The sequence below is a fragment of the Strix aluco genome, chromosome 3 (assembly GCF_031877795.1).
Source record: "Strix aluco isolate bStrAlu1 chromosome 3, bStrAlu1.hap1, whole genome shotgun sequence".
Lineage (NCBI taxonomy): Eukaryota > Metazoa > Chordata > Aves > Strigiformes > Strigidae > Strix > Strix aluco.
The window spans coordinates 115,438,838-115,544,067 of NC_133933.1; the positions used below are offsets into that span (position 1 = coordinate 115,438,838).

The 105,230-nt window shown below is 37.7% G+C and overlaps 1 protein-coding gene across 1 annotated transcript; it reads right to left on the minus strand.

The window, feature by feature from the left end:
- Positions 1 to 453: 453 nt before the first annotated feature.
- On the minus strand, positions 454 to 97,015 carry MBOAT2 (membrane bound glycerophospholipid O-acyltransferase 2). Its single transcript, XM_074820019.1, has 13 exons — positions 96,820 to 97,015; positions 79,007 to 79,152; positions 75,072 to 75,149; positions 38,935 to 39,030; positions 35,201 to 35,256; positions 26,116 to 26,170; positions 25,109 to 25,292; positions 18,760 to 18,952; positions 15,678 to 15,781; positions 15,270 to 15,334; positions 10,422 to 10,554; positions 7,733 to 7,884; positions 454 to 7,178 (listed from the first exon to the last, which is right to left on the minus strand). The coding sequence occupies exons 1-13, from the start codon at positions 96,889 to 96,891 to the stop codon at positions 6,956 to 6,958; spliced, it is 1,557 nt and encodes a 518-aa protein (XP_074676120.1). The 5' UTR covers positions 96,892 to 97,015; the 3' UTR covers positions 454 to 6,955.
- Between the last annotated feature and the right edge of the window lie 8,215 nt (positions 97,016 to 105,230).

Below are 105,230 nucleotides of genomic sequence, written 5' to 3' on the forward strand. Positions count from 1 at the left end.
CAAAAAATATGCACAAGTATGGTACACATTTAGTCCTGCTTCTTTGGAATCATTAATTAAAGCAGCAGCTTGTTCAAAACATTGATTTTAATTTGTTATGAGGTTTCCATTTCTCCAGCTAAAAATACCCAACTTGTCATATTCAGAAGTAGTGCACATGAGGTAGCAAGATGCTTTGAGATGGACGGTTTAAAGTTGTATGAGTACCAAGTAACACGAGGCTAGACTTAAAATTCTATTTACCAGTTCTACTGGAAAATAATTACATGCATATATTTATATACAAGCTCTAGAAAACAAATGAAATAAGAGCAATTTTGAAACAGAACACTCCAAATAATAGTGTAAATGCATGCATTGTAATGTTTAGTAATCTAAAAGGAGAAACTGCATTAAAATAATTTTGTTCTTTAGCACACATTAAAGAGACACCAAAAAATTCAGAAAAACAAGTTCACTTTTTTTAAACTACAGTTTAATCAGATTTAAAGACACAAATTAGAAAAAAACATTTATAGGCAAGTTAAAAACACCTTTAAAACATAACAGCATGCTGCTTCTGCAGCACTGCTGAGACAAATTAGAAATAAGTAATTATTAAAATATCACAATCACAGTGTAACTAACAGTGGTATTTTAATTTTACCATACACCAACACTTAGTTTATGGATCTGTTGAAAAATAACACTTTTTAAAAAATATATATTTTGGAATAATAAAAATGAAATTCACCAACAATGCATTATAATCTGAACCAGGAAAGGCAAATTTAGGAATACTGTAGCTATCCACTTTTAGGGGTGTTTTCTCACCATAACATATGGGTAGTTGGAGGCATAACTACTTCTGCATTGAGGTAAAACTATTCCCTTGAATGTGTAACCAAGGCAGGAAAGAACAAAGTTCCATATTTTAAATTCTTAAATTGAATAACTTATTACAACATCTTTGAATAATGCTATATTTACCCATCTTACATTATTTTTCATTCAGTACATTTTGAATGTTCTCCTCTAACTGATCTAGAACACATCTGAGGTCTGGGATTTAAGAATAACTACCTAATTACTATTGTATCGTTTTGACACCTTTGTCACAGTAAGACACATCAGAATATTCTTCATAGAAATAGTCAACATCACTGGACAAAAGAAGTTACAAAGAAAAGAATTAAAGAGAACTGATAAACACATAGAAAGGCAAAATATGCATAGGCAAATACTCCTTAACTTATTGTGACAAAAGATTGTTGCACCTTTAATATGTAGTGTTGCACTATTCTGATTACCGGTCTCTAGGCACCCTGTTTCTCTGGTTTTTGTTGCAGATTACATCATCAGTTTGGAAGCCTAATCCAACTAGAGCATGGACCACAGCTATCTGTTCATATGACATAGCATGGCGAAACAAAAATGAAAATCCAGCTTGGGATATTTCTCCCTCAGAGAACGAAAGGAAGGAAGAAGATTGTGCAGAGGTCTCTTTTGCCAAGAGGTTCGTTTGGAATAAGGTGCTGGGCTGAGTCATTATTAATGTAAAAAGTTTCCTCTGAAAGTGGCCCTAACTCAGATTGCAGTCATGTATCTGAAGTCAAATTTCATATTCATAGCCTGCAGCAGAATATCCTGTAAGGGTTGGTTTTGCAACAGAGTGAAAGAAGCCCTTCACTTTCCACTTAAAGTGTAACCAACAGATTCTATTTTCTCTTTAGGAAGCAGAACGCTTAGTACTCTGAGAACGGAGCCCAACAGCCTTCACAGCAGATGTGGTGTACAACTGGAGGGCTCAACACTAGTCTCACGTAAATATTGATATGGCCTATTTTAAGTATATTTAAGCACACTATATGTAACTACAGCTTGTCAATTGTAAATTTTACACGATGTTTATATGGATATGCACATGAATCGAGAAAAATCTAAAAATGTCTAAAACCAAAACCAGGCCTAGGTCACTGGACACACAGGTAATGCACAGAAGATGAAGTGGCAGAATTTGCTTTTGCACATTTGTATAGCAAAATTATGTTTTAAATATTTAATGGGATGAAAATTGATACAGTTGATGGTTAGATTTTGTAAAAAACATAAAAAGCTCATCTCAAACCAAGTTTTTAAGAAATTAAGTTTTTTTTCCCATTTAGTTCTGACCATAATAAGCAACTGTTGCAATACTTGCAGCTGTAACTTTGCAGGGTGACTTTGTGGATGCCTAGACTTCATGGTGTTGTAAAATGTCTAGGTTAAGACAGCAAACACATAAAAAATCCAGGTAGATGTAGCATAGAGCCACTGCATCCTGGGTCACAAGCAAACAGGTCTTCTGTCAAGCTCTGCAGGTAGGGTTAGCTTCCCCCAAGAACTCTGTGGCAAAGCCTCCTGGCCACTGATGGGACATGTTCTTACCAGAGACTTCTTCCCAGCCAGCTTTTCCACCATGACTATGAAGAAGACTGACAGCGCAAACTAGCTTAGATCCAGACAGATCTGGTAATATAATGAGAGCAGGCTCAATTCACTAGAGTATCTGCTTCGATACTTATTCAGCATAGCATTTAAATACTTAAGAACTTATAGCCAATTGATTTTTTTAAACAGGAAATTTAAAAATACTCCCAAATGCTGTTCAGAGTATTACTGGACCTAAATTAATACATAAAGGCTAATCATGTAGTGAAATGCTATGATGAATCAGCACAGAACCAATGTATAATTTTTTATACATAGAGTCTGCATCATATTAAAATCTTTAAATTTGTTTCCATCTGTTTTTCTAACACTGATCACTTTTCAACATAAATGGCAGTATTTCCAAATTTTCATCGAAAGCGAAAAATTCTCAAACCTTATTTCAGAATTCAATGAGAATTACAAAGTGAAAGACTTAAGGTTACGGGAAGCAAAAGCCTAAATTACTGTAACTTGTGCTTTTAAATTTCTTTATCATTCAGGGCCAACTTACGAAGTTGAGCATGTGAAAGTCTACATGTAAGCAAGTGACACATTTGCAGGCAAATGTGAGGACACATTTCACCATGTATTTAAACAAATTGTCAACAATTTGTTTGCAAAGCTTCTGAGAAAAAAATCCAGACTCTGTTAAAATTACTTTTGATATGAATTTGACAGGAGGTGAGGCTCTCATAAAGGTCTCCTTTGTATCAGAGAACATTTTACCACTAACCAAATCAATGCCATCAAGAGAGGCACAACTACCTAGTGTACATCCTGTCATACAAGCATAGCATTTATATTCATGTTATTTATTCCCACAGGGGAAACAGAACAAGTTATTTAAATGTAAAATTCTTCTAGTAAATAATATACTATACTGGTAAAACTCATACCACAAGTCAGTGTACAGCAGGGAATACACAAAGACCTCTTCGTAAAGTCTTCTCACTAAAGTATCATTTGTTATCAAGAGCACACTGAAATGCATACCAATATTTTTACATGGTAATATATTTTAAAATATGTCACCTATTACTGAAATCTTGTCTACATGTCAACTTAAAGAATGGCCATGGAAAAATAAGTTTCCTGAATAAGAAGGGCATATCCGTAACTGTAAAGCTAACAAAGCCTTCCCGATTACAACAGTAGTAGGCACCACTGAAAGTATTATTTAAATATATAATATATATCTCTTTCATTAATTCAGAATCATAAAGGTTAAAAAAAGGTTAAGCAAACAAATAGTTACTGTCAGGGTGACTACATTTACTAACATTAACTCATTAAGTGCCTGAATGAATTGTTCACAATGGGCAAGTATCTGCGAAGCACCATAAAATTATGACTGATATGTTGTATTTACTTTTCTTAGTGTGCTGATCTGCAATACAGAAAACACATAACTAATGTATATCCAAAAAGTTAAAAAGTGAAAAAATACTTATAATTATGTTTCCTTCATGCCCAAAGATTTCTAGGAAATGTACTTTCTACTGTTTTTCTCAGCAAGAGCAATAGTAAATCACTTCCATCCTTTCAAATTCAGTATTATAAAATGATGAGTGTAAAACCTAAAAGTTATCTAAAGCATCAGGGCTGGCCACCTTTGACTTTCTGACTGAATGGACAAAAAGAATGCAGTGCGATAGCAAGGCAGAAAACTAGTAAAGCAGAGGGAAAACAACAACGACAAAACCCCAGTTTGACTAAAATCAGTGTGCTGCCATTAAAACAAAAAAACCTCTTTCCATAGTCCCCAAGAGAATTTATTTGCATGAAGAGCAGATTTTGGTTCAAAGTACTTTTATATTCAGCAATGACATGCAAAGGGTAAATTCTAGGACACTACATTTAAAAATAAATTCTGTGCAGAACTAATAAGTTGTCGTATTTTTCTTGTGTTGCAATTATTTAAGGGTTTCAAATCATGAAGAAAAAAGTCATTACATTGCACGCGGACACCAGTCATGTCCAATGGCTCATACCTTGCCACTTGTGCTCAACTAAAGCCCATACATATTTTCTTTAGCTGTTTTAACTTCCTCATATACAAAAGGTCTGCACAAAACTGTACCTGTGAATTCACTCACACTGCAGTACCAGTATTCACTATCCTAAACCTGCTTATTTTCTGGGAGTGTTTACAACTGTTTTCATATTTCATGATGAAGGACTAGTAAGCTTCCATTGCACATATGGGCACACATGCCAAAACAAGAAAACAAGAGTACCAGAACATTAATGGGAAAGATGGCACGTTAGATGTTGTACTGGCATCCAAAAGTGCTTGTTTGGGTAGATACATAGACTGCACCAACAAGATTAATTTAAGTTCAACAGCAACAAATGCTGAAAGAATCAACCCTAATTCTACTCACCCACCCAGAAATGTGCAATTCTAATCTGTTATTTTATGTAAATGTCCCTTCAAGAACAGAAAATGGAAAAATGTCTTTCCTGATTGTGTTGTCTAATAAGGGTAATCTAACACAAAGTGTGCCCTTACTTATAAACAACAGAAAGAACCATAATGCCATTTGTAAGAGGCATATGACAACCACGACACCATGTAAGGGGAGGTCTACTTGGGTAACCAGAGTAAGGATTTAGAAGTCATATTATTTTATCTTAAAGATAATACAGCTGTCACTGAAACAATAAACATCCTTGCTCATCTAAGCAGACTCATCCACTCTCTTTTCATATTTAGTTCCCCCTTTCTAACTGCGTAGGTTAATTAGTGCTAACCTACATATATGGAAAAGGTATGTTATCCTCCTGGAGTTTTAGGCAAGGAGCCAAAGGCCAGACACAGAACTATCACAGCAAGGAAACAACTCTGACCTGACTTAGGATCTGGTCCTTTAGAGAGTAAGCCAGAAGTGCTGTGACTGTTTTTGCATGGTAGTATCCCCAAAGCTGACGGCCATCTGGTACTAAGAATATTCACCCGACTAGTGTTAGATATTTGATGAAAAAATTTAAGGTTCAAAATATTATGACAAAAATTTTCTCATTCATTTGTAGCTTATTAATCAACAAGCTGCATTATTTTTCTCTGGTAGTATTTTGTGTCAGTTTTAAAGCTAAAAAAACCCATGTGGATAAACAGTTTGTGTTTACTTAAAATTATACGAAAATACAGAATATAAGCAATTAAAATGTAGCCCTTTAACAGCAGTACTCTAGCAGGGACCATCATCACAATAAATGGTCTGGAATAGATATAACCACTGCATTATTCCCCTGACACACTTCCATAATTCAGTAAGCCAGATATTCTGAAGGATTTATTTCTTTCATTATGTTACCCACAAATATGATGTGAACTTTGCATCTAAAATTCTAGTTTGAAGACAAAGCTTTTCCTCAAATTCATATGCTTTTTTGGATAAAGGGCCATCATTTATCAAGCATACAGAAATCGGTTATGATAGTAATTTCATGTTTGACTACCTATGCACTAGAGCTCAAGGTAATGTTGCTATTGTATACTGAAAGCATCATCAACTAACTACTGTATGCTTGGAAATTCAAAACATCTTTAAGTATTAAAAATCTTTTTTTGCAAAACAGCTGTATTCTAGAACAAGTATTTCTGGTATTTAAGGGTAAAAAATGCACTTTCATTAAAATCCTGGTGCTTGCACGTTGTCTTCTGTGTCCTATGGCTGCCTTTCCTTCTCTAGCTGCAAAGCCCACTTGGCAGTGTTTTATTGGTTTTAGGTACTTAAAGGTAAAAGAAACCTAGATTAGAGCTATAAAGCCCTGGAAAAGGCAAACCTTCAGTTGTTTTATTTTTTTTAATCCATTCAGAAGGGCTATGTGTAATTATACTCTTTATCAAAGAAATCTAACTCTAAATTTGGCATCAGTAATGTTTACAGTTCTGTAATGTACTGTAATAGTTTGAGATACTTTAAGAAAACCCTCCAAATACTGAGATGCTTATTGCAATTCCCTTCTAAAGATTCAAAAGCCTTCTAATGACTTTGCATTTCCTATTTTTATCTTCTTTATAGCATATAGTATTACATATTTGAAATATGCTTTCCATGTAAAATCAAACTTGACAATACCCACTTAGAAACAATATTTCAGTAAATAGAGGGTTTAAGGCAAGTCATTCATTTGGAAAAATTAATTTCCATTTGTTAATCCTAGATTGACACAATTTTATTCCACCCCATCAGTGCCTTGGGATACACAACGTACATTCAGCAAAGGGCACACATATGACCCCATGGACATACGTTGCAAGTCCTGAGTGCCCATTGAAATAATGGTAATATCTTCATATAAGGCGTGACCCACAGGGACATGGCATGGGAGGGGTTAATTTGTTCTGTTTCCAGTCTTGCTATTGTATGTAATTTTCCTAGGTAATGCATTCTTTTCTTACTAAACATCTTTGCAAACAAATACAAACCCCTTTAAAAGGTGCTAAAAATGGGTTTCTGAAAACATACAAAATATATTCATCATAGTATTTCCTCAATCACTGTTTCAATGCTTGATATCTGCAGGTTATTTCTTGTTTCTGACTGAAACTATTATTTGTTGTGGAATAACTGTTCTTTTGCAAAAGATTTTCTTCTTCTAGTTTTTTGGACCACATGGGCTGGATGGTTTCATGCTTTTTACTTCCTTTTTGAGTTCTTTTCAGTGGAAATACCAACAACACCAGGATGCTGGCAATATGAAGACAGAAATAGCAGGAGCTAAAAAACAAACAAAAATAATAATTCAGTAAGACTCTGACCACTCTTTACAGGATGCTTAAGGAATAAACTGTCAAAACCTACTTGCATACAGTACTTTGCACATAAGACAGGAAGACATTAACATTTCCTTTACGAAAAGTAGTAAGAGGGAATCAGAAATGAAGTCTTCCCTAACAGCACCTAGTGCTGTAAGATGTAAAAAATGAAAAGAAGTCCATGTTCAACTTATTTTCACAAGTTACGTCTGGAAAGTCATTACCTGTCTTGGTATAAAATAGTTCCATGTGCATATAGTAATCTCAAAGGTCATGGTTTTGGTTGGTTTTTTTCCCTGCCCCAGGAAAAGTAAGTTTATTATGACAGGAAATCAAGATCACTTTATGGTTTCTCATACACAACACAAACTACATTCAAGCACTAGAACAGAAATACAGTTTGCTCAGCTAACAAATCAATCTTATAATTATCGCTAAAATAGCTTCAGAAATCTTATACCACAGAAAATACTTCTATTCCAAGTTAGAAAAAGGAAACAGGTAGAACCTGCTTACCTGTAAAAGGTGAAAGAGGGTTTTACAGAGAGCAGTACAAATGGCACAACTGTGTAACTTATTGCTAGTTGAGTTGCCACCCATGTTATAATATCATAACATAGTTTAACAGCAGGAGATTCAACAAAATAGTGTCTGATGTTGTTTCTTATCTGAAAAAGCAGATAATATTCAGTTAGTTGAGGAATAAACATTGAGAGCTATCTTACTGTACAGAATTTGTTGCACTTCCACAAAATTCACAGGATGAATTTAAATGCCGCAGTTTGGTCAAGTGTCTTTGAACTATTCAAAATGCCCATGAACTTCAAGAGGAGGCAGTTCAAATTCCCTGCCTTTTAGGATAATGCATTTCATCCAGCACAGGAATTTAAGTATTTATGAATTTAAGCAAATGAATCCCCCCTAAATCCAATGCAACTTTGGCCTGCTTGTCTGAGTGAGACAGACATTCTATTCCATCAAGCCATTCTGTATAATATAGAGTGTTGGAGTAAATGAAAGCCAGTATGCTTCTGCTGAAAGCTTCTATAAGGTAAACCATTTTCATATACTTACTGTTAAGATATATTTTAGGACAAGTAGGGTATAAATCAGAATATACAAAATATCCATTCTAAAACATATTTCAGGAGTCTTAACAACTAACATGAAGTGGGATTATTATAAAATGACTCAATTTTCTATGCTGAGTCTTCTTTTGTTCATAAAATTCTGTTCAAATGATGGAATACCAGAGGTATTTAAAAAAAAAAATCCAAAACCCACACAGGTCCAGGTTCAGTTTTATTTAAGTTTATAATTAAAAAAGACATCAGTAGATCTTCACCTCTCCTTCCTTTGACTGAACTGTCATCCTTGTTCACACTTACTTGCTGCCAAGCCAAGATGGGCTCAATTCAGCCCTTGTGTAGCTTGGTATCACAGTTGCCACCTTCCAGTTATCTGTACTGAGGCAGTCCTCTCTGAAAAGCTGCACACCAAAGTACACAGTTTCGCTTCTTCAACCTAGAGTTTCTTTAGAACTCCCAGTTCTAAAGAACATATCCAAGGCTAGCTCCTGCTGATTTCATTCTTTACATTAAAAAACTTTTTCGTCCTTCTTGTCCTTCTTACCCAAATTCCCCTGTAGATACCGCATTCTCACTCAGCCTTTGTTTAGTTAAACTAAGTAAACAAGTAATGCTAGCCACATACCCTTCATCCTGCCGTCTCCCCCCCATTTTCTCCTATGGTCACATGCAATGACTTGTTCCTGAGTTCTGTAAAACCTGGATGAAGTTTCACAGAATTTCTTGTAGAGAAATCTAGTATTTTAGGACTTGAATGACAACTTTTAAGTTAAATCTATAATTGCCCCTAGTAAATACCTGATCATGACATGTGTAATGATTAAAGGAAGTAAAAGGAGTTGAATACATGCTTAGGCATGACAAGAGAAAAAAGTGTGGATCAGAGCTGCCAAACTTTGCTGTTAAAGGCTAGTAGAGTTAAATAATAAACACGCTGAAGTACCTATAACATATCTTATCAGTTATTAGGTATCTGTTAATACGGGAACTCAAAATATTTTTATTTTATAGCCTATTGATGGATATGTATAAAATGTGAATACAACGCAACTTACTAGCTAAGCTCAGGACAAAGTGCAGTGAGCGCTCCTATTTACTGGACTCACCTCACTGACAGAACACAACAACTTTTACCTGCGAACTGTCCCTGAACCTTGGCTTTTGCACCAGCCCCTGGCTGATAAATGTCAAAAAGTTCACTGTGATAGAGTCTGGAAAGGAGAAGGGAGCTACACTTATTGTAAAGAAAGGAGTCAATTCTGTCAAACAAAGACTATACCTGCATCTTTGTGAAGAAAGAGGAGGAGCATCTGTTTTATTACTGTTAATAACAATCTAAATCTGAAGTACCACCTTCCCTAGCTATTATCACAAGAAAGAACAGTCTGCTTCATTTCTCATTCTCCTGGTTCTTTCAACAGAAAAGTGGTCTGTTATGCTGTTCAGAGCTGACATGTAATTTCTTTGTTCCTCTTTCCCATCACATAACTGATAAACCTGCCTCTGTTCTTACACAGCTTTCTCAAGCAGAACTGTGAGAGATTTCTTGGCAGATTTGCTGGTTCCATATGGTTCTGAATAGCAGCTGAAAAAGCTTTTTAATGTGACCGCACTGCTGGCTGGCCAATTTTAAATAGTAACTGCACTAGAGAATCTGCTGGTTGAAGAGGAACATTCTTTAGTTACCATCTTTGCAATAGTACTGGACAGAAATTAGGGAGGGGGTGGACTCCATAAATATATGGCATTGACCTCCAAATTTGAAACTACTCATCATCAGTGATTTTTTTCATCATCAGAAAGTTTTTTCAAAATGATCTTAGATAACATCATCCTGTTCAGCATAGCATAGTAATACACCATCAGTTATTACAGAAGAAGAGCTTCCACAAAAGATATACTACAAAGGCATTATAGGCTGTGTACAGTCTTGCTTGTTTCCACCACTCAGCCCCTCCTTGTAATTAATCATTCCTACCATTCTCAAACTAAAGAAGTAAACACCACTGTCAGACAGACTGTCTTATCAACTGCAAAGTGCATCTTTGGACTACAGAACATGATCAGTTTTGTTTTACAAAACTTCTTATTTAAGAAGATGCTTGGTTGGTACTTACAGCTCGTGCTGCTAGTGTCATTAGTACTCCTGTTAAAAATGTTAAATAATATCCTGGGTAAACCCCATGCCAGATGGCAGAAAGGATGAAGGTTTGGATCGTTGGGCTGAAGGTGGCTCGCTCATAGCACACTCTAGTAAGTCAAAGAGAATTCAAGATAAATAACATGAGACAAACCACCAATCCTCCCAATCATCATTTATACATTTATACTTTTAGCAGTTTCATCTCCAACACATCATTTGCAATGCAATTGCAGTTTACTATTATTTAATAACATTGCTACTATATTACAACTTACAGAAAATACTTAAAGCTCTTCGCAACTCCTGATTTCACCCCTCAGTGCTAACCTATGCTTAGTGCCACCACATTCCATATTTATTTATAATGAAGTGATACACAAGCATCCAAAGACAGGTTTTGGTGTTAATAAGGGATCTTGAGCCATCCAAGAATGTGTTTGAAAAGCTACACTGGAAGGCACAGACTACCCTGCAAACTCTTGTGATGAATCATATATGCATTTTTCATAAAATGAAAGCAGCTTATAGGAGAAGGGGGAAAGTAACAACTACCTTCAGTTTTGAGTAATAGAGAGACTACAGTTGAAAATGTGTCTGTGTAGGGCAATTAGGCAAGCATGATGATGAAATTATAATTAATTACTCTAGAGATGTGAGAATATCAAATAAGGAGAATGCTGAACTCTGCTATTTAAAAGTTGAGACTGAATTATTAGGCAAGGTCCTACAGTAAGGAATTCTAGAAGGAAGAAGGGAAAAAGGAATCCAAGAAAGACTTTCTAGAAGACAACATTAAATGACACAGTGACAAACCATGATGATGTGGAAGAATGATAGGAAACATGGTAAGGTCCTGATATGGCTTCATCAAGAGTTCTTTAATGTCTTTAATGATCTGAAAACCAAAAAGCAATAGGAAATATGGAAACAGATCACACTAACATGAAGCAAAAATAAACAGCATAAGCATGCATGAACACAAATCTAAGGCTAACATACAAAAATGAGCTTCAACTAAAATAGAAGGCCATAGACACCAATATGTAAAAGGGTTTTATAAACACACAGCAAGTAACAGAGAAAGAGAAGAGAATGCAGGTCTATTATTCAAATAAGACAACAAGCTAGTGATAGAGGGCCAAAACATTCACTACTAATGTATCTACTTTGCTACAGCTTCCATATATACAAAAGGTTGCCAAGACCAAATGATACAGTCAGTGTTAAAGAGCAGAAGGTAAAGAGACAGGATCTGAATAGGGAAGGATCAAAAGTGTATTTTGCTAATTTAGTTTACTTATGAGGTCTTCAGTGCGGGGTACCAGCACAACCCCCTGCCCTTGCCAAAGGGCTTTGCTAACAAAGGCTATTAAGATGAGAACATGGGGTTAAGCAGGGTTCAGTTGCACACATGCATAAATCACAAAACTATCTGAGGACATTTGCCCAGAATAGACCACTTTAAAGAGGAAAGCAACATTGACCAGTCTATACAGTAACCAGTGAATTTCAAAGAGACTTTTCAGACAAAGAATCTGACAGCCTACAAAGTACAAGAGCATCAGGAAAATTTGTAACATGTCAGAGACATCTTGGAGCAAAATACTAATTATCAAAACCCGGTTTGACACTGCCAGAAGTCACCCCACCAGCATCACGACTGCTGTCTTGGCCAAGACCTCCCTGGCAGACACTGTGTAGCCTGCATGCAGCTAGGGAACTGTCAGTGCAGTACGCAATACACAGGCAGCAATCTCTCATCCCTGTCAGCTGCTGCATGTGAACTCGTGGCATGCTGATCTAACCGGCATGTGAATCAGCAGGTTCACACAGAGTTGGAGCACCCACACCTCCCACAGGCAGCGCGTACAAGCAGGGGGCCCACGCTTGCAGAAGGAGGTGTGTGTTTGTGTCCCACGTCCTTGGGAGTGGAGGCGCAGTTTGCATATAACTGTGTGTGTACATGTGCTCTTTTTAAACTCCTTGGGATTAGTCACAGAAGAGTGTTTAGAAGTGTTTATTAAACTACAACACAAAACACACACAAAATGTTATCTGTTCTAGTACTGGTATTAATTCTGGATGTATTTTTTCACTGACTGGTGAGTAATTATGGTTCATTAATAAATTGATAAATGTCTTGAATCTTTATTTGGTTTAAACTACTTTAAGCAAGTTTTCCCCTGCAAAGCAGTCAGGAGCTAACAAAACTAACTAAATTAACTACCCAAATTTCAGCTATATCAATGCAAGTCAGGTAAGATATAGTAGATAAAAATCATCAGTCATCAATTTCAGAGTAGAAAGTAAGCTTAAACTCCTCCATGGATTTGTCAATAATGAATTGTGTTGAAATGCTTCACCTGACCATTATTTTCTTGATTTGCTTTTAGGAATGTCATCAGAACAAGCTGAGAAAATCTATTCAAATATGGGTGGTTCAGGTTATCTTATCTATAATTTGCTCTAGAAGTGGGAAGATTCATCAGTTCAGCAAGGCACTGCCTTTGGTCTGGTTCTCTACTTCCATTACTAGCCTGGGCAGTAGACTGAGAAGTGTATTTTTCCACCTTGTCTTCCCTTCCTTTTTTGGGGTGGAAGGTGGGATGGATGAGATTGGCATTGTTTTCTTAGCAGATAGAATGCTAGAGTCCACAATGATCTTGACAGACTTGAATAATGTTCTGAAATCAACAAAATGAAGTCCAAAGTATAGAACATTTAACAAGAACTGCGGAAGATACAAAACATTACCCATTCCTGTAACATTACTGAAAAAGCATATCTGAGTATGAATATGAATCAACAGTATGAAACACCGAGTATCAGCTGAGCATGAATCAACAGTAGATTGCTGCTGCAAAAAGATGGATGTAATACTGTGATGTATTAAATGTGTTATCTAAAGAAAATAAAGGTAATTAATCCACTCAAATCATTTAAATCTGCCTGTAATAAGCCAGGGAAAGACCTTGGAGGTCTTAGAAGTACTACATCTACTGTAAGAAGACAAGAAGTTTGGAAAGATGCCAGAAGAGATCAAGAAGAACCACAGAGGCTTTGCAAACATGTCCAAAGACAAATGGAATTAGATGTTTTCTTTGGAAAAAAGAATGAACAGGCTGAAGGGGAACATAACAGCTTCCCCAGCCAGGAAACATTATCACGATATTTATTGTTGATATATATTACTATGTAAATATCTATTTTAACTTGCATGCTTTTAACAATAATACTTTTAAACTGCTGTATTTTGTGATCTACATTAAATGTTTATTAAGCTTCTTTATGATCTGTAGGTCTGTTAACTGTGCTTTTACACACAATCAGGATTTAAAATCCTGCAATTCTGATGGCATATATGAACTTGTCCTCCATTCAAACTACTGTAGCATTGCAACTAACCAAATGATTGGTCATATAATATATATTCTATACCACTATTTATGGTCCTCATGTATAATCATTAAAACAATCTTCTACTTGCAAAAAAACTTCAAGAAAATATCCACCCTTCTCCATTTCACTGTGGCAGAATCAATATGGATTTAGACTATCCTCAAAGATTGTTCTACAATTGTTCTTAAAAATATTTATTAAAGGAGGTGCTTTAATTTTTCTTCACATCTTTTAAGGTCACTCTGAGTATCTGATTTTCATTTTTTTCTTTCAATTCTTAACAGAAATGTTACTAAGGAGTACTCCACTAAAGGGAGTTTTTATTTAGAATCATTTCATTTAGGCGATTTGAAAGTTTGTTGGAACACAACCTTTTCCTATTAAGTTTTAATACTGATCAACTTCTGTTCTCTAAATTAAAATGCATTTTAAAAATCACTAAATAGCTTATTTTCTTTATTAAATGATACATTTCAATATCCGCAAGCATGCAATTCTTCCTTGTTGACTGCCCTAGCAATAGATTCTATTGCCTATTGACCCAATTAGAATAATCACATAAAATTCAATTTCTGTTTTTAATTGGGTCATAAAAATATTTAGGAAATAAATTAAGGAAGAAAGAGAATACACTATAAAGAAATTTGATGGAAGAAACATCCTGTTGCCAGCCATCCTAGAATAAGATATAAAATCCTCTGAGTGATCCCAAGATAGGAGTCTCAGTTAAACTTGCACCTATTGATAAAAGATCAACTAAACAAAGACTGGGAGAAGGGAAACAACACCTGCACACTACTCAAGAACACTTTTTAAATTTCTAGTTACCACAAAAAAGTGGTAAAAGCAGAATGATGTAGTTCACTGGGCACTATACCCGTTTCCCAGACAAGGAAAAAAGTGCATCTGTGGAATATTAATTTGCTTTTTTGTTGACAGCACATTGTAGGGTTTGTTATTTGCCATGCACTCATTATGGAAGGAGAGCAGAAAGTTCTCTCGCAGAACGTATGGAAGTTCCTGTATCACTGTGGCTAAAAATAACGCAAAGCTTCCACAGGCTAAGAGTCACATTTTGCCAACTGCTCTCAGCAACATGCACTGCTTTGAATGCTAAGAGAGAGAAGAAACAAGAAAAAAAAAAAAAGAAAGGAAAGAGATGCCTCACCTCCACAGATTAGTAGTTTTAGGTTCCCTATGATCAGTGAAGAAAATCAGTTTCTATCATAACCTGGTAGTTTACATTAAGAGAAAGGTCCTAAATTCAGAGACTGTAATTCAAGTATTACAAGAAGAACGTCCTGTACAGTTTCTAAAGAACTGATGGTTTTGAGGGTTTAGCTTTAAATGTTAAATTACCTTCAAATAAATATTTATCTAAGAAACTTCAGTGAAGAAAAGCTTTCCTTTAAGAAATAAATACCTTTTAAGCCAAAGAGCTGTTTGGATATTCCAGTTATCAAGAAACATCTTGAAGCTTGTGGAAAACTGTAAAGTAAAAACAAACTAATTATTTCCGTGATTGTAAAGTGTTACAAAATATTTCAAAATTTTGACATATAAATTATAAAAAAACCCCAGACTTTGTGATGAATTGAATAAGGTATTTACTCAACTACTTGTAACCACAAAATATTTTGCAAGTCAACTGACAAGTAGAAGATATTCAAAACAGACTATTTTCCATCTTTTCCTAAGGGTGTGAACACATCATTTCTGACTTAGAACATATTCACTATCTCGAGGAACAAAATGCGTAGGAAAAGTTACTGAAATTACAAGCAACTACCTACATGAGCACATATTTTATTTGAAAGAGACAGAAACAAACCTCTATTTGCTGGATTCTCAGATTTGATATTAGATCCCAATGTGTAACTCCATTTTTATCATAGCCTCTAAAACCAAACCCTGCTGCATTATTAATTGCATCTGCTGCAATGAGACAAAAAGAAACAAATTAATTAGAAACTGCCTGTATTACAAATTGTGTACTGCACAACATGTAGTTTGTTCAAAATATTTATCACATCTTCAAGACTACGTATTTATTTTTTTAAAATATCAAGGATCACTGTGTTATACACTTGAACAAACAGAAAATAATCCAGGCAACACACCAGCTTTCAATACAAAAACTTGTACAAAAGCAAAAGAATGAAAGGTAGCACTATCTGCTTCACAGTACAGATGTCTCCTCTCTCTCATACCACCTACTTAGATTTGCTTTGGCAATTTAACAGAAAAACAAACTCAATGAGATGCATCAAGACTACAAAACAGTGGCTGGTTGTAATGATTTGAGATAGCAGCTCAACACTCAGATGCATGTCTTTATTCTTTAAACATCACTGTTGCTGCATAATGAAGACCAAAGATAAAATTGCACGATTCACTGCCAGCAGGTGCACATTCACAGCACCACAAGCAGAGCAGTGCAAACCTAACAGAAGGAAACAGTAATTTACTAAGCAATGCAGAGTTTGTCAGACTACTTCTAATGGCACAAGGCTGCTGTTAACAACACTTCTGAATGCAAAGTGTTTACAGTGCATGTCCAAGGTCAAATAGTTCCAAGCAAACAATATTTTTCTCTAGGAGAAAAAGCTGCTACCATCATCTGGGCTATGCAGGAAAATACAAGGGATGTCAGTCTGTATACTGCTTGTCACTTTCAGTCATCACCTTCACCTCAGCTTTCTTAGCTCAGGCACTAAAATTTCCTCAGCTGTACTTCTCAAGTGAAGACAGCCATGTACAAGGAAACGATTCCCCCCCACACCCCCCGCCCAAATATTGCCTCTGTTGAGCCAGGTGCTTAGTAGCATGCACCGAAACACGGACACACACATTCAAGATGCATCCACTAATGTGGATAAATAAATGACCATGTGAGAAGAATGCCAGCTCCTCTCCCAGTTCAGAGGAGTCCTGAGGACTTGGAAGCGAGGTAGGCAAAAGGCTCTGCAGACGCAATACAGATCTAGTCCTCTAGTTACAGGGGCATGAGCCCCCTCTGTTAGCTCAGAATGAATCTAAAGCACTGTAATTAGATTGTCACCTTTTAAATTACAACTAGCAAGGCAAGACAAATTGCTCAGTTGTATTACCATATTAAAAAGAATTTACTTTATACAGTAGTGACAAGTAAGTGAAATCCATATCTTTTGCATTTTACTTTCTTCTCAAAACCTTTTCAAGGTATTAATCCAGCTTATTTGGGAAGTAAAAGAAACAATTGACTCAAACAGTTGCTTTCCTGAAGTTCAGTTTCTCCAGTTGTCTACCAGTCTGGAAGAGGGCCTTGTGAAATTTGATTTAATATAGGATCATTCACAATATTTTTATTTCCTCATCAAAAACAATTTTAAAAAACATCTTTGAAAGCAACAACATTCGCTGCTATACATCTGATATCACTGATGTTGACTTCAAACATTAGACAACGGTTTTATGCTCCATTAGAAACAGCTGAAGACTTGAACTCCATAATATCTTTCTAGCCAGAATACAAAGACTAAGGCTAGAGTAAATATTAATAAATAAACTATCATTTTAGTAAGAATTCATTTTAAGTAATTCGTTCTAGTAACACATTTTTTTTTCTTAAGTGAAGAAATAGTAGTGTACAACTCAAAAGTAAAACATCCAGTAAAACTGTTAAGGTCCCCTCACATTCTGCTCATACCACTAGTTTAGATGAGGTAAAGTGGAAGGAAGAAAGTAAAAAAGATATTTAGCAAACTAAAAGTACAAGAGTTGATACAGTTTGTTTTCTTCAGTATTTTATTAAAGGAACGCTAGCTCTACACTGCTAGCAAGCACATGAGGAGAAATCCATCTGAAGTATTACAGGGAAAAAAACCAACAAAGTTTATTCATTTTTCAGATGACTCCTACTCTTTACAGACAATGATACTGGCGCATAAGAGCACAATATTCAAAATTATTTCATTCCACAAGCAGCCCCAGAATTACTATATCCAGACAAGCTGAAAGCACTTCATTCATTGACCAGGAATGAAGCCAGCAGCTGTAAATGAGTCATGCTGCTCTGCTACACCAAAGCTTTCTTTATTGCATTGTTTCCCACAGATTCTCTCTCAAAAGAATTATGAAACAAATATGTAAAACTGGAAAGGAGGAGGAAGCTGATGAAATCTGTTTTGTGAGCCACTTCCAAGATGTCATCTTACATAAATACAGCATTTTGCTGTTGTATGTATCTTTTTTTTTTTTCCAAGTAACGTGAAGTGAAAAGCAAAACGTTCTTTAAACTATATCATTTATTCAGTGTCTTAAATCAGTGACTATGGGCGTTATCCTGTTGGTCATTAGAACTTTTAGTAAACAAAGACTAAAACTGAAGCGTCACCCATCAAATCCTAAAAATTCTACTGCGAATGCCATCTACTATTAACAACACTACGAGATACCTGATTTTCAATATATTTTTTCCTTCATGCTTAAATAACATCAAGCAAATTACTGATAACTAACCACAGAGGAGGCTTAGAATAACTTTTCAGATATGTCAAAATCAAGGTATCAAAAAAAAAAACACCAAGGATTGTACATCAGATTAGATTTACAACAATTTTTAAAAAACAAAAACATTGTTGCTCATTAAAACACTATCTCTCTCCAAAAAACCTTACATTTCACTCAAAGATATTCAAGAGACCATGATCTCATTTGCAACACTGTGCTTAGACTCATGGTAAGTTTTGTTTCTCAAAAAGAGAGATGCCATTCAATATACTTTGACAGTATCTCATACTCCTTAAATGCAATAATGTTTTTCTAAGGCCTCAAGAGGGCACTGTCACTTTTTAATACATGCTTAGCATGCAGCATCTCAAATGGAACTCAATACATACACTTGCTTTTATTTTTTGAATATATATACTTACCTAAAGTCCATGCAAAATAATACTTGGGTCTGGCAGCCATAAGAGACATGTATAAGTAGAAAAACCTTACAGGCCATGATGCTGTAGCTCTGAAGTTATCATCAATGTTGTATTCCACAGGCAAAGTTTTTGTAATAGTCATGTGGAAGAGTAAAGACAGTCCACAGATTAAGAGTTTCTGTGCCACGGCTATCTGAAAAGTTTAAGATGGGAGACCTTGTAAGCTTCATTTTTTGTTTATCTTCTGGAAACAAAGGCAAATTATAATCTTCCTTCCCTAAACAGATGTATATACAATGTCAATTTTTCAGTAATATATACTACCAACTTTAAAATAGTTGGTAACATTTTATAGAGGCTCAAGGAATAGTGTTATCTTGATTAAGTTGTGAGCACCACTTCTGGCAGACAGCAAATCCAATCCAACTACAGTGAGCCTCTAAAAACCCCTTCAGTAAGGGGAACACCTTTTGCAGCTTCAGATTTTTTCTTATTTCATCATCAAATTGCTGAAACAAGTAAGTTGTTAAGACGTCATAACACAAAGCATATAACCTAGGACAAGATGAGTACAATTATTGCAGAGATTCCAAAAACAATGGTAAAGCTTCAGTTCATTTTCAGTTACCTTTGGTGTAATGCAGGTGTTCAGTTGATGCCCAACTCATTATATCAATCATCTCTGTTAGATTATTACAATATCTAAATTCTAAATCAACTGAGATAATTTATGAACTTTCAGCCCAAAACCCCCTCAGTTCTATATAGACCTATTTTCCCAACTAGAGTGACCAAGCTGTAAGGGATCAAAGATGCTCACAGGCATATAAAAATATGTTGTTCGGGTAGGATGTGGACTCAGATTTTCTCAAAATTCAGTTTTGCTATAACTGCTACACTAAAGAGTATGTATTTTTAGGAAAACATTTCTAAGGATCTATTATAAAACACAGAGCAATAATGCATGACATTGACTGCTTTAAGCCACTAGTCTGATCCACATCCCAAGGGCGGATACCACGGTCTGTGCAAGTTACTGAAGTAACCCAGTAACCAGGCACCTACAACAGAAGTTTGAGAGCTAGTTCATTTAAATGTGATTTTCAGATTTTGATTATAAGTAATCTCAATATTTGAACTTAAACATTACAGTTTTAATTTACATTACAATCCCCGACACTAAACTTGGCAGGAAAACAGTCAATCTAGCTATTTTTCTTTGAAGCATTAGAACAAAGGGATAACCAGAATCCTTTTTCTATCCATTCTTCCAGTATACCTGCCCAAAGTATTAAAGATAATGTCCTGCTTCAGTTAGAGTGCAGCTTCACATATCTAGTTCCAGAATAGAGAGCAATTCTGCTCCATGATACAGAATGCAGCATTAAGTGCCCAACTGAAAACACAGATTTCTGCAAGACATACAGAATCAAAGATCCACACAGTCACACAGATGTAAGAGGTGGTACAACCTGATAAAAAATTAGACTTGGAAAAGCTATAAAACTGTGAGGGTAACTTCAGATATTGCATATATTTCATGTGGCTCATCTCTGAAGATATTTCAGACAGGATCAGAAAACCCTGCTAATTAAACAAACCATCTGGATATTTTAGGAGGCAATTACCTATTAACACTAAAGCTGGTGTTTAATTATTTGTTTCTACTTGCTTTCTGATGAACTTCATTTTAATATTTTGCTTTATTATAAGAGTTCAAAGTAAGGGGTATTAACTTTCTAAAAGTGTTCCTTTGGGGTTTTTTTAGCAACTATTAATCCCTCTCTCTCTCTTTGGCACCGCAGAGGAAAAGTTCAGTTGGCTTAACTTCTTCAGGAATTTAAATAGAAGTGTATGTTCATAAAATCAGTTATTATTAACACTAATGAATCTTTAATTTTGGTATGCAGTATCCGATACAGGCAAAAGTTAGATATTTGTTAACCAAAAGGCATCACCCCAAAGTTCTGAAGACAGTTGCAAGGATTTAACTTCAAAGTCTAAGCCATAATTAAAAGTAATGTTCAATTTAGCATGAGAAACAGTATTTATAGGCTGGTAACATTAACATGCAACTTAAAATATAAGCACAAACGTATAAAATAGGTGTTTTCCATCTTAAACTCTCTACAAAGTCTCAAAATATGTTATGGCAACTTATAAGTAATCTTATCTTTGTTTAAAGGCCCACTTTTTGCCACTATTTACCAGTTTTTCTATTGGTAAATAGAAATCATTAAACCACCTATTCAACCTAAAATATGCTTAATACCTCTTTGAAGGTTTTTAACTAAATTGTGGAGATGAAAGCCCTTCAAGGAAAAGCATCAGAATTTCACCAAAATTTACCTTAAGAAAAAAAATAATGAACTCATACAGGGCTCTGCTGTAAATTGTACTTTTAAAAAATAAATGCTGCAGTTTTCAATTCGCAGTTGTATAAAAAAATACCATAAGAAGAAAGTATTTTAATTTATTTATTAAGCATTTAAATGATGTATTTCTACAATTTTTTTTATCAGCAATATTTAGGTGCAGGGACAAGCATAACTACATCCAGAAACTGCATGACTCTTATAAATCTCAGAACCCCAATCAATCACGCTGATACCATTTACAGGGATCAGTATCATGGATATTAGCATCCCTAGCAAACAGTGATGGAGAAAATCTCCTGCCTCTACAAAGACTGGGAGCTGCAGTTTCAGGACTGGAGTAAGCAGAATTTCTGAAGGACAATCCAAACAGAAGCTGTAATGCAAAGAAACAGTCCTGCTCTGTCTCCTCACCTTGGCTGCAAACTTTTGTTCTTTTTCCTTCTAGCAAGTCAGATTAGAGAAACAAATCAGGTGAAAAACTAGACTTTTGGCATTTGGGTGGTGTTTGTTGCTTTTGTTTGCGAGTTGGTTTTTGGTTTTTGGGGGGCGGGGGGCACATGGGGGAAGGTGTGGTTTGGTTTGGTTTTTTCAACAAGTTAATTTTAGGCTGGATCAGATGATCTGAATCAGACCACAACACAGTGAAATGCATGTTAACACTGCTAGGATAAGCAAAGGACCCAGGATCTACCATATTCAACTTCAGTTGGCCTAAATACATTATTAAACTACAGTCTGAGGCTTGCTTATAGCACCTAAGTTTTGAACACATTTACACAGAAATAAAAGTCCTCATCTGACACCAAAATAATCTATAGTTCAATTACCTATAGAAATGCATTTGGAAAAACATTATTTCACTTCCTATTGCTTAATTAACTACGTTATTGATATAAGTTTCTTTGCCAAGGCATAAATGGGTAATCACTGGATTGCACATTCATGGGAGGGTTGGGCAGTTTTCACAAGGATGAGGTAACTAAATTTAAGTTTGAAGTTCAATTTCATTCACTATTTAAAGTTTTCAACATATCAAAGTAACTATTCTGTTAAGAAATTAAAAGGCCATAAGCTGCAGGATAACTTTGACCTCATATGAAATAGAATATACAATTTATTTTACAACCAAAATCAAGAAAGTCCTGGCTCATTTAGTTTTGATGAATAAAAACTGGTCATACTTGTATAAAAGTATCAAATAGGTCAACACTGGGAAGGGAAAAAGGTACTTAAGCTAAAAGACTATGCCAAGACAAAACCAAATGTGCACAAGTTACATGGGGATATAATTAGGTTGAAAGCTAGACACCTAATCAGAGAAAGGAGTTCAAGAAAAGCTTTCTAACTGAAGCAATAAAGGTAAAACAACACTCAGTGAGCTCAGGAATTAGTATAAGCATGTATAATATGCAAAAATGTATCAAAAAGTAGAAAAGGATCTTTAAAACTTATTTGAATGAACTTGTTCTTGGTTAATAAAGAATCAATGAGGAGCTCAATATTTTATTGAAATATATTAAAGCATGTTATTTTGGGGAGGTTAGCACCTCAGGTAAAAATTATAGGTAATTAGGCAAGAACTCTGTAACCTGTAGGAGAAGTCTGCATAATAAGCAAGAAAGCAGATATCTGCTGACAGGAATCTTGTATTTTAAGGGTAGCCATAATAAAAAGAAACTTACAAAGACAGCTATTAATGTCTGAGAGCTGACACCACTTTGAGCACCAACAATTGATAGCTTGCAAAAAGGCACAATAGGAGGGATATAAGAAATAAGTTTTAATATGTTGACTTGATTAATTTAACATGCAATGAACACAGCAAAAATACTAAACCAAGTTAACATCATGCAGTCAACACAGTATAGAGGAGGAGGCTGGCATGAACTACTTTTGTTATGTAGTTATACTTAACAAGAAATGCAACTTATTGTATCTCAGCTGAAGGATTTTTTTTTCGTTTACTACATTAACATTTGCTGATCCCCATTACATTTCTTTTTTTGTTGAGTTACCTAACAATTTATTCTTCTTGAAATAATAAGAATCAATGAACAAATTTAGAGCATTAATATGAAGTTAATGGTATTTAAACATTCTTCTAGAACAAGACAATTAATATTTCAATTGATTCAGCAAATGCAGTAAAATTATATCATCCATATTTCTCCAAAAGCACACAATACTCTGGTGTTATAAAATGCAGCCAGATTTCTCTAACACCAGTTGGGAGATGAAGTAATCAACAGCATAGACAGCTTGTCTTTATTTTTATGTCAAAAGCTAATGCAGCATAAATTGCAAAAAGTTTCAAGCATCTTAAGAGCAATTCATTTTAAGGAAAACTGCTTACCTGAAAGAAGAATCCATCATAGATTTACATTTATTTCTATTGATTTTGTTCAGATTGCTAGCTAGATTGTGGTAAGAAGCTATGAAGGCCTACCAGGCAGTCAGTAGATGCATGTCCAGAAGTACTGATACTAGCAGATTTGGTTAGTTCCTTTTATTTGCTATAATTTTGCTACATAATATTTTTCTGCAGAAATAGGATTTTAGTACATAATATGTGATGCCTTTACTGAGCCAAAACAATGTTTAAAAACAAAAGAAGTGTCTGCAACTTTGCCAATATAACACAACCGCAGACTACAGACTATGAGGTGCCAATCTATGCAAAGGATTCTCCAGTGTCTTTTGCCCTTCCCAACTATTTGCTCCACAGCACACTTCTATGAGTTTAGATGCTTTGTCAACATGTGGAGCAGTTTAAAGTGTTACCATCCTCCAGCCACTAGTTTACATTCCTGTGGTGCAAGTTACTACACCCACACAAGATAGGTAGAATGGAATGTTCAAAGAGTCCTCATCCACAATGAAAGGGTGGAAATGGTTGGAGATGACACAACAGATTGGGAAGCACTCCCTGTTAGCCCAGCTGTGGGGATGGTAACCTCCAGATAGTAGGACAAGACAAGCAGCTGCATGTGGGAATGCCTTTGTACGCTCCAGCAACAGTTGGTGGTCCTCAAGATAAGCAGAAAACAGGTAATTGTCACTAGAATTAGCGAAAGCCATTTATCTGAAGTGTTCCAGTCAGCTCCATGATAATTCTGCTTTTTATGTGTGGTAGTAATTATCTTCGGCACACACAAATTTAAAAGTCTGATACACTCCTATTTAAGAGAATATAAAAAGAGTGAAAAGATTATATTCAGTACCCTGAACATAAAACTAATTGGATTAAATTTAAAAAATTAACAAGCTTCAGGAGCTTTTGATTTTAGTTCAGGCCATACGGTATCTCTTGTAAGGTATGATCAACTGGACTTTCTTCTGTATGTATTTGGTCTCTTTTCCAATAAGAGAAAAAAGAAAAAAAGAAATATGTTGTATGGATTACTAGCCATAGCATTATGGCTAGCACATCATTTACTGCACCTTCAGATCAAAATACCTCTCTACATGAATGAAAGCAAGTAAAATGGAACTATTTCTATGAAGTGTTTTTCAACTTATTTCATACAAATGCTTCCTACTTGCTGTAAGACGACATTAAAATACTGCAGAATTTGAGAACGTTCACAAAACCTTGCTGGAACTTGTAAGTCTCATCAGCTTTCAAATAACAAAATGTGCAGTTCGTCCTTACCAGAACGTTTTTAAGCACAGCATATGCTTTGAAGGAAACATGCATGAACTGTTTTAATTTGAAGACAGCTTTTTACCATGTAAGCTTGTTAGGAAGCTCCAATTTATTCTGCTTTTATCCACAAGATGCAGACCGAAAACCATGGAGAAAACCTGCCTTAAAAAAAATAAGTGTTTAACTTTTTGAACAGGGAACTACACTGTTGATGAATTAACTCCAGATACAGCTCAGAAGTTATGCCTGTAAATGAACAGTGCAAACCAAGCCTTTCATGCAATGATTACATAAGCATCAGCACTGCAAGAGTCATACATCTTACATTTGGAGAAGGATCCGTTTGTTCATATTTTGTATCTTCCTTCCCATTTGCTTCAGACTGTTGCAGTTGGTATGATCTGCCTTCAATGAAAGTAATATAGTCTTTGTAAGAGCATAACGGGCCTGCCAGGATACCCATGAAATTACAGTTGTAACTTAAATACTCCAGTAGACTTGGCATGCGTCTGTAATTCAAAGACAAGCAACTCGTGAGATGGAATGTGTAGTTCTACAGAATTTCCACAGTAGGAAAAGTCATACTCCATGTTATTGCTTACTCTAGCTGCAGTAAAAACCACGTGTAGAAAAGCAGTTTGTGTGTCTCTTGTAATCACAGCTTAAAACATTCTACACATAGTATTTATTTCCAATCAGTACTGAGTATTTTCAGACAGATCTGAACTCTGGTGACTCCCTCCTTGCCCCGTTAGAGATATCTACTGAAGCTGAGCCTGGGAAAGGAGAAGGAAGGGTGTTTCCCTAAGTGCTTGTTCAACTGTTTGTTTTCTTTTTTCCCCCCCTCAATAACTGAATCAGTAAACAAAGGCTTGTGTTAACTGGCAATAATTCAGTTAAGGAAAATGCCTCAAGTCAAGACTGTTTTGCCCTAAACAACACTATTTTCAAGTCTCCTGAATAAAGAAAGCAGAAGAGGTAAGTTAAATACTGAAAAACAGAGTTAAACAAGCATGTTCCTTCACCAGCTACTTAATATGTGTTCTAAATGTTAACTATTCTCCTCTGTAATATGGCATTAATTTGCATAGACGGCACAGAACTTAGAATGTTTTCCTTAAATAAGTATAAAACCTACTTCTAGTGTTATTTTTCAGGAGAATAGATACATGAATTAAGCTACAAATATAAAAAGCATGGCTCAGTTTTACGTGGGTTTGTAAACTCTTTCTTGAATGTGCACTGTAGCAATTCCATAGAGAATTAATAAAGCACACAAGACACCAGCTTCTCCCCACCCCCGAAACTAGACTGAGATGTCTGAAAGCCTACCTTACAGCCAAGCACCTCTGTGAGGGAGTCAAATCTTCATTTTTCCGAAACATTCCTAGGGAAGAGGACAGGAAAAAGGAAAAAATAAGGAAAAGCTAAACCCACACACATTAATTAGCAGTTTCTTTACTCAGTAGAGCAAGCATCATGCTGCAATGTAATTTAAGTCCTCAAGTAATTGCAGAGGTATTATGTCACATAACATTTTTGCTGGAGTTGGATCAAAACAATTCTTACTGTTGATATTACAAACTCTCGTACCCTCAGTTATATCCAACAGTGCCTAAACCTGGAATCACATGGATCTCAGGAAAGCATTAAGGCAGCTTGCAGTAAGTGTCGGCAAATGCAACTCTCCTATATTGGTTAACATTTCAACGTCTTCAGGTTTTAAAACCCTTTATTCTCAGCCCTGGAAATTGGATAAGCCCCAAACCCCTTTCAACATTGCACTAACCCAGGGACATTACACTAATCATTGCACTTTTAATGTATAGTATGAACACAGTCCAAGATAGATTTAAGCAATTCAAAACTTAAGGGAGACCTCAAGAGCACCTTCATGCTGCAAGTAAAGATTAAACAAAGCCCAGTGAAGTAGGCACAACAGTAAAGGGTGCTCAAGTCTTTTTCATGAGCACTAAAGAGAAGCCCTAACCCCTGCTAGCAGAAGGGGGCAGGCCAAGTCTAAGTTCAGCAGCAAGACTGAACTTCTTACCTTCTTGCCATACGCAGCATTTTCTGAAATGGCCTACCCCTGAAAAATAGGCTTCAAAATTTGTACCCCCATAAAAAACACTTTAAATTAATATCAAATACACTAATTCAGGGGCACAGAAGAAGCAGAGCTCCTTCCTTCAGACAGCCCTGGTTTATACCAGCCAGCACTGCTTGCCAAAATGATTGATTGAGCTCCTTCTGCAGCCTCCCCACTGGTTCAGATAGCGCATGTATCCATTCCCTGCTATCCATATTTGCAAGTTTTCTTTGCCATCATAAGCAGTGAAAAATTTATTTTTATGAGCAGAGCTTCCTAAAGGAAATTAAGTTTATGGAATCCCACTTCAATTATCTTCCTCCCTAGCAGGGCCTAAACCCAACAGCTAATTTGTAACCATGTCTGATGAAAGAGTAGAGGTAATATAGATATGAAATCCCAATGTACTTCATGAAAATAGGTGATGCTATAGAAGAGCCTCCTCCACTCACAGAAAGGTTGCCTTCAACCCCACCCATTGATGCCAGCAAATCCAGAGGGGAGCCCTTATATTTGATCCAAGCACAAGGAAAGTTTTAACTGGAGCCAATTTTTTTTTAGATATCAAAATCAGTCAGGCTTAAGACAAAAAAAGACTGGGGGGGGGGGGTAAGGGTAAAGTCAAACATCATTTAATTCTATGACTCATGGAAATGCTTGTTATCTAAAGAGAAGATAACTCTGTTGTCTTTATGTGACTCCAAGGAACTGTAACCTATACAGACTTATGACTTTAAAATTCCACTTTTAGTCTTCAAGAAAGCTGAGAATACAGAGGGGTTAGCAACTTGCCATCTCCCCTCTTCCAATATAACCTGGAAAAATACCTTCCTCAGTCCTGATCCTTCACAGTAGAAAGTCACCCATATTCACACCCACTCAAGGCAAGAAACTGAAGGACACCCTAACTTCATGCAGGCACTTTCTTTTCCCCACATTTCACATCTCCTCCTTGGTGCTACAGCAAAAATTTCTGTGCTGATAACTGTACTGAATAAAAAAATGTGGGAGCATTTTGAAAGGTCCTTTAACCTTTAAGGCCATAAGATTACAGTTCTCAGGTAGTGAATCTAACACAAACTTAAATAGAAATTTAACACAAAGTCTCCTACAGATAGGTGTAGAACACACAACACGACTAGTGTAAGGAAGTAGTCCACACAGAGCCTCTAGTCTCTCACAGTGTACACAATGCAAACTGACCGGAGCAGGAGCCTCCTTCACTGTTAAATTCCACATGACTATTTTATCTTTAAGTCAGAACGGGGAAGCAGTCACCTAGTGTGTTCAAATGAACTTGCATAAAGACAGACTAACCACTATATAAAGGTAAATAGTCAAATGAAAGATTTCACATCATTTTGAAAAAGGAGGAAAAAACCTCAAAGGTGAAGTAGAAGAATCTAGCAACTGAAATATGACCTATACTTTTGGAGGGGTGAGGAAGAAAGAATTGGCATATTTAAAGTGGGTTTAAAGTTACATACATACATAAGAATTCACTCAAGGCCTAAAAGTCTGGTGAGCAATACACTTGCTGTCTCAAAGATGCAGCACAGAAGCAGGCCTCCATCAATTTTTCCTTTCCCTATCACACTAAGATCTCCCCCTTAGGCAGCAGCTTTTTTGAGGTCAGTTCAGTGGCTTTCCCTGTATATATATATATTTTTTTTTTTTTTTAAATGTCTTCTCAGTGCCTATTTATCATCTTTGCATAGCACGGAAGAACAAGGAAACCATTGATCTCTGCCTCTGTCATTCTTGAAAGCTTTCAGGAAGCCACTGTTAACATTTTTTAATTCATAGAAAATAAATATGGAAAAGGTACTCTTACACTGATGCTTATCTAATATCAGATGAATTAATATAGATATATATATTCAATATTTCCCAGGCAGTGTATCTGCCCATGGGAACAGAGGCCTCATAAATCATAGTTTTTCCCAACCAACTATACATTGGAGATGAAGAAACCCCACTTCAGCAGCATGCTGCTGCTAGGGAACTCGTGAAGTTTTGCAACCTTTCTCTGGGGATTATGAGGACTGTTTTCTCCTGTCCTAAAGCAGGAGACTACTGCAATAGCTGCAGCTTTTAGCTGCTATCAAATCACACAGTTGGGATTAGAGAAAATAGGTTTCATTGAACATCTGTTAGAAAGGTGAAATAATTTGGTCACTCAGCAATTGTAACCCAGTTTTCGCACCTGTGAAGTAGGAAATACTCCTACATTCCTTCCTTGGTAAAATAATGTTGTAAATCATCAGTAACAAAATTTATACCCATTTGTCTAGATCATGAGGAAGTTGAATCTTTTCATTCCTCCTTAGCAGACCGCATCCTAATGGTAATGAAATCAACATCTTCAGGTATGCACCAATATCCTGCCGTGTAGGCTTTATTAAGGCATATTATGACTACTACCATGCTCTCACCACCATAATGCAATATTTACAATCATATCATAGCACCACCCCAACTTTGAGGTTAATCTGCTTGAATATATCCACCTTTGTATTTGCATGAAATCTGACTAATCAGTAACTCATTAATAATGCTTAGACATAAGATATTACATTAATAATACTTAAGCATGGGGATCATATTGCAGGCTCTGTTGTAATTACAGTAAATTTTAATCTGAGGTTCTGAAGTGGATCACCAGCTGAGCCCAAATGCACACGGTTATTAAAATATTTTAAGACTTGAAGACGACTGACAAACAATAACAGTTTTAGTTGTCACTAGCACATTGGCAGCAACAAAAGCAAACAGACATGGATGCCAGCTGAGAAAAATTACAAAGAAACTACAAAAAGCGAGAAAAATCAAAAGTCTTGATATCCAGAGCTCTGTGCAAGCAAACTTAGGCCCAGAACAACACGTGGAAGACTTAGGAGGGGAGACATACAATATAATTCCTTTAAACACTAATGACATGTACTGTAATCAAAGTGATTTGGTAACTGATACTGAAACAAAAATGACCATGCTCTCACTAACACAAGAGGGAGCACTTAAAAATAATAAATGTAGATCAAGAGACAATTGGAGACAGGGCATTAAGAGAAACTCCTAGACATAAGAAGAAAGCATCAAGTTCCCAAAAAAAACCACCCACACACCAACACACCATAGTAGTTTCACTGACATAATCAACAAATTAGAAAACAACATTCTTGGTTAAACAGCTGCAACTTTTTTTGCTGTCATACTAGTATTTAGGAAGTGGAACTGGGTCATGATGACCTATCAAAAATCCTTAAGCCCATATTTCTGTCTCAAGGGTTGTTCAATTTTCTCTTGCTTATACTTTCACAACAGCAACAATCCAAATACACTTTTAAAGAGACATAATAATAATAATAATAAACCTATCTGAAATCAGAAAAGCACATTGATGGTTTACGAGACCTTTATTTTCATAAACTCAACATTCTTAACAGACTGCCTCTCACTAGAACAAAAAACCCCACTTAATCACAAAAGTTGGCCAAAACACAGTATGTTCCCTTTTACCACGGGGTGACTTGTGACAATGGGCAATTCAGCCTGGCAATCGTGTTCTGGTTTTGTAGGTATTCGTTTAAAATAAATTTGAAATATCACATCTAATGTACAGAAATATATAAGCTGTTCGATGCTTCAGTACATCCACATTTCCACCCTTTAAGCCAAGGCAGACAAATACTAAAGTTGTCTGCAAACTTTTAGAAAGATGCAGCATCCTTCCGCTGAATATGGGAATTATTCACCTTTGAGAAAAGTAAAAGACAAAGAATCTAGTTAAATGAAAATTAAGAAGAAATGTTTATATCAACTAAATCAAGAAACATTCTTCAGTACTTCTGACACTATTACATTGTTTGAGAACAGCTAACAAAACCATTGCTACTAATATAATAGCAGGTACTGCAGTTTGGATGAGACTGCTCATTAGCTGTAAAACAAATTCACTTTCTAATTTAAAAGGTAAAAAAATGCATTGTCTGAAAAATCTCCCAAGTATATGCTGTAATACCACAACCTGATGAGGCAGGTAGCAATATATAAGACCATGGCAACTAATACAGCATTTGTGCATAAGTTTCTCCAACATCACTTTTGTTTCTCCTTCCTCATCTCCTTCCCATTCTCTATGTGTTTCATCTATCCACTGAAATACCATTCCTCTGAGGGGCCATACTGGACAGACACTACACTTTCATTATTTTGCAGGGGGAAATAAGCTTTAATAGACTATTTGGAAATCTTACAACTTTGTAATAGTACAACAGCAATATGAGAGAAAAGAGCATTAAAAAGTCCAGCCATTGTCCTAATAGCCTGCTGTTGGAGCAAAGTAAATGAGACCTAAAATACTGGTGTAAGATTAGCTTTTAACTATATTTCGCCAATATATCATTCAAACTAAAAGGCAGAAGTAAAAGAAAAAAATAATCTTTTGAGTTGCATATTCACTGTGCTCTTTATCTTCTTTTAGTTCTCACAGTAAATGCAGCGCCTTACCAGATCAGCATCAATGTCTACTCTATTGATTTTAAAAATGGAGAGCACCAGGTACATTGGAGGAAATAATAATTAGGGAAAAAAGCAAGTAGCATTCCAGGAAAAGCTCGTTTAAAAATTAGCAACTACAGAGCTGAAACCCAAGGCATCAGGGATGGGAAAAGGGTACACACAGGAACAAAGAGCTTATCTTTCTGTGGTCAGAAAGCATGTGAGATAAGCCCCTGGGAACCAAGCAGCAGCTAACACAACAGAAGAGTGTTATGGTTCTGGTTTCTTACCTGTATCTAGCCACACATTTTTATGGACAAGTGCAACATAGTAATATGGAAGAAATAATTTGGAAGAATTAGGTTTCATGTTTAGTAGGTGGGCATTACATTTAAAAAAAAATACTTTTTTTTCTTTAAAGTTTTATGTATTATTTAGTTTAAATTTGAGAAAAGAAATAAGAACAAGGTTGGAAGAATCTGTGAGAATTTTTTTTCCTTTTAAATATCAAATATCAAGTGTAACATTCCCTAGTTTTGCTGGCTGAATCTCTTGGAGATTTAAAAATAAATACATTGTGAGCTCCAGCACTTCAATGGGTTATGAATATAAACATTTGAAGAGTCTCTTTGTTTAAGATTCATTAAGCACCAGAATTAAAAACAGGCTGCTGAAGCGCATACAGATTAGTGAGGTTAGATTTGGATTCGAGTCTTTACTGGAAAGATCCCTGATCTCATACAGAACCACGGTAAAAATGTGTGAGGCTCTGTGGGCATGAGTGGGTTATAAGCAAAAAAGGGAAAACGCCGTAAGAACTTATTGCAAGATACAGACTTAAGCAGTGACAGTATCTCTCTTCCTCTCCCTTGCTTAGCTTTTAGTTCCTTATAACTGCAAAACCTTCTCTACTTGCCATCATCTCTTAGATAGAAGTTTCTTGTGCAAGTACAAGCCTCCATTTTATAGTCCTTCTAAACTGCAACTTTAGACAAGCCCCCTGCTTCTAGAATAATTGCAATGCACCTTTCCTTCTCCAAAATACGCTACTTTTAAATTTGATGAAAAAAAGATGCTCTAGAATGTAAGATCTGAAGTACAAAAAAAATTCATTTTCTCCCTTAAATGGTCATTAGCCTAAAGCATTGCATAAATAAATCTAAATCTTGCCATAAAGAATGAATATGGACACAAGCTGTCTCCAAATCATGTAAAAACATTTTTGCCTTTAGAATATACATGTGCGATGCCAAAGATAATCAGCAAGAAATACAAAGTAGATCTTAACATACTGACTACTAGTTTTTGGCAGTGCTCATCTGAGTAATAAGAAACTGTTAAGAAGGCAAGAACTATCAAGAGCTTAAGTTCAAAATGTCAGACTACACCAAAGGCATACTCCAGATTTACTCAGGTGTAAATTTGTGATCCATGCAACCTTCTGAAAAGTCAGTATTATACAGCAAGCTTAAATTAATCTTATGCAACTTGCATAGAATTTTCCTGCTTAAAACAAGCCCACAGTAAGTGCACACGGTTGTAACAGTTATAGGGGTAGCTGTTATTTATTATATGGGATTCCATACTAGTGTTTAACTTGGAATCAAGCATATCCACTTAGCTAGACAGACTCTTTAATATGCAGCATGAGTGAGCAGCCTCCATGATTACATTCAGTTCTCGCCAGGACCTTCAAATGTAACACTGAAACCAGCTGAACACAATGAACAGGCTGCCAGGAAAAGATCAAGTCCGGAAGACTTGCCTTTTCCACAAACCCAACCTAACTACAGCTAGTCTTGAAGCTTACCAAGGTCTTCCAACCCACCAACACCTTTCTTTCAGCTGTTTATTTTCATTACCTCTCCTTGGATGTACTGGTAGAAAACAAGGGGGCAAAAATAAAATAATTGGTGATTAATATAGCCAAGCTGATGTGACTACTCAGAGTGCCATTAATAACTTAACAGAATGATTTTCAACATTATTTCCTCCCCCATCAGTTATCTCAAAGTATTTTCCAATGGAAGCATGGACCTTTATACAGTGTAAAAAACCCATTGACAGCAGGGTTTTTTTCATCAGTTTCTTGTGATGAACCCCTTTTCAGTTGTCTATGGTTAAAAATCATTGCTTTAACACGATCTCAGTTTCCCCTGTACATCTTTTCTTAGCATCTCCTGATGCCAGGCTAGCAGTTGCTCCTGAATTCACATTGGTCACATCAACTTTTGAAAGTCATGTTCACACTGTGCTCCCAGCAACAGTGATCATCCAGCTCAGGTCAAGGACTCTGCTAAACTGCAAGTGCAACCAAGGAGAAATATATTATCAGCTACTCCTCATGGGCTGACAAAGACTCTAGAGGATCCCTGATTATAAGATCAACAAGGAACAAAATTTCAAGATTGATACTCAGAATTCAATGATATCTACCAAAAATTCAGAGAAAAAAATAAATTTGGCTTATGAGGAAAATACAAATTATCAGATTTTAAGTAGGAAAATAAAATCTAGTTTAGTTTGTGATGAAAGTTAAGAATAGAGGTGGCTTTGTTTCAAGATTACCAGGAACACTCACATGCTTGTCCCATTGCCACGACTCCACTATTTGTGCATGATATTAGTAAATCAAGAATAAACCTTTCCCCTAGCAAAATAACAGTAAGAGGAAGCATTTATCTTTGATACTAGAATTATTACTTCCTTATAATAAGCTGTTTCCTCTAACTTGTGTACTCTGATTATAGCTTGTGCAAGACTTAATACTTCTGAATATATTTTCTCTGGAAGTTAGACATCAACTTCTCTGACCAACTAGGTATGCCCAGCATTATTTTCATTCATACAAGAATTCTTACAAAAAGGTGTTTTCCCAACTTTTCACACTCATTAATGTTGTTGCCTACAGGCTTCACTAGACAGTGTAATTTAACAAGAACAGAAAAAAACAAAACAGCAACAGCACTAAAGCTAGGATGCATGAAACAAAAACATATTAAACTCCATACATAATGTTACCAAAGAAATTTTAGGAAAACAGGTGGCTTGATGCAGATGTCTGAGGCTACACTCCCAAATCTTCGAGTGACAGCTGTAGCTCCAAGTGATTCAAGCTAATTGGCTAGGTTTATTGGATGATATTTTCAAACTTCAACATGAAAATTACTCCTTTAAATTCAAAGGTCACTAAAAATCTAGATACCCTACCCACAAATGCCAACATTAGCATTCACTTTTGTCACAACTAGGGCCCACTTATCTGATGGATAAACCTGACAGGAGAAAAGACAGAAACATAATTAGGTAATCTCCCTGTTCACACTGATATGTTAGCAGTGAGTGGAATTATGATAATAAAATCAAACATATACAAACTTTTTACAAAAATCAGTATACATGGCACAAATTAGGGGGAGATTAACAGCATTTTAAAACAAGAGGTGCTCAGCAACTGAAATTACATGTACTTTTTCTACAAATCTGTCAGCAACAGTGATCTCTGAATTTGGAAATTATTTAGCTAACTCTCAGGATAAACACCCCAGCCCAAAAAAAATGTCAGTGGCCTTTGGTCACTGGCCCCAGAAGTGTCATTAGACTTCTGATAAGTAGTATCTTCTGCACAATGTAAGCATTTACAGAGCTTTTGTAGTGTCTGAGCAATGTTTCTTGGTACTTCCATTATAAGCATCAAAAGCATCAACTAAGACACAAAAATATATTTTGTTCTAAAACACAAACTGGACTAAAGTCATTGACTCATGACTAAATTTCCTTAAATTTATTTCATATGGAAAATTAAACACAGTTTAAAAGAAATCTTACCATCATGAATCTCAAATGCCAAACTAGTGATCTTCTGAGTAATTATCATCATTGGACTGTTACAAAAAAGGAAGAAAGAATAATTTAGAAAAATGTTCAGGGTGTTCTTTCACATGTAAATATCAGGGAAAGTTTACACTAATAGTCCAGTTTAATTACGCTCAACTGGAATATTTTCAATGCAAGGACAAAGTGATTAGTTTTTGGAGCTTAAACCATTACAGAGCAATGAAAAGAATTTAATCCTTAGATATAGTATTTGATAACCATGCCTCTGATCACTGCATTAGGTTCCACAAACACAGCCAAAGTGTTTCACATTAATTTTCTACTAACATAGTTTATATTTTTACAGTGGGAAGAGTAAAGAAAAAGGGGTAGTAAGAGTGATTATATACACTGTAAATTACTGTAAGCAAAGGACAATAAAAATATACCGAAGTTGAACAGTACTATAAATTTAGATATGCAGACCACTTCCACTGTTTCTACTAACAGCTGGTCCTATACTGAATTTTTCCATCTAGAATTATTCTTTGCTTCAAGTAAACATATCTGGCAAAACAAAAACCCAGCATAACTATGCAGGCTCCAACAGAGTTTAGTTTGTTTTGAATTTGGTACACTTGAGCGGATCTTAAACTGTCCAAGAGATATTCTTCCCTGGCTAAGCAAGTCAGCTTCATACTGAGAAATTATACCGTCTTTGTAGTATCTAAGAATTTTTGACTGATGTAAATCCCAGCATTGTTAACCCACTAACTGGGGGGAGGGAGGGGATGGGGGAAAGCATAACGTAGGCTACCAGAATTTAGAAATTTAACTTTGAAATCCAATCTCAAAAATACATTAGAGAGTGTATTTACTTACTAGTATCTGAGCTAGAGACAAAAAAAACCCACAACAAAATAATCATACTATAGGATGGACACATAGTTTTGTTCAAGTCTTTTGACTGCACTTGGCCTTTTTAACATATTGAAGTTGGCACAGAAAAACAAATCCAAGAGCTGTCAAGTCCTCCCTCATTGACAGGGCTATAACAGCATTTTGCCAAATGGCTCCGTCTGACAAATTCATATTTTTTTAGGTTATGGTTATTTCAAAGCACACAATATTTCTAGTCCTCAAAATGCCATCAGGGAAAAAATTTTTCTACTATATTATCAGTGCCCCAAAATCCTGATATCAAGACTAGAGTGACAAGCAAGGGTCAGCAAGGAAGAAAACTAAACAAGAACAGACAGTCTGGGAAATCCCTTATACCTCTTTCTAGCAATTAAGCTGTAGACCTGCCTGGTGCTGGCAGAAATCCCCAAGTGATTCTGAACATAATGGGTTTTCCTTTTGTAAGTGGACATGTGACAGCATGGATCCTGCCTGGTGGAAGGATGGAGCCCAGGAGGAGCTCGGTCAGAGCTGACATTAGCTAATACGTCTGTCATTGTTATCATAGCAGACCCCAGTATTTTTTTCCTTCTCAAGTGGCTATTCCATACCTTCACAGATTTGGCTGAAGAGCAACAATCTAAACACTAAAAGAGGAACAGTGAGGCTGTGAACCAGGATTTTAATGGTCCCTTTTAGGTGCTGGCAGAAAGGCAAAGGAGATAGTGGCAGCTGGGATGTGTTAGTACTGAAGCCAGGACCACACAGCTCTGCACAAGCAATTGCACCTCCAGCATGAGGTCTCCTCAGCTTTCTCCACTGTCAGTGCATTGATACCTTCCTTCAACTCTTTTGCAGATTCTCTGGGCTTGGACACTTCAGATGGGCATGGCATGCTAGGATAAATATCTAGGTAAACAGACATTCAAAGCTCTTTTGAGGTTAATCACTATATGAATCCATGCCAACATCTTTGGAAGAGCTTGCTGGTGCTGGGGTTCAACAGCTGGTTAGGTAACTTTTATTATTTTCTTGACCTTACTCTCTTCCACTGGAACTAGAGAAATCTGACAGAAAATAGCCCCCTTCGATTCATTTTCTTTCTCCTCCTTACTTGGAAGTAACCTCTGTCTCAGGCCTCAAGGAGCAGATGCAGTATATGCCAGAGATTTAATGTGATGAGCATACATCAAGCTCCCAAACTGGTGCATGAAAGGATGGTTTAAATCAGGCAGCTCAAACAATCAGAAAGTTGGATCTGTGCTTCAGAACAGCTCTATCCAGAGCACAGATCTTGTAAATTTTCAGACGTGTTTAGACCTAGGAGAAATCTCTAGGCTAACACCAAATCAAATCAGAGCCACAAAGACAGCTGCTATCTGAAAGCAGTGCAGTCACATTTGAGCAATAGTGTGCTCAAGCTCTACTGAGAAGTGCAATCATACTGTTTCCAGAGTCAGCTTAGAGCTTTGATCACTGCCAAGGTTGTACACTTTGGCCCTACAGTGAACTGGAAGGGACAGCATTTGGATTACAGTTCCACTTGTAATGGTGAAATTTAATTCAACATCAGTAAATCTAGTTTTAAAGTGTCTTTATGCATATGTCTATATTGCAAGCTCTCATTATAGCCAGTGGAAGTCTATTCAATACTCAGGGGCATCTGGCAAGTGACCCAGTTGACACAAAGGTATATGCTTAGCAGTGGGTCAACCAAAATGCCCCCGCAGGCTCTATTGTCTACACTGGTCAGATATCCACTGACTATAATTGGAACTTGACATCTGGCTTGAAGGCAGACACTTGGATGTAGGTATAAATGTATAAAAGACGTTTCATAAGGTAAGACCCAGCTAAAAACGACAGAGAAGATGAACTTGACCATAAAAGCTTTTGGCTTCAGCCTACAAGTTAAGTTTCTGGACTATGTGCCTCTTACCAATGAAAACTGAAAAACAACAAGACCAACAAGCACAAATGTACTACACACACAGGTAATACTAAGGTACAAAGACCACTGTTATTCATAGTATTACTGAGAAGTTTTTAATGCTTTTTTTAAAGCAGACTAACACACACTCCCCATCTCTTTTCCAAAACACATACTCTCCTTTAAATCAAACAAAAGCACCATCACATCAGGAAACTAATTTACAGGAAATGTTGTGCTTCACTTCTGTGTCTGCAGTACAAAGAAGAATCACCAATATGGTTTATTCTTACTTTGCCTATTTAATTCCATTTTGCTCCTATACAGCTCAAGAAATATAGGTTTAAGTTCATTAGATAAAGCGAGAACACATATAGACCAAACTTTCTATTTTTAAGGACTGTGTGACTACTCCACCATACAGGTGCCTCTCTCTTTAGCTTTCTCCTTCTGGAACATCTAACATAAAAGCAAATAAGAAAGAAGCTAAAAGTTAAATTCCACAAAACATTCAGATTTTCCTCACAAAGTGGTATCAGACTGTGCCAGGCATGCAAATACATCAGATACAATTCAAGTTTCATCATACTGTCACGAGTGGTAACAGATATTTTAGGGGAAAAAGCAAAAACAACCCTACAGCCATCAAATGCTTTGTGCCCTTCAGACAGAACAGGAGGCAGCAGATAACACATTCATGGTTTTAACAGACACAACTGTTCCCAAAATTCTCAGTTTGCATGATTAAAACATAGGTACTTATATATCTGTATGTGTGCCAATACACATGCACATGCCCAGCTTTCTCCCAAAGTTTAAAAGGTTGACACACTTAACTTGGAAAAAAAAAGCCACCCACAGTAACAGATACAGTACCACTTAGGAAGACAAAATGAAAAGATTATTTTTCTCTTACCCAGAAAAATCAGCAGAATACTGTCCATAATCAAAGATATAGACTCTAGTAATTTGGCACACAGTGAGGTATCCCAAAGCAAAAACAAAACAATACCTGGAAGGAGAAAAAAAAAATCTTTTCAATTAAAAGCCATAAACATGTTACCATTGGATAAACTACCTTTTAAATAGAGTTTAGTCTCCAGTTATTTTTAGTGTAAGTACACCTTCATTCTGACTGGGTTTTTTTTGTAATATTTATTCTATGCAAGCACATAAGATTTTTTTTTTTAAAAGCGTGCAGCACTAACTTACAAATTCTGTTGTCATTAGCCAAAATATTCATTCAGATAAAGCAGGCATAGGATTTATCATTTCAAGTGCCACTGTAAAACTGGAAGTCCTATAAAGAGAATCTGAATGAATCTGTTAAGTTTGGGGGTTTTTAGTTCAAAGTTAATTTTTGTCTATGAGTATAGAAATCTGGCAAGTTATATGAACATTGTTTCCATTGAATGTATTTCTATACATTCAAAATTCAGCAAGACAAATCCTACTGCTGCTGTTTTCAAAGGAACTAGAAAAGGCAATTAATTTTGAAATACACATATTAAAACATATCTGAGTGAAAAAGGAACAGGATGCCTTTATGCCTCCTGTTAAACCTGGTCCTCAGCAAACGTAAGAAAAACATAGATAAGAACCACCTTATACAAGTATGATAAATTTAATATTACATATCATTTGTTCAGGTCAGGGTTGGGATTCTCCCCCCATCCCCCCTTTTTAAGACATACAACACTAGTGAGAACTGATTTGCAATACACCTCAAAATCTGCCAGATAATCTTTGCAGTCACTAACTATGGTGAATGCCAGCAGAGCCTTTAGGACCTTACGTATGAACTTGAGTCTTGAACTTTTTCACATAACTTAGGAAGCATTCATGGTAGTGAAATCAAGCACTTGTTTCACGTTCACAAGACTAATGTACAACCCCTAGAGCAGAGCATATTATACATTCAAAGTCCAGTTGGAATCAAAATATTCATACACCAAATGAAAAATCATGACTAGGACTGGATTTAGGTGAACTAGTGAGGGATAATACAGGAAGACATTGAAACATGCTTTTCCTTTCTTCTCCAAATAAGATTCTTTGCAAAAAAAGTGTTAATAAATTCTAAAATTTTAGAAATGATTCTTCAATCTGAAAGTTGCCACACAGAACACTTGCAGTTTAACCTTTAATTAGGAATTGTACTAAATATAAACCATTTAATATTTTAAAACATCCAACTTTCAAATTACAGATTACTCCATGTATCAGTAGCTAGATTAAACCACACTTGTAGTTTAAAAAAAATGTTTAGAGTGCCTGTGTTAGCAATAGTTTATTTTCTGTTTTCATGAATATTAATAATCCAGTAACACTATTATATTGGGTGGCTAATCAGTACAAAAGTGTTTATAATAAGAATCTAAAAAATTACACAATAATTGGCTCATAATTATACCAAATTACTTCAGCAAGAAAAACAATTTAACATAATAAGCAGTATGTAGTGGACTGCAGGTATCAGGAATATGATATAATGTAGAACTCTTAAAAAAGTTTGGAATTAAAATTTTCTTGAGATATTTTCAGAAAAACTACTACCACACCCCCCTCCCCCAAATCACCCAGGTTTCACACAAATGAGGGATATGTGGGTTTGGCTTGCCCACACAGAAATCAGTCTCAGTGTTTCCATTCACTAAAAAATTCAGTAAGATTTTCAGCTTTATCAGCCTCTCGATTTACATACTGAACAATCCCAGATTAAAAGTAACTTGTTATGTGTAGATACTTACATACCCACCCAAAGATACCATACTAAGAAGCCAAGAAAAAATAAAATATTGCAGTTTTCTTTAAGCAAATCTCATTTTATCCCCACTGGCAAGATCATGTACTTATTAACAGTCTACTCACAGTACATTGCAATAGATATAGAATAAACACAATTACAAAAGTAATGGTAACTTCAGCTTTCATATCTTAAAATGCCATCCCTAGCAGCAGTACATACTTTGTTAGGACAAGAAACACACTTAATACATTAGTGGATTAGGTACAAACCCTCAGAAACTGGTATCTATTTTCTTCCACCTACCTCATACAGTTTATGTCATAAAACATTTACACTGTTTTTAAACAAGACATTATGAAGACTTCCTTTTGCAAGCAGAAAAGCTATGCTGATAAGTACAACTGTAGAAAAACTAATAAATATCCTAAAAGAAAAGCACTGAGAAGTCAGGAAACTTTAGGTTCTTTTCTATATAGTCATTATGATACAGTTCTGCAGCATTATGTGAACATACATTGCAAATTCCTGCCCCACTGAAGAAACAGGTCATTATTCTTGATATCTTCTAAAGGCTTTGCATTCAAGTTTAAGACACATCCAGTGATATTACTTATTGCATACCTTCCACATGTTGCACTCAAGAAGTTTGGGATTTCCCCATGAGCACCTCCTCAGTTATTTGCCATGCATTCAAGAGTTTCATAAAAATTGCATTCCTCTTTAAAACGAGTTTTAGTGAAACTCAGTGTTGCCCCAGTTCTACATATATGAGGAAACTGAGAAATAAAGAGATTATGTGGGTCTGAACACCAAACTGGGGAGATGCAAGGTCAATTCTTCGGCAAACTTACCTTTTTTTAAAGTTGACAGGACATCAGCAGTACATTTCAGTCTCACACACAAAGCACTCTCTACTTCTACAAATCTAACCACAGGTGTTCCATGAAAGGTGAAAGATTATACTTGTAGCTAATGCAAGTAGTTTAAACCACATTGTAGTGTCCTGCACTTCAGAACACAGACCGAGGCAGCAATGCTTTCCAATTATAGAACAGTGAAAAGCGTAGGCCAGTTTAAAGGTGACTGCTTCGCTTGCAGGTTCCTGTGGCTTAAATGTCTTTCAACTTCTACAGCAAGTTAACTTTCTGCAATGAAATGACTGGCCTGGTAGATGAGGGGAGAGCAGTGGATATTGTCTACCTGGACTTCAGAAAAGCTTTTGACGCCTGACATCCTCATAGACAAGCTGATGACGTATGGGCTCAATGAGCAGCCAGTCAAATGGATTGAAAACAAGCTGAATGGCCGGGCCCAGAAGGTGATGGTCAGTAGCACAAAGTTGAGTTGGAGACCAGTAACTAGCTGTACCCCAGGGGTCAATATTGAGTCTGATCCTCTTTAACATCTTTGTTAATGATCTGGATGATGGCACAGAGCGTAGCCTCATCAAGTTTGATGATGACACCAAACTACGAAGAGTGGCCAATACACCAGAAGGTCTTGCTACTATCCAGAAGGACCTCAACAGGCTGGAAAAATGGACTGATGGGAACCTCATGACAGTCAACAAGGGGAAGTGCAAAGTCCTGAACCTGGAGAACAACCACCCCAGGCACCAATATAAGCTGGTAGACACTCAGGTGGAAAGCAGCTTGGCAGAAAAGGACTTGGGGTCCTTTTGGGATCTATGGACACCAAGTTGAACATGAGCCAGCAACATGCCCTTGCAGTAGAGAAAGCAAGGGGAAGGGACAAAGCTTTCCCAACATCTTTAAAGGAGAAAACATCATTTGAAATGACACTGGAGCAGGAATCCAGTTAGCACCTTGCCTTGAGGAAAGACAGAAACATCTATCAGATCTAACATCTCCTGTCCTTTCCAATATCATTTTCCAACCCAAAATCTAACTGGTATGAAAAGTCCAGTTAGAACGAACAGCAACAAAATGAGAGCATCCTTTCTTGCTTTTGTGTTCATACAGCATTTCTCTGGTTTTGGTATCTGCTGACCAAAATGTCAGCCACCTGGGTACATCCAGATGTCCTTCGAAATAGGTGCATCATGACCAACACGGTATTTCTCTCAACATTTGGTTAGTATCCTTACTGATTTTATAGTGCAGAAGTGGAAGAAAAAAAACCCCACCACCCAACAACAAACCACCTTAAACTTCTTGCTGAGATTCCAGATTCCTTTTTACAATATAAAACAAAAAGCTGTCTTCCCACAGAGAAGTGAAACTTGATGCTATGCATTCACAAAACACAGCCATGAATTTTAAGTATCCTCCAACTATCTCAGCCACCAGCTCCAAGTTACACACAGCCTGGGAGACTTCAGATTTTTAACTGATGAAGAAAACAGAGGACCTTGCAACCCATACAATGCTTTTCACCTTCCACATGCATCTCTGCACACTAGCCATGCCACATTGCATTCATCACAAAATTCAAAACAGATCTGAAAAAGCTTTGGAAACTTTTTAAAGTATTCCTACTGCATGTTTCCTATCCTTTTCAAAGTCTCAGTCACCAAAAACACCCCTTAGATCAGAAAACTGAGTAAGGTTTTGCAAAGTTCAACCACATGAAGTTTTATCCAACTACAACAAAATTAATTACAGGTTGTACATGAACAGAATGGTTTTACGAAGGCTAAATTTTTACCTCAAATAGGAAAGCAATTGGTCTTAAAAGTCAATGTTACTCTATACCTGCTACTCAGTGAATAATGTTCTTGTGAGCAGAATGACAATAATTCGCACTGGACATGAACAACCAGAAGCAAATTACAATATTGTTATTATTACAAATAACTTTAAGACAAACCAACCTGTAATTAATATTGTACTGTAATAAAAAGACACAAAGACATTCATTTAGACTATGTTTGAAACTAATTCACAGGATCTTTATCAAAATGACCTTACTTTATCTATCAACAGATGCAAAGTCAGACATGTCTGGGAGACATTACAGTAACTAAGTAGCAGAAAGCAGAACAGATTTTCGTCTAACTTCTAATTTAAAGTTTTAAAAAAATATTTTAAGCAAACAAGACTAGGTAACCTATTATACAGGAGGATTTTTCTTGTGTAAGTCAAAGAGCTTTTAATTCTAACACATTATACACAAACAATGTATAACATACTGTATACATATATATTACAATACATAGAAAATATTAAGCAGCCTCTTGACGTAGTACTCTACAGAAGGTGCTCATCAAGAGAACTTCTGTTTAATTCTATTTAAAAAAATGCAAAAGAAGCTCTTATTAGCAAAAATACATTGCCCTGTATAATTACTTCTTGTCCAGTCATTTTTTGTCAAGTAACATTAATCAACATAAGTATTCAGGTTTTTTTACCTGCATATATATAAAGCCAAAAAGCTTCCTTGTATCTGTACATGTACATATACACACACACACACACACGGACAGTTCAGTTCTTTCACATTACATGAATTTTGGTTTAGTTTCCAAACATCTTGATAGAATTTGATATACATTTTCTATTACACTTTCTACTGCTAAACTGGAGTAGCTGCATTAAATAGACTTCTGAAGCACCATTTCTGCTGATGCAGAAAGCCTCAATCTCATCTCTGTACTACCCTTCTTTTTTATTGTCCTCGCAAGTTTAGCAGAGCCAACAGAACATTCACACCAGCGCTGCTCGTTTACTTCAGTGTAAAGTGGTCTGATTTTGTGAACAGCTGAGGTTTTTTTCCTGCAGGCAAAGCCTTTTTATCCAGTATTGCCTTATAAATCCATTCCACATGATACACCTGCTATCCTGTCCACCACATCATCTGTAACAAGAAGGACATAAAGGGCCCACATGAGTCGCAGTACTAGATTAAGAGAAGTTTCCATCTAGTCCAGGATCCAGGATCATGTCCTCCCCAAAGAAGCAGCTAAAACAGATGCCCAGGAAAGCAGATGAGTGGAACAAGCACAGAAACGACTTCCCAATGCTCTCCCAGACTTAGAGACTTCAACTCAACCACAACATCCATGCATGTAATAACCCTCAGCATACTAATCTATCAACTTTTTGTTCCAAAGCACACCCTCATCTTTGCCACCCTCTGTGGCTCCAAATACATTTGAGAAAGATCTATTAATTTCTACATTGTCAGCATAACTATCTACAAATTTGATAGCACAGAATGGGCCAGCAGAACCTGCTTATATAAAGCTTCCATATCTTTATATTCTGTGGTTTAACAGTAGAATCCCCAGCTTTTACCTGTGTGTCTCAAATTTTGGGTTACTGGCTAAGGAAGAGCAAGAACATCTTTGCCAGTCAGAGAGGGACCTGGGGGTGTTGATTGACAGCCAGCTGAACATGAGCCAGCAGTGTGCCCAGGTGGCCAAGAAGGCCAATGGCATCCTGGCTTGCATCGGAAATAGCGTGGCCAGCAGGGACAGGGAAGGGATCTTACCCCTGTACTCGGCACTGGTGAGGCCGCACCTCGATTACTGTGTTCAGTTTTGGGCCCCTCACTACAAAAAGGACATTGAATTACTCGAGCGTGTCCAGAGAAGGGCAACGAAGCTGGTGAAGGGTCTGGAGCACATGTCGTACGAGGAGCGGCTGAGGAAACTGGGGTTGTTTAGTCTGGAGAAGAGGAGGCTGAGGGGAGACCTCATCACCCTCTACAGCTACCTGAAAGGAGGTTGCAGAGAAATGGGGATGAGCCTCTTTAACGAAGTAACAAGCGATAGAACAAGAGGGAATGGCCTCAAGTTGTGCCAGGGAAGGTTTAGACTAGATATTAGGAAGTATTTCTTTACAGAACGGGTTGTTAGGTGTTGGAATGGGCTGCCCAGGGAGGTGGTGGAGTCCCCATCCCTGAAGGTGTTTAAGAGCAGGGTCGACATAGCGCTGAGGGATATGGTGTAGTTGGGAACTGTCAGTGTTAGGTTAATGGTTGGACGGGATGATCTTCAAGGTCTTTTCCAACCTAGACGATTCTGTGAACATTCATAAGTTAATTCTGGAGCTTTGTACCAGCTGACAGGCAAGCCGGGCTGCACACAGGCCCAGGCTAACCCTAACATACATTAGCTAATGGTATTTGCATAACCAGGGGTGGGAGTTGCATTTTTGTTTGATTTTACACTTTTGGGGGACTCAGCATCTTAGTCATAAAATATCTGGTCAGGTATCTAACCATAACTATCTCTGTGTGCACAAAATGGAGCAAAAATAGAACTGTGACCTTGACAGAGGCACGCTCTGGGAGATGTCATAACAGCTTCTGTTACTTTAAGCTCTTCCCATGGAGTGGAAGGACAACAGCACAGTATGCTATTTTGCTGGAAGAAAGTTAAACCAACCAATCAACACAGGGCACAACAGCTAGTTGGCACATACGACAGATTTAGCCTTGACATAAAGGTTTAATGTCCAGTCAAGATCCACTCCTTCCATTATGTTAGGAAACAATACTTTTTTTTTTTAAAAAAAAAAGTGTAATTAGTCGGTTTCAAAAGGCAGACCTGTCTACCACGTAACATTACACTGCTTTGATTTTTAGAAAAGGTGACAGAATAGCCCAAGTTTTCACATGCCCTATGCTAAAAACTGCTCCCTGGGTTTTTTTGCTTTTGCTACTGCTTGTGCCAACATAAAAAACCTGAAAAAAATAAATTCTTGTCTATAGGGTCAGAACTGAATTCTTATCAAAATGCAGCTATATTAATTGTCTTAATTCTAATGCGCATAATTAGTTTTCATTGTTCACATGGAGAAATTCAACTCTATGTAGTTAGAACATACAATATTTGCAAAACTTCAGGGGGAAAATATACATCAAGCAAAAAGGTCCAAAGTGCCAAAGCTAAGCATCTATCTAATTCTGTAATCAAGCACAAGCCAATAAAAATACTGATTAGAATTAGCTCCGTTTTGACTGTTTAAGAGTCACAGGGTAAGCTAGCCTGCCCCAACCAGCTGTTGTTACACCAAGAAGAGATTTCTATTTACACAATTCCTGTTCAAACTATGGACACACTGTTCACATACATCATTAGTATTACGTAGAACATGGATCGGTTTTATGACATACTTTGTAACACAGAGTGTGTGGCCTTAAAGTCCCAATCCTCTCTGTATTTCAAGAAACTGCTCTCTAAAATGTAAGCAATATTAATCCTTTCAAGCCAGATTGAAGCCTTCTGATCCACACACTAGCCTGTCCCTTCTGATTACTTCAAGCAGAGATCCAAAATGCATTGAAAAAGAAAAAAACACCACCAACAAAAAAAAATACAAAACCGGACTGCCTATGAGCCCATTTCCAGAGAAGAAAGCATTCATATCATCATGCTTTGGTAATGACCAATCCAGCTATTCCATCCTTCCTCAACCCTCAGCTAATTTTGGGGTCTGATAGCCATTTTAAAGAAAATTTAGCAAGTGGACAGAGTTCTCCAATATTTAGAACCAACAACTGTCCTACACAACATATGGCACAATAGCTGCATGCAGCCTCCAATGCTACTTATTTGGCCCGCCTATCGCTACGACACGGTGGTTTACTGAGCTGGTCAGCATGTGCTGGTCACATGGCAAGCCACACCTCTGGATTGCTAGTATCTACATTGGGTTTTGCTCAGCCAGTAGAGAAAAAAAGCTATCCAGGCCCATTCGTTTCCTGCATACGAGACACACAGAGCCATGGGACACGAGGCTTCATTAGTTCAACTGCATCCAGAACCATTTGCGATGGTTTTGCTAGTTTTGTTTACTACAGATTCACTGTAGACATTTTCACTTGCCTAATGTATTTTGATGTTTTGCTACATAATGGCAACATAATGGCTTGGTAAAGTAAATCTTTAATCAAGCTAAATCAAATGATCATTCCATTTATAGCTACAGGCCATATTCTAAATATAACACTAATATATGACAAATACAAAACCAGTATTCTTGTCAAAAACGTATACTAAAAACTTGGTATTTTCCACATGCTCCCTAAGTTTATATTCTCTCGTTTTCCAACATCTCACACCCCACTCCCTCCAAATCTGGAACATCTCAAGAATGAGGAGATCAGGCCCAAGCTCTTGTACAAGGGAGAAACATCATCTACAACTAAAAGGGGGGAAGGGTGCTTTCACTTCTTCCCTGGGATGGAAGGAACACGTTGTGCACTTTATTCTTCCTGTAAGTCTCCGAAGGAACATGGAACCAGGAAGGGTGGGAAAAGAAAAATTGATTTTATCCCTTATCAGACTCAAAGCTGAGAGCTGAGGTTCACCGTGTCCAAATTCTTGATGTTAAACTGAGATGAGACATGAGAGGTCACCTAAGTTCTCTCTCACTTGAAAAACCATAGCGTGTCATACCAATCACCCCTATTTCTGCAATCACTCGAAACTAACAGTAAACAATGCAGATAAGAGCACCAGATCTGACCTTTATATTTTAGAAAGTTGACAACAGTACATAGCACTTCAAAACACGCACAAAGAAGAAAGCCTAACGGCTTCATAACACAAAATACTTAAAGGCAGAACTCCCTGATGCTGGAATCTGCCTTACAAAACTCAGATGAAGGAAGGAGATTCTTGACACATCCTCTGACAAAGATGATTTCTCATAACTCTGAAATAAAATAGCTGCTAAGTTCCACAAACACATCTATGCCGGCACTGTGAATGTTTACCCATTTTTCTATGTATTTTTCTATATAATATTTGCCAGCTATATGATGCTTCAGCATCACAGCATGCAAATGATTTTATCCTTCCTCTTTCTCCCATGGGATACACAATTAACCTTCTTTCAAACATCAGAACCATGCCCAGTATCTTTACTTTTGCAAGCCAGAAGAAACCCATAGAGCACTTAGCCAGAAAATGGTCTCCTTTTAGGAGCTAGGCAGCAACACAACTTCTATAGAATATTTTTAAGGAAATAAAGATGTTATTACAGAACACTGGCAATAATAGGACTATTGAAACTACTATTTTGAAGTATAGCCCGACTAGTCATAATGGTTTAGCAACTGTAAACTAAAACTGCTAAATACAAAATATTATGCAAGACGAAATTTTCTTTCAGTGGACCATAAAGCTTCATACAAGAATTCACAGCCAGTAAAACAGAACAAGTTCTCTACTGGCAAAACCATGGTGAGGTCAATCATTAAACCCATTACTGTCGTAAACTGGGTACTTGGCAAGTATCATCTTGGATAAAGATAAGAGTGAGCTGTTATTTTCATTCACCCACTCATCACCCTGCTCTAGCTACACACCCCCCTCATACCCCATGCACATCCCCATGTGCCCCAGCTGTTGCTCCTTCCTGGCTGCAGAGCAGAACAGATTCTTGGCTGTCTCAGCCCCCCAAGCTCTGCTGCAACCCCACATCCTTGCCTGAAGACACAACACCTGAGACAGAGAAACAGCACAACTGTAACACAGCCAGGAGAGAGGAGGGGAGCTCTGTCATGAGGGGATGCCAGCTGGAATTTGTGTTCAGCCAGCCAAGAGACATTTTTTGCATGTGTTAAGGATGGCAGCAGCTGGGAAACATACGGGATGTGATTTGCTGAGAAGGTGGTTGTGCAGCCAGATTCAGTACACTGGGCAGCTAGCAGATTAATAAACAACCCAAATCCCTGCAAGGTGGAGTATGCAAAATGAAAGGCCACAGGAATCAAATTTAGTTACAGAAACAGAATATTTGAATGATTCCAATATCAAAGGAAAGCTAGGAGTTTGTGTTAACAACCTAACACAGCTGCATTTCCTTTTAAACCATTTCTTAAAAGAAAATGCCCTCTTTTACAGAGGTACTTATCAGAGGGGATGATGGTACTCTATTTCCCACCCTATTTCTTGTTTCACCTTCAAAAATAAATCAAACAGCTCTTTGATTTCAACTGGCCACTGAGTCAACTGCAGGCTGACTTGCAAGTCAGACAGCTAGTCTGACCTGCCCCAAAGCTGCAGCCCTACCCCTTCCCAAGCTATTTACATCATCTTGCAATCAGAGATGCATCTCCAGCAGCACAACATCAGGAATAAAAGCTTTTCTAAAAAATCTGATTTACTTAAAAATATAGCTTAAATGAAATCCCTGCTTTTCTCCAACACTTAACATTCCTTTAATCTGGAAAGACCTATCCCTTCAGATGACTTGTGTCAAATTTTCACACACACACACACCCCCAGCTTCTACATCTTTTAGATAGAAGGATGTATCTTCTACATCCTTTAATCAATCCATGACAATGTATATATCATTCACATGATGCATCAACTTCACCACTGTCACAGTATTTGTCATATGCTCCTGCAGAATCACTTGCAGAGATTGAAGTCAGCTGTCCCCTGCTCCCAGTCTGGAGAAAACCTGCCAGTAGTTCCATTTTCTTTGGTCCACGGTGAAGCCTGACACAGGTTACTCCTGCATACAGGATGGAACTTCTATTTTCACATAGGTTTTTTTTCTCCCACATGACAGAAACACTACTGACTATTTCCAGGGGTGAATTTAAAATACTCCACAAAAAGAGTGATATGCAATAGAAATGGTATGGAAGAAACCAGTCCTTAGCAAGAGTGAACTCTATGCATGATGGTTATTTGTGGCACACAGCAGGCCAACTGCACGCTCATAAGCAAATGCTTCAGACCAATTGCTGGGAAGAATCAGTACCTGTAGACTGTTGCATTGAAGTACACAAGGAACCCATTATGCAAAAAGCCTTGCATTTATTTTTGGAACATTTTTCCTTTTTCCAGTTAACAATGGGAAATTGAAAAAAGAAAATTAACTACTCAGTGACAGTCCAAGTCATGGCACAATCACTCATGGAAGTGTCATGTTAACCCTTGGCAAACAATAATTGTTCAAAGCTACATTTATGATCCCTAAGTTAGGAAGTAACTGTATTCTCAGAGTATGTATTTATACATTACACATTTGCCACTGAACTGCTTGCACTCCTCTTTGTAACCTCCCTGCTCTTCAAAGACATACAAAAACCACTTGTGCTTATGATCTTCTAATGCCCTTCAGAGCTTTCCCTCTAAATGCCTAGAGCAATCAAATTATCCCACAATTAACTAAACAAATCAAATTAAAAAATGAAAATCAGAATTGCTCAGTTTATTCCAGGCAGAAGAATCACATGATCTGTCCCTAAAAACATATTGTATAAAGTCAACTAGCAGCAACTTTTGGGTAGATTTAATCACAATATATGCTAGTGGATTTCTGTATAAATGTAGGTTTTGTTTCAGTGCTAAGGGTAAGGAATGTCAGGTTGTTCATCAATTATCCTTTGAGATATGAAATCAAAAGCATGAATTATTGACCTATATGTACACCCATTTGCCATTTGTCTATCACTCCTCATCAAGGTGTTCCATTACCTTCCTGAATTAATCTCTCTCTCATATTTCCTAAAACTTGCTACATACCTCAACTTTGAATTCATTGAATTAATATAATTGAGAAAAGTCACTTAAAATTCTCTCAAGGAAATAAATAATCAATCTTACATCAACAATTTCTTTCTTCCAACATTCAAACACTTTTCATACCCATTATCTGGAAATTTCCTCATACTACTGGTTTATTCTGTTTTGTACAAGTAGAAATATGACCAAACACAATGAGCCATTCTTGATGTGAGCTAAGACCAGTTATTTTCTCATCATAAACAGGGTTGTCCAAGCAAATGAACTTCTTGTTCCCAAATCTTTTGTAACACTGACTTATCAACGAACAAAATCTTTTGCTGCTAGCAGGACTGCCTGGAGGCTGCAAGTCATGTACAAGGAAGGTATCTGCAATCATTCTGCCAGCTCAAAGCTTCCTTCATGAAAATTTTCATTACTTAAATTCCTTTATCTACAGGTAACACAAAAGTCACAAGAGAATTCTAAAGAGACATTTATGAATTTTAAACCTCAACTACAAAAGAGACAGAGTTTGTCTTGATTTGTATTTTTCATGACTGAAATTAGTCTGAATTAGGAAATATGCTTAAATATATTTTTAATCATAATTCTAGATGTTATGCAGTGAAAAACTCTGTATTTAGACTATTAAAAGCCAAATGTTACCACTTAGAAGTTTGTTAAACTCAGAGCAACAGTCAAAAAAGTAATTTACATGAAATAGTTTATACTTGTTTGTTCATAGCAAGAAATACATGTTACATACATATAGAAGCAGATTACTATTATTACGGTGGCAAAGGTCCCACTGCACATTAGATAGTTCACCATAATGCCACTCAACAGCCAGCACAGACAGGCAGAATGACCAAGGAAGAGAACTGAACTCTAGTAGCATTGGAGAACCATCATAAACTCAGCATACTGTTACAAACAGGTGACTTAAACCAAGATCCAGAAATGCAAGTGTTCCTATTTATATAGTTGTTCTTTAGGCATTCAAATTCCCATTGTATAAATCCACAGAACCTTGATATTTAGGAGCTAAATTTACAGAGCTATTTCAATCCCTCTCACTATCCCATCTATAAAACATGAATAGAAACACCTAGTTCACAAGAGCATTCTATGAGTAAGTGTGTTAAAGATTACGATTCACTGAACTGCTTTATGGTAACTATTCTAGGAACACCTAAAACTTGTCTACTCTCCAAAATAAGTTTTGTTAGAAAGCATCCAATGTAGGTATAAATTGCGTTCAAGTTAATCACTAATTTTCAGATAGAAAAGAACTTTTAATTTAATTCTAATCATGTTAAAACTTCACACTGTAATCCTTCAAGCCTAAAAATAGCGTGATTGCCAGTCAGCCAGAAATTTAGCATGCATCCAGAAGCTCCTACGCTGCACTTGCCAGGAATGTCAAGACTTTGAAAAATCACATATATTATAACAGTCAAGACAAACTAATCTGTAACACAAGCACACAGTGCACACCCTCTGATTATTCATTACTGTGATGCCTGGCAGTGTCACTGCAGTTAAGCTTTCTTCTGTGTTTTCATTATAAACCAAATTCGAAGAAAAGTTTTTGCTAAATGTGCATGCCCTATTCTACAAGCCTTAAAAAAAAGCAGTTTAATGTGTTTGGGGTTTATGACACTTACCAGTGCCTCAAGAATGTGAGGGTAAGTGGACTGTGTATCTTTTAAGTGAACAGAATTTCATACTGTTTTGGCCACTGAAATCTATAGGTATCTATATAATCACAGACCAGAGTTAATGAGAACTCCCCCATGGGGGGGTTTGAACCAGCTGTACTCTATTCATGTGAAACAAAAAACATGGTGTTTATATTCCTATTTTCTGCCTTAGTTATTTGATTAGCATTCATACTTTCAAAACGCAAATACATCTCATTGCTTGATCTTAAGACCACTAGGTATCCCCTCAAGCCAGGGCTAAGTTTTAGTTACTATTCAATACTCATGAGTCCTAGTTCTGCAACCATTTATAACGTTCTTGCTCTAGTAATCACTCTCCTCCCACCTTCAGTTCTTGGAATAGTTGAGAAAGCATTCTTGTAAAGACAGTATTAGTCTAAAAACATATTCTGTTTAGGCCTTTTTGTTACTTAGAAGATAAAATTTAAGTGGCATTAGTTTGTAAAAATGTCAAGATGTAATGCTTTTCAAACTTCTGCTAGGTGTTAAGGACAAATACTGTTTACTGTAACACCATTTCACATAGTATTACGCCAGCACACACATTCATACTAGAAAGAGGCAAGAGGAAGAAAAAAGTTGGTGGCAGTCTTGTGAGAAGAACATAGAATTAAAAACAAGCAAACAGATTGTAAGATTCATATTTTGCTTTGATGAGTTCAGCTGAGTGCCAGAACCTTGTCATACTTCATCTCTGAAGATGCAAAGACAGCAAGAAAAGTGTAGAGAGGAAAAAGGATGGGGAAAAGAATCAACAGAAGTCATTATGAGAAAAAGCATTCTACTTCAAGCAGCATCAACTGTGACACCTGCAAGAGGGAGCTTCAGTCTTGTCACAATTCATAGTGGATTAATTACTTAATAGCTAAAGACAACAGTCTTAAACTTTTCAGTTGCTGGTTTATTGAAGTATTTTCAGTATATATGAATTAGGCCCTAACCATGCCTGCACGGAGGCTCTATATGAAGGCCATGATCCATGAGGATCAGGTATTTTTTTTGTAACTGAAAGCAGCACATAGGTTTGTCTTCAGCTATTAGTAAATTAAAGTCAGTGACATCACCAAAAAAAAAAAATCAACAGCTTTCCCTTAAATTATTTGTACCTTTGCCAGTACTTTTAGATCATGAACTTACTGGCACACCTTTAGCCTAAACTCATTTTTGCCACTAGATACCGACATGCTACACTTCTGCAATGACTCAATTTATTTCTCAAATTATTTCAGCTGTGAAGCAATAAAGCCTGTGAGCATAATGACATAGAAAAAAGTACAAACATGTGTCTTATGAAATTTATGACTGCAAGAATAAAGGGACAATGTCTCTAATCCAAAGGTTATTCATCACTGCCTAAATCATACTGGACCACTGTAAAAACCATGAGACCAGATTTGCAAGGAAGAGAGGGAAACCTCAGACTATCAGAACTGTTGTTAAGAAGCCCACAGCTTTGCACTTTTTTTGTTAGTGTAAGGTATGTTTTATGAAGTGGTAATAAAATATATTAACTGTGGTCAATTTTAGTTCAGTGTGGACAATGGAGCATAGATAGGTTTTTGTTCTCAAGGTCCACTTTGATCTTTTATAGATCTACTCCTAGCTGATTATCAGCCTGAAGGAGAACAGCATCAGATGGTGATGGTTATCCCGACCCAAGAGGATAAAGTCCGGAGTAACCCCATCTGACCCCATCACTGATCCTGCTTTGAGCAGGGGGCTGAATCAAAAACCTCTTGAGGTCCCTTCCACCTGAAATCTCTCATTATATGAATTTATTCAGTTTATTTAACTGTTAGTTTTCTAATAAAAGGTGGTAAATAAGTAACTTTTTTCCTACTAAAATTTGCCATCAAATAACAACATACCTGTATTCCTAGCATAAAATAGTAGTGTGTAATAGCTTTTTGTGCACAAACAAGTTAATTTTCCTCAAATAATCAAAATCCTTCCCAGCACTTGAGAGAAGAGTGTTGCACAAAAGGAGTACCACAGAATGCAGGGTGAAGCAGATCTTACTGAAAGAAGTTACACTGCAGTGGTCAATACTGGAGCACAACTCAGATATTGCCGCTTGGGATAAATGCAACAATACTTTTGCACATAGTTTAATCTCTACAGTATCTATATGTCACCTTATAGTAAATTACAAAATATTACTGTATTTATGGAATTGTACTAAAAAGCACCAAGCTTTAAAATCCCAATATTTTAATCTAAAGTAGAAACATATACCTCCTATGCAAATTCCAAAAATATTAATTTCAGTAGAAGATTCTATTGCACTGTAAGCATCCCAGTTAAATCTCAGATTTTTCTTACTGCTCTAGCTACCAAACTATTTACTCCCAAATACATATTTTTTTAAGTTGCAGAAGCCTGTAACTATGAGAGCAAACGTGTCATCTCAACTTTTAGTATAGGTGGCAGAGATTGTACAAAAATGCTTATTTTTATCAAACATGCCAAACATTTGTAAAGATACTCTGAAAGAAATTGGGGCAATGACAGGGGACCATCTGAGAGGAAAAGAGTCAAAAAGATTATTTATTTTAACAACCATATGCTTCACCAGTCACTAGTATTTGCTGTGGGAAAACATCATTAAAAATTTCTCCACATGTGCATGCCCCAAACCACTTAGTCAAAGAAGAACAGGAGTTATGCAAAGCACCCAGAGTTAGCCACAGATTTAAAAATCACATGTCTGGATCCACACACCCCCCCTTATAGAAAGCTTTACAGAAGTCTTATAAAGGCACTTTTTTTTCAGGGGGGGTGGGGAGTGGGCACATGGGCATCACACAAAACAAAAACAACACATACATGCATCGCTAGAACAAGAACTAGAAGCTTAAATCATTTAAAACAGAAAAATCTGACAGCAAGTAGGGCAGACAGAACAAAAAAGCACATCCCTCCCTCTGTTCATTGTGTCCTTGGCAGACAGGCCCATGCTTCCAGCCAATTCTACTATTTTCTGAACAGTGGCGGATTCTGCTCAGTTACCCCAGTCGCTCATAAGCTCTCCTGTCCTCTCTGAGGCCTGGCTGCCTGCTCCTGGCCCCTCACCAAAGCCTCACAGCCTCTAGGTAAACCACGGGCATCACCAGCTCCCTCTGCGACACTCCTTTTACCCCATTTCAGCAATTTCTCAGTAGCTTAATCCCTAAATAAACTCTCTCAGGAAGAAGCAATTTCCCCCTCCATGCAAGAGATCCACCTGTCCTTGTCTTAAAAGGAAGAAACTAGTCAAAAAGCATTTTGTTCATTGCAATTTATTTTGGAGGTACTTAGGCATTTTTTATTTTATAAAAAGGATCAAACCCATGGCTCACTTAACTCAGTATCCTTGTCAGGATCAGATAAATCAGGAGCAGTTGCAAGAACCACATAGCACAGTAACTCAGAGTAGAAAATACCTGGTTAGAAGACAAACATTACTTTCATAGCAAAAGAATGGGAGGTCCATTAGGAGACCTAATAAAAAGGCAAAAATCAGGCAAGTATAACAAGAAATAGTGTCAGGAATATAGCTCAAAGACGTCCAGATTAGATTCAATAAAAGTGATTATGGGAATCAGCTTTTAATGGAAAGCAATTTTCTGTCTCTCAGAATCTTCCACAAAAGTATCCAGTCTTGATTTTAAACTACATTTAATTAAACAAGTTATTGGTTTAACCGCAGGAAGTACTATGCCTGTGTTAAGTAAGATAAACTTAAAAATCTTCCTTTAAAACTTTACCTCATGAAGGCTCTATCTTAATTCCTTATAGCTGGAAACCATTTTAGATTTTGATGCCTAGCATTTATAAATCTTCCAGGACCCTTTCGCTCTAGCAAGGATATTGAAGCTCTACTTGGCATTTTCCTACAGCCTTTTGATCCATCTTTCCTTCTAACAGTTACAATACATTCAAAAACATGCAAATCCAATAGCCTATAAATCATAAAGGCATTATTGCCCATTTCAGAAAACAAATTCAAAGATAAGGTTCAGAGACAACGTGGAAGGATAAGAGTTGACAAAACAAAATACAAGTAAAATCTAAAAGATAAGTTAAATGCAGCTTAATTATTCATATTTAATGCAGCTTAGTCATATTTAATAATTACTCACTGAGAAATTTAGCATGGGTAAGATTTCCTGAAAACTGGAAAAAAAGGGGCTAAGGTTCTTTAGAACCTTATCTTTAAAAGTAGAAATGGGAACTTGGAAAATCAGACACCTGTAAACTTGATATCTAATACTATAAAGAGTTTTCCTGTCAGTTTGTGTGTTTTGGTTTTTTTTTTATAACCTAGTATATATTTATAAACACCTAGAAGGTAAAAAGTGCAATAGAACTGAGTCAAAGGCTTGTCCAGAACAACTATCAGAATAGCCTTTACCTAATGACTTGGTTAGACGACTGCAACCAACAGACATGGTCTGCCATATGAGCTGCACCATGCACACCCAAAGGCTAAGGACTGCCATGATCAAACCTACCCTACTAGCACAGCCAGTGTGCAGTACAAATGTGCATACAACCAGTTATTCTGTCTTAATCCTAACATCCACAAGTTGCTGGAAACTATCTGCCAATATTCAAATTGTACAAAAATTTTGTACAAATTGTACAAAAAAAGGTCTTGAAGAAACAACATCAAATCATAACCATGTATCAAATATAGTTGTACTAACTCAAAATATATCAAAGCAACAGGAAACATTTATTATTTTGCTAACAGTAAGTATACTAATTTAATCTGCAGGTGGACATTAAATTATAAAAACTGCAAATGCTTAGTCAATCAGAAAACCAAGTTACATTGAAAAAATATGAAGAAAGGCTTAAAAGCATCAGATGGAATTTGATTAAATTGTGTGCAAAGCACAGTTTTGGCTGTAAATAATCAACCATACAAATCTGTAACGGAAACCAACTATGAGCACTAGAGCAGAAAAGGATCTGTGAAAAGTCATAGCATTGCAAAACAGACAGAATAAACTTTTTACTCTGCTTAGCATTACAAATACCTCAACCTATTTTGAAAAGCACATCTCCAAATAGAACACAGGACATAGAATAACTGAAAGAAGTCCAAAAGCAGCTACACAGAAATGGAAAGAGGCCTTGAAAACACAACCTGAGGAGAGATTTAAATAGACTGGTTCAGGATTTACTGGACTGAAAGGAGACAATATAAATAGAAGACTGCTGCAAATGGCAAGGGAATACACTTCCCTACACAGATGAAGGGGCTCAAACTACAGAAGATCTAGGCTAAATTTAGACTAATTCTAGGAGAACCTAACCACAAGCTTAGTTAAGTACCTATACAGATTGCCTAAGAAGACTGGAAACTCTTTGTGGTTTTTTTAAAAATTATTATTTTAAAAAGATCTCAAACTGCCTTTGATTAGAGGTCCAGATAAAGTCTCAAATACCTTCCAGCATCCTTTTCCAGAATTCTATTACCAGGCTTTGTTTCCCAAATAAATATTTTTAGAAATGAGAGAAAAGGAATCTGCCTAAAAAAATTGTCCAGTATGTAGATGAAAAGACATCTGTATTTAAAGTATTTATAATTTAGAGTCTGTTAAGAGCTCAGATGCAATAGAGAGGCAAAACAGCTGTGGAAGCAGTCAAGATGCTGATGATCTGGCAAGACAAACTCAAGAACAGGAATGAAAGAGACACACCCACAGGAGGTTTTTTTGTGTCTTTAGTATTTTAGAACTACTCAGATTTCTTTTAAATATTTCCAACTTTATCAAACCAAGGTTACGTTTGCTGCGGATATTTCACATTTTGCATTATATAGTCACATACCTGTTTTTGAACACATTTTCCATATGTTAAACATTGTTTGATTAAGGAGTTCAGCTATGCTGCCAGGGCAGACAGTCTACACCTCTTGTATCTCCCGATCAATGCAAACAAATATTTTTGAGTGAGAATGAGGTTATAGCACCAGTAATTCCAGGAACATTTGTTTGGTAAGAGGGAGGTAACCCACAACCTTTTTCCTATCTTCTAATTTGCAGATTGTTCAAATACTTTGTGCATCAAATATCTTTGCAATAAGCCACAGAGCACATCATGAAATGCAAAAATAAAATGCAAGCAATGTAGAAAATTGAATGAAAGTTCTCACACACACTTTTTTCCTTCCACATCTATCTCTCATGTACTTTATGTGCTTTTCTCTTGGAAAAGCCAGATGGAACATTTCTTATTAATACCTTTGAGAAAGCAGGGACTGTAAGAAAGAAGACAGAGTCCTGAAGATTCAGAAATCCAAATTCTATGCTTAGAATACTGGATTCCTTAATTTCCATAAAAAGGGGAGAGAATACTAAGCAAGATACAAATCTAGTAATAGAACTATGGCATTTGAGCCAGCCGTCCTAAGTGAGGATATAAAGTTTGTGGCCAAAGCAACATTGACAGCAGTCCTCCGTGAGGCAAGTTATTCCTTAAACTTTTATATAAAAAAACCAAATATGCATATTTACCTCAGGAACAGATGTAAACAAGTTGTGGATTAAAAACCTGAATGTTACATTCCATCAAAAGCTTTGCTCCTCCTCCTTGAGCTGTGATCTTGGACTCTGCAGCAGAACTGCACCCACACATTGATTCTCACAAGACATGCCCTGATCAGCACAATAAGGAAGAAGCAGGCTTACAGAAGTATGAAGAAAGATGAAAGCTTCTTCCTTCAAAAAGGTACTTCCAGGACTGCTAATCTGTTGACATAAGTCTTAAAGTTCTCTCTTTTTCAGCAACTGGAAGAAAACAGTGTAGGAAGAAATGGAATACTGTTTCTGGTCTATTCCTGCTGGTCTGTTCATAGTCTATCTAGTCTATCAAAGAGTATAAAAACCAAAACCAAGGTAAGGCACTTAGAGAAGCTTTCTTGGCTTTTAAGAATTAAAAAAACCCACTAAATTGAAAGTACTTGTAATACTTTTCAGCTCAGAAAAAGCCTTCAATTTCCAATTATTATTTTAATAGAGACAAATCATCAAGAATCAATCTCTTTCTAGAAGTATAAACTCATCTAAAGGGAAGGTTTATACTTGCTTCATTTAAATGCTGACCTCCACACTAGTAGTTGGTCAGTAGACTTTCTGCACCCTGTATTTTAGACAGCTTTGTGTGTCCCAGTGGAATACCTGGGAATAGGACAGCCAGATGTCCGAAATCATTCCTAGGTCATCAAGGAAGTCCAGAAATACTCTCTTACTTTCTAGAAATGTTTCCTGTGGATTTGGAGCTCTGTTTATACAACCTCTGGAAATCACATTTCATTGTATTCATCTAGTTCAAGTAGCAGGGAGAAGTTTCAGGAATAATATAATATCTTTCATTGCTGCAGCCAAATAACCTCCAAAATAGCCGATGACATTTAAAGGGTAGAGCTGCTAGTCTCCTTTTAGAAATTAAGTCAATCCCTCCCCAAGGTTTAGCTGGAAAGCATGATGCAAAGATGATTTTTTTTAAAAAACCCACAAACTATATTTGTAGAAAAAAGTAACAGCTACCAAAGTCCTTACGTAAAGTAATTAAGGCAGCAGACCTCCCAACTCGCCTTTCACATTGTACTTCCCTCCTCTTAGCTTTTGCTATGCTGAACTACATCAGACTATATGTAACAACTTCTTTCCTGGCTGAAGCCAAAAGGGCCTTCCTCTGCCCAAAATTAGGTCAGAAGTTGACCCGCAGAAAATGTTTATAACAGACGTGGATACAGGAAAACTCAAGAGCACTAAGTACCTAAGAAATAAATATCATCAGTTCAAATTCAAGAAAAATGAACATGCCACTCATGAACTGGAGACCATGGAAAGGCCTGGGTGTTCAACAGACAAAAAAGGTCGAGGCACCACACAGTGTTCTATGGAAAGACAGGAGAGGCAGGCAGTAGGTGGAAGGAAAACAGCAAGGAGTTGCACACATTCACAGGAATGCAACCATTAGCAGATGCTCAGAACAGAAATGGAAGGTCCAGCTAATGAAGGGGAATGTGTGTACAAGAGGATGGCTAAGATCAGCCTGCAAGACAAAGCAAGTCTGCAAGAGGTGAAGGTTTTGAAAGTGTTACAAACTTAGGACAGTCAGCACTCCCTTCTCCACTAAGCATCCAATTTTCATGACATGCAAAGGAAGTTATCTTGAACAAAGACAAATTTATGCCCATATTGATTGAACCAGTAGGCCAATTTCAAATGCACAAGCAAAGCATTAACTTCCTTTCACTAACTAAAAAAAAAAAGAAACCAAGCACATAAAACTCATCATGCACTTTTCTTAAAAATGGAAGGGGACCAGAAAAGGATTGAACTGTGGAGGAACAATTGACCCCATTAATACTAAAATGAGGACCCGATCTTTGGAAATCTGCAAGCATCTTAAGGTATTGCTTTAGAATTAAAAAGTTAAAAAGCAAAATTAGTCATGCAATAGAATAAACCAGTATGGCCTCAGAGACAGCAAACAGACAAATAAATGTTGTGACTAGAAAGATTTGTACAAAAGCAAGTTGGGCTTGTCTTGAAGCTGATAGACTTCAATATCTTAATATGTTTTCTTAAGGGTAAACACTCAGGTGTTTGTTTTCCAAAAGAAAAGTTCCTTCTACGTAGATAACAGCCCACTTCAGACATGAGCCAGCAGTGTGCACTTACCACAGAGAAGGCACTTGGTATCCCAGGCTGCATTAGGCAAAGTACTGCCAGCAGGCTGAAGGAGGTGATCTGTCCTCTCTACTCAGCACTAGTAAGGTCACATCTGGAGTGCTGGGTGCAGTGGTGGGTTTTCTTGTACAAGGGAGACATGGACATACTGGAGTAAGTTCAACAAATGGCCACTAAGATAAGGGACTGAAGCACCCCTCTAATGAGGAAAGGCTGAGAGAGCTGGGACTGTTCAGCCTGGAGAAGACAAGGCCCAGGAGGATCTCATCAATGTATGTAAATACCTGAAGGGAGGGTGCAATGAGAACAGAGCCAGGCTCTTTCCAGTGGTGCCCAGTGACAGGATCAAAGGAAACGGGCACAAACAGGATGTGCTGTCTAAACAGCAGAAAACACTTTTTTTACTGTGAGGGTAGCCAAACACTAGCACAGGTTCCCCAGGGACGTTGTGAAGTCTATCTCCTTAGAGATATTCAAAAGCCATCTGGACATGGTCCTGGAAAACTGGCTCTAGGTAGCCCCGTTTGACTAGGGGCGTGACCTTCAGAGGTTCCTTCCAACCTCGATCATTCTCTGATTCTGAAGAGACTTTTCAGCCTATTACAATTAATAAAACAAATAATTTCAGGCAAGCATCAGAAAACTAGGACTTACTCCTGTATGAGTTAATCCTGGAACCCCAATCCCAAAATTTTGCCATTAGAAAATAGAATGCTGGCAAAACACACAAAGCAACTAGTTGCTGCAGAGAAAGGTTCACTGTCTAGCCTTTTAATGAGAACTTTGTCTTATGTTGAGGCCACCACCCGTTTTCTCCCTCTGCCTCCTCAGATCTCTTGGCATCTTAAAGCATCCAGGATCCATCTGGCAGAAGTCCCATTCTGGAATTCTTCAGGCTCCCTCTAAGATGGGGTACTCTGACCTTCTCTGGGAAAACTAATCAATATTTCCATTTGCAAAAGATTCCCTTTGACAGAGAATCCTTAACTGACCACACTGATAGTCCAAGGATTGTCTGCTGAAGTTACCCAATGACAAAGCCTGATTACTCAAAGATAAGAGATCAACAGGTCAGGACAACAATAAATACACAAAGTCCATAATTCTAGTACTAATTGTTCTGTTTGGATCATTTGGTCTCCTCTTTCCCATCCTATCTTCACTCAACTGCCAAATGAACCACAGTTGCAAGAGTTACCTGTTAATCACTACAATTCTTAAGCATATCTGCACACAGGGACAGGAACACTGCAAGAACTCACTGCCAAGGAGAGCAAAGGAAAGTGACCTACCCAGGTTGGCCAGGTATCTGCTCAGTGACTTGATCAAATGCCATTTCAAACATATGTCATCACTGTTCATGTGCTGTGATATGGAAACTGAGGCAGTGTATCCAGAACAAACCAGACAGTCTGCCACAATGTTCCTGTGTATTTGCAAGTGGTGAAGGAGGAAAAAGAACAATTAAGACACAAACTATGCTGATTGCTCACATATTTTCACTCTTACTATAAGAAAATGAGGAAAGAAAATCAAATATGTGATTAAGCAACACTGGAGAAATACACTATGGATAATCAGATAATGGTTTCGTTTCACAATGAACACAAGTATGCAGCAGGTCATTACCATTCTGATAAAAGATACTTTAAGCAACTGGCTCTCAGTGCTGATCTGAAGAATAAGTTTCCAAGAAATACCTTGAATAATAAATGTTCCTACACCTAATTAACACCTTTAGTAGAAGATTCAAAAGAATGATTTTACTTCTTCCTTGATTCTGCTCATAAACACAAGAAGGTGATGCTTGTGAGGAATGGATGTAATAGCCAACACTGGCATTACTTCTACCATTGCCCATTTTACCAATTTTAGAAAGCATCACTTGCCTCATAACCCAATGCATTATTAACTGCTAAAATACATGGGGTTTACTAATTCCAGCAAAAGGATCTCTTCTACCATAAGAAATGGAGAGGGTCTGCATCTAGACTTCTCATCTAGAATAGATTTCAGTTGGAAGGGACCTACAATGATCATCTAGTTCAACTGCCTGACTGATTCAGGGTTGATCAAAAGTTAATTATGTGCTTTAAGGGCATTGTCCAAATGCCTCAAACACTGACAGGCTTGAGACATGAACCACCTCTCTAGGAAGCCTGTTTCAGTGTCTGACAATCTTCTCAGTAAAGAAATGTTTCCTAATGTCAAGTCTAAATCTCCCCTGGTGCACCTTCGAACCATTCCCATGTGTCCTATCATTGGGTACCAGGGAGAAGAGACCAGCACCTCCCTCTCTGCTACCCCTCCTCACGAAGCTGTAGAGAGTGATGAGGTTGCCCCTCAGACTCCTTTTCTCCAAACTAGACAAACCCAAGGTCCTTAGCTGCTCCTCATAGGACATTCCTTCCAGCCCTTCAGAAATTCTGATTTCTGTGTGTGTTTTAGATGATTGATGTTGTACTTTGTATCTCAGTCCTCATTTATAAGAGAAGAGCATTGAGAAGCAGAAATAATTTCATAGTCCTCAGGCATTTGCATTTCTACACTGCAAAGGGAATACCTTTGCACGGTCATTGAAAAATGCACTGCATAGTTATATGAATAACATATAACATAGCAAAGCATAGCTAGCACAACAAACTAAACTCAATCTGCTTCTAGGTGCCTTAGGCTCCTTTATTTAGACCCTTCTACTGTTTATACAGATTGTGTCACATACACTAATTGCTCACACATGAAGTGTGGAGAAGTGCCAGAGAAACTAACCAGCTTTCAAAGCCACATATCAAACCAACATCAGAATAAAGCTTTATTTCAACCCGCTTTTCAGAAGCCACCTATGAACCAAGTTCTGCTTTCACACCCTTTTGAAAGGTTTAGAAAGCTTCAGCTATTTCAGTTTGGAGATATCCTGCCTGGATACGGATGTTGTTACTTCAGACATTTATATAAAACACAGCCAGATCTGCTATTCTGCTCTCCAGCAGCTAAGAACGATGAAGAAGCCACTGGCTTCTGACTGCAGCTCTGGTAGCAACTCGGTAGCAAGGCCCTCCTGTTCTTCTGGAAAACTCCCTCAGGCCTAGTAATATAACATACCACATCATGTTCACATAGACTGATTCTAATTTTGCTACCGTATAAAGTGGTAAGAAGTTACTGTGGGGACAATGCTTAAGAAATTGCAATCACACTGCTTACATGAATTTCTCAAGCAGATCTTCCAGTGAAACTACTGCAGCCAAGATAACTGAAAAACAATGCCCTCAAGACCACAGTTTTACATGAATGTCCTCTGCCTGCAGAAGAATGTGCCTATGGCATTCACTGGTCAGCTTTCCAGAGCACCAGGGTCACATAGAGAATGAAAGTCAGAGGAGCCTGGACTTGGAGAAAAAAGTGGATATTGCTGATCAGCAAGACTTACCTTCATCCTGCAGAAAAAACAGAAAATGACTCTGTAGGTTTTCTTTTGATTTATTATAATACATTTCCCAGGTTTCAGGGGGCATCTATATACCTTATGTAGGGAAATGGCAGAATCTTACTAGTTCTCACTATATGCATATCACCTCATTCATACCTCGCAAGATGTCCTTAAAGCATTCAACAGATTGTGAGCTACATTGAAAATGAAAAGCTTTCTACAAAAGCAACAATACCAATCACAAAAAAATTAGCACTCAGTATCAAAGGCAGAAGACAGTGATTAGACACATGGATGATGCCACAGCATACATTAAATGTGGTATCACAAATGAATACCATGTGGAGGGAAGGAGAAGAGGAACACCTGGTGAACCAAAAAGCCTGAGACTTACTAAGGAGTTCTCAGGATATGGTATTTAAAACATTAGACACTCCTAGAAAGGGCAGAACACCAAGAAAAAGAAAGCCAGTTACGTGACTGTTGGTTAAAATTATGCATTACTTGTATGCATTGTGCATTTCCATGTGATATGATCTATTAATAAAACAGATTATTCACTCTAAGTAATCATACACTGAAATACCCAGAGCCTCCTTTTGCAAGCCTACTGACTTCACAGTTCCTGTTGTGCCTGCGATTAGTAATGACTGTGCAAACTGCTTAGCATTTGGCTATACTAAGTATTTTTTATTTCATCACCAGTATTTAAAATTAACACCATGCTACGTTGTCCAAGGTACTTGCATCTTCTTGCTAGGTGTAGACACACACAGCAAACCTGCTTCAGCACCATATAGCTAAAATTTCCCAGAAAACAGAACACCAAAAAGCTCCACTATCACTTAAATCAGCTTTAAGATGGGAATTAGAGTAACTTACAGTATCTTTTTTTATTTACCCACTTCTCTTTCAACATAATCAAATGCAACTTTTAAACAGCAAATGTTGACATTTACTGTCATAAAACAATAAGCTTCCCAGCTAAAAAATATGCCAATCCATATACAAGGCAATAGGACTTCTTGCACATAACCCTCTTAAAACTTCCAAGCATTTCATCCATACTGAAGAGAGTATAAATAAATCCTTTACATATCTTATGGCATAGAAGAATGGATTTCTTGTTTCAATACTGGAAACACATTTGTCTTCAAATGCAATTGAAAAGTGAATTGAAAGTAAAACCAAACTTAAAGTATCAAATACTTCCTCTGATTATTTCTTTCTTACTCAGCCTGGTTTCCACCTGTTTTTACTTACACACAAAGAGTTACATACCATTTCTTGGCAGAGTCTTTGTATTGTGTGTTTTGACTCTACCGGCCCTTTTCATTATTGATACTATCTCTTATAAGGATAGTAAGACAAACTCTACTACTTGTTGCCTAACGTGGTCTCCTCCTACCAAAATAATCGTCTTAATTGTAGTTATTTTATTTCACTTTAAATCTTTTAGACTCATTTAATTTTAAGTTAACAATGTTAAATCTGTGCAATTTTCTTGATATTTAACAACACTGTGCAATTACTGGGCAGGGGGAAATTAAAGAATAAAAAAAGTTTTGTAGCAAGTCCAGATCAGATCAGAAAACTAAGCCACATGAAGTCACCACAGATAAATTTTAAGCTATAAGACACTGAAGCAAGACACCAAAAGGAAATGGCTAGCATGCTTATGACAACTGGAGCCACACAGGATCATGTTCATATTAAGGAAGACTTGGGTTTCACAGAGCAACCTGCTCTAGTAGATCCTGCTTTGAAAAGGGGGGTTGGAGTCTAAAACATTTCCCTCCTCAGCTATTCTATGATTCTGTGATCTCATCTTCGACTTCCAGTAAAGGCATTAGACCTGCAAAACCAATCAGCTTGAAAAGCTATATGAAACTTATTCACATGTTTAATTGAGACACTGGATTTTAAAATGAAGTTTGCATTTTTGAAATATCAGTGCTTTTCATTTACATCCACTTTCCCTTAAAAGAAACAAACCACAGATTTTTTTGTTTCGTTGTGCATCTGTAACAAAAAGTGTCACGATCTTTTAATTTCTTCAAACACCTTTTAACTCCAACCCAGATCACTCTGTACACCACCACTTGCAGTTCTGCAGGCAAAACAGACTTGCATAATTGACAGCCAACAGTTCCATTAAGGACAATGAAATGATTGTGTGCTGAACTTGTCATAATTACTCGAGTGAAATTTGTCTCAAATACAAGATATTTCACTGAAGAATAAAAAACTATGCAGAAGCATGCACTTAGAGAAGAAAGTTGACTATCCTAGCATCCTGACAGAATCCTAGCATCTAAGTATCTCTATCAAACATCACTGGTTCAATTCAGTCAATGCCATGCAACCAGAATTTTTAATCAATTCTTATTAGCAGCAGCATTTGCCAGGAGCTGAAGAACACAGCTTTCACTGAACTCTTCTCTAGGTACAATTTATTCTGCCACTTCATTTTGTAGGAAGCCTGATTTATTTGACATCAATAGTTTGTTGAGGTAATAAACCATGCAGCAATGATACCATGACTCAGAGCTCATTTGCTAGCAGTCAAGTTGCTTGGCAGCATGACAGGCAGAGTAATGTGCCTTGAATAAGTACCTATATAGATGCTACAGCTTTTAGAGATTACCAAACAAATGCAGAGCCCAGAAAACATGACCTGACTCTATCAATTTTCTTTTACTTGATTGATTGTGCCCAGCTTCACTTTGAGCACAAAGATTTAAAAAAAATGAGATCTATGCAAGCAAGCCAAAAAGCAATAGCTATTCAGTCCCAACAGATTTCTAACACACCCAGCCATTTTACACTACTGCTTCCTTCCAAGAAAAGGTTGTCCTCTATATGCTTATAGAAGCCAAGTACACAGTGTGTAAAAACTACTTATCAATTTAAAGTTTAGGAAAGTAAGAGAAGCCCTTTTCAGGTTAAAATCAATACCCAATAATGTATAGCTAGTTTATAAACAGGAGTCCAGAAATTTTTTCACCTAAGTTCTCAAATCTAATGAGGTTTTATATGCCAAAAACATTATTAAAATGACTTTTCTTCTGAGAACTCTATTCTTTGAACATCACCAACCAAGTAAAAAATAAAATTAAAAAAATTAAAAAGAGGGAATTTAAAAACAAGCTCATTAGTCTTTTCTCCCTGAAAATACAAAGTATACAATCAGAGTTTTTTCTAGTTGCATTAAGGCAGCATATCCCCCTTTTGTACCAAATCCACTGAAGTGGCTACAACACTTCAAAAATGCCTTATTTTGCATTGTTGTTTATGGTCTTTATCAACCTCTCTACTTAAGTGTCAACCTTCACAAAGCTGCAGACACTACATGATTCCCGTCTTTCCTTCCTTCTCCCTATATATACACATGGGGGGACACACACACAGACCAAAAGATAAATGTATTTAATCTTTATTTAAAAATAAGACAAAAGTGACAAGCACTAAAGAAAACTCTAGTTCAATTTGCAGTCCATTCTTGTAATTAGAAAAACCATGATCAATAAAGGCCTTTCCATTTAAACATTCCAATTTTAAGAATAATATATCAAATTATTTTTCAATTTATACCTTTATTGCTTTAAGCAATGCATTGAGTTCTATCCAAGCACAGCCAGGAGAGTTATAGGAAGTTATCAAAGCAGATGAACTTGTAATAACTACTTAAAACAAATACTTTCAAAAGAAATTAACAAAGATTACTAGGAAATTCCTTCACAGCTCTTTATTTCAAGAAGTGCTCACTTCTGAAGTCATTGAAGACAGCCATTCATTTACATGGCTATATCTGTAATGGTCAAGTCTTCAGAATACAGAGAATTACTGCCTGGTGCTCCTCCGTGTTTCCATTCACACTCTTCAGAATACAAAAGTCTGATCTCTAGGTAAGCATCAGAAAAATTCAATATACAACAAATTATGAAGATTAATAAATCTATAAAGCACACTCAAGAAAAAACCCCAAACTTCTAACACTATTAATCTCAGTTTCCAAGCTCCAGAAAGGAAACAGGGATATTGGGGGGTTTGTTGTTGCTGGTTTTTAATTTTGGTAGGTCAGTTTTTAACTGTAAGTGGTTTTGATGAGCAATTTGATGTAGAAGTGATGCATGTGGGAGGAAGTTATTAAACTTCAAAGAACTATAGGATATGCCCCATGTAAGTCCTATCCCCACAGATTACCAAGGTCGCAGGATACAAGAATCCAAGCTGTGCAGACCTCTCATCTGCACAGTTAACTCCAGTTAAGACATTCACAAGTAGATCATCTGATTTAACCATATAAAGAAGAAACCTGGCAGTTAAGGACAAAATTAACAGCCATGAGAAATTTTAATGAAAACATGAAGCCTATTTCAGATCACAAGCTTCAGTTATCTGTGATAGTTCTGTTTTAACTCTGGTTTTACTTTTTCAATATGTGTACAAGATAAGCTACATTGAAGAAAAAAATTAGCGTTCACCTTTGCAAACGAACAAGAAGTCTTTGCCATTACGCAAGCAAAACCTCAAAGATCTTATCTAAGTGGGAATACCATCTAGCAGCAGACCGTATGCTTTCCTATTAAAAAAAAATAATAAGTGTACTAACCAATTCAATAAAGGAATTGAAGCATCCTTCTGCGTAAAGCCATAATAGTATTTCTGATAGCAGAAAAGAGTTTCCATCTAAAGGAAAACAGCAATCTTGCTTTCGATACCAATAACTCCACTTTTTGTAATTCTTGGTCTGCTAAAATAGAAGTTCTCTGCATTTTTATCTCCAACATAAATACTTTACTCTCTTGTAGTTCCTTGGTAAGAACCCAATAAGGTTTCAGTTCCCCAAATCATTGCTGTGGCTCTTAACATGAAATCCAGTATTTCTAAATGATTCCTTAATCCTGGCTACTGGAACAGGACAAAACTCGGCAATCTCACCTCAACTTTTGGAGATAAAAAAAAACCCTGATGATCTTTTCATATATTGAAGATTTGCATTAGCTGCTTTAGCCACAACACTGCTCATGCTGAGACAGATGCATATAAAGACCATCTACCCTTTCCTAGGGGGAACTCAGCACATGCAATTCCTTTTCTTTGGGAAAAGACATACCACTTAAATAGAAAACTGATTCTTTTTAGCTGATAACTATTGAAATATGCTCCTAAATACAGCTATTCATTAGCCTTGCTGTTTATTTCTAAATGGGGAGGATAAGATTTCTATGCATACTGTAGAAATCATACTGTTTAATATGTATTTGATTCTCATCTACAAAAAATACCTTTCAATTGCTTTTTAATCAAATACAAGCTTTGTAATTATAAAAGTAAGGGTTTTTTTCATTTAACATAGATCTGATAAGACAACAAAAATTGCTTGCAGTGACAGAACTGTACTATTTTTTTCAGTCTTTGCATTATTTAATGCTACAGAACCAGATCTCATCTTTCTCCATCTTGCATTTATCCTTGGCTGAGTAAGAACATACTTAATATTTTTCACCTCTCACTTAATTTCTTAACTTCAAATAAGTTTTTTATGTGCACTAACTGTAGAAGCAGAAATACAGAAAAATTGTGTTTGCATATGCAGAACATTTCACAGCTATTAATACTTCAAAATCTGAATCCAGGTATTCTCAGTGCTATGCCCTCTGTCCTTTGGCAGCTACCTATGTACCAGACATTTTTATTCAAGTTAAATAAGTAAATTACAAATCTGTAACTGAGAAATTTCTTAGCATTTCTTAGTCAAACCCTTAACAATTGTTAGATATTGTTTTTCAGTCTGTTGATTTGATAACTAATTTTAGATGTTGCTTCAGATCCTTTTTTGCAGATAAAAAAAAATCTTTACCCCCATCACATATGTTCTTCATAGACTAAAACACCTGTGATCAAATCAGCAGCAGACAGCAACAAAAACCCCACAAAAACAAACCAAAAAAACCCTTACATTTACCTTGATTAGGGGCCTTTGGAAAAGACAAAAGTTCAAAAAACAGCCTAACTCCCATTTTCAAAAATAATTTCAGTTTATGAATGCTCTCACTTCTAGAGATACAAAGATGCTTATGAAAACCTTGCCAATACCTCACATGATGAGTGAGCATAGTTTGCTTCATTCATTTTGTATTTCACTGAAACCACAACTTTTTTAAAATATATAACTTAATTTTCACAGCAATTTAAGTTGTAGGCTAACTAGCACTCAAACCTATCTATCAACAAGTCATGTCATTCAGCATTATTAAACACCTGACTGACAAATTAAGTGCCTCAATTAACACTGAGTGAATTAGTTCACTCAGATGAACCAGGATTTATTTGTCTCTTAATCTGACATTTCTAAGATCAAGTCTTCTCTACCCCTCCCTACTTTGCCACATCTCCCACTGTTTGTCGAAGCCACAGCAAAGAGTGAAGGATAAAGGGGAGCAAGCCATTGCTCTGTCCTGGCTATGGCTAGGAGGGTAAAGAAAACTTAATGAGGATTAACATTCCCAAATTCTAAGGAAAGGAATGACCAGGAAGCACCTCCACAAGGGCCAAACCAGTTACAATCAAAGTTTGTTTACACAAATTCAAATATCTCTTTACATTACTATGTTCAAACATCTCACATACATGAGTACAGGTACAGTACAAAGAATTGTATGTGCACAGTAAATTAGAACCACAGAATGGTTGAGGTTGGGAGGGACCTCAGGAGGTCATCTGGTCCATCCCCCCTGCTCAAGCTGGGCCACCCAGAGCCAGCTGGCCAGGACCACGTCCTGATGGCTTCTGAATATCTCTGAAGGAGACTCTACAACCTCTCTCATAGTAAAAAAGTGTTTCTGGCACTTTCTGTGTTTCAGTTTGTGCCCATTGCCTCTGGTCCTGTTGCTGGGCACCACTGAAAAGAGCCTGGCACCCTCTCCCCAGATATTTATAAACATTGATGAGATTCCCCTGAGATTGCTCTTCTCCAGGCTGAACAGTCCCAGCTCTCTCAGCCTGTTCTCACAGCAGAGATGCTCCAGTCCCTTGATCACCTCTGTGGCACTTGTGTCACAGACACGTCGGCTCATTATGTATTTACTGCTATTAGTTATCTCAGGTCTCTGTGTCCTTCATTAATTTACTTTTCACAACTTACATATGCTAGAAAACAGTTACATGAATTTTTTTTTCTAAAGCCAGAAATAACCAGTCTTATATATAAGCAGAATAATCAGTCTTAGCAGTTCAACTCCAGACTTCTGGAACAAGTATCATCCTGCAACGGTAAGCATAACACAGAAGATCAGACATGAATAGCATGTCTATCACTTGATTTTACATTAACATATTTAAGAAATTTAAGTGAACAGTTTAACATGAAATATTTTAAATAAACAGATTTATTTTCCACACTGACACAGCTGGGACTTCTGTATTTTGTCAGTGAAGTCACTGAGAAAACTACTGACTTCAGTTAAGCGCCTGTGAGACCCTATAATTAACTTTCCTTTCCCCATAGGCTAAGGGACATTGTTTAACAACCATAAAATGAACAATCAAGTCAAAAGAGAAAGAGTTACCTAGAAACCTTAAAAACCTTATCATCAAATCACCTGTGCTAGCACTGCTATACATAGCTCTTAGTTAACAGTAGCCAAATGCTTTAAGGAAAAAACTTCTAGCAATTCCACAATCATAAGAGAAGAAAAAAATAAAAATAAATATTAGCACATCAACTACCAAATGCAAATTCACTGGAATTGAGAACTTGTTTAAACACATTTTTCAGTTTCACAATTAACTAAGCCATGAAAGCACCAAATAAATATTAAGATAGCTTAGTCACAAATTAAAAGATAAGAGCTTTTGAACCATTCAGGAGAGCTAGTGTTATCACTCCATCTTTCATTTAAAGTACCATCGCTTAAGTAAGACTCAAGGATAAAAATAATAGATCAATTTTAGTTAAATCCCAATCTCAGGTAACTCATTTTCACCTAATGAACTTTTAGAATAAAGTTGGTAAAATATAAAATATAAATATATTCGTCTTTAATGAGGTCAGTTGTTCCCCCACCCCTCCCATCCCCAGGGGTTTTACCTGGACCAGGTGGTACCAGCTACATCCTGTTATAGAGCACTTAACCTTAAATCTCCCCAGGGCTCCACGAGGCACATTTGTAGCCTGAAGACAAACATTTAGGTGGGGAGAGGAGTCATTCACATTAGTTTCTGTTCAGACTGCTAAACAGAAAGCCCTAAGTGGCACTTCCATAGCAGAAAATTCAGAGTACCTGGCGCATTCCTTCAGTAGAAGGTACAGGCATATAGGGACACCAGGAGGCACCACCTCTTCTGGGATACTGTGGCAATGGCGGGAGCAAACCTCGTACAACCTTGCCTGTATCTCTACTAGAACTGGCTCCTGGAGCTTCCCATACAGCATCCAAACATTGTCCACAACTTGAAGTAACAAATTACCTCATTTGTTACATTTTATCCTCCACTGAAAGAGCAGCTTTCCAGTTTTATCCAACGGCATGCTAATTCATACCGGACAGAGCAATGTAAACACAGTAGTCAAATCTAGGTTTTACTCTTAGTTACTGTGTAGTTGGGAGGGTAACAAGGAACATGCACACACAGTTGTGTATAGCACAGCAACCATTTCAGCAGATCAGGCCATGCAGTTAAATCAGCTGGTATGAACTGGGAGGATCAGGAACCAGCAAGTTCCCTTGCTCCAATGCAGGAATGTCAAATACACACATGCCTACCTGCCTCCCACTATTAGGGAAGTAAACCACTGCTAGATTTCCTTTTACCACAAACCTATGTAATTTGTTATGTTAAAGACCAAAGGTATTCCTGTCTGGTATCTCCCTCTGCAGCATTTAACCACATCAATAATTTTTTTTTTAAATATTAAGCTATGTAAGTTATAACTTACATTGTTACATGTCTAAAGAGAAATTGCTAGGAACAAGTTGCTTTAAGACAACTTCTAATCAAATAAACCATTAGAATATCACCCAGCCATCCAACCAAATGAAGCTCTCTCACATCTGCAGTGGTTTTAATACATCAAGCTTTGTAGAAAATCCTGAAAATAACAGCCTAATATGGGGTATTTCAAAAGACAATAAAATTATATTCAGCAACAGACTGTAAAGAAGCAGAGTGTTCTAACAGGCAGGATCATGAACTAAGGACGTCCTGGCTTTGCCCTTTCTGTGTAAAGCAATTTTCCTTTTTAGTTCTTCCACCAGCATCTTTCCTGACAGCCTCACATACTTCAGGAACCTATTCAAGCAAGAATTTGCTATTTTTCTAAACATTTATGCAGGAATTAACACAGTGGGAACCTAATTTGGTTCTGATCTCCAGACTAGGAGAATAGTAAAACATATGCATACAGCAATAAAATAAATGTCTTTCCTGCTAAAAGAGAAACAAGTGCCATTCTATATGGATTCAGATACTGCCAATACAATCACATGTTCAAGCAAACCTAAAATAATGCCCTACATATGTAATTTTACGATAGTATTTTTAACCTAAGAGCAATCACACTGTGTTTTTATAAAAAAAAAAAAACACCACCAAAAAAAGAGGTAATTACAAACACTTAGTACCTAAAAAACTGCTCACACAAATTCTGTTCCCTTCAGATATCTTTCTTCTACAAGCACTGGCTGTTATCAAATTACATTGGTATAGTTAATTCATTTGTGAGACACCTAGAATTATTCATGATTAAGTAATGACAAAAAATCAGAATGCTGAGAACACAAAAGACATCTCAGTGGGATATTACCAATTCTAACAAGCTTTAGATATTCCAAAAAGCTGGCAAAAATATCCAAATAAGCCATTTTCTCTCCTGGAAATAAAACCATGGTTAGCAGAATTCAAATACTGAACTATTATGATACAACCAGAAGTATGCCATGTGTGCACAGTTACAAAAACACCTAAACAGTAGCAGTCTTGTAAAAGAAAAAAAAAATTTTAGAATGGAAACTTACTTGTGCATATTTTCCACTCCTATTATGATCATGATATAGTAGGAAATTCCACTTTGTATAACAAAATGTAAGGCATACCTAGGAAAAAAAAAATTTTATTTAGAACACGCATTTTTTTATTTAAGCATACATTTATTTAACATGAAATTAAAGAGGTTCAAATTTTAACTCCATTACTGCTTCCAAAAAAACCTTTTGTTCTATTTAGGTTTTCTGCAGCCCTCCCTTCTGTTGCAAGCTTCCCCCTTCAGCATAGCACAGACAGCAGTAATGATCAAAAACCACAGACTTAGCTAGAATTCTCCAGCTGATAAACAAGAACATAATAAATGCTGATAATCCTTAAAAAAAATTTAAAAAATATGGCTCATAATACTTCCACTTAGCATTATTTTGCGTGTAAATAACACTAACATTTTGTGGTTCAATTTTTATACTCATCTTTTTACCTGTTTGCAACAACAGGTATCTCAGTTAAGGCCAACAATATCTTAGTATCCACAATATCAGTATATGGGAAGATTTCCCAGTCAATAGAAATGGTAACTCTGTCCAGCCAGTCTCTTTGCCCTGTGTCATCAATAATTGATGAAGGGATGATGGTGATGATGGCCTCAAAACCACAAAAAACCTACACACCAACAACGCACAGATTTATTTCACAAAGGTGCTCTAACCTCTTCTCCTTATTTGTTTTCCACAGCTTACCACCATAGCTACCCACACCACTGTTGTTTTGGGGTTTGGGGGGTTTGGTTTTTGTTTTGGTTTGGTTTTTTTAAGGAATTTTATACTTCCTAATTTTATTAGGAAGCATTTCTTTACAGAACTAGTTGTTAGGCGTTGGAATGGGCTGCCCAGAGAGGTGGTGGAGTCCCCATCCCTGGATGTGTTTAAGAGGTGGGTTGACATAGCGCTGAGGGATATGGTGTAGTTGGGAACTGTTAATGTTGGGTTGATGGTTGGACTAGATGATCTTCAAGGTCCTTTCCAACCTAGACAATTGTGTGATTCTGTGATATTTCAGTAAACTAGAACACTGGTGGTAAACCATTGCCAGTGATTGGGGAAAAGCATCTGATCTGCAGTAAGTTAATTCCCTTTCACTCTGGTACTTTAAGTGCTTCAGTAGCATACTTACATGTGCCCAAGTGACACACTGCTCTAGTTTTGGAACTTTTCCCATAAAAAAACAGCCTAAAAAGCAGCCACTGTTTTGTTATACTGATGCTGTTTTCTTTCAGCTCATCACCAGCAACTTCCTAATTTCAATCCTCATTTATTCACAAGGAGATGTCTTCAGAGATTTTCAACAAGAAACCCAGTTCTATCCAGCTAAAATCCTACAAAGTCTACACATGATGAACTAAGGGAAAGCAATTCACTTGGATATTAACTGACCTTGAAAAGCTTGACTTTTTATGGAAGATCCAATCTGCACACGTTCCCATGCTTCACTACTAGCTAGTCTCATCTAAGATATGACTACCTAAAATTCAAATGCACATTTAATATAAGCAATTGCCAATTAAAAAAAAATATTTACTTTTTCTTTTTGTATCAGCCACATATTAGCAACACTATGTAGCAAAGACAGCATTAGTGAAATGACAAAAATTATGGAGATTTGCTTCTTAAACGGAGAAAGGGACATAATATATCAAAGCCTGAAAAAGTGAGGGTTGACATGGAGTAACGTATCAAGATTACAGTCTCTGAAAACATTTCTCTTTCAGAGTTGTTAACAGTAGCAATATGATTGATCTCTGATTCAAAAATTAAAAGGGATGCATTCAAATACAACATGAAGTAGTAAATTTTAAGCTACATACAAAGGGTATTCTAGGCCTTTTATGCTAGCTGTTATTATCCCCAAGGGCATTATCCCTTCTCTTCCTGTTCCACATCACCATCACAAGCACTGCAAAGGTGACTGAAAACTAACACACCTGAAATTGAAGAGGACAACATAATGACTAATAAATATTCTTATAACCGTGTAGATTCCAAAGTACTTCCCACATTCAGGTTTGCATGAGATTATCTGCAAATCTACATTTACTATAAACACTGTATAAGAAAACAGGAACAGTTTCCTTCTTGTACACACACATTGTAACACAATTGAAAAGCTGTTGAAGATATACCATAGGATTGTAACATGTATGTATACTTAATTCCTTGGGGAGGGATGAGGGGAACCCAACAAACCAAACCCCTCAAAAACCATGTTTGCATAATACATATTTAATCAATAGGAAAAAGAGTTGGTACAAGTGTAACAAGTGTATCATCTTTTTAAAGAACGGGTACTTTTAACATCTCAAATTATGTTCTTTTTGCCATTTTTAAAAAGCTTTTAGTTCCATAATTGTAAGGGAAAAAAAATCTTTTACTAAAACTGAAATTCATTGCTAAAATAATTGCTTTAAGTATGATCCAAAGCAAATCAAAGTAATCTGGATTTCTGCCATGGTATAAAATTCCTCAGGTATCTTCTCCAGGGCATATTGTCAGTGAGAAGCTTCCACAAATCTTTATTTACATCTGTTGGCTGTGGAGGTTGTTTCTTTTTAAAAGTCTCCAATCCCCAAATTTCAGATATTTTCAGATATATTGTTAACCCTTTCTAATTACAAGCTACAATTAATGATTTCTGTTTCCAAACCACTGGATACAGAACGTGTTTCTAAAGCTTACACAGCTCTCACAAAAACTACATGCAGCATCACCTATCTCTCATATCATCCTCCTCATTTGGTGCTGACTGGAAGACTCTGACATCAGATCATTCTCTCAAAGCAGAATACCATAGCCTAAAGTTTAAGAAATGAATGGGAGTTATGGAATTATATATACACAGGTAAACTGCACATGTAAATCCAAAGAGTAAAACTTACCGATTTTCTTTTTCTAAATTTAGGAAAAGTAATACATACCAACAAATATTGAGAAGCCTCTGCAACATGCTAATGTAGAGGCCAAATCACTGGTTTGGAACTCCAAAATTTATTTATACCCTCTCTGTGTGCGCACAGATACCTGCGTGCATGCAATGTGCGTATCTTCCCACCTGCACTGCAAGTTGATTAATTCCCCCTAGTTCAATAATACTCTACAGTAGTCAGCATAAATAAGTCTTCTATATACTTAAAGTTGAGCAAGCGCTTTGTTTACCATGCAATAAAATGAAACTGGCACTTAATTAATTTTAAGCCATCTTGGGAAGCTAAGAGCCATTTAGTAAGCTAATTTTGAAGGAAAAACAAATTTTCACCAAACTAAATGCATACCCTTTACTAGTCCTACTGACACTCTGGCTTGTTACACTGTGAAAAGATCAAGATATAAAAACAGCAGTCACAGAAAATTTGTGTTTAAAGAAACAACAAAAAAACCAAACCACCACATCCTCCCTCCAAAACATAAAAGACACACCCCCCCAAAAAAACCTCTCAAAGGCCAGCTCCTTTCCAGGTGTTTTATACTACTAGGAGCATCATCAGTACTGCAGTTCCAGCCACTCTTCCTACAAAAAGTCAGATTATATTCAATATTCAGAAAAAGACACAGCGAGTTCTCTCAGGCAATGAATATCTATGATAAATTTTCTTAGTCATCACACCTGTGCTGTGCCTCAAGAGAATACTTCTCAAGCAAGTTTACAGAAAAACTGGTACAAGTTAAATAAACTGCACCTGCTCCATCCTTCCAAAACCACAGGCAGACAGTATGTTAGTTACCAGTTTGCAAATGGTAGATCTTTCAAAATTTGTGCACCGCATCAGAAAATTTAAGCTAATTTTTGTACATATGCAGCAGCTAAAACCCACAGAATTAGGTAATAAGATTTTTCAGAACAAAATTTTGCTTCCCTGCAAACAAGAAATGAAAAATCTACAAGTACCTGAAAAGTGATTTTAAGTGCAACTTACCATCCAAAACAAAAAAGTGCAAGATAAAGGCCCAAGAGGGTTGCAACAACATGTCTTATAAATGGGCTAGTTTTGCTTGAATGAAGGTATGTTCGAAACCAAATAGCCGCAAGCAAGGCAAACAGTTGGCACACTACAAAGTTGACCTGCATAAAAAAAGAAAAGAAAAAAGTTCTCACACACTTATGTATTAAAAATTAAACAGAAATATCCACACATTATTAACAGTTTGCAGAACCTTTGGCTCTACCATGGCTCTTACCACAGCATGTCAGACTCAAAGAGCTTCTCCTGAGAACCCCTCCCCCTCCTAAAGCACAAACCAGTGCTCCCATGAGCAGCCAAGAAGAAAACATACATCAAACCTGTGAGGCAATCTGTGCGCGAATTAAAGAAAAAAATCCAAAAGTACGTATTTTCCTGCAAATTTTCTGTATACCAAACCACTCTATCAACCATGGAATCACTTCTACTCTCCCAGTAATGTGAAGATCTGGGTTGGGTTTTTATCTGGTTTTAAGTGAGTGTGACTTGGAAATACATATCAGCTACACAAATCACTGGCAGATCACTTCAGTTGCCTTTGCAGAAGCAGGGCTCAACAAAGTGCAGTTCAGTGGTACGTAATCAAATAAACAGCTTGGCTGCACACTGGATTTTCTTCTCGTACATTCAAGTAGGATAGTTTCAGAAATTCCTCCTCCCTTCAGGCCGTTTATTCTAGAAGATAGAAAATCTCTTGTATATTAAATATTTAAAGACATTAGAGCACCAAAAGCAAAAGTGGAATAAAAAAAGCAAACCAGTAAGTAAAAGAATCATTCTGACTGTGGCCTGTAAAAAATTTAACAGTAAGGGCATGATAAAGAAATAATTTCCTCAAATACATCAACCACTACCAAAACTGGCTTAATCCACAAAAAGCCAGATGAATCCTTTATTTAGAAAAGAACATTTCCCACTCCATGGATTTTTTTCTTTCACAGAAAACCACCTAACAATTTTCTGTGTCTAATAGCATCATCCCAAGACATCACAAGCAATAACTTGGGGACCACTGCTTCAGGTCATAATCATTTCTAACACAAGAAATTTGCACACATTGTATTCTCCACTAGTCCTTACCACAACAGCGTTTTTGCCTGTTTGATGTCACTTAGCTGAAATACATACTTAATACCACAGGGTACAATGACAATACTATTTTTACTTTCATGACAACAAGCCTAATATTGATGTTTGCAGCAACACAGTGCCCACCTCTAGTACTATTCAGCTAGCCCATTCCATCATTTTTCAGCCAAGCTTCAGGTGGTAACAGATAAGGGCGAGAGTATGAGAACATGGTTATATTTAATGTAGAAGCTAAGTAACACCAACTACCTACAGAAGTCTCATCCTTGTAACAATTGCGCAGATTCCCCATTTGCAAATCCAAGGATAAGTCCTCTTTTTTGAACCACTTAAAAATTTCTGTAATACCAAGTTACACAAGCATTAAGTGCTAGCAGGGAAAAGAGTCTCAAAAGGCAGGACTGCTCTTTTTAAGAGGAGCAGTTCCCTAAACTAAACAGTCATGTACACTTTGCCATCCATTCTCTTACTCCCACATTTTCATTACGCTTTTAACAGTATTTGAAAAATCCTAAATAAATGAGGAGACACTCTTTCAGGGCATAACTTGACCTGTTTTCTCTCCTTTATAAGCAATGATGCAAATGAAACAGAGCGAGATTTATAACTCGGGATGAGTCTGTGAATTTAATGGAAAAGCTTCATACAACACAGTCAAGTTTAATGAACCACTGAAAGGGAAACAAACTGATAATGTTTTAAAGAAAGAGGGCAAGAAAGAAAAATTAAAGCCAAAGTAATTAACTATTAACTCAGTATTGACATTTGGTTTGGATATTTATTACAGAAATTATGCTATGTATACCACAGAGCATGTTTCTGACCCAAGGAACTCACACCCTAGACAGACTGGAAGGTGGAAGGAGACAGGAGAAAAATTAGGACAGGTACACAGTGAAGCTGAGATGAAGAGACAAAGGGACAAAATGGGCATAAATATTTGTCTGTAAGTGGACAAGTTAACACTGCTGGTTTTACTGAATGACCAGACATAACTGCTTTGGCTGCATTACAGATCATTTACCAATTGATGTCTCATGATGTTCTTTTTCAGATCACCCCTCAGAGCAAGCTAGCAAGACCCAAGGAAGAAGAAAAGTCATCACCTGTCTCCTACTATTACCATGGCAAAGGGTAGGAGTGCTTGGCATCTCTGACCTGGATCATCATATCTATAGGAGCAGACACAAGCAAAACAACAAACCTTGAATTTCACAATTCAGGATGAGCCTGCAGGTTTAGGAATGTAGAAAATCCTCATACAAAACATGCAAAAAGAATCAAAGAAAAGTGCCCCCTCTTCACTCCCTACCTGCTGACTCCTTTCCTGGGCACTTGCTCTTGCTTTAACTATTTACACAAATGACTAAATCCATATCTGAAAAACAGTATCCAATTAACTAAAACAAAACAAAAAAACAAACCAAAAAACAAAAAATACAAAAAACCCCAAACAAACCACCAAACACAAAACCAACCACAAGCCCCTGAAAAAACCCAGAACTTCCCCAATAAGAATAGTTTGAGAACAACAATAACATGCAGGATATCATACCTTTAGACCAACCCCACAAGCAAAACTTCCAGGGATGTTAATTCATGATGTTGGTGTTTGCACACACAACTAAACAACTCAAGCAACACAACCTTCTTTTGAAAGCCTCCCTCACAAGTGACTCTAAAAATACCTACTGGTAGTTTTGAACTGTTCTGAAAAAGTGCACAAACATATGAATACTTGGATACATAAGAGACATCACCACAATGTTCACACACCACCCTGCATTCCTTCTCTACTCTTACCAATCCAATCCTTACACTTGCCTCACAGTGCACAGAAATGCAGATTACAAAGCACCAACTGTTTTGCAGACTTGTATCACACCAAATCCTCCTAAAGTTTTAAATACATACTTGTAAAATCAAGCAATGCAGCAGTTAAAATTTGAAAGCCATGCAACTTCAGTTTAGCCTTTATACATACCTACTTCTGATAATATTCTTTCTGCTCCTTTATTGCATTTTCCCCAGCAGGATTTCTGATTAATTCAGCAAATGGACAATTGCCCAATTCTTGCCCTCATCCTATGACCCATTAAATGCTTGCCATCTGCATCCTACACTGAATACAAAAACCTTACATTTCCCCATAGACATGTTTATGCAGATCTGTCTGTAATGTGGGGAAGACTACATACAGTAAATGTAAACTTTGCAAGATCAGTATTTCTATTGCTGTTCTAAAGGTGGGTGACTGGCACACAATGATGAAAACCCAAAGGGTAAAATAAATGCCAACTAACTTTAGTTTCCCAATATCAGATACTCAGTGCCTAGTTATTCAGTCAGTACTTCTAGCAGAACTTTAGTTGAAGCTGTGCTTTGAAAATTTAACTTCAGCTGCTATTTTGAATACCCAGCATGACTATAAATGAGGCCCAAAGTATCTCAACACGTAAAGCAAAATTGAAAGCCATCACTACAAATTGTTTTCATTATATTGTTTCTCCAGGTCACTAGAACTCTGGTTTACTAGTGATTTGTATTCCGAATAAGGGAAGGAACTCACATGGATGAGTTTGTGACCACTACTGGACTGTATTATAGTCACCTAAGTCATCTTCATCTGACACTTTTTCTGACTTTTGATCATCTGCTATCACACTTGGTAAACATTTTGAATATCCAATTTCTTACATTTTAAAAAGAAATGGAAAACATAGCATTTCTACCATAAAGTCAAAGCTTACCCGTGGATTTCAGTCCAAAACACAAATCTCTACCACTTCCGCTATCAGAAATACGTACTCACTTTCACACAGAAATACAATTAAATCCCTTGACAATACTACAGGGGGTAGAAAGAGAAACAGACTCCATGGGCTCCCAAATTCCATCCCATGCACTTCCAATTCCAGCAGCAAGACAACACGTGCATCTACACAGCATTTTAGTTCAGATCAGGAGAGGGCTTCTGAAGCAAGCTTCCCAGTTATATAGAAGAAAAGAGGTGGACAGGCTAGAGAGGGTCCAGAGAGGGCCACAAAGGTGATCAAAGGACTGGGAAGCCTGCCATATGAGGAAAGGCTGAGAGAATTGGGTTTGTTTGGCCTTGAGAAGAGAAAGCTTAGGGGAGGCCTTATCACCATGTTCCAGTATTTAAAGGGTGGCTACGAAGACTGTGGAGACTATCTTTTTACAAGGAGTCACGTGGAAAAGACAAGGGGTAATGGGTACAAGTTACTCCTGGGGACATTCCAACTGGACACAGGAGGAAAATGTTTCCCAATGAGAACAATCAGCCATTGGAATAATCTCCCCAGGAAAATGGTGGATTCCCCAACATTGGACACTTTTAAGATTCGGCTGGACAGAGTGCTGGGCCATCTTGTCTAGACTGAGCTTTTGCCAAGAAAAGTTGGACCCGATGATCCTTGAGGTCCCTTCCAACCTGGTATTCTGATTCAGTCATCCTCACTTCAGATGCTTTGGCATGCACTGTACAATGGTGTCTGAATACACAAACCTGACTTCTTTTAAGCTGAACTGAACTAAAAGATTTGCTCCAAAGGTAAGGGGACACTTAGCCCATTGACTGACCTAGGCGAAACCAGTATTTCCCAAAATTATGACAGCATCAGTATTGGATCCTCAATGCCAATCACTTCATTTCACAGAAACAATCTTCTTCTACTGCACTACTTGCTGAGGTAAACAAAGACAAAATTTAACATGCATCCTTTCCCTAATCACATCTCCCATCTTTACCCATGTCAACCAGTGTGGAGCTGACATACAGCTCCACCATATCCACACACTGAGATACATGAAAAACTGAAGATACACAACTTGCCTTGAAATAGAGCGCAAAAATTATCTGGCTTCCTAGAAGACAAACAGAACAGCCATTCAGATAGCAAGCAAGAAGGAACAAGAACAGAGCTGGACATCACCACCTTGAAAGCCTCCACAAAAACAAGGGGCTTAACCAAGCAGTTATTATGTTGGCAGATGTTATATACAGTAATTTCAATGTCTGGAAGTGGTATACTTGTGTACCTTTTGAAAACTTAGGTCGAGATCTTGTAACACTGTGAGCATGGGCAAAATACAACTTTTAAACACCTCATGACTTGGTCAGATGTGAGCAGAACACCCACAAAGAGTGAAAATGACACATTCCTGAAAGCTGTATAATTCATTCCTCAAACCAAATTGTAATGTGCCTCCCCGAAGTCATAAAACCTGTCCCAATAAGCAGCTCCATTTTTATTGAAGAAATAGAAAAAACCCGATCCACTTAAAGCTGAGACTTCTAGGGGAAGAAAATTCTGATGCAGATGCATGGAATGGCAAGTTTTACCATGAATAGTTACAATTCAGCACATGTATAAGAAAACAAACACAGAATTTTTTACCTCCTCAGGTACAGATCAGATCAACAGCTCACCTTATGACAGTAACACCTCAAACTCCCATATAGAGAGCAATGTGTAATGGAAAATTATGTGAACGTAAGAATAAAAAAATCTTACAATGATAATACAAATTATCAGCACTGGTTATTCAGCAATGATTAATGTAGGTGTGTGTTAAATACCACTTAGACATACTAAGCTATTACAAAACCTGCTGTAAGTACTCTAGCAATTTAAACATTAAATCCACTATTTTGGTGCAAGACCAGTCATACAGTCAGTGCAGTTTACAGGCACACTCTGTGCCAAGTGTAACTGTAAAACATGAGCACAAATCCACAGTTTTAATGGATTTGCATTTTATGTAGCTACTCCAAACATTATATCATTAACTGCATTAAGCTATCTACATACCAAATTTTCCATTTGCATGACCTGTGAAAAAGTCAATAGAAAGTTTATAATAAAACTTTTAAAGGCATTTATTCTAGTCTTTTAAAAATGTAGATGTAATTTATGCCATGCATTTGTAAAAATGAAGTTATTTCTTAGGAAAAAAGGGATCAGTTCTTCACATAAAGTGAAATAAAAGGAGAAAAAGGTCACTGCTACAAGGATTTTCATCATCAAGAGGAAGTTTTGGCAAAACATTTGATTTGAATGGCTAGAAATCCCCAACCTTCCAACATAGGCAGCATCTTTAATAAACCATCAAAGAATTTTTTTAAGTCCATGTTAAAAAGAAATATAGAAGAAAAGCTTATTTTTCCTATGAAAGCGATTTTTAATATATGCAATTTTTATCCACTAATTCAGATCTTAGGTTAAGCTTCCCCTTCATATCAGCTCTACTTTAGTATCAAAAGCCAATCATTGCAGCCAAGCCCTCCAGAATCCTGCTACTTCACAGCACAGAAGGTATTTGCCTCATTCAGAAGAGCAGCCAAAGCAGCGAGGGAATTTTACCAATATAGATAATTCTTAACTGGATGGCACAAATTAATCATACAGGCCCACACAGCCTACAATCCACTGAGAAGTAACAACATGATTGTATAAAGTTTTGCTCAGTAGCTCTAGCAAGGCACTGAGAGGCACTCAGAAGAACAACATGGACTATAAAAGTACCTCACAAGAGAAAAAGTAGTCTAGCGGGTGGAGCACCAAATAAGATTCAGGAATATTGCATTTTACTCTCTCTTCTGCCAGAGACCCCATGAACTCTTTGGAAGTTACCTTGTCTTTGTGCTTCTTTATTTTCTCATTTTTAACAAATGTTCTCCAGTCAGTAGGAAAAACATATTCAAACCTGTAAACTGCAAGGAATGCCTGTGGCCTCAATAACACACTGGATTAATTAAAGATGATGTGGGGTTTTTGTCTGGTTGTTTTGCTTGGTTTTGTGGGGTTTTTAGAAGCTGTTCTTGGAAAAAAAAAAAAGGCAGCAGTTTAGTTCTTATTGCTGATGAAATAGGCCTTGGAAAAACATTACACAAATATAAGAAGCAGCACTGAAGCCTACCTGATCGCGCACAGAGCCTAAACCAACAGTTTTAAGATGCAAGATGTTTCATAGGTAACAGTCAAGAACCCATAGAGACAACAATTCTGCAGCCAGAGATTTAGGGGATTTTTTTGCCCATTTTACCAGACTGTGGTATGTTTCTTCCACAGAATTCAGTTGTTGTGAGCTGCAAGATGCCAGCATTACTTCTCTCCCTGTCTATAGCCATTTTTGGTCCCCCACTCCACCACAGCAACAAAGTTATTGCACACACTTCCTGCTTTGTCTGACAGGGCTAGTGAGCGACTCCCACGTTTAGCCCTACTTTTCAGCAACTGTAGTTATAAGAAAGAAAAGACATTTTAAAAAACCCAAAACATTTTAGAAGATGAACTACAAAAATGCTTTGAAAAGAGCTCTTGCAAGAGCTAGGAGATCAAGACAGAATAGCGTACATTTTTCTTTAATGAAAAGCTGAGGCTTTGTTTTTTTCTAAATCTATAGGGCTATTTTAGCAGTAACCTTTTAAACACTAACCCCTCCAATCATCATATTTGTTGACACATACTTGTCAAAAGTTTCCAACCCTTATCACAATTAATGAAGCCTTGGGTTGTGCCTTCTTTCTCAAACATCAGTATTTTCTTGTTCTTGATGCCAGTTAGGTCAAAACCATTTCCTTTTTCCAGCAAAACAATCAATTGAGGAATTAAAAATATATACAGATGTTCACAAAAAGCTGCTTTAGCACAGGAGAGCTGATGCTTCTCCACAGCAACCAGACAGCAGTACAGATGGATCATCTTCTGTCCAATTTCTAACCTTCATCCAGTATAAAAGGAACAAACAGCTTGTACAATTATGCAATAACTGCCTACTGCCAAACCACTAAGAACTGAAGAGTAAGAATAACTATTATTTGAAACCAGAGATCAATTTTCCAACTATTTCCTAAAAATTGCTGCACTGATACTAAGAAAAAAAAAAAGGAACAATTTCCAGAGTAAAGCTGAAAAAAGGCAATTCCATGATGAATCAAAAATCAAAGTGTTTGGTAATCTTCTTCAATTTATTGGGAAGTGTCAGAAAGAGCAGTCTGGAAACACTGGCACAGGTATCTGACAAAGCTGAAGGATACCCGAGAGTAATTCAGAGAACATTTCTTCTCTAACTGATAGGAAGAAATAGGTATTCCTCTTTCAACTCAAAGATCGTAAGTCTTGTGGCAATGTTTTCAAATGCATTTTTGACCCAAACAATAACCAGCATCTTACATGATGAAAATGTAATTAACACTCCCACCCTGAGGTCTCAACCTAACTTCATGGGCAAAATATGAAGAAAAGAATAAGCAGCACTGGTTATGTTGGGGTAGTATCAGCATGGGAGACACTTATGTTAAGGCAGTGTGCTCTTTACAGCAAAGGCTGTGTTACTGCATGTTTATGCAGTACCCAGTGTGAAAGGACACTCATTTTCAGAAGAGAGTTGCAAGCACAGTCCCTCTAATAGCAGCCACTTCCTTGAAGTGCATACTCTAACCATTTGGGTTTGTCAACTTTAACAACACTGGCAAAAGCTTTTTAATGTTGCACGAATATACTTCATCTTCATATGAATTCATTGGTAGTTGTAAGGACCTATTAATCAGATTCTGAATGCTTTCTTTTCAAGCTGATTTCAGTCCAAAACATCAAAGGCAGTCATGACATACGTTAATCATAGTATTTCTATTTCTAGTATTAACTTCCAATTTCTAGCTTGTAATCCTTAAGTATGCTGGAGAGAGCGAAGAACATCATGAAGAACATGTAGTAATCTGGTTTGTGCAATAAATGAGCATCAAATCCAAAAAGATTTTTCAAACAGGGCTTACTAAATCATTACTCAGAATTACTCAAAGAAAAACTGTATGACTAAAGATGTAAAATGAAACAGCAATGTACACATTTTATAGTGAAAACAACCAAAACTAATTCATTAAGGATAGGAAGATGTCAGCTAAAGGGCATTCTCTCTGATGGGCTCTTAAGGATTCAGCATTATAGATACTGAGCTGTCACACATAACAGCTATTTATTCACCAGAATAGCCAAAATCTAAGAAGAGAGTTTGGTTCAAAGGTGAAGTTGGACTTAAAATGCTGGCTTGGGGTTTCTCCTTGTGTGTTTTCCTTTGTTTTCTTCTATCTTCAGAAACAATAAGGACATTTACTTCTGTTGAGCAAAAACTGGTTTGTCCAGTTAAGGGTGACAGAACTCAGACTACCAGGGAAAGAGTGTTTACAACATCAAAACAAAACAGTCCAGCATTATGTTGGCAAAACACAGTTCCAAACAAAGACCAACTCAGCTACTGCATTTTTAGAAGTGTGTCTTTTTATCACACACTCACGGTGCACACACACATAGTGATTAACCTCAAAATCTCTATTCTTTGTCACATGAGTATCAGCAGTACACAGGATATTCAAATGTTTATTTGAACTGCTCAAAGAACCACTACAGTGCCTGTAATTTTGTTAAAACTTCAAAAGTTACTCGCTTTCCTAGCCATTTAAAAATAAACCAAAATACCTACCATCTATGGAGGTATCCTTCTCAAATGCAACCAGAAACAGACACTTCTCCATTGAGATCTACCTCAGTACTATTGTATCCTGCTGGTATGTGAGAAACTGAAATCGATCTTCAAATAAGCAACAAAACATAGAAAGTAACACTCTTCATCCATATAGACTGCAGAAATCCAGTAACAGCAGTAGTCATTTTGGTTTACTCGACAATTAAATGTTCCCCATCTTTAAAATGGTCAGCTTCTCAGTCTTCTCCACGGAAAAAAAAAAAAACCACCAAAAAACAACAACAAAAAAGAAAAATTACAAAAAAAAAAGAAATAGGACTTCACCACACTCTCCCTTGAATGAACTACTGTTCAACTCTGACAGCCTCTACTCCTCCATGTCTAATATCCTCCTGCTCTTCCCAATTCAGGAATCATCTCCATGAAATCAGCCACCTACAAAGACTCTGAGCACACAATGACAGTCCTGTAAACATCTGCAATACACAGCAACCTGCAGAAGTAATGGACACTACTTCAAGCTGTTACAGCATTTCAAATTAATTCCATCTTTTTTTATAATATTTTAGTAACATTTATAATTATGCTTCCATGTTAAAATATTTTATATAACTTCTTATATTCAATCCCATTACTGATAATCATTTCTTAATATACTCTAGACTAGACTGTCTACAGATCTGGTAGCCATCACTGGGCTTCTAATAAATTCCTGCAGATTCATGGTGGCCTCAACTTCTTTCTAGCTTTTCCACCGTGAAGAATAAAAACTCATTCATTACAGCCTGGACTGTCAGTCAACTTTGAGTGACATGCTTAGTCTTCACCGAATTATGTTTTTTATATATATATATATGAATGAATGATTGACAGAAAGCAGTACAATCAAGGGCATTACTCAGCCGGTCAGAAGGCAGTAGGTCAGAAAGATTAAGAACGCTCAGTACAGGTAGCTTTACCAGTATTGAATATATACCACTGTAGTTATACAACCAGTCTGCTCACAAGCTGTTTCAGAATAAGAGTACTTCCTTCTTAGGCCACTTTAACTAGAAGTAAAAGGAAACACCAAAATCCCAACTACAGCAAATTACACCATTAGAGCCAAACCAAAATAGCTTCTTCACCTTTGGATGTATTATTCCAGAATAAAAGGCAGAGCTACGGATGTTTTCCTTTGCAAAAGATGGCTTAGCGGCTAAAACATCACTTAAAACAATCAGGCACAACTAGCATTTATCTAAATTTGCAGACAAATTGAAATTGCCAAACAGCTCAGTTCACTTGAAACAGTGCTAAAAGACTAATAATGATAACTAATGTTGAATTTAAAGTACTTTCCAAAGGAAAGAAGAAAAACTAAATATCCATACTGAAGAACTGCATTAACATTCTTTGTAAAATAAATACTGTAAGCAAACACGTTTTCACCTGGATACGTGTATTTTTTCACACCCTCCAGGAAAAAAATAAAACCCCACAGTCTAGACTCCCTCATTCAAAGGCTTGGAAAACAAGAAAAAAACACCTGGGCAACTGTTAGTCAGGCAAAGTGCATGTTAGTCAGAATAATAAATGTGAAGAAGACATGCCGTTATCAAGGCTGCAAAGGATGTATCGCAGCACTTCATTAGGTCAACACAGGAGCAGGTAAACAGGAGTTAAAGTCAACAAATATCAGGGCTAATGAATGATAAAGATGACACATTTATTTCAGTTTTATCAGTTTTCAGAACTCTTGTTTTAAGTCAGCACTGTACCCAAGAAAAAGCCCACAAAGGGAAAATATCTACATAGCTGTGGTACAATAGATTTACAGCAGTAACACTTCAAAAACAAACAGAAAGCAACACAGGGTAACCATGTACTCAGTAAGTGACTCTTGTCATCTTCCTTATGCCTTAGTGTTTTTTCATTATTAGCCTGTTCTCCAGTCACTCCAGTATTTCTTTTCAACATCCCAGAACTGCAGTATTTCTGCAGCAATTTCTGAATCACATTGTGAATTTAAAAAGGGCTTGTACTGTGCTGAACGTAGGTCAGTAAGTGTTCACACTTACACCAACTATATTAATTGCCTAAGGATGGGAAAAACAATTTGACAAAACAAAACAGGTGACTATAGGCTGTTCACATAAAGACTGTTTTAGATGTTTACTGTGGAAACCCTGGGTTGTAATTACATTTGCGTTTTTCCACGGCTTCACAAAAACCTGGAGAAAACATAACCAATATGAAAGTGTGCAAGAGTATATCAGAACGAAAATTCACTGCTGCCACCCTAAATTTCAAAGAATAAAAGTAGCTCTGTACTTTATGTCCTCACAACAATATTCATGAACTTGAATTAAATAGAGGTATTTCTTTCTTGCACTAAATCTTTCTACCACTTAATAAATGTCTTATCTTTTCCAACACTGTAACCACATTGGCCTTCTTTTCTTTTCCAACTCTATTTGTTACAGCTTCCACTCCTTCCTTCAAGACAGTCACTTTCTCTTGCCAATTTTTTCTCTTATCCCAACAGTTTCATCCTTCTCTACACATTTTTCATTCCAGAATAATTTCAATGAGCAATACATAAAGAGTTAAGTCAACACCTAAACACTATACTAAAATCTGGGAAGGGTGTCACTGCAGAGACTAGGAGCCTTCTGATTATATATTCCCTCCCTTCCACTAGTTCAAAGAGAAGTTAAGAAACCGTTAAAAACTTTGCTAGTGAATCCAAACAATTCAAAACATCCAGTCATTGAGAACAGCACATACAGAATGGAGAATGGGACTTCTTTTCCAGTTTCTTCTCACCCACTAGGTCTCCATCTATTGTCATGGGAGATCATGCTTTGCTATCCACCCTTCATTCTTCTGACTGCTGCTAGCAACAGATAAGGAAAACACAGGGCAAAGTAGGGGTACAATTTTCTTGTCCTACCACTCCCTTATCTTCAGTGTTTGGATTTTACACACCCGTGAATGCTACTTTTACTCCTATTACGCCTAAGTTTCCTGGGTCACATCAGAAAAGTCAGTAACATGCTGCTCTTTCACAGCTGCACACAAGGGTCTAAGAATCGATGGTGAAAGATAATAAAACTTATGACACTCTTCACTATTCTCTTTTATAGTTTCATAATGCTTAAGACAAATATTAGGCCATCTGAATTCTGGACAGCTATACAAGCCAAAATTTTTTATTTCCCCTCCATGTTTAGACAAAAAGGTTTTTATCAGACTAAGACATTTCAGTCCTCAGGAGGCTACGTTAGGTTGCCTTGGCAGAAAACAAGGGAAGCTAAGGCATTACTAACACTCAAAACCTTGTGAAATAAGAGATCTAACCAGGAGACACATCCAGATGTTCCCTGCAGGCAAATCAGGCACATACAGCTTCTCAGGAAAATGATTCCCTACACCACCTCCAAGCCCAGCCTTTTACCTAAACTCCAGCTGTGGCTCATCTCCAAAGCACCAAAACAAAGTAAAAAAATTTGCAGATACACCTTGCCAATCACATGCATGGAAGAAATAAACACTTCATATATATATATACACACAAGGAAAAAAAAAAATCTTGCCCACTCTCCTTAAAGGCAACAAGGTGAAACACAGAGGCTCAACATATATCAATGGTAATTGCTTTTATGTGGAATTGGGTGCGTTAAGGACATGTTGAAAGCAACTTGGATGACGCTCTACACAAGGAAGCGTACACAGAAAATTATGCAAAGGTATAGATGCAGCAGACTGGCCTGTGATCGCTAAATTAAGGATGTTCATATAGTTTATACAGTCCATGTTTAGGAGGATTTGGATTTTTATGCCTATTCTTATTAAAAAAGGTCAGTTTGGATTCTTTGAAGGTCAACAGCACTCATGTAGAAAATGATATTCTACACAAATGAGCAAATTTATTCAAATAAAAGCTAAAATTAGACTGCAAAAAACCAAGAGAAGTGTGGAAATAGCAAGGATTTTTTTTTACTTTTGTTGAGAAAACACTGTTTGTCTTTACATCCTGGATTTTAAGTGAAGTGCATAATCATAAGCATGACGTTCTATTCAGTCCACACATCTTCACATAGCTATACTGTTAGCAGTTGGAGCTATACTCTTCTTATCTGGAAGATAATCACTGAAGTTAGCTTAGTTCCTCCAGTTGTTCAGACTGTATTTGAGGATGTCAAGATCAATCTCTTAGACAACCCATGCAAAAAGTTGACAGTCACATATTGTCATGGTCAATCTCCTATCTACCCTGCTCAGCTATTCCTCTGCTACAGTTATCTGTTTCTATGGCAAACAAATGGCAGTAATAACCCATATAATTTTGCCCATTTTCAGATAAAAAATTTGCTCCCTCTGGTGGGAGCAGTGAGAGCAAAGATTATTCTCTAAATTCACCTGACTCTGTAGAGACCTAAAGCCAAGAAGAAAGCTTTGCTCTCCTAGAATCATACTCATCTCACAGCAAATTTAAATATCTCCAATTTAATGACAGGTAATCTGACATGTCATCTAGAGAAGCCACTTGTCAACAATCAGCAAGATAGCGCCAGAACTAGAAATGGAACAAGGTCCAATGCGCTATTTGACAGGCTTCACCACAGAGAAAGACTAACGCAGCAGAGACAAATATGACATGAGTACAATCAAGAAAAACAGAAGGCTAGGTGAGAGACCTAACAATAATAAAATAATTCAAGTTGCAACCTCGATGCCTTATTTAACACATGATTTTCTAGCAGCCAAGTTTTTATGATAATCCTTCCCATACTTTTCTTTAGTTACATCCTTCCCACCCCGACAGATACTTTTACTCCCTCTCTCCCCTAACAAGACAGAAGGAATACTGCAGTACATGAACACTCATTCACTCATTAACTTTAAGGACCCGAGGTGAGAGTTGTCAACAGATGCTTCCTTTGCCGAGCAGCAAACTCAGGTTCTCTAAGAAGAGAAAAGGTACAGTTCTTACGGGGCTTTTCACCCCCCAAGGAGTGATTATTTTTTTTTCCCCTATAACAAAATACAAAAGAAAGGTGTGCAAGTCTGCCTTCCCAAATCTACAGAGATAATCATAGGTTCTTGTTCAGACCAGGCACCTTCTCTTGCACCAAACAACTGAAAATAACAATAGAAAAATTGGAACAAGAAGCCTATTAAAAACACATTAGCTTTTCCAAGTAGCCATTTCAGTTAACTTGGTGCAAAACAAAATAAGAGCAAAAGGAAGGGTTAACATGGTGACAAATTATCACATAATACCTTGGGGGATACACACAGAGGTGGAAAACATTTTCTTCTCCATTCCTATAGCTAACTAATACTCTAGTACCAAGAAGAAAGGTCTAGGAATCTGTTAAAGCAACAAAGCTTTTCTCTTGTAACACAGTTGGGCACATAGAGGAGACTGTCTTACAAGTGTGTCAAATGGCTCTGGTGGAGCTGTCATCCTCCATCTTTTACACTGATCTCCAACTAGCACATAACCAACACCATTCTCAAATCTGTGCTTCTAGTTCTGCCAAGCATTAAGTCAATTTCTCACACTCAATCCACACACAGATGCGGATCTGATGCATTAGTTCAATCTTTGCAATAGCAGCTTCACCTTTAACTGAAATTTCTACTTCATTCACTGCCAAATAGGCAAAGTTCTTCGGTCCATTTGTTTGAATACCCAGGCAGTAGAGTAACATTGACACACGCTAGCTGGATTTGTCCTCCTCCAGAAGCTTTTACCTTCACTGAAACTTTGTAGCAGGATAATTAGACAGCAATGGCTTAAAGGTAAATCACAGTAGCAACATTTTGGATGCGAAGGTTAGTACCTACTTGTCGAAACTGAAACTCAGAAGTGGAGAAACAAAACCCATTCATTTCCATCAGTTTTGAATGCTGGTATTATTCTGGAGTGCCAGAATAGTATCAATTCCATTACCATTTCAAGTACCTGCTGTACTGGTATGACTGTAGCCACCGTACAGATCGGGATCAAGTAGTAGAAACAACCTACTAATCAGAAAACCTTTATTCTTTTAGTTTTTTTTTTTTTTTCAAAGTGCTGCTACATTTTCATACCAAGTATGCATATAGTATGACCAAATGTCACGCATAATCTTCGAGCAGACACACCAGAGTATCAGCACTTTCTTCTCTGCCTCATTCTTTTACTACCTTTGATTACACTGAACACATTTCACATTCTTTCTGAATTACAAACTTAATATCAAGATAGGCTCTTAAACTGAGATGTTACAAAAATCTAACTTTGCCTTTTTTTTTAGATCAGTTATGGATGCATTCTTCTCAGTGCAGCATGATTTTGTAACTCTTCAATTCATACTCATGTCATAATCAGTTCTCTTCTTATACAACTGGACCTATATTATGTACAGTCCACTGATGTCTAAAAACAAAGTATGTATGATTTTTAGCTGCTTATGACAAATCTTTTAAACCATGTGTTTAGTCACCCTCCATTGTGATTATCCCCAAAAGCTTCAACAGATCTCAAACAGTATTTTGTAAAAACATCTTGACTTCACAGGAGCACCTGTTGCAAAATACTCAATACAGGGAAGTTTTCCAGGCTTTTGATAGAAGCAACTTTATTATCATCAAAATGCCCCATCCATAACATTTAAAATAAATTTGATAGAACCTGCACTACATCATGAAACAATTAAATTTATGACTACTGTTATTAATAGATAATTATACGACGCCAGCATGATGCCATAAAAAGATGGTCATCTCTTATTTGTTTTACAGTACCCCATAGAAGCTACACACTTTATGGAAATAAATACACGGCACCTGCCAAGAGCAGCTCACAGCCTGCATGTACGAGGCACCGAGCCATGTGTTGCCATTAATCCCAGATGCAGGTACCATTCATAGCAGTATCTATTCCAACACAGCAAGCTCAATTTCAACTTGCCCACTTTTGTGAGTTTTCTAGAAGATACTTTTTCATGTGTGTCCTTAACCTAAGGTTCCATTCAAACAAATGGCTGGGATTGGGGGGAGAAAAAAAAGAGCCTCTAGTTCAGTCACTTCCAAAACTCTTCCACTAGACGTGCTCCTTCTTCTGTGTTTCGTTTCAAGTTACTTTTCTCACTTATTAGGTGTCTTTCGTAAAAACAAACCATCAAAATCTCCTCTACATAAGCACACGCTGTTTTCCTTGACATGCTTCACTCATTCATACGTTAATGAAGATTAATTTTTTTTTAATAAGAATTCCTCACATGAGATTTCCTGGTGCCAAAAAATTTGCAAAAGTTACTTAAGGTTACTTATGTATTCATACGCACATAAATATTCTGTAGATTTAGGCGGTCTAGACCGCTTCCCCATAAGCAAACATTCTTGTACAACTTCAGTCATTAAACTCTGCAAACCTCAGTTTCCCAACCCGATTTTGTAATCTCCTGATGTTTTGTGCAGAAGAGAGGATTAACAACCTTCAGGAATTTTTATACCACCCAGACAAAAGATACCACAGGACCGCTCTGCCCACAGAGCGCCCAGGGATCCCCGGCAGCCCTGGGCGCAGCGCGCATTATCCCTGAACGCCGCATTTCAAAACCACTGGCAGGCGCCCCCGGGCGCGGCAGCCGCTCCGCATCCGCCGCTGCTGCCCGACCTCCGCACCGCTGCGCTGGTACCGGCCCCGGTGCCAGCCGCGGAGGGCCCGAGGGGATGCCCCCGGCCCGCCCGCCCGGCGGCGAGCGCGGCCCCGCGGCCTGACCCCGGCACGCCCGAGGGCGCGCACCGGCGGCGCGAGCCGAGCGGGGCCGTGCGCGGGATGCGGCCGCGCTGCGGGACCGGCCGGCGGCGGGCGCGCACCTGCACGCGGAGCGCGGCCGCCGCTCCCCTCCCCGGCGCCCCCCCGCGGGCCGCGCCCGCGCCCCCCCCCCCCCCCCCCCGCCCTCACCCGCGGCGGCGTGAGGGGAACCGCCGCCCCACCGACCCGCCGGGCGCTGCCCACCCTCTCCCCCCGGCCCCCCGCCCGGCGGAGGCGGGGAGGATGGAGGGGCCGCGGGGGGATGGGGCGGGGCGGGACTGCGCGGAGCGGGGGGCGCTCGCCCGGCGCGGCGCGGCGCCGCCCCTCCCCGGTGAGCCCCCGGGAGGCAGCGGCGGGGCAGGCGCCTCCCTATCCTCACCTGGTCGACGGGCAGCCGCACGGCGTTGCTGAGGGGCTGCAGCAGCGTGGAGCCCGTGGTGCTGGTGGCCATGGCGAGGGTGCCTCCTCCCGCGCCGGGAGAGCGGGCGACGAAGCCGGGGAACCGCTCCCCTCCCGGGCTCCCGCGGCGGCGGCAACAACGGCGGCGGCAGCGCGAAGAGCCCCAGCCCTGCACGGCGCCGTGACAACAAGGGGCCGGCGCGGCCCCGCCGCTGACTGACAGCGCCAGCGGCCAACCCGCGCGCGGCGCCGCCGCGGAGCGACAGGCGGGCTCGCCCAATCCCCGCCCCTCGGAGGGGTGGGCGGGACGAGGCGGCTCCCCTCCGGCGGCCGCCAGCGGCCGCGGGCAGGCTCGGCGGGTGGGAGGGGGAAGATGGTGCCCGAGCGGGCGGGGGTCGGTGAGGTGAATCGTGGGGTGGGGGGCGGCCTGGCAGCGTTGCGAGGAGAAGGTGGCCCCGCGGCGGCCGCTCCGCGCAGAGGGCGGATGAAGCTGCGCGCAGCGCGCAGGTACCGCGCAGGGCCCGGCGCGGCCTCGCCCTGCACCAGAGGGGGCTGCGCGGAGCAGGGGCCCGGCCGCGCCTCGCCTCGTCCCTCCGCGGCGTGCGGAGCTCCGACCTCGCCGAGGTGTGCGCGACCTCCCCGAAGGCGCAGGGGAGGGACGGATGGGGACACCTGAGGGGAAAGGGCACGGTCCTGCGCGGGGTGGGGGAGCAGGGACAGCCGGGCTCCCCGAGGGAGCGGGGGGCTGGCCGCGCTGGCAGGGTCGGCGGGAGGCGGCGGTCGGCCCGGGTGGCAGCTGTGGAGGTGTCGTACTGTCGCGGAGGGGAGCGCAGTACCCTGCGGGCGCAGGCGGATGTTGAGGTAATGAAGGGATCAGTCCCCCACCCCCCGCTGCGCTCCTGACCATCTCCCCTGCGCCCGGGCGGGCACGGGGGCAGCGCAGCGTTCGGTAGCTGCGTGCGCAACGGTGGGGGAGCGGTGGATGCGCACAGGGTGCGAGGGTGGCCTGGCACCCTGCAGGAGTCGCAAAAAATGGGTAAAAAACCCCGATCCTGCAGCCACTCGTTGACTTAACCAAGTCTGTCTATCATGGCTATAAGCCGCAGTTTTTGGTTTATTAAGGGCCTGTTTCTTAAATACAGAAACCTGGAAGGGTACAAGTGTGAGTACTGAACTCAGTAGGTTCAGCCTACGAGTGCAGTTTCAAGCAAGAAGTGGTGTGGTTATGCCAATAGGAATGAATTGCTACGCAGCGCAACTCTTCCACCTGTCCAGTCAACACTACCCAGTGTGAAAGAGTGAAGTCTTGAGTGAAGGCTTCACGTTGGGAAGTGCAGCAAACTCTTACCAGATGAGCTTGTGCAGTAGGCTACATATTAAACGTTCTGGTTTAGTGCCCTGCCCGCCTCTTAGGTCAGAGTTTTCTGTAGAGTTTTTTCTTCTGAAACAACTGTAACCTTAATGGTTCTAAACAATGCGGTGAAGGAGGCTCCAAAGGAGTATACTGCTCTTATCCATAAAACTCTTGAGAGCCCTGGGTCTCTTGAGAGAAAACTGCGTTATTCCTTGCACTCTATAAGTTTTATTTTTTATAATTGCTGTATATTAATCTCTCTAAACCATGGTGCAGTCAGTAATTTACCCTCAACACAAAAAATTCGCCATTTTTAAGTATATGGGAGATTAAATGCCTTGTCCAATATCATGCTAACAGTCTGAACTGTGCCTGGAGTACTGGCAAGGCATAGTGATTTACATAGGCATTTAAGTTCACGGTTAATGCTAATTGGTAGTAGCAGGAAAATGGAGGTAGGTGTAATTATCTGAAAACATCCGTTGTTTCTCTTACTGAATTGCAGACCACACTCTGTACTTATGTTTTAGCTTGTGGTAAGGTTTTTTGTCTGCATTTAAAGAGGCCGGTTAATAGGTACAAATAAGTGGTTTTAATTTGATTTCTTCACTGCATGACAGGCAATTACAATTGTGGTAGTATCTGCAGCTTCAGAAGTAATATCGTGATGTTTTTGTAGTAAAGCAAAAAGAGCTGCTTTCAGAAAGGTGGAGAAAAGAAACCTTTTCCCAGTGAATTCTGAATCAGTCCCTTAAACCTAAACCTGCAACTTATATATATGTGTGAATAACTTCATAGGAGTGCAGTGCCACTAGGCTCAGTACAGCCTGCATTACACTATCCATATGCATATATGGATATAAAGACTAAGCTCACCTTACCTGATTTAGTAAGGAGACATATACCTATGCACAAATATTTGGAAATCTTAACCTAAACATTCTCAAATGAAGCCACAAAAGAGCTGCTTGAGAAAAGGCTGATAGCTAATTCTGAATCATAGTCTAGTCACAAGAAATGATTCTGGTGCATCTATATAAATCCATGGAGGTGGTGGTACTGAGACTTTCATGAAATATTCGCAGCACATAATTGACCTACTGAATGAACTCCTTACTTTCAATTAACAAAATGCCTGAGAACAAGCTCGTGGTATCACAGCATAAATGTCAGTTGGTTTTAAAACACAGACCTTAATTTTCTGGTAATTATTCTTTTTTTCAGTGTACTTGCAATGCTCAGAAAGTACAAAAATACGCTTTCTTGCGTGACTCCTAGGATCCTAGGAGTTCGTACTTAAAAGATACATTTATCTATACTGTAAATCACAGTATCATAAATAGTTTGCATCTATGGCATTAAGTTACATAATTACATCTTTCACAAGATTCCACTGGAGAAGTGTGGTGTTTTGGGAAGATGTTCTTGTGCTCTTATTTAGGAAGGTGTGTGCTGGGGAAGTCAATGTCAAAGAACTACATCTTGAAAATAGTCACAATATAATAGTCCCTTTGTAGTGATTGGTTGTGTGAAAGGACAGAAGGGATCCTGCCCCACAGAGCATAAAATCTATGTTCACAATTAAAAGTGAAGCATACAAATGTTGGTTGGGAAGGAAGTAACAGAAGAATAAACAATTTCTGCCAGAGAAAAAGTAGCTTGTCATTGGTGCCTGCTGTAAAATGTATGGTAAAGGCTTTCACAGGCACTGCAGTAAAACTAGGCCTTCTGCTTTTCCTTTTTTTTTCTTTTTCTTTTTTTTTTTTTTTTTGAAAGAAGATTTCATTACATATGTTTTCAGAGAACTTCCTGCCTGTGCGAGAATACTATGTTGTGTGTGGGAAGATGAAGCACTGGCTTCAGGTAGCATTCCACATCACATTGACACAGTAACAGTACAATTAGTCCTGAAAGTTAAACAATGCTGTGAAATAGAAGGCTGGTGAGTGATACAAAGAAGCTGATGTAGCCGGAGTAGTGAATCTGTAAAGTTTCATGTAAGTGGGATAGTTTTCAGTAAACATTACTTACTTTCCTACTGTTTTAAATATTTGCATGTAAGTGAACAAGAAGTGAGTCTTCCACAGGGAAATTCTTTCCACCAAAGGCTGTCAGTCAAAATGCTGGAGGATGTGTTGATTTAAATAATCCCTGGAGAGTGGCTTGGCATACCACGAACTTCTTCTGATGTTCTGCGATTAAGTTTTTATGGTCCCATAAGTGCTCGTATAAAAACAATCACAAAAGCATCTCTCACCCCTACAGAGATTACTTAATCTGTCAGAATGATGTAACAAACACTAGAAGTTTCCTGTAAGTTCTGTTTATTTGAATGACAATTTAAGATATTCAGGTGTTTACAATACCAGTCTTCCCATATGACATTATACAATAAAGAAGAAAAAAAGAAGATCTGTGGCAGAGGACAGGAAGGGACAATGGGACAAAGTTACAAGATGCACCATTGTGTATGGTTCTTGTTCCTGTATTTGTTTGGTAAGGTCATTCTGGGAACACATTCACAGTCAGAAAATAGGAACAATTATTGAAACTCCTTTTAGCAAAATAGATGAAAAGGAAAATGGGTTTTAGTATTAGCTACAGAGAAGCAATCACTTTTCCACAGTAAAGTCTTATTTTAGCCTTACCTATCTGGCTTTCCTTAGCCTAAAATATTTGAGACTTCATTCCAAAAGAGAGTATTTCTGCAAAAGCTGCTGCCAGTCAAACTGAATTACTGTTCATAAAAAATCTACTATTGAAATTTTGGCATTTGTTTGTATCTTTGTCTCATTCTTCCTCCAAAGCAGTCTTTTGCCATCCCTTCAAATATTCTTTACAGCACAATAAGCCTCACATGCATCAGATGTTTTCTGAAAATAACCCTTAATTAGCCAGTTCTGTTATAATAGTCGTTTAGTGCCCAGTGTGATTCCTGTTAATATTAGTAGGAATTCTTCATGATGATACTGTTGATTGCCAGCTCAAGTAACATTTGTTTGGCACTCTACTAATTGGAAAATTATAAATACCTTTCTCCAGTTTAGCTACAAAATAGCTAAAATCTCACTTTGGCTCTTTTAGGAGAACAGTTTGGCTTTAGATTTTTGACTTGTTCTTTTGTTTCGGTCTTAGAGCTTCTCCGAGAGAGAGCAAGCTTCTCTGGTTTTAAGGGAGAAATTGGTTTCTATCTTAAAACTGATTTGGCCCAACTTCCTTTAAGTGCTTAAGTTTCATAAATTCTGTGATGAGGAAGTCCATCGGTGTCTCAAAAACATAGTCATGTTCAGCTCAGACCATTTTGTTTTTCAATTACAACACAAAGTCCGTTAACAAAACCAGGCAGAGCTTCTAAAGAAGGATGAGTGAAAGCTCACTTTACTGTTCAGCTGTAAATATCAACTCTCAGGTACAGATCTTAGAAATGATAATTTCCTTGCTAAAGAAACTTCCTGCTTTCATGACAAGGACAAACCAACTGACTTCAGCAAGAAGTTACTCTGATAAATGAGTTGCCTTTTCAAAGCAAATTCTACTCTTAACATGGGGAAACAGTACAAACTGACAGTGTACAGCATTTCAAAGTGTAATAACCAGTGCCACATGCGTTTGGGGTAATGTTGTCACTCTGATGATTGAAAAGTTTGGTGAATAGAAGCCTTTTTTTTTTTCAGAACTGAAATAAAATCAGTGAACTTCAATGCTAAGTTATGAGTTTAAGAACAGTTGTTTTGAGGTTAATTATGTATTTACCAGACTATGGGAAATTCAGAGAATAGGAGAGGCTGGTGATAACCTTGCAAGGAACCTAGTACAGTAGTAAAGAACTGACGAGTCTACCTTTTTTTATTGATTTATAAAAAAAGTACATTCATATTAAATCCATATGAATAAATGTACAGTGAATACATCTTTTAGTTTAATTTCCTGTCATAATGTAACAGCAGGGTATGGAAATAACTGCTTTTAACAAGTTTCTCAGGTTTCTGGGCTGTCTTTGTACTGTGTCTCCCTGGCTGAAAGGGGAGACCTGACTTTTCTCCATATCTGATGTTTCAGGTTCTCAAACTGATCCTTGCCACTTAGAGAGCTCAGTTTCCAAGGTTCCTCCCACTTGCCCTAGGTGAGTGCAACAAGATAAGACTAAAACTCTTCTTTATTTGGATTGTTTCTGAAATAATAATATGCCTTATTCATCCCAGAGTTGCTTAAGAGTTGCTTTTAATGCCAAGATAAGCTTCCAGAGTAAAGTGAGTTTATTCTAAGAGCAAAAGTTGAAATGTAGGAGGGGGTGCAAAGTAAATAACAAAAATTCAATTTAAAATTAAGCTCACCAAGTAAGTTTTCCTTTCAGTTGCTTCAGGTTCACAGTTAATTTAAGGGAGAGAAAAGGAGGACTATGGAATTTTCTTTTTCTGTCCCCCAAGACTGCCTCGCCCTAAATAGCTTTCTCAGCCCATACAGTCATTGCTACTTGGTTAGGGATGGTTCTTCCTGTTCTTATGAATTATCATGTTCAATCCTGATTGTATTTCTATTCAGTAAGAAGTAGGAATTTTTCCTTGAGGGGTGTCTGGGGTTAGTCCTTGTGCGTTCATTTGAGCTTGAATTACCCTCCTATTTTTGGAACATTTTGCAAGTTTTTGTCATAAGACATTTTCAGTATCCATGCATCTTATTAGCTTTATTGTCTGCCATTCATTTTAAATTCTTTATGAAAATTGCACATACCAACCCTAGAAAGGATAGGGTTGGTCATATGATGCTTTATTCTCACCCCTCTCATCATTCCCACTATCTCCTAATCCACACACAGTTTTGAGGCTCCTGCTCTTAAAATTCCTCCCTTGCTACTTCCGACTCCAACAGTGTCAGTCCACACAGCTTGAGGTACCTCCTCTTTGCCCGCCAGTAAGTCATGCTGGACTGTTTAGTGGCCAGAACTGGTGGTGTGTGTCGGAAGCTGGGCGAGTGTCAGGTAATGAATGGGATGTTGGACCTGTCAGCCACAGCCTGGAACAGCCCAGTGCAATTGAACTTGTGATTGGTTCAGAGCCTGCATGTTTCTGCAGTTGTTCCAAGACCACCTGCTTCCCCAGTGCCTTTCTCTTGCTTTGTACAAGCAAGAAACTGTTGCCGTTTGTTCTAGTGGGTAAGCCTCTGCTTTTCAGAGCAGCAGGATAGGGGAAGTTTTGCTCAACTCGGGGATCTAGAGACTCAAGAGGAAATGCACCTAGAGCCTCACACCAGTCAGCCACTGAGCATAAAAATACTTCATTGATACTTAATTTTGTTAGTTGCATCTTAGCTTGATGTCCCATCTGCTGAGTGTCCCTCTGCAAGCATGTGAGCATTGTCCAGGCACAAATTTGTGAGAAAATAGTCATCATAATGTAGTCCTCCCCACAACACTCCCAAAACTTTAGTGAGTAGCATTCTGTGAACAGTCGCCAAAGATGCACATTAGTATTCATGTTTGTGAGAGTTACTTCAAGTCATATACAAGCTCAGATATATGTTCCATTTATATAAGCAGCATTATTTGCACAAGTAAAGCCATGAGCTTCTTCGACCGTTCAGTCAAGCAGTAGTCTCTTACTAATTGCACTATGTGAACCTGAAATGCTCTAGGATATAAATTTCTTTTTCAGAAAACCTATCTAGGAAACTGAGGAAGCATTTTAGTAAATTGAGTGTACTAATCGATATGTATAAATTCAAATTTTTTCCTTGTCAGTTCAGTTAAATGATGATCCCATTAAATGTATTTATCCTGCCGTAGTTTACACAGTGCTTCAGTCTTTTGACCCCCTAAACTGTATGTAAGAGCAGAGTTTGGCTATTATGTCCTCCATGATTTTTGAAATCAGTATTTATGATGACAGTAACTTTAACATGTTTCTAAACTGTACTTAAAGTGGGGGAGATATTTAGGGCCGTGAAAGATTAAACAGCCTGTATGAATAGGCAATATTCCATCTCTTGCTTTAAGTCGGTAGCACCTTCATCACTTCTATGAAGATTAGGATATATGTCTGCATATAACAAAAGCTGTTCATAACATCAACTTGCTGTACTCCGTCATGGAGATCAGAACAGTCCATTCCATAATGTTTTGTCCACATATCTTTGTTGTAGAGAGCAAATCTGTCTGACTTTGCTGCTTGTTTTGTTTCATCCTTCTCCTAGGTTTGACATTTTTATTGACAAATTATGATTACATTTACTTTTAATAAGGAACTGTGAGTACTAAAGATTTCATAGGAGCACTGGCTATATCTCCTTTTGTTTAAATGTAAAGTACAATTATTACAAAATTGAGAGAACAATGAAGAGCTTAACTGTTCCTGGTCTTCTTCTAAAAGTACCACATGAATGTGAAATTCCATGAAAGAATGTAGAACAGACAACAGATTTAAAAGTATGTAGTTATTCTGTGGAAATCACTACCAGAAAATAAAAGCCTTTTCAAAGGTATTTTTAAAAATTCCATCAATGGTAGTTTAAAATCACAAGGGATATAAATCTTTAAGCTGTGGACTTTTAGTTAAGCAGCTAAGCAATTGTTACCTGTTCTGTGGAAGAAACTTATGTGTAGGTTATTATGTAATTGACTTCTCAGAGTTTTTGTACCTTTTTGAATGATACTAGAGAGAGAGAGAGAGAGGATGCGAGACCACTGATCTGATTCCCTAGCGCTGTAAAGTTGTTCCATCTCTTCCTAACTATACCCATTTCTATTAGAGAGTTATTGTGTCACAGTGAAGAAATACTGACTTCAGGATCCTGCAGTATATAACATTGCAGGGGACCCTTGAAGCTGAATGGAGCCCTGTTCCTGCAATGTTCCAGTCGCGCTAATATCATGAACCGTGTGACTGATGTCCTCGGGGCTGCACTCCCTGCTGTTTTAAACAGGAAGCTCTTCCAGTATCGCTTCAGTTCAGCGAACAAGGCCACTTCCTTAACAGTACAATAACAGGAATTTGATCAGAAACTTCAAAATTCAGTTCTCGAAGACATGAAGGTGATTGCTT

Coding starts and splice junctions, on each gene's coding strand:
- MBOAT2 (XM_074820019.1), bottom strand. CDS start 96,891: ATGGCCACCAGCACCACGGGCTCCACGCTGCTGCAGCCCCTCAGCAAC. Junction 75,150..79,006: donor GCACTTTTTTGTTTTGGATG/GTAAGTTGCACT, acceptor TTTTTTTCCTAG/GTATGCCTTACATTTTGTTA. Junction 10,555..15,269: donor ACAGCTCTTTGGCTTAAAAG/GTATTTATTTCT, acceptor TTGACTTACTAG/AGTGTGCTATGAGCGAGCCA.